The 144,179-nt window shown below is 38.5% G+C and overlaps 1 protein-coding gene and 1 long non-coding RNA gene across 5 annotated transcripts; one reads left to right on the plus strand and one right to left on the minus strand.

The window, feature by feature from the left end:
• Positions 1-18,185: 18,185 nt before the first annotated feature.
• Positions 18,186-75,785, plus strand: EFEMP1 (EGF containing fibulin extracellular matrix protein 1). 4 transcript variants are annotated; one of them, XM_004029265.5, is made up of 12 exons: positions 18,202-18,610; positions 19,388-19,428; positions 19,880-19,967; positions 24,047-24,095; positions 24,263-24,649; positions 60,621-60,743; positions 64,493-64,612; positions 65,614-65,733; positions 67,351-67,470; positions 71,276-71,399; positions 71,484-71,679; positions 75,159-75,785. In XM_004029265.5, the coding sequence occupies exons 3-12, from the start codon at positions 19,887-19,889 to the stop codon at positions 75,318-75,320; spliced, it is 1,482 nt and encodes a 493-aa protein (XP_004029314.1). In that variant the 5' UTR covers positions 18,202-18,610; positions 19,388-19,428; positions 19,880-19,886; the 3' UTR covers positions 75,321-75,785. The 4 variants fall into 4 exon arrangements, with proteins under 4 accessions (XP_004029313.1, XP_004029314.1, XP_063552241.1 ...); XM_063696170.1 differs by having other exon boundaries at positions 18,500-18,675; XM_004029264.5 differs by lacking the exon at positions 19,388-19,428 and having other exon boundaries at positions 18,186-18,610.
• Positions 58,168-117,994, minus strand: LOC129531606 (uncharacterized). Its single transcript, XR_008676889.2, has 4 exons — positions 117,797-117,994; positions 117,457-117,588; positions 68,446-68,531; positions 58,168-58,959 (listed from the first exon to the last, which is right to left on the minus strand). It is a non-coding gene; the product is annotated as an uncharacterized lncRNA (long non-coding RNA).
• Positions 117,995-144,179: the final 26,185 nt, after the last annotated feature.

Here is a 144,179-nt window from a genome sequence, read left to right on the forward strand (position 1 = left end):
ATCTGCAGAAATTTAGCAAATTAAGAAAAAGTTATCTAGAGTTCAATGATGGCATGTATTAAATATGAGCACCCTAAATACAGAATGAGGAATTATTCTAAGTTATAAATTGGTTATACATTGTGCTTCCATAATGGGAGTTTGATGTATCCCTTGATAAGACACTGTTAATAGTGTAATGAGAAGAAAAACAGAAGGAACCTAAGATTCTAGGGAGATTAGTAATAGGACCTATGGACTTTCACTACCAGTTTATTGTCTGGAATTTAGCCTAGATCAACAATGACTTAGAATTATAGCCTGCACTTCATTCCCAGCAGCTGCATGGTCCCCTGCCCAGAGAAAAAATATTCAATCCAAAGAGCTACCTACCAAGGTGGTTCTTCTACCAGTACCCCACAAACACTGTAGAAATAAAAAGGTCAATCCTGACTTTTGCCCATTCTCTAAATAACTACACATATGTGAAAAGAGGAAATGAGGACATGAAAAATTTGGTGTGGGTAGCATAAATTCCAAGTAATACAATCATCCAGTTTTAACTTTTCACACAAGTGTTGGTAACTGTTCAGAAAACCATTCAATGAAAATGAAACAATTTTCATTCTAAACCGCGCTGTAATTAGAAGACAAACCTGGTCAGTTCAAATACTCTTTTTAGAGGTCATTTCAAATTTGATGCCCTACCATAAAAAGTCCAAGCTTTCTACTGCATTTAAAGCATGGCATAAACTCCCCAGTCATTAACTCCCAATAAGTATTCCCACTCACATATTTTATATTTCCATAGCAAACATTTTCCCAATTGAATTAAAAGTTTTTTAAATCAGATAATGAACAATCATACTGCAACTTGCTAACAAACATTCCTTAAAGACCCAATTAGTTGAGTCCATTTGACTCATGCTGGTTTTTTATTCAGAGACTGAATTTATGTGGTTGAGTCCTGTTCTTTCCTACAGATATGACTTTGAATGGGGATTGAATAATGCAAAGTACACATGGCTAGGATCCCAAAATCTGACAAATTGAGATTATTGCTTGTAGAAATTTAAATTCCAGCTGAGAGCATCTCACAGTTCCCAAGGGCCATCACAAACTGTTATTTATCCATGACTAACTAAGGCAAAATTAGAAGGTAGGGGATTAGGGGACAGGGGTGGGAGGTTATTGGAGGGATAAATCTGTCAGCTATTTAGGGTAAATATAACATTCAGAAGCCATTCTTTCAGCTATAAAATGATTTGGTAAATTTCTGACACAAGACTTTTTTTCTGGTTATTTACCAAATACAAAGACCTAAAAAAGTATTATAGAATAACATTATAGAGTACCCTCAAAAATTTACTGGTTTCAAACCAATATCCTACCAAACTTCTCAAAAAAATTGTATAATCAGAAAAGAAAAGGAAAAAAGACAAAATCAACTAAACCTACTTAAAAGAAAGATGTTACTAAAACTAAGTAGATTTTGCCTGACCCCGGATGTTGACTTTTTATTTTTTTCTAAAAATCAGAACTCAAATTTGAAATGTAAAAATGAACTGTACTTGGAGTATCGAGTGCTCTTTAAAAATAAAAATATTGCTGGGAGAAATTGGGAGGAGGTAGTTTAGCAGTCTGGAAAAGGCCTGTAACAAACAACAAACCCTTTCCAGGCTTCTAGAAAGCATTCTGAAGACCAGGGACAAGCCTGAAAATACAATCACCACACGAGGATTCAACTAAACATACCCTTGGTTCTATAGAATAACACGACTCCATTTAGGCAATATAAACACTTTGATGGCTAGGCAAAAAATGGGATGAGCGGTTCTTCAGCTACTCGTGGATGGCTTTAGAATAAATGAGATTCCTACACTGGTTATGTCTACCACAAGCCCTCCTCACACTGAGTATTTCAGTGACAAAATCAGTCTTAGGCTGTTTGTGTGACAACAGGTAGCTGGGTCATATAAAAAAACTACTCAAGGGGATTTTTATTGAATGTTTTATGTTTCTTTTTCCCATTACCATAGTTAATTTGGCCCCATTTCTTTCATTTTATTTTGTCTGGACCCTTCCTTTCTTAAAAAGTTCATTTCTTGGTAATCATTCAAATCTACTAACAAGATTCTGATTATGGACAACCAGTGGATTTTTGGGTTGTCTGATGCCCTCTTAGGTGGAAAACAACAAAACCCTTCTGGTACAAAAAAGTAATCTAAAATGTGCCAAGGTAATAAATTGTCATTCACATATGCCAATAATGCCACAGATGGCTCACTCTTAAAGAGAAGTATGCCTGGAGTCCCTTTTCCTGTGTGGTCATGGACATGCCCTGAGCCAGCCATGGCCTCTAATAGTTCCCTCTGACCAGAGGCACTTGACTTTAGGTCCAGTCTCTGTGAAGTTAAGTTTCTTCAGGTATCAAACAGACAACGCTGACCATTTTAACAGTGTATATTGACCATTTGAATAATATTGTACACAGCAAAGTTGAACACATTCTTAACAGGCAGGCTCAGAGTCTCAGTCTACAGGCCTCAGCTTCCTTGCCTGCATAATGCAGATAGTAGAAGGTGTCACCTCATAGCATTGCTGTGATTAACTGATGCCTAGCAAACAGTGAGCCCCAAAAATTGTGGGCTCTTCCCAGATAACAAAGCTATGCAACAATAAAATAAATTAGTTATAGGAATTTCTTCCTTTCTTGGTTTTCAAGAATATTCTCTACTGGTTAGCACCTGTTGAAAACTTAAATATGTTTCTCCCTTCAGCAGTCTACGTCTGTTTTCTTAATAAAGTTCAAAGTAGAAGCATTAAATAATTACCTGAGATTCTCTAGGCATTGTCTGTTATGAAGAAATCAGGGCAGACCTAGGTTTTTATGGGTTTGAAGCATATGCAATTTGGAGGCCCTCTTTCTTTGATTTTTTTTTTTTTTTTTTTTTTTTTTTTTTGAGACAGAGTCTCGCTCTGTCTCCCAGGCTGGAGTGCAGTGGCGCGATCTCGGCTCACTGCAAGCTCTGCCTCCCAGGTTCACGCCATTCTTCTGCCTCAGCCTCCCGAGTAGCTGGGACTACAGGCACCCACCACCACTCCTGGCTAATATTTTGTATCTTTAGTAGAGACGGGGTTTCACTGTGTTAGCCAGGATGCTCTCGATCTCCTGACCTCGTGATCCACCCACCTCGGCCGCCCAAAGTGCTGGGATTACAGGTGTGAGCCACCGCGCCTGGCCTGGAGGCCCTCTTTAAGAAAAAGAATAAGAGATTATAAATACAAAATTAGGTGCAAGGCCTTAGAAATTAGAAATACAAAATTAGGTACATACAAGTAAGGGGCCCTGAAGTTTCATTAACTTCATGATAAATCCACCCCAACAGCAGTTTTCACATTAGAAGCATCATCTATTAGTTGCATTTTTTAATGCTTATAACCTGAAAAAAGATAATTTGTATTGAAAGGTAGACAACATAGAACCTGCAGCACAGGTAGGCTGCTTTGCGTAATATTATGAAAGTGGAATTGTTGTTAATCAAATAATTTTACATGTATAAAAGAGCCAAAGAAATTCTACAGCCAGTATCTTTTATAATGTCAAAAATTCTTGCATGAAATGAGTAGTCTACTTTCAACAGTTAGATTTCTATGACTTATTTTGTTTATCGCTGTGACTATAATCTACTTTTAAGTTGCCTCAATTAGTCACTATGAGACAGAACTTCATGGAAACTTATTTAATCTCATATGCATTATAATTCTTAAATAAAAGACATTAGCCTTGATCATAAAAAGATACTTGATTTTGGAAGAAACATTTTTATCACCTAATTTTTTAAATAATAGTCTTGGAAAATAAAAGCGGCATACATTAAGAGAGAGATTTACATCTTCTTCAGAAGTGGTCCATAAACTCTGACTCTGAGCTTATTTATTTCAGGTCAGCATCCTCCATTCTCATGCAGTTAGAAAAACGATTAAAATTAACAAATGACAAGAAACTAATACAAACTATTGTGTATGATGGTAGACCTATCATTTGTTATTATAGTCAACCTATAGTTCCATACCTAATTCTGAACATTTCATGACATACCAACCTTAAATATTTCATAAATCAAACAACTTCCGGACTTGACAACAACCACTGTCTTTACTCCATCATTTTTTATTCACTCTTCAACCTGCTACACAGTCTGGTTTCCACTCCCAGTCCTCCATACACACAAACTGTTCTCTTCAAGGTCAACAGTGACCACTGTTTCTAAATCTAGTCTATACTTTACAACTGAAAAAAAAAATCTCCTTGAAACCCACAAAATCACCCTTTCCCGGATCTTCAACTCCATCCTCCACTATTCCCCTTATCTTGCACCTATATTTAAACAAAACCCAATACAGCACCTATACAGAACCATGCAGCCCAGGTTGCCTAGTTTAACAAATAAGGGCCTTCATGACCAACCCCAGTTTATTTCTCTGGCCTTAATTCCCATTTTCCCTTCCTTAATCTCTACTCCATTCACGACGAACTGCTTATGGATCTCCTGAAGGGTATCTGCGTCTTCATGAAGCCATTTCCTCCCTTGGCCTGATTGATGGTTAATATTGAGAGTCAACTTGATTGGCTTGAAGGATGCAAAATATTGTTCCTGGGTATGTTGGTGAGGGTATTGCCAAAGGAGATTGACATTTGAGTCAGTGGACTAGGAGAGGCAGACCCACCCTCAATCAGCTGCCAGCACCATCTAATCAGCTGCCAGCACCATCTAATCAGCTGCCATCATGGCTAGGATAAAAGCAGGCAGAGGAACATGGAAGGACTAGACCGGCTAAGTCTTCTGGCCTCCATCTTTCTCCCGTGCTAGATGCTTCCTGCCCTCAAACATTGGATGCCATGTTCTTCAGGTTTTGGACTCTTGGACCTACACCAGTGGTTTGCCAGGGGCTCTTGGGCCTTCAGCCACAGACTGAAGGCTGCACTGTCAGCTTCCATACTTTTGAGGTTTTGAGACTTGGACTGGCTTCCTTGCTCTTCAGCTTGCAGAAGGCCTATTGTGGGACTTCACCTTGTGATCATGTGAGTCAATGCTTCTTAATGAACTCCCTATCATGTATACATCTGTCCTATTAGTTCCGTCCCTCTAGAGAACTCTGACTAATACACCTGGATAACTTGTCCCCTAGGACTCCTCTTAGATGTTCCTCCTTATGGGAAGCAAGCATTCCCTGGACTCCCAACGTTGAGTTGATTGCCTCTTCCTTGCACTCTCTGTGTTAGCCCCATCAAATTGAGTTATAATTGCCTGTTCAGATGTTTGATAACCCCTCCAGACTGTAATATCATTAATAACAAGGTGGTAAACCCTGTGTTTTCCAAATATCTGAAGGAAAACTAAAGGCTCAATAAATTTTTAAAAAACAGACAATTGTAAGTATAAGTAAATAACACAAGTACACACACACAAATCATCCAGATGATTTTACATAGACATTTGACTAAGTTTTAATTTCTACTCATAAAATTCAATTACGACAACCAAAATATATTTAACAATTTCAAATAAAATGCATTAGCAGTTAGCCAGCACATAATCATCTAATTAATTCTGATTATCAAATTAAAAGTGGTATCTCTGCACAGCAGTAAAACCAATAGTTTAATCTACATGACTGCCCATAAATAGTTTGACTATTAGGTTTTCTTTTTCACAGAATTTACTGACTTAATAAGCTACTTGAAGGTCATGCAGTCATTGGCTTTATAATGATTTTATAATCTAGGAACAGTCTATTAATCAGTTTCAAATCTATGACTCAGAGCTTTCTCATATAAACCTTACTTCCACAAATTGGAGGCTAGTCAGACTTAATGCATTACTGCTTACAAATAATATCAGAAATACACGTTCATTTTAGTTTGCAAAGGACTTTTGCATATGGGCATGTCTTAAACATTCTATGTGTTTTAAAATCTCACCATTGTCCAAATGAAATAGGGATTCAAAAGAATAAGACACATTTGCAAATGTGTACTTTAAGAAATCTAATTGGAAAGACTAGGCCGGGCATGGTGGCCCACACCTGTAATCCCAGTACTTTGGGAGGCTGAGGTGGACGAGTCACCTGAGGTCAGGAGTTCAAGACCAGGATGACCAACATGCTGAAACCCCATCCCTACTAAAAATTCAAAAGTTAGCCAGGCATGGTGGCTGGTGCCTGTAGTCCTAGCTACTTGGGAGGCTGAGGCAGGAGAATCACATGAACCGGGGAGGCGGAGGTTGCAGTGAGCCAAGATTGCGCCACTGCACTCCAGCCTGGGCAACAAGAGTGAAACTCCAACTAAAAAACAAAAAATCTAATTGGAAAGACTAAAACATGTACAAATTAACACTACCACACTTCCAAGATCCATTAAGCATTAAGCAAGCAGTCTCTTCAGGTTTTTCAATATTTCAAAGAAAATGGTACCAAACTGGAGTCACAAAAGGAAGATGATAAGCATTTATTGAAGTTAATTAACAAGGGAATGGGATAAAGGAAGCAGTTTTATTGACAATACCCTTGTGTTGTGCATTCTGTGAGATTCTTCAATGAAACCACAGCTTCTTAGCTAAGTAGACAAACCTAACTAGTCATGCAATAATTCATCCAATAAATTTTTGTTGAGAACCTATTTCATGGCAATGACACAGAAGTAGACAGGACAGAAACAGCCCTTGCATTCACGGAGTTTAGATTTAGATGTAATGAATATCTGACAGCAGCTTATTACTGCAAAAATCAAACAATCTCTTGACTCTTAGTCCAATAGTGTGCCTTTATCATTTTACTCTGTTATTATAAACAGTTCCTCAGGGCTGGATAACTATCTTTCAAATGTATATTATGTGTCTTTTTTTTTTTTGAGACAGGGTGTCACTCTCTCATCCAAGCTGGAGTACAGTGGTGCAGTCATGGCTCACTGCAGCCTTGACATCCAGGGCTCAAGCAATTCTCCTGCTTCAGCCTCCCTAGTAGCTGGGACTACAGATACACACCATCATGCTGGGATATTTTTATTTTTATTTTTTATAGAGACAGAATCTCACTATGTTACCCAGGCTGATCTCAAACTCCTGAGTTCAAGTAATCCTCCCACCTCAGCCTCCCAAAGTGCTGGAATTACAGTTGTGAACCACCGCACGCAACCTATGTGTCTTAAAGCCAGTATTTTAGACCCATTTCCAACTGGGAGAATAAACAGTCCTCAGTGCTCATGAGACTTCAACGGCTTTTCTCTCTTTCTCTTTCATTCCCAACTCTTTTTCTTATCTGGTTCTTCCTCTAGTCTAGTGGCTAATAACACCACCGTCCACCTGTTCTCCTGAGAAAGAAACCCAACAGTCATCTGAACTTTCTTCCTCTCACTATCTTCATGTCCTGAACAGACTGCTTCCTTAACATACCCCAGCTCTGACATCTTCTCTCCATCCATCACCTGAAAATTTCAGATAGGTTTCCAACTGCCTCTAACTTCACACCTCTTCTCAAGAATTCACCCACCACTCCCTCTACCAGCAATGTAATATTTATAACATTTAAGTCTGAGTTATCAATACCCTTTCTAAACTCTTTAATGGTGCCCATCAACCACAAAGTCCAAGCCATTCCTCAGGACCCACTAGTTCACCCTTTCCTGGATCTTCAACTTCATCTTCCACCATCCCCCTCTACCTTGCACCTATATTGAAACAAAACCCAAGTGTTCATGGTTCCCATAAGAATGTTACAATGTCGTTGTGCTTTTGCACATGCTGTTTCCTCTTTCTAAAACATCCAACCCTAGAGGGTTTGTGTGGTAAAACCCTATCTTCCTGTGAAATCTATTTATGAACATGTTTGAAAGAAGACTAAGTGAGAGAAACTCCACATCAAGCATCACTTGCTCTACTAGCCTTTGACTCCTCAAATAGAATTAAGCATTGTCCATCTCCCCTTCCAGAGACTGGGTCTTCTTTGTATCCCTCACACTCAGCTGAGGGCCTGGAGCAATGGAGATACTCAAAAAGCCCTCAAGAATGAAGGGAGGGATGAATATTATATGAGATAAGAAGCAAGAAAACGGGATTCCTGACACAGCTCTGCTATTAAATGTGAGTGGGTATGTGCCTGTCTGTCTGCCTATGTTTCAGAAATTCGATACAATGGAGGAGTGGTATTAGAGCCTTCAGCTCTGAAGTCAAATCGTAAAAAGAATACTAATGGCATAGGAGGACAAAGAATTAAAGATCTAGTGCCCGTTTAATGTTGCTAGGCCTTTGATAAATATGAGAACATTGGAATAAGAGGGGTCTGAAAAATGATCCTCAGGCTGAAATATAGGAGACAGAAAACCAGCTCCCTTTACACAACTATGAGATGTTTTATTTCACTTAAACTAATTATTAAGTTGTTCAACTCTAGTTTCAAGGTTATTTTTAGAGAAAGAAGAAAAAAGGAACAAAGGTAGCCTTATTTTCTGTGACCCAGTTGTTACTTATCCCATGTAGATGCAATGATGTTGGTTTAAGAAATCTGGCATTTAGGCCGGGTGCAGTGGCTCACGCCTGTAATCCCAGCACTTTGGGAGCCTGAGGCAGGTGGATCACAAGGTCAGGAGGTCGAGACCAGTCTGTCCAACATGGTGAAACCCCGTCTCTACTAAAAATGTATAAAAATTAGCTGGGCATGGTGGCATGGGCCTGTAATCCCAGCTACCTGGGAGGCTGAGGCAGGAGAATTGCTTGAACCCAGGAGGTGGATGTTGCAGTGAGCCAGGATCGAGCCACTGCACTCCAGCCTGGGAGACAGAGCGAGACACCGTCTCAAAACAAACAAACAAACAAAAACCCCAGAAATCTGGCATTCCTCAACAGCTAGTAGAAAAATTAATGAGGGGATAAAAGATGTTAGGAAGGAAAGACACATAGACGATGCTATGAAAAGAAGGAAGATGTAGTGATTAGGCACAGCAAGTAAGAGCCAGCATATAGCCAGAACAGCAAAATTTCTCAAAGATAATCTAAACAGAAGTCTAAAATTCACAAATATTCAAAAGCTCTTCACTCTGTGATAAAAGTTCAAAATCCTATTTTTTATCACCAACTAATAGGTCACTTTGCAGACTCAAGTATAATTTGATAGAAATAGTTATACCATGTTTTCCATTATAATTCAGACATATGAGTTTGAATTGAACCAGTGGTGTGGGCCTGCTGCAAAGTGATTTGCATTGAGAGACTTGGAAACCTCTTCGGGAAAACCCACACTTAATTCAATAACAGACACAGCTGTTGGGGAGGAGGAAAAGAAGGTAGCACCATGAACTGAGTGCAGTATCATCACCCGGATTTGTTCCCCTGGCCAAAGCATCACACAATGGTTCTTAAGGAAAGGTGCTTATGAGCCTCTAGGTTCAAGAAGGTGTTTCTGCTATTGACTATGTAAATAGTGACGTCTAATGCAACGCCACTTTGGTGCCCATGTGAAAAAGTCACATATATATATAGAATAAGTATGGAGAGAGAGAGAGAAGGAGAAAGCCAATGGAAACACATAGAAAGTCTGGAAAAAATACAACAATGTTAACAATGGTTAATAGTATTAAGCCATTTTTATTATGGATGATTTTAATTTACAGCTTTATACTTTTGTATGTTTTATAAAATGTCTACATTGAGCATTTGCTACTTCTATAATCAGGAAAAAACAAATATTGCTAATGAGTCAATAGGAAGAAGAAAGCTACAGAATGTTTAGAAACATAAGTTCATTTTTAAATGTTGGCAAGTCATGGAAAATAAACTTTTAATTAAGGTGGTCATTTTTAAGCCTATTGTTATACTTGCTTAATATACTTCAGAAGAAAAAGAAGTACTATTTTGTCTAAAATATAGCTTATTCAAACATTATTTTTAATTTGGTAGTTATTAGTTATTAATTAGCTCTAGCCCAGGATTTCTGGAAGTGTTTGAAAGAAGACTAAGTGATAGAAATTTACCATGTATGTTTAGTATAACCTCATCTTCTTCACTGATTTACATAATTCCTTAGAGAGAAAATAACTCCTTAATATAGCATAAATGTATATTCAACTAAGTCTTCACAATACACAGAGGAGGAAATAAAAACAGTTATTCCTACAATTTTCCAGATATTTAAACCAACTGTCTGGAATTTTAAGACTCAGATTAAGTTTTATTTATGAATCTGAGTGTGACCAATTGAACCATAAGTCATTTTATATCACACATGGTATGTAATATGGTCTCTCCTAGCTAAACGTTCAATTAAAAAAAATGAGGAGGATGACGACAAATAAGACACCATGAAGTATCTTTACGATTTATTTTCACAAACATTTGTGGAGTATCCACCAAGTGGCAGGTCATATGCTTTTGCTCAGCAATACAAAGATAAGACTATCAATTTCAGCTCCCAGACAGGTGAGGCTTGGGCATTAGTAAGGGCTGGGGCCAATGTCCTGGAAGTTTGCAGCAGGGGCAGACATAAGGGTCACTAGCCCAAGGTCTGCAGAGCAGAGAATTGAGCGACAATAATGTAAAATGTCATCTCTAGGAGAGATGCCAGAATTAAAGCCAGGCTGGCCAAGTGAATTGTCTTACAGAGGGGGTATAAGAGGAGAAGAAGACTCCTAGTAGGAAGCAATGGGACAGAAATCAAAACAGACAACAGGATTCATAGTACAGGGTCAGGTGGAGAAATTTCCCAAGGCAAAGTGCATTCTGCACAAAGCTTTGTCGAGAATATACTGTAATATGGGCTGCTAAGGAGGTAGACAAACATAGTCCCTGCCTTCCAAAAGATCACAGCCTAGCAGAAGAGAGAGATAACATCCATTTCATTCATGTCTACTCCACCCAACAGCTCCCTAAGGGCTGGAAACATTCCTCAGTCAAATGTGAGTTGGATGGATGGATGGATGATGATAATGAAGATTAATTATGTCAAATCAACAAAGGAGGCTGTAAATAAAGAGATAGGGCAGGGAAGTGGGGAAGTGGAATGCTCCAAAAATGAGGAGTTAAGACTTGTGGTCCTACTCTTGGTTCTGCCACTTACTAGTGTTAACTTGGATAAGTCATCTAAGCTTTAAATTTCATGAGGGAGTTGCAGAAAATGGCTGCCAAGATCTCCTTTTTGTTCTTTTTCTTTTTAATCATAAAATGAAATTCACCAATTTTAAAATCAGATTGAAAAGTTCTTTCTGATCCCAGCGTTTTTCCAAATGAATTGAACAAATTCAAGTGTTTTATAACTCTTGGCCCTTTTAAAAATTAACTATAATTGAAGCATCTTCTTGAACAGAGTTCTTTACAAAACACACACACACACACACACACTTAAATCCAAGCAATTTTCTTGCAATATCTCTCTGTGGATATATAAACTTTTAAACTCTTACCTTGAATAGAGTTTCTACATTTGCCCTATTTAGTCAACAACAAAAGTCAAATATGCCATTTTTTATAAATTATCTGCTAGCAGCATATTATAAATTTCAAGCAGAAAAGTTTGTGGGTTATTTTTTAAGCCTTTCCACATTCTACAGTGAGAGAAGTTAGAAGTTAATGCTAGTTTATCAAAATAATTTATGCTTTAAAGTTCCTTGAAGAGCAGAGAGAAAATAATAACATCCATTGCATTTTTAGGCTTTGGTCTCAGCAGTTCCACTGGTATAGGATATGACTTACTAAGAGAAAAAAAGTAACAAATCAGTCTTATTAATGCTATATATTTTTTAATTCTAAATGTCGGCAAATACAAAATATCTATGATTTTGTTTAAACCATTGTTCTCTAAAAATTAATTTAAATATTTTCAAAGATATTTTAAAATCTGTTTTGTTATCTGTAATCAGCATCAAGATATAAGATTAACTGTTCACAAAAAGACAGATGAAGAGCATTTCTGTACTTTTCATCCACTAAGTGAAGGAAAAAATAATTCAAGTAAGGTAAAATAAAGTTGGAAAGTAGAACAAAGAAAATTCTAAAAATCAACAAAATATTATGAAAATGTTCCAAATTGACAAAAGTGGAGTGATGATCCAGTTCTTCAAATTACATATTGAAATAAAATTACTAATTTTCATGGGTATTATTTCTAATTTCATGCTCCATAATACAATCATCCTGAAACCCCATCAGCCTTGATTAGCCAAATGAAGTTTCCGGATATCTAAGTTTGAAAGGAGAGAGTGGGGAACTTGTAGCTGAAAACAACAATTAAAAAAAAAACAGCTTCACATCTGTGTTCGCATCTGAAGTTGCTCTGTAAGATCTGATAACTTGTTAGAAAGCAATCTTTTTTGCAAGGCAGTGGATTTACATCATACATTTTTCTCTCCAAGGAAATTCTAATTACTGGTTCCAATCATTTCTGATTGATTTGCTTTTTATTCTTCCAAGGTATTCTCTGCTTTATGATGAAATCAAGCCTTCAATAAAATTCCAAAAATTTTAGAACAATTTACAAGCTCCAGATGACTGAAAGTTTTCTCATGTCCGTTTGGCATTCAGAAAGAGAGTTTCACCAAATATATTCTGAAGAAGAATACATCTGGCACTCACTAAAACAAAGAACTCACCAGTGACATACTTGAGGCAAATTAATGTTGCGTAAATGCAAATTTGCCAATATTCTTTGAGGCCAAAGCTGCAATCCAACCTCCATATATTTCAATGAGTCCTCTTCTAATGCGCAGGCCACCAGTCACATGAGTGAATGTTTGGGGCATATTTTAGCAATCAATTTAATAACTACACATTATCTTCTATGTACAAATTTAAAATTGCTTATGTGTAATGTGGATTTTTTAAAGAACAGACTTAGCATCTGTTGAAGGCTTGCCTAAGTTCATGTCTTCTCTTGGCCTGATGCAAACTCCAAATCATTGACAAAAAGACAACATAGAAACAAAGAATTTTAGCCCTAGAAAAAAATTAAAGACCATCTCTTTCAAAGACTTGTTTCAGTAATATAAAGTATATCAGAAATCCAAATGTGTATTCATCATGGGAATATTTTCATGGATAATGTAAATTCTGCTATTCAAAAATACTGAATTTTTATGCATCAATAAGAAAGTAGTCCAAGAAAATAAATAATTTAATCAACATTATTCTTGCAAGAGTCCATTACAGGGCTATCAGTAGTGAATGATCCATTTTTATCAATTCAGTAAGAATACTAGTGTTTTTAAATGAATTCTTTCTGTAAGAAGGAGAGGGTTTTTTCCATCAATTCTGGTTCCAGCCTTGGCTTCTCCTTCAGCAGTTTCCTAGGAGAATATACTTTCACAAATCAAGTGGACCCAAATGTTGCCTGGTTTGGATACATGGCCAGAAACTGTGGGCTAATTCTGTGATTCATATCTTGGTCTCTAGCATGCCAGGGATGCCCACTGTGGGTCCCTGTTGAACAGTTATTCTACACTTTGATTAAGCACTCTTAAGACTCAGCCACACTGACAGTACATGTTTGATTCAGACACACATTCCAAAGGATACAGAGACATAGATCATAGTGCTCAGTGTGTGATCATCAACATCTGTGAATCTCTTCTAAAATTATGACTTTGTCACCACATACATCTTCAAATCTTCCTTTTTTTTTTTTTTTTTTTTTTTAAATAGTCTTGCTCCATCACCCAGGCTGGAGTGCAGTGGCGTGATCTTGGCTCACTGCAACCTCCTGAGTAGCTGGAATTACAGGCGCGCACCACCATGCCCAGCTAATTTTTGTATTGTTAGTAGACATGGGGTTTTGCTGTGTTGACCAGGCTGGTTTTGAACTCCTGGCCTTAAGTGAACCACCTGCCTCAGCCTCCCAAAATGCTGGGATTACAAGTGTGAACCACCGTGCCCAGCCCAAATCTTTAAAATCTCAGATTCCTCTGAGCTCAGAGCAATTTTAGGAAGGTGAATTTACTGCAATTTCCACTTGCATTCTGCTCAATCCATGCATCCAGTTTGAATCCATAAAGTTGGACTCCATTAAATAAATCATCCGGCAGGGTGCAGTGGCTCCCACCTGTAATCCCAGCACTTTGGGATGCCGAGGCAGGTGGATCACAAGGTCAGGAGATCGAGACCATCCTGCCCAACATGGTGAAATCCTGTCTCCACTAAAAATACAAAAATTAGCCAGGTGTGGTGGTGTGCGCCTGTATTCCCAGCTACTCAGGAGGCTGAGGCAGAAGAATTGCTTGAGCCCGGGAGGCGGAGGTTGCAGTGAGCCAAGATAGTGCCACTGCACTCCAGCCTGGGTGACAGAGCGAGACTCCGTCTCAAAAAAAAAAAAAAAAAAAATTATCAAAATTTAAAATGTTTGCTCTCAAGAGACAGCATTAACAAATTGGAAAGACAAGACAAAGACTAGAAAGAATGTTCAAAAAATGTAAATCTGAAGAGGACTTGCAGGAAGCCTGTTTTTAAAAACTCTTACAACTAATAAGACCAAAAAATAAAGAAATGAACACAAATTTGAAATAAAATATATTGATGGACAATAAGCATACGAAAAGCAAAATTCAACATCACTGGACATCAGAGAAATGTAAAATAAAACCACAGTGAAATACCACTTACACACCCACCAGAATGGCTAACATTGTAAATTACTGACAATACCAGAAGTTGGCAAGGATTTCAGGCAAATTGAATCTCACATATTCCTGGTAAGAACATAAAAGAACACACTCACTTTATAAAACAGTTTGACACTTTCTTATACTGTTAAACATACCCCTACCATATGACAGCAATTTCACTCCTAAGCGTTTATCTAAAAGAAAACATATCCCAACAAAGACTTAGAAGTGAATGTCCGTAACAGATTTATTCATAAACAATCCAAGTATCTATTAAGATGTAAACAAACAAATCAGGGTATATACACACAATGGAATACTACTCAGCAATAAAAAGGAATGTGTTTCTCATACAACTAATAACAAGGATGCATCTCAAGCAACATGCTGAGTGAAGGAAGTCAGACCCGAAAGAGTATTTACTCTATGATTCCATTCATATGAACTCCCACTGCAAAAAGGCTGCAGGGGAACAAGGTTGTAAACAAGGAGACCAATTAGGAGGATGTTGCAATAATACAGGTGGAAAATGGTGGTGGCTTAGACCAGAGTGATTGCAAAAGAGGTGATGAGAAGTGGTTCCATTCTGGATATATCATGAAGGTGAAGCCAACAGAATTTCCTGAAGGATAGAATGCAGGATATCTCAGGAAAAGAGAAATCAAGGATGACTCCATGGTCCTGAATCTGAGCGAATAGAAAGATGAAATTGCTTTAACTGAGATGGTGAAGGTGAGTGGAGTAGGTTGGGGGATGATAACAGCAGTTGCGTTCAGTTTGAAACATCCGTTAGATGTCCAAATGAAGATAGCAAGTTGGCAGCTGGATATATAGGAACAGTTCCAGGCTGGAGATATAAATTTGAGAGTTTTCACCCCATTTTTCTGGAAAAGTGGCTGGGAACAGGTAGAAAGAGTTTAAGAGAAACAGGAAAAACCATGTGCACAGATCTTCTTACTGTACAAAAAGTAAAGATCCATTTAAAAAAATCTGGAGGTCATTAATGACTTGGGGGAAACACTAGAATTTTGATAGCAAAAAATATTTGATACAATTACCAAAACCGTGTATACTCAAGTAAGGTTTAGGGAGGGTTGTACACCTCCCCTCTGATCTTGTCCAATACTGTGTGGCTTGCTACCAAACTGGCAATGTCTAGGTAACCCACACTGGATACCCCAGAGATAAAGAGAGCAGCTTCCACCTGATAACCTCCCTCTCCTGCAGTCGCTACCACCCTCCCACCTTGGGTCAGCAGGAAAGGAAAGGAGCTTTTCCTCTCCTCCTGAGCTCTGCCTCCTGCTCAAGGACAGAGTCAAAGTTTTAACCCCTTCAGTTTGTAAGTTTTCTCATTCATGAAATTGTATTTGGCCATTTGCTTCTTAGAAGACAGCTGCCTTGGAAGCAAGCTATTACTATGACTTTAGAGTTGGAGCCTTCAGAGGTAACTGCAATTTGTGTGGTATGATTTGATAAAAACAGAAAAAAAGATTTTTCTCTCCAGATTCCTGAAATTCCACTGAGTATGAAAGGTGAAAGTGAAATGCCCAACTTTGAGCAGTATTGGAGATTTCACTAAGTCAATAAGTGAAGAAAAGAGAAGCTATAGATGAAAAAAGAAACCCATAAAAAGGGAGACTTTTTATTATATATTGACAAATTATAGTTGTATATATTAATAGGATACAAGGTGTTATGATTTTTTAATACAATGTGTAATAATTAAACCAAGCTAATTAACATATCCATCACCTCAAATATTTGACATTTTTTGTGATGAGAACATTTGAAATTTACTCTCTTAGTGATAATGAAATATACAGTACTCAATTATCAGCTTTATTCACGACACCGTGCAATTGAGCTTTAAAAAAATCAAACTTTTCTTATCTTTTTTTTTTAGATGGAGTCTCACTCTGTCACTCAGAGGGGTGATCTCAGCTCACTGCAACCTCTGCCTCCCGGGGTTCAAGTGATCATCCTGCCTCAGCCTCCCGAGTAGCTGGGATTACAGGCACGTGCCTAATTTTTGTATTTTTAGTAGAAATGGGGTTTCTCCATGTTGGCCAGGCTGGTCTTGAACTCCTGACCTCAGGTGATCTGCCCACCTTGGCTGCCCAAAGTGCTGGGATTACAGGCATGAGCCACTGCACCCAGCCCTTATTCATCCTATCTAATTGAGGCTTACACTCTTTGACTGTTATCTCTCCATTCCCTGCAACCCTAGCCTCTGGTAACCACCATTCTACTCTCTGCTTCTATGAGTTCAATTGTTTTAAGTTACTTTCAGATACTTGAGAACATGTGGTATTTGTGTTTCTATATTTGGCTTATTTCACTGGGCATAACGTTTTCCACTTCCATCCATGGTGTCACAAATGACAGAATTTCTTTTTTAAGACTAAATAGTATTCCACACACACACACAGACACACAAAATGGAATACTATTCTCTTTTAAACGTTGTATGCCTAATAATTCATGGTTAAAGGACAAGATAATAACTATTTTTGAGTACCCCGCTGTGGAGACACGATCTCCTTTGATCCTTGCAGCAATGTGTAAGGTAAGTGGCATCATCTTCCTTCTATTAATCGTAGAACTGAAGATCAAAGAGAGTGTCTAACTTGCTTAGGGCTACATAGCCAAGTGGTGAAGCTAAACTCAGTCTAGGCTTACTTGATAGTACACTAACATTAAATGTCTAGGAGTAAATACCTAAAACAAACTGTAAGTCTTCTCTATTTACCATACAAATTATTCATGTGAACTGCCATTTTTGCCTGGCTTGAAAGATACTTTTCAGAAGAATGGGCTCATATACACATGCACGCGCGCACACACACACACACACAATGGAATACTATTTAGCCTTAAAAACGCATATATATCTAAAATATATATGTGTGTACATATTTTATATATATGCGTTTATATATATATAATATATATTATATATGTATACACACATGCATATATGCCACATTTTCTTTATCCATTTATCCCTTGATGGACACTTAGGTTGATTCCATATCTTGGCAATTGTGAATAGTGCTGCAATAAACATGAAAGTACAGACGTCTCTTCAACACACTGATTTCAAATCTTCCCAGTAAATACCCAGAAATGAGATTGCTGGATCATATGATAATTCTACTTTCAGTTTTTTGAGAAACCTCCATACAATTTTCCATCATGTTTGTACTAATTTACATTCCACCAACAGCGTACAAGCGTTCCCTTTTCTCCATTCTTGCCAACACTTGTTATCATAAAGGGAGGTTTGAGAGACCATAAAACAAACCCCACCTCACAATTTTGTTAGTGCAAGTTCTATTTGGCCTATCCCCAACACTAAGCACACAGTAGGTGGCAAATATTTGTTGAATGGATGAATTCTCATTTTTCTCCATTTGTGGAAGCAGACACCTCCTCAAAAAAAAAATCTGAAAGAAAAGGTAAAGGAAACAGTTCTATGAATGGGGTTAATTTACTCTCCTAGCATTCACTTATTGGGAAAAAAAGTAACAGCAATTTCTAGAACCCTCTGGTCTCTGAGGGAGATGCTGTGTTCCCCTCCTGAGAGAAGAAGAAAACGCACTAGAGAGTGGGAGCATCCCCAAGGCTGAAGCACATCCAGGACATCACATGTCAACGTGTCCTCTCTGGCCTGGGGTCCCCGCGAGTCTGGGAAACGAGGAGCTGGCAAGGGAGGGCAGGCGGGGGTGGCAAAGAAGGCCCTTGGAGCAGGGGGCGCGGACCTCGCTGCGCTGCGCGCTCTACCGCCGGGCTCGCAACGCTGGGCTCAGCGCTTGCGCCTCCCTCAGCTCTCTCCTCCGCCCCCCTTAGCCCTCCCCCTTTCCCTCCCTTTCTCCTCCTCCTCCTGCCGCCGCGGCCGCTACCAGACTTCGCCAGATCAGACCCACGGGGCTGCCCTCCCCTGCGCACTCCCCTCGCTGCCCGGGCCCGGAGCGCAGCGCGGCCGCGCAGGTAGGAGCCCCCAACGGGGGGTCGCCCCGAGCGAGCCCAGTACTCACTGGGCCGCGCGCGGGAGAGTAAGTGAGGTGGGGTGAGCTGAGGGGTGCTCAGTACCCGAGAACTGCCCTGGACTGTGCAGGGTGTCTCGGGCAGAGAGGGAGGTGGAGGTGTGCAGCCTCGGAATGCGATCTGTCAGCAAGTGCGAGTACTCGGGTGACATCTGTTGGGATGGGCATGTGTGTGCGCGCCGACAACCAGCCGGCAGGGCTTTGCCCATAAACGTGGTTTTGAAAGTTTAGGGGACCAGCGTGCGAGATTTAAGCCGCACCTGGATTCCATAGGAGCTGGTTAGAAGCTGGGACGCTGAGCAGCTCCAGGGGACCGCCGCGTTAGCTTGCTGTTAAGAAAGGGGACCTCATCTCCCTGCCGGGCCAGGCCGCCCGCCCGAAACTGGTACCACGGGCTGCGGTGCGATCCCTGGTTCTGGTCCTAGGCAGCCTGAAACCGAAGGTAGCGTGTCGGGGACCCAGAGACTGATAAGACAAAAGAGAATCAGTCGCTTTGGGCTGCCCCTCCTCACAACCTGGGACTTTTAAACAAAGCTGTGCGCAGAGAAAGGCGTGGAAATGCCACTTTGAGAGTTTGTGCTGGGGGATGTGAGAAGCTCTGAGACATGTGAGAAGGTCTAGTATTCTACTAGAACTGGAAGATTGCTCTCCGAGTTTTGTTTTGTTATTTTGTTTAAAAAATAAAAAGCTTGAGGCCAAGGCAATTCATATTGGCTCACAGGTATTTTTGCTGTGCTGTGCAAGGAACTCTGCTAGCTCAAGGTGAGTATACTGGGAAAGCCTTAACGTTCTAGAGAACAGAGTTTTGCAGCCCCACCTCCATCCCCGGGGGTGTGGGACTGGGGGGCAGAAAATGCACCGTCCCCTTTGAAATGGATTACTGTTTTTTCCTTTCGACCCCCTCTTTCTGCAGCCTGCTTTGTAGGTGCAGTATAAAATGCACGCTGAATGTCTTTTGTATGTAAACAGCGTAGCAGGATGGAGTAACGTGAAATGCAATTCTACAGCAGTTTTTACGTCTTTGCTGCCTCGTTCGTTGGCTACCGAGAAGGTTCAGGAGGGGGAGGGGAGATGAGAAAGCAGATTGGAAGTTGAGTATGGTGGAGCCTCAGCCTCTCCCACCCTCCTTTCCTCGCTTGTGCTCACTGCTAAAGTTTTGTTACTTTCCCCGCAGCAGATACTAAACATCAGTTTGTCCTGTATTTTCTTTGAGATTCACAATGTTGAAAGCCCTTTTCCTAACTATGCTGACTCTGGCGCTGGTCAAGTCACAGGACACCGAAGAAACCATCACGTACACGGTAAGGGGTGATGGAATTTGAAATAAGTACGGTTCAGCGGGATTCTGTGACAAAAAAAAGACTTTACACACCCCTGCCAGTGTATTTGGGCTATACTCTGCTGAGGGTGATAAATTAAACAACACTTCATTCATGCTTCATATCTAAGATTCGTTGTAAATTGCCCCCTTGATCCTTTCAAAAGTTCATTGGGCTCACCACCTAAGATAGGAACCAACATGTAATCATTTGTGCAAGGCTAAAAATGGGATCCGTTCAAAAACTAAAACCAAAGAAAGTTACATGTTTCCAAAACATTCAACAAATTAATGGGTGTAAGGAACTGGAAAACCTGGATTCCTACCACATGCAGATAAAACCAATACGTGCAGAATTAGACTCAAGTCAAGTAAGAACGTTAAACACCATAAAGACACATGGCCTTCTTTGTGTACATGACATACATTCTCAAGTAAGTGGCCTTTATTGAATTTATAAAGGCTATATATTCATTCTTTTTGTATAACTTGATAATTCTAATAAATAAAGGCAGACAACAGTTTATGTGTTACCAGGATGCATATTGGCTAAAGTGGTTTTAAAATGTAATGTGTGCAACTCCGTTTTGCATTTTCTAATTAGCGTCTCTGATATTTCCAAGTAATATTTGATTAGTTAGTTGCATAGGTGTAACCAATGTTTAATAAAATATTAAAAAGATCACCTGACCCCTCCCACTGCTACAAATAGTTGTGGTGAGAACAGAGAAGGACAGTACTGACTTCACTTCTGGTGAGTCTGTTTGCACCTCTGTTCTGTGTTTTCTTGTCTTTAATCAGTGTTAGGCAAATGACATTTGTCCTGGATTGGAATATGAAAAACACATTTTTCTACTGCTCCCAGTTTAAAATTAAGTAATCCTACTCGAAAGAATGTGAAAAATTTTTGAAAAGAAAACTCTTAAAAATGAACTAATGTCAATTACTGATAATAAACATTATCTCACTTTTTGGTACCACATTATCCCTAGAATGTTAGTATTCATCTGGCAAATGTTCCTTTCTGTTGTTCAGATCTACTATAAATAAAATAGCTTAATACAAATATTTTGTTAACTTCATGTTAAATGCAGTTGCTTCCTCTGCTGAAGACAAATTAAGCAAGAAAAATGAAGGCATGTGCTGTTTATCTTAAAATGAAAATGTTTTGTTATTCAGACTAAACTTACTGCCTTCTCAGGGAGCTAAAATTAAATTCACTACCCACTTTTATAATCATCTCATAAAAGATTTTACTTCTTTTCCAGTTGCTTATCTTCTATGCCCTTCCCTTTGCTAATCACCTAAATCTTCCTCATTTTTACCAGAGAAGGTTCCCTGTGGCTTAAACATGATAGTTTTAAGACCACTAACTAGGGTTCATTATTATTGTAACAAATTTTCCAGATATGATACCCTTTTGTGCTAAGATTGGGCCTATTCTCCTTTAAATTTTGTATGCCTAATAATTCATGGTTAAAGGACAAGATAATAACTATTTCTGAGTATCCCGCTGTGGAGACACGATCTCCTTTGATCCTTGCGGCAATGTGTAAGGTAAGTGGCATCATCTTCCTTCTACTAATGGTAGAACTGAAGATCAGAGAGAGTGTCTAACTTGCTTAGGGCTACATAGCCAAGTGGTGAAGCTAAACTCAGTCTAGGCTTACTTAATAGTACACTGACATTAAATGTCTAGAAGTAAATACCTAAAACAAATTGCAAGTCTTCTCTATTTACCATACAAATTATTCAAGTGAACTGCCATTTTTGCCCGGCTTGAAAGATACTTTTCAGAAGAATGGGCTCGTATCCACATAATAGCCTCATAGTCCTCTTCCATATTAAAGATTCAGCTGTTTACTCAACAACTATCTGCATAAGCAATTCTCATCACTATTAAAAGAATTTATTTGTTTACTAAGAAAATTCAGTCTCCTCTTGGAGAATTTAGCCTGGGAAGACAGTGTTGAAAACTACAAAGTTCCTAAGCAAGGACAAATGATACTATTATACAGATTATACAAATTGCCAAGGAAATAGAAAAGCAAGGTGATTAATGTTGGTGCCGGCATATTAGAGGAGACAGAACTCTGTGCTGGTTCTTGAAGGAAGTGATGACCTTGGCTGGATTGATCTAGAAAGGCTGAAGAGGCACCTGAGTCAGAGAGTGGCATAATCAAAAGCTAGAGCTGAAAGCACCTGAGACCAATCCAGGCGGTGATAAACGTCAGATCAGCTGGAACTGGGTAGTGGGAAGAACCCAGAGATGGTGATGATGAGAGATCTGCAGGTCACTGTGAGGTCTCAGAGAGAGGAGCAACATAACCAAGAGCACAAGAAAGATCATGGGGTCTGTATGCAGCATGTAGAGATGCGGGGCCTTGCCTACTCATGGGCCAGCAAAAGCCTTTCTTGGTAGACATGGTAGAAATGGACACAAAGTCAGCAGAGATGGAAGGAAAATAAGTGGAGCATTCAGCACTGATGTTAAAGTTGGAATCCTGGGTTTCGAATAAGGTAGTGGTACCTTGAACACTGTTTGGGAAACAAGAAAAAAATTAGTCTGAGAGACAAAGTGAATTTAGTTCTCGCTCCAGTAAGTTTCAGACATCAGTAAAATATCTAAATGGATCTCTGGGCTTCCATTCAGCTATTTCCTTGTCAAGCATCCATTGTGTACATAAGCAGCTCTCAGTTATATTAAAAGAATTTAAGTTTATTTGTTTGTTTACTCCACTTTTGCTCAATCCTTCCTTAGGCTTCTTCCTTACAGTGACTTTCTCAAATGAGCGTCTGATCAGATTGTTTCCTGAGCTTAAAAATTCTTCAGAGGCCTCTTATCGCCTGTAGCAACATTTCTCAAGAAGTAGTTCCTAGACAACCTGTATGGGAATCGCCTGGGATACTTGCTAAGAATTTAGATTCCAGGCCCCCTACCCAGACCTACAGAATCAAATCCTTTGGGTGGGCCCAGGAATCTTCATTTTAACAAGCACTCTGAATGATCCTTAGACACAATAAAGCTTGAGATTCACTGACCTTCAGGGTAGAATTCAGGCTTCCATTCCTAAAGAAAGGCTTTCTTGTTTTGGCCCTGCCTACCTCTGTAACCTCATCCTCCACCTACCCAGAACTCCTTGCAGCTCCTTCCCTTTTCAAAAATTTTATGCCTTTGTCACAATAGCCTCTCTTCCTAGAATTCCCACATTCACCTGGAAAAATCCTGCTCATCCTGTAAAGCCTGATTTACTGTCACCTCCTCTGTCAAGTCTTCCCTTCTGCCCTGCCATGCTCACCCATGCCCCCGGGCAGAGTCCATCACTCCTTCCTGCATACACTTGTAGAAGGCACCTGCCATTTTGCTGCAACTTGTCTACCTATCTGTCTCCTCTTCTGGTCTTTGAGCTGCTTGAGGACAGGGACAAAGTCTGCATCATCTTTGCATCCCCAGGCCCTAAAACTGCCTGGTTTCAGAAGGTGATCCATAGGCTGTTTGTTCAGTGGGTGAACTACAGAGGAGATTGAAGCTGGGAACTGCTAGGAGGAACACCTCTGTTCCTTAGGAGCTGAAGCTAGAGAGCAGGTCAGGGTGTGAGATGGAGGTGCTTGAATGCTGTAAGAGGATTTAGAGAGAGAAGAGTCCAGGGCTGGTTGGGGGCAGGGGCGGGGGAGAGGGCGAGGAAAGAGAGAGAATTTGGTCTTTTTTTTTTTTTAACATTTACAATGTGGGAAAAAAGGCAAATTAATAAAGAGCAGTCAGAGAAGTTGGAGAAGATTAGTCTCAAAACAGAAAAAAAGATGGTACTGGGCAACTGTACCAAAAAGAACAGAAGAGTTTAGGCAGCTGATGGTTGAGAATGGACCCCCGAAGCTGTCCAATGCACAGACTTGTCTTTTGAAAAAAAAGCGATAGAATGTTAAACCACCCATCTCATCATATATCTAGGACTTTAGCACAAGGATTGTTGCCATAAGAATGAAGCTTTTAGAGTGATTTCTTAGGGAATGGACACACCAATTAACTGTCTCCTGGCCCCACCTTTGATGTTTTCTTCACAGCAATGCACTGACGGATATGAGTGGGATCCTGTGAGACAGCAATGCAAAGGTGAGCCAGCTTCAAAGACTTCCATGTGGTCATTGCCTTCTGTCTCCATCTCTTGTGTCACTCTTCCTGTCCTGTCTGTGTTATACCAAAAAGGCATGAGCATTATATTTACATGTTTGATTTTTCCCTCTTAGAAGATTCCTGACTTATTTTATTACTGACCACAGATATTGATGAATGTGACATTGTCCCAGACGCTTGTAAAGGTGGAATGAAGTGCGTCAACCACTATGGAGGATACCTCTGCCTTCCGAAAACAGCCCAGATTATTGTCAATAATGAACAGCCTCAGCAGGAAACACAACCAGCAGAAGGAACCTCAGGGGCAACCACCGGGGTTGTAGCTGCCAGCAGCATGGCAACCAGTGGAGTGTTGCCCGGGGGTGGTTTTGTGGCCAGTGCTGCTGCAGTCGCAGGCCCTGAAATGCAGACTGGCCGAAATAACTTTGTCATCCGGCGGAACCCAGCTGACCCTCAGCGCATTCCCTCCAACCCTTCCCACCGTATCCAGTGTGCAGCAGGCTACGAGCAAAGTGAACACAACGTGTGCCAAGGTAGGAATAACTTATTTTCCTAACCATTGAAAGCTTTTGCCCAAGTGCACCTCGTGGTGAGGATGATGATAATTTATTAAGGACTTCTCGCGTGCCAGACATCATGCTAAGTGCTTTGTCTGCATTATGTTTAATCATCACAATATTCCTAAAGGGTAGTTGCTGTAGGTGTCATCATTGCTTTACAAATGGGAAACTGTGGCTTAGAAAGTTCATCAGTGGTTCCCAACCCTAGCTGCCCATATTTAGAGTCACTTGGGAACCTTTAAAACTTCTTGATGGCCAAGCTACACCCCAGCCCAGTTAAATCACAGTCTCTGAGGTGGGTTCCAGGTATCGGCTTTTTTTTCAGTTCCTCATGTGCGGCCAAGTTTGAGAACCAGAGGTCACACAGGTGCTAAGTGCAGAGCTGACCTTCCAACCCAGGAAGGCAGGTGCCAAAGTCACAGCTGGCAAAAGTCACCGTCAGGTTATTCACTGGGAATTTGAAATTATGCTGTCAAGCTACTCTACAGATGTACCCCTTTGGTTTCTCAAGTTTCTTTTCATCGAACTTGCCACAGACTTATTTTCCTCATTCAGGAATAAAGAAATGGGGCTCCTGCTTCTCATTACCTTAGAGGGATTCTCCCCCACTCACGTTTATATCTCTTTTAAGCTCTCATTTGACTATGTTTCACTTATGTCACTTGCACCATGGCATCATCTGCCTAGGGTTTTCTGTTTATTTTCACAGAGCATACACATCACTGTGTATTCTAGAAACAGCTGTAGGCTCATATTAGCAAAGTGATAAGAATCTGGGGCTTTGAAGACATGTAGGATATTAGCTAACTGAACTGTGCTATGAGATTGTTTCCCTTTCTTCTTAGCAAACCATTTCAGAGCAGCCTGGTGTGGAGACTGTGTTACTGAAATGGGGCCATAGGAGCCTCCAGACTCCTTTCTCCCTGCCAGAGGCTGATTAGGTAGACCCCATAGTGCAGAACTCCATGTCACCACCACATACGTGTATGGCATACGTGGGCCAATGGAAAGGGTCCAGGAGTTCTTACTTTCTAACTGGTCATGTGTAAGGAAGAGAGCACCTTCCTCCATTAACACCAACGGTTTCAATAGAGACCACTGAGCTGCTACATTAAATGAAAGATGCATTTTCTTGTGCCCTGGGATGCTGCCCCTTATTCACCCGTGTTTAGTTTTATCTTCTGTGTAAAAGACACTCGAGTTTAAATGGCTTAAAAATGAAGCAAGGGGCTGGGCACGGTGGCTCACGCCTGTAATCCCAGCACTTTGGGAAGATGAGGCGGGCGGATCACCTGAGGTCGGGAGTTCAAGACCAGCCTGGCCAACATGGCGAAACCCCATCTCTACTAAAAATACAAAAATTCTCTATGAATGGTGGCACATGCCTGTAGTCTCAGATACTAGAGAGGCTGAAGCAGGAGAATTGCTTGAACCTGGGAGGTGAAGGTTGCAGTGAGCCGAGATCATGCTACTGCACTCCAGCCTGGGCAACAGAGTGAGACTCTGTCTCAAAAAAAAAAAAATGAAGTAAGGAAACTTGTCATGCTCTGACTCTTATTTATTTCATATTTTGTTTGTAAGCTTTAAGTACCCCACATCAAGACCTAACCCATGTTGTGATGGTGTCACTTTTCAGAGGGTGCATCGTATTAGCATCTGTTTTGTGTTACTGTCATGAGTCAGAATTCCAGTATTGATGATGAATGCTTCAGCATCTGCTTGATATTCTGATATTGAATTTAAGAATTATGTCAAGGAGATAAAATGATGAGGTTATTCTTATACATGTATTTGGGTTAATACTGATAAAAAAAATCTTGAGTTTATTTAAGATAGACCAACTTTTAATTGTGTTATTTAGTTATATAACTAGACTGGAAAGTTTGGTAGTATTTTTCCCAAAATCAAAAAATTTTGCTGAAAAATTCTTAAGTATATCAACTTTTATATACTGAATTATTTTGAATACTTTAGATGTATACTTTAATGGTACTTGGGAGAAAAAAAAAACAGATAAATGAATGAGTCATTTCCCAAAGTAGTTTGTAGACCGTCATTGACATTTATGGTTGAATTCAAGAACAATGCCCAGAACTAAATGAAGAGGTCCTAGAATAAAATATATTCAAGACTTACAACATGTATTGGTTACGGTAGACACTGTACTGTGATTAATGAAAATAAAATCCTATTTAACTTTTCTCGAAAATATTTAGACTACCTAACAAAGTAAGTTACATTTCACATAGTAAAACATTTATAGTTCTTTCTTCTTTGGGAATTTTTTTTAGTTATAAGCAGACTATTAAGTGCCTTGCTTATGGAATATGCTAAATACATACCTGTTGACTGTGTGCACACAGGTTATTTCCAACCCAAATTGATCTGTGTAATTCAGCCAGTTTCTAAAATTTGGGATTGGTGTCTATACCATTGAAAGCAGGGTTAAAAGTTTTTTGGAAGGCTTAGGGCTTAAGTTGGATTTCTTCCCACCTCACAATTTTGCAAAGTGCCCATAAATGTGGATTTACTTAATTGTTGATAAAAGGGGGTTATTTCATATGATAACAACAGGATAATCTGTCTAGGGAATTTGACTAACATAAGTCGAGTCACACTTGTGCCCGTTTCTTATTGAGCTAATCAAACATGCAGTCCAGCTTCTTCTAATTGCCTGCAGATGTATGACATTCTCATTCCAGGCCAGCAGCACAAAATAATATTTTATAACCAATGTGGAAGTATGGGGACCTCTGTTTAGAACAATAATGTGCTCTAAGGACCTATATTATTGACATCATCATGGAGTTTGAAGAGTCTTCTGTTTTAATAAAGATCTCCACTCCCTGTTAAATGTTGCATATTTATGCCCAGTAATCCAGACACTTTTCCTATGGTCTACTGGATAGAATAAATGAATCTTACAGATGAGTCTTATTTGCATAAAAATTATTTCTTTTTTCTATGTATATTTTTTAGCAGGTATAGTTTATCATTATATAACCTAAAACTCAGGACATTTTAAATGTAAGAACTGAAATCTGTACTGTGTTTCAGTCTTCAAATCAATTGTGCCTTTGAATGCACTATACCAGTCACACATGGCTTCTAAATAATTTAAATAATACACTAGATATTTTAAATGTACACTATTTTATAAATATATCCTTTAAATAGCTGTCCATTTAACTGTTTAATGAAAACATGATATGTTTATTCCCCTTCATGTATTTTTGGGGGTGTTTTCAGTTTTGTACAAAAACAAGGAGTTTGAAATGCAACATAACATTCAAAGATCAGGCCACAGTGAGCAGGTTTTTTTCAGGTAATTTTTTGCTAAATGAGGATCATGCTGTGGGAGCCAGTAACGCTGGGAGTTTCGCATGACTGACATTATTCCTGGCATCTATAAAATGAAGATCATTTCAGTGTTACATACCTGGGGCCATGTATAGATAGAGTTTTCGAAATTAATTGGTTCCATTAGATAGCATCTGCCTCAAAGACAACAGATACTCATCTACACCAAAAAGAAGTTGAATGAATGGGGAATGTATTATAATCTGTTGATGGCTCACTTTAGTTTTCTACACCTTTATTGCATAGTCTCTTTCTCCTTTTTTTTTGAGACAGAGTCTCACGCTGTCACCCAGGCTGGAGTGCAGAGGTGCTATCTTGGCTCACTGCAACTTCCGCCGTCTGGGTTTAAGCAATTCTTGTGCCTCAGCCTCCCGAGTAGGTGTGACTACAGGCACGCACCACCACACCCTGCTAATTTTTGTATTTTTAGTAGAGATGGGGTTTCACCATGTTGGCCAGGCTGGTCTCAAGCTCCTGACCTCAGGTGATGTGCCCACCTCAGCCTCCCAAAGTGCTGGGGTTACAGGCCTGAGCCACTGTACCTGCCAATAGTCTCTATATAATCTTTCTAAAGGAGATGGAGTTAGAAATCACTAGATGAAGTTGAGAAAGGATTTTTTAAAATCATATATAACTTTCTAAGACTTCCATTCCTGTATTAAAAAAAAAAAAGTCATTTGGGAACTGACAAGAAAGAGAAAGCATTGATTGCCCTAATTGAAGAAACTTGTTTGTTTAATTGAACTTTAAAAAATTAAAACACAGGGCATTTTGCATAGCTGGTAATTAAGCCACTACTAAACCCTGTCAGGACTTACAGGCATGACTACTAACTTGGTAAAGAAACTGTGCCATCGAGAAATGAACTCAGTACGAATGCCCAATAAAGTTGATTGTAAAACCAAATCGAGTACAGTACCTGGCTTATATTGTATAAAGTATCATTGAGAAATATGAAAAAAACATACCCTAGGGTTTCCACCATCTCTGTCTACCAGGACTGTCCAGTTTCAAAACCAAAAGCTCCATGTTCCTGGAAATGCCTTTGTCCCAGGCAAATAGGATGGTTGAGCCCCTAGCATACCCACATAGCCAAATCGCCTGCACCTCACAGAGAAGAGTGAAGAAGTCCTAATGTTAGAGCCATTTTTTCAGGTTGAGGCATTGCTTGTCCAGTGAGACTATTTTTACAATTTGTTTTGTACTTTCAAAAGACAAACTGCATTGATTTTTAAGTAGTTGGACAGAGTCTTTCTTTGCAGTTGTCGGGATCCCATTTGCCAGTGTGCCAATGAGCAAGTTTCTACATTGTTTTAGATGTTTTATGTGTAGGATGCCTGGACATTAGAACCTGCACACTTAGTTATGTGTCATATGTGTCATACCATCGGAAAGCTAGCAATCTTTTCACATTCCCACCTAGAAAAAATGTCACCACACAGCCAAATTAAATACTATGTTTCACCTATACATTTTTCAGTTTGCTAAAATTTTTATTTTTTCCAACTTTCAGCTATATTTTCAATCGTTTTATTTTGTCATTATTACATGTGATACAGGAGTGACTAGAACACTAAAAAATACATATTTGCCTCCTGTAAAGTCTAAAGGAACAAATTACAGTGTACATAGGGTTCAAATTTAAAAACCTCTATAGTCTTCGGCATCATCCATTTATATTCTACATATTTCTTTATAAACATAAGGGTAACTAAACTACTCTTTTGAAAAAGGAAGAAGTTCTTATCTGTACATCTACCTTTGCAAAGAGGAACTTGAAGTAACATGTACAGCTTCTCAGATGCTAGGGATATCTTTCTTTGACTTCTTTCATTTTAAACTTAAGTGATCTTATATCCAGAAGAGAATTAGAAAATCATAGTGTAACCAAGTGGCTTAGATACCTGGCATTGTCATTACCAAACAGCTTTCAAACACTGCCCTTTTGTTGATTCTCATTAATGTCATTAGGGTCGCTGGCTGCATGGGTTAGTTTTGTGAGGAAATGCCTAATTTTTCTTCCATATAATTATACAGCCCAGTGAAGACCTGTGATCTCAGAAAATAGATATTTTGCAAAAGGAAGACTATAATTGAGTAAATTATGATGTTAACCTTAAAAAAAAGTACTTTAAGCAAGTAAGAAAAATGGGCATTTAGCCTGCTTACAGTTCTTCATTGTTTTTAGTTGTTAATTATCTCAAGTACCTGAAAATTCTCTTAAGTTATATAAATGGATAAGAGTTGAGTTTACAGGGGAGACAATTATTTTTCAAATAAGCCGATGCAGTGTATAGAAGTAATTGATTTACTCCTAAAAAAAATCTAGCATTGTTTCATAATTTACTCTTCAATATGCTGCAGCCATTAAATTTCTAGTCAATTTATGTCATTTTTAATACGCATTTGTGAGCAGTATTTATAGGTATCTGATTCATACACAGTCAGAAAGTGTTCTTAAAATTGCTTCATAAAAATTGAATGACAACCGTTAGAGGTGGAAGGATAGAAGAGGTCAGTATGATCACTCTCCTGCAGCAGGACTGTGCTACACACCTCCCTAATTCAATGATTCTCAAAGTGTAGTCCCTAGACCAGATGCATCAAGCATCATCAGGTAACTTATTAGAAATGCATATTTCCCAGGTCCCACCCCAGACTGACTGAATCAGAAACTCTGGGGCCAGGACCAGCAATCTGGTTCTGGGATTATACTGTTTTAACAATATATTATGTAACATATATTGTTATAATAAGACAATTAAATATATTGTTATAACAATATAACTACATATAGTTATATAACATATAACTATATATTGTTTTAACAATCCCATAATATTGATGCCTCCTCAAGTCTGAGAACCAATGCCTTAACTTAATCTTAACTTCTGCTATATAAATCAGAGGGCAGGGTCAGAATACTTCACATGGGCTATGGGAAGCAGTGAAAAGAAAACATCAAAAATATACATTCTGCCTCTAGGGTAAGTTAGTATTTCTATTTTACTTTTCTCACTCTTCTTACTGTCATCGCCAGTACTCCAATTCCTAAACATGGGTGGCCATGAGTCCTGATTAAGACTGTATCCCTGAACCAAGGACATGACGTATGCAATCTAAAGGAAAAAAGGACATATTAACAAGAAAACAGGATACACATCTCTATAAAACCTACAAATATGCAATCATATAACTATTCTTAAATTGTCAGTAGGTGAGACTCTAATTTTTATTCTGGCTATGGCAATGACTGATGCTAAGTGATACCTATATCTTCTATAGGGCTCCTCCTTAAGTTCATGGCACAAACTTGTGAGATGAGGCAATGCTGTAGCGGTTTGGTTTGTGTAGAACCACAAAAGAGAAGGAGATTGACTCTGACTTTGACTGTAAAGTATACTTCAGTCACCAAAGTGATATAAGATCCTTTCAATATCAGATGCACAGCTAACCATCTCTTTCCATTTAGACTCTGTGAATATCAGATATTTGAGGAATATTCACATAAGCATCTTCTTTCAATTTAAACTTTATCAGAAATTTACTTCCCATCAAAGACGAGGAGATTCTTTTTAAGACTAGTTAACACTTAATCTGTGGAATGAATTTCCTCCTCCCCATTGAAGCAAGAAGAAGGAGATTAGAGTAGAATTGCAAGCCCGGGTAACTTCAGGAAAGTGTACTGGTACTGGCTCATTATTTATTTATCCAGCAGGAAGTCTCAAGCTATATTCCCTGAAATCAACAAGTTGCCCCTTTTGTAAGGATTGCCTTTGCACGTGTTGAATTGCTGGCACAATTTTATTCTTTGAAACCAAAGAGTAAACAAAAATTTTCCCAATGTGTTTGATTTTACATGAATGTACAAATAAGTAATTCACACCGCATCTGAAATTCATTAGCATGTTGCTTTTTCCAGGAGGTAATTGCAAATTGCACACTCAAAATAAAACTGATCAAGAAAACTGCATTTCAAATATTGGCAAAAGAAAATGCTGTCACTGCAAAAATTTAAAAAGAATTGCAGGTTTGTAGTTTAAACTGAAATGATTTGTAAACATTTAATAAAACTGAAGTGAATAAATGACATGAAAGGAAGGCTGAATGCCGAGCTGTTAGCATAACTACAGATTAAAAGAAGAAACAGCTAATCAATGTATATAAATGTGTACTAAATAGACTAAAAAGCTTGAGATTTGCACTAAGTCAAATTCTAAAAGTTCAACTACCTTTCAAATGATTGTACATCTATCCCAGTCCAGGGTAACTAGGCAGTATTGCAAGTGAAATTGATCAAATGGAACACAAAACCATTCCGTTAGAGTTCAGTGAATTCAGTCAAATTTGAGAACCACTTTCTGCTGTAGCTTAATAGAGTCAAGGTAGAAGGAAGGAATGCTCATAGTCTTTAGGGAATTTGTAATAATTGTCCCATGAGTTATCAAATAATAAAAGAAACAAACAACAGTTCAATAAAGTAACATGAGACATTACTAGAAGTACATAATGAATTGCCAAAAGTAGATGTAAAACTAGTATGTGACACAGGTAGCACCACAATTTACTAAAATACATATTTGGACAGAAAAAGAAAACGTGTTCTCAGAAATGTGGTTAAGGACAAAAGTCTGTTTCCTCGCTGGAATGGCGCATTTGGGAGAGAATGATGAGGGGACACTGGGAAATCTGACAAGGAAATTAGCATCCAAATATCAGAGGAAGTAATCATACTGTAACTGCACAGAACAAGTGAGAAGCATTGTATCATGTCCACATTCCATCTGTCCTAGAATGATTTCCCAGGAGAGGTCCCCAGAAACAGTGTGCTTCTGATTGGAATGCTAGCAAGATAAGGTGGGGAAGAAAACCAAATCAGAAAGAACAATTGATGAACCACTTTGCAGAGCAAACATCTGTGACTGGTTCCATCCTCAGTAACTCCACCAAAATGCTAATGAATTCATTTAGCTCTGTCTAAACATATTCCAGAACTGCATTCTGTTTTACTTATTATTGAATAGGCAATTAGTATATGTTGTTTGTATAAATGAATAGATTTTAATCATAGGAGAACTCAGACTTAAACCATCCTTGAAAATAAGCTACCAAGTACCATGTGTATATAAGGTATATTTCCCAACTATAAATGTTATACAATATTAGTGTGGTCCATGAGTAATTATTGAAAGAGACTGTTCTGTCCCTTTTAACATGGAGGTCTCAGATACCTTGTCCCCGTTTTAAGCTTATGCTACTTGAAAGAAGGATTCATAAAACCTATTCTTTATATCCTGGATTACTAGGTTTTCCGTAAATATTAGTGACTAAACAGGTTGGTGTTATTCCTAGAGCAAGACTAGTAATTGGGAACACTAGAATTCTTTTTTATTTTCCAATAAGCCATTTAACCAGGGAATGCATTTCTGTATCAAATACATCCTTTCTCAGAAATCTCATGGTGAATAATGAAAATACACTTTGGTTGGGAAAGTGTTAATATTTATGATACTTGAGGTCAGATAATCATAAGGCTGAAAAATATTTTTGTTTTTATAATTTTATTTTTACTTGAAAAATATACATATTTATGGGGTGCAATGTGATGTTTTGATATATGTATACATTATGGGATGATTAAATCAAGCTAATTAACATAACCATTACTTCACTTGTTTTTTTGCAGTGTGAATATTTAAAATCTACTTGCTTAGCAGTTTTGAAATATACACCATATTATTATTAACTATAGTCACTATGCTATGCAACAGATTTCAAAATCTTCCTGTTTAACTGAAACTTTGTACCCTTTGATTAACGTCTCCCCATCTACCCCCATTCCCACCCTCAGCCTCTGGTAACCACATTTTTCCCTCTACTTCTATGAGTTTGACTTTTTCAGATTGCACATTTAAGTGAGATCATGCTGTAATTGTCTTTCTGTAAGGGTAGAAAACATTGATGTGAGCTCTCTGATACTGTGAAGAAACTCAAGGCTTTTGATGAACTTCTGTAAAATAAGATCAAGGGAGAAGGACTCTGAGCAGTCCATCTTACCTTGGACATTTCCCTGGCTAGAAATTATCCTTCTCAAATTTGTTTTTAGAATCCAAGAAAGTCACTTAGTTGGGTACAGGTGATTTAAAAGAAGAGTTTTCTGATCTTGTCCCAAAGTAGAGAAGCTCGGGGGAGCTAGATAAGTGAGAAGAAAAAGTCATAGCTCTCAGGAACCCAGGAAGAAAGAACAGATCTTACTGAGAGCCCATTGAGAACTGATAACTAGCTCAGACTTGAACTGCAGGTGAAATAAGAGTGACGTAGGGAAGGGAATCCAAGACAGCCATAAAAACTGCATGTGCTTTTATGTGTGCCTAGTTAAAATGAGAATCATGACAGGAGCTGGAACTGCATGTAGTTAAATCGTTGTGGGGAAGGTGGTGAAATAAGTTTTCACTCTAAACAGCCTTGTGTGTTGCAAGGAATCCAATCCTACTCCCTTGAGTGAAGCCACAGAACACAATCCAAAGTGGGAAACAACTCATGGGGTCCAACTCACTGCCCACCTTGCAGACCAAGTCTGTCACAACCCGGGTTAGGGAAGAATTTTTATTCAATGATGATGTTAGATTTCCCTTGTGAAATATTTTGCAGCAAAGCCCTCCTCTTGTACATACATTCACACCAGCATGCCATTAAATTAACATTTTTACTATTTTCTGAAAACTTATATATCCCAATATTTTCTAATATACCAGAGTGACAAAGGGCAGTGTAAGTCTGTTTTTCAGAGTTTGCTGTTGAATCCTCAGAATCGCATTTTTACAATTTGTAAATGTGTGATATCAAAAGATTCCACTTCTAAAAAAGAAAAGAATATCCCAAGAGAAATAACTAAAAGACACTTTAGAAACCTGCCTACATAGGCTAAATACCCCTTTTCTTGCCTAGTTTATTCTAGCTATTTATGCCCACACATGTGCACACATACAGATACCTATTCAAGTACATGCCTATACACATGCATATGTACAAACATGTGCACACAACATTATTTTCAGTAGGAAGGTACCATGTACCAAAATGAAACTGATCATAGTTGATGATGCTTCTGAAATGACTGAATGCAGAGAGAGGTTTCCTCTCATTATTCCTGTAACATTAACACTGGAAACTGCTTTCTGAATACATGTGTTTACCTATCACAAGAGAACAGGACACCCTGGACAGTTAACTACACTTTTTGCTGAACAAAGAATTGTGTTAGATGGATTAAATAGAAAGGGTTGACAAAAAAGAAGTGAAGGTGCTAAGGTATAACCTCTGAGGCTTTGTCATCATATACTTCTGCAGCAAGATGATCATTTCATTACTAATCTTTCTCAGAGATTTGCCTGGATTTCTTCCTGACCCACTATTTTATATTGAACAACTTAATTTTTGGCAAAATTGACATTTTTGATGAACTATCGTTTAAGGTGGATTCAGAAATGACTTATCTGGGACTGAACTGAATCTCCAAGCTTTTTCATTCTTCAGACTTTGGTAAATTATATAGTCAGGAAGTAGTCTGAAATAGAACTCCACTCAACAAGCAAGGCAGAAAATTCCAGTCATTCATTATGAATTAAACTTTGCAGTAAAAGCTGTGGGCACCTTTTGTTAAAACAGTTCATGTCCTGGAATACCAGAAGAATCTTAATCCAGGGAGGGAGCCAGAAAAAAAAAGTCCTCCCATACAAGCTGGTAAAGATGAAGGGTTTTGGCTGGGCATGGTGGCTCAAGCTTGTAATCCCAGCACTTTGGGAGGCCGAGGCAGGCAGATCACTTGAGGTCAGGAGTTTGATACTAGCCTGGCCAACATGGTGAAACCCCGTCCCTACTAAAAATACAAAAATTAGCTGGGCGTGATGGCACATGCCTGTAATCCCAGCTACTTGGGAGGCTGAGGCAGGAGAATTGTTTGAACCTGGGAAGCAGAGGTTGCAGTGAGCCAAGATCACACACTGCACTCTAGTCTGGGTGACAGAACGAGACTCCGTCTAAAAAAAAAAAAAAAAAAAAAAAAAAAGATGCAGGGCTTTGTTCTGAACTTCAATCATATGACCTCCCTCCTTCAGTGATTGTCGTGGGTCGGGGCAGGGTAAGCTAATGGTAAAAAGAAACTAAATGGAAGAAGGAAATTTAATTGTCGTGCAATTTAAGCAGCTAATAATAGTTCTGTAAAACAGGAAAGATTAGTGAATAGCTCATTCAAAAAAATGTTAAATAGCAAAACTATTGTAAATTAGAGCTCAACTTTAAGTAAACTGAAAAATATTTTCATTGATTTTTCAATTTAAGCAGAAAAATGGATTGTGTAAGCATGCCAGAGCATTAGTTTCCAATAAACCAACCTATCACAGAAGGTTAATACACCAAATGGACTATTAGAATATCAGTCTGTTAGAAAAAGAGCTTATACTATCTAATTTCATTGTAAAAACTTGGCTACAAACAGTATTAGGATTCTAACAGAGCTTTAAAGAATTATTGGAAAATCAGGCTGGGCACGGTGGCTCGCACCTGTAATCCCAGCACTTTGAGAGGCTGAGGCAGACAGATCACCTGAGGTCAGGAGTTCCAGACCAGCCTGACCAATACGATGAAACCCTGTCTCTACTAAAAATACAAAAATTAGCCAGGGGTGGTGGCATGCGCCTGTAGTCCCCAGCTACTCGGGAGGCTGAGACAGGAGAATCGCTTGAAGTCGGGAGGTGGAGGTTGCAGTGAGCCAAGATTGCACCATTGTACTCCAGCCTGGGCAACAAGAGCGAAACTCTGTCACACACACAAAAAAAAGAATTATTGGAAAATCTGTTTATAGTATCAAAGTCAGGAACAGGCAGACTTTACACATTACCAAAAGTATTATGAACTTATTATGAAATTTTCTTAGTAAAATACATAGTTTCTGGTTTCAGATTAAAGGAAAAGTTTATAGTGACAAGAGAAAATCAGGAAGACCTTAATAAAGAAGATTACAGTAATTATTTATTTAAAAATGTGAATGGTATTTTACATTTTCTCCATAGCTTAAAAAAATTGAGTAAAAGTCCTGAGAAGTGGATAAAACTAACTGCAAGCAACAGACCTCTTTATTTTTCAGTGTAAATCTTGATAGGCTGAGAAGATAGGAAAAAGAAGAATCAGTGCAGGGTCAAATTCATACCAAGCCTTTGCAGTTGGAGATCCTAAGTTTTGTAATTATTCTAATAGGTAATATATTATTGTTATGCCAAAGCTGTTGCTCAGCAAAAAAAAAAAAAAAAAAAAAAAAAAGCCACTATCCTTAGAAGAGAAGAAATAATTTCTCTGTCACAGTTAGGTGAACCTCTGTATTTAGTCAAGGTTCTCTAGGAAAACAGACCCAACAGGATACATGCAGAGAAAAAGAGGGAGAGAGATTTATTGTGAGAATTTCTCATGTGATTATGGAAGCCAAGAAGTCTCATCATCTGCTGTCTACAAGCTGGAAAACAAGGAAAGCCAGTGGTGTAATTTGGTCTAAGTCTAAAGGGCTAAAAAGGGTGTGGGAGATGGGAACTGCTAGTGTAAGTCCCAGAGTCCAAAACATCTGAGAACCAGGAGTAGCTCCAATGCTCCTTTCTTAAGGGCAGGAGAAGATGGATGTCCCCTCTCAAGAAGAGAAAAAGAAAATTAATCCTTCCTCTGACTCTTTGTTCTATTTGGGCTTTCAATGGACTGGATTACATCCACCCGCTTTGGTGAGGGCCATCTGCTTTACTCAGTCAATTCAAATGCTATCTATTCTGGAAACACCATCACAGACACACTCAGAAATAATATTTTAACAGCTATCTAGGCATCCCTTAGCCCAGTCAAGTTGACACATAAAATTAACCATCACAAACTCTTAACCACAAAGATCACAACTGGGTAACAGCAATTGCTGAAAATTCATGACTTGGTGTTGCTTGCCTATTGGTCAATTTAAAAAATATATACTGCATGCTATTATCATTAAAAACTCAAGCTATTGATGGTACTTCCTGGATCTTCTGCAAATCTCAAGTTTCAGTGACATTCACCCTCTAGCACCACCTACCACCACCACACAGCACTCAAGTATGAAAATCAGTCTTCTAAGGAAAAAGCAAAAATTCAGGGAGTACCTGCTAGGGTAGGGGCCAGGACTATATTCAAACATACATTTGTGGATAAAAAGCAAAAACAGAGCAAACAACTGAGCCATACCTTTATCTTCCAGGCGCCGCCTCTTACCCTGAAAGACAGGACCCCCTGTAAGAGAAATGACAGGCAGAAAAAAAGTTGTGGAATGTAACTGGGAGGGAGAAAGAGAGCAAGACAAGGGAGTTGAGGACAATGAGCAATCACAAGACTATACCAATCAAAAGTAGATTCTCCTAAAGTATCTCATAAGATATTGTAATTACCAACTGTCCACTCGTATATGTGTGTATGTATACATATATATGTATAAATGCATATATATTTGTATAAATGCATATGTCCCTCAAAAGACTGATGAAGGAAAATAGAAAAGGTGACACCTAATAAATCGGTTTTGCTGTTTTTATAAAATTGGCTAAAGAAGTCTTTAGATTTGGGATTCAATCGTTTAATATGTTTTTTAGAATCTCCTGTGTGCTATGCATTATAGATTAGTGCTTCTCAAACATTAATGAACATATCAGTTCCCTGGGGATCCTGTTAAAATGAAAATTCTGATTCTGGGTAGGTCTGGGTTAAGGCATGACATTATACATTTCTAACAAGCTCCCTGGTTTTGTTGATGTATGCAGAACCTGTCTTCCAGTAGCTGACAGTATCCTTCCTACCAAGAAACTGATATGTCTAATGGATTCTTCATCCTCTACTTTCTGCAGCAGCAAATGGGGTATAATCTGGATAGAGTCAAATTTGCATGTGGTTACTTTTCAAAAATACATTTTTCTCCTTTGGTTAGATACTCAGTTTCTCCAGTACAAATTACATTGTAACAGCTATAGCTATAAATCACAGATATTTCCCTCTCTTACTAATTAATAGAATTTTCTCCTGTAGTGGAATGTTTTTATGCTTGAATGCTCAAGAGGATTCCAGAAAGTAGTCTTTGGCAGCAAAGGGTGGTGGAAACCCCACGAAACTAAGCAAGAGACAAAAGTTCCCATTTGGGTCTTCCCCTAAATGACTTGCTGACTTTATTAAATCAGTTCATCTTGCTGGATAGTTTTCTCAGCTATTAAAATTAAGAGTTGTCCTTTCAGCTATTACTTGAAATTATTTACAAAGAACAGGAAAGAGAAAGAGACAGAGAGAAAATGAGTGCACTTTGTCTAGGCTGTAAGCCTTGTGGATGTATGGTGATGATATGGTTCTTGATTGATATACGCCTGGCATTTAAGCTGTTTCCATTGATAGGAGTTCATCTTTGCCTTTCGGATGGCATTTTTATCAGGAAAACATACCGAGGCAAGTCAAAATCCACCTTGGGAAGAATGCAGGTGCATTCTGTGACTATAATAGCATTAATGACTCAGAAGCAAAAAACCAGCTGGTTCTAATCACCTGAATCTTTATTGACAAAACAGTTCACACCTACTACTAGTTGTCTGCTAAAAGTCTGCACCAAATCACTGAAGCTTTAAAAGCTAGATCACTGCAGTCTTTTCCCCAGGCACTGACATGGGTAATTACGGTATTGTGGTTCATGCCACAGCCCCAGACTTCATTTCAATCCTAGCTTGGAAAGGAGTTATTTTTATTTTGGTGCACAGGAAATAAACTTTTTGCATATATTAATATAAACCCATGTAAAATGTAAAGGTGCCAGCACTAAATGTGACCAGCCCTTTATTATGTTCTTGATTCTTGAATTAAGGTTTCCCATCTTCACTGGAGACGAGTGTCTTTCAGCAAAGAACTATCTGTTTAAAGTCTATGAATTAGTTCATTTCACCTTTTGGAATTTCTTTCAGCCTCCAACTCAAACCATGCTTACAACCAAAGCCATGAGTCTTGCCTGAGTTTATGTATTATTTTCCATCACATATGAACCATAAGGAAGTCTATGTACTAGTTAATCTGTTACTGCATAACAAATTACTCCAATGCTTAGTGACTTAAAACAACAAACATTTATTACCTCACCTTTTCTCTGGGTCAGGAATCAAGTTGTGGCTTAGCTGGGTCCTCTGACTTTGGGTCTCTGACAAGGCTGCAGCTCATTCAAAGCTTGACTGGAAAGGATCCACTCCCTAGCTCAAATACTAGTGGTTGCTGGCAGGATTGACTTCCTGCCTCCGTTTCTCATAAATTCTTCCACCTTCAATTCCTTGCCACATACACTTCTCCATAGAGCATCTCACAACATGGCAGCTTTCTTAGCAAGTGAGGGGGCAAGAGAAGGTTCCAGCAAGAGAGAGGATGCTAATAAGACCAAAGTTAAGAGTCTTTAGTAACCTAATCATAGAAGTGGCAACCCATCAATTTTGCCATATACTGTTCGTTGGAAACAAGCCCCTGGTGTGAATGCCAAGATGTTGGCATCATTGAGAGCCATGTCAGAAGCTGCCTACCACAATCTAGAATTAAAATTCTCCCTGAGTTGACTCCAACCATTTAGAGTTAAACCTAGAATTTTAAATGATTTCAAAAAGCAAAATAGGAATTCAGAGCAAAATATACCCCCTCCCCAGCAGTGCAAGAGGCTGTATGACTCATGCAGATAGGCAGCCTAATGGGTGTGGTCAGTAGCACAGGCAAAGAAGAACCTGGCTGTTTCTAGAAGCTCCTTTTGAGTAAACGTAGCCTTTTCTTCACTGACCTGAGTCTTCTAAAATGCTATCAATCCTCCTCAAAAACACTCATAAATGATTCCATCTCCTTTGATTTTAAAACTTGTTTAAAGTCTTTTACTCCACTCAACAAGTAATTTTCATAAAACAAAAACTTTAAGGGCAAGCATAAAAACTCTTTATTGCTGATTAACGTGTACTCACATGCTTGTTACATAAAAGACATTTAATAAACACTGCTCTTGCTTTATGTTACCTTTTGTCCTAGACATTCCGATATTTGTGTTTGTTAGGGAATCATGGATATCACGTTCTCCATCTCTCTCCTAGAAATCCCTGTTCTGTTCTGTTCACATTTTTCTTCCCACAGTCTATTCAAAAACCTGCTCCTAGAATCATCACCTTTATGTTTAAATATGTTTACATCGTTTCTTTTGCCCCAAAAGTCTACTAGAAGACATGCACTGAACATATCCTAAGATTACAATAAATAGGTTGTTTAAGAGTTAAAACTTCAGAAGCAACAAAATCCAACATGAATTTTCTTGGGGTCCCAAGGAATAGGTATCTCAATAAGAGGCAGGATAGTGGCTTATTTTTCAACAAAGCGGCAGTAATGAAGTAGGATAGCACTCTGAGGAAAAGAGGAACGATATATGACTAAAAATCGGTAAAGGTAGAAACCAATTTAACAATAAAGCAGGACCTATAATATGAGATGGTGGCATGAAGGGACAGCTGCCAGCCACATCCAGTTTCCCCATGAAGAATACTCTAGTAGCCAGATTGTCAATTAACCAGAGAGAGAAAAATAGAGAAAAGGCTAATGCAGCTATTAGAAAGTATAACTAAAATCCAAAGGAAAGTTTTGGGTTTTTTTGGTAAAGAAGATAGAAATAGACCAAACATTCTTAAATTGCTTTTAAAAGTGCATAATAGAGCTCTGTATGGAGCACAGTACATTTTCTCCTTAGTTTACTCTCCCCCAGATTATTTTCCAGATTTCTCCAGGTGTTTCTCATGCCAATAATAAAAACCTCTGTGAGCCAGTTGAGTGGGTTGTGGAATAAATGAGTGCCTCACAGCCAGGTAGAGGCCAACCCGGAGCATCCCGGGAAGGCTGGTCTAGTCCACGAAGAAGGCAGTGAGAGTTGGTGGGGGTGGGATCGTGGGGGCAGTCAGATCCGATTCCCTTTACAGTGAAGCCCAGAGGGGAAGAAAGCATTCTGCTCATAAGATTTCCTCATATTCAGCCATCCATTTGCTAATATATTCTCTTGACATAAGTAGCCCCACTAAATTCCTCTTTCCTCATCACCAACTCTAAAATGACAGTTTAAGGATTATCCTTTCTGCCACTTACCGTGAAACTCAGCTCCAAGCCAGTTTGTTGTAGGTTTCTGAACTTAACCGCATAGCTCACAACTGAGTGTCTAATCAATCATTCTATGACTGAATCCATCTGGAACAAATTTGAAGAAGTGGCCATGTAGTTTTCTTTAGGGGAAAAAAAATTAAACTGAAACCAGAGTTGATTTTTTCAAAAGTTCAGAAGAAAAAAAATTATAAAACTTAGCAATGACTTCCCCCCCAGAAATTGTTCATGCTCTCTGAATAAGACTTATTCTGTCCTACCCCATTCTGCATTGCATTTAATCCTTCAGAGAGGTGACCTGTGAATGTGTTGCAGCAGAGTCCACTTTCCTGATAATGAGCTCATGGTCACTACTTGGGTAGAAGGGAAGAGGGCTATGGTGTGGCCAGGTGGTCACCATAACCTCATGTTGCTCTTAAATTCCCAAACACACAGGGCTCAACTGAGAGATTATGTAACCAAAAGAGCCTGTTTCTGGTCAATTCTTGCTAGACCACTGGTTTTTGCCCCATACGCATTAAAGGATAATTTAAATAATGCAGCCAGGTAGATTTAAGTACTAGATGGTTTTTAGAACTCTATCTTTCCTTTCCTTGCTAGGCCCAAATTGTTAATGTAAGTTTAGGATATACTTCTCCATATATACCCTTAAGTCTGCACCATCCATGCATTTTTTCAATTTTTAATGATTTATTCATCAGTTCATGCATCAATGCATTCAATTAACACGTGTTCAAACTGTACTAGAAGCCTAGGCACACCACCTTTCTTACAAGGACTTTCCAGTCTGTCTGAAGATGTAACATAAGGTCAGACTTTTAAAAATTAAATGATACAAATAATTCAGCTCAATAATTCAAGTCAACAGACCCTAGTTGAGAGCCTCAGTCCCCACATCATCAGTGGTAAGTGGCGATTACTGAAAAATTCTGGAGAAGTCAGAGGAGGAATTGGTGCTGCCACCAGGTAGCCAGTTAGGACTTTTCTGAGAGAATGGATGTAATGCAGTTAATGAAGGATGAACCAGAGGTGAACAAACCTGAGAAGAACAGGACAGGCTTTGGTAGGTGGACACCCTAGGTGCAGCATAATGATGACAGTATTGTCCTTGTGTATCAAACTCTCCTTTTATGCCTCTTGCTAGCATAGTTACCGTACGTACAGTACTTGAAAGTAATGCAATTCTTTTTTGAGAAACTCACTCCCTTTTCCATAAATCATACTGACGTCAGCCCTCACCACCACTGTTCCCCACCCCAGTCCCAGTGTCACTGTTTGGGTTGAGGCAAGGCAGGTACTGTGGGTGCAGCAGGAAACAAGATCGGAAAATTCCATTGGAAGACAGTTGAGGTAGGACCCAGAATTCTTGGTTAAGCCATTTAGATTTATTACTGTCACAATTAGTGACAGATTTTGAGCGAAGAGTGACATAATGAAAACCCTATCTCCAGACAGGTGTAGGATGAGGAGGAAAAAAATACATTTACACATATGGTTAAATGTGTTAAATCATCTTAATGGGACTGAGGCGGGGAGCATTAGTGGTGAGGGCCTATGTCAGTCTGATTTATGGAAAAGGGAGTGAGTTTTTAAAGAAAGAATTGCATTAACTTTCAAGTACTGTACATAAAGTATGCTAGTAAGAGGCATAAAAAGAGAGTGTGCTACGTAAGGACTATTTTCTGGATCATAATAATTAGTTTAAAATTATTTATAATAGATAATTCATTATTTTGCCACAGAGCAGCTTCTGCTGTGTGAAACAGTGATTCTAAACAAGTTTGACTCTAAGTAGGGTGAACAGTTTGTTTCTAATATTATTGAGCAATATATTTATTCATAGGTATTACAAAGATAAGCATCAATTACAAATTAACAAGATGGTGTAATTTCACCCCCCACACTTCATGAAATAACCAATTTGGAGTTAAATAGGCCCTTCAATGGTCTACTGAACAGTCAGCCTCTCTGCCTCATGCTCACATTCATTAAACTGTAAAATGTTTGTTCGTTAATCGTAGTGTATGACTGAAGGAATATGGAGCAAGTCTCTAAATATAAACTATGTCTAAACAGTCTGTTAACAACAATTACTCTTATTTTAGCATGTTTAAGGCAGTCACCCTGCAAAATACGATGAATTCAACCTAAGCAGAGTCATTGTAACAAGGTATTTGCAATATTGGAAATTATGGCAGGAGGCAATTATCCATAGGCCCATTCTACCCCATAACCCCCCTACCATCCATTCTGCAAATAAGCATGAACTAAAAAGTAATCTGGTTGTAGATAGAGGAAAGCAACAAGTTTTCCTGATACATCGAGGGGAAACATTTTCCAGTTAAAAGTTATTTTTATTTAAAAATAAGAATTTAAAAGGGGTACAGAAAGAGGTTTGGGAGTAGGGTGAGGCTGGACTGCCGAGCTAATAAAACAAGAATTTAAAAACATAAGAATAGATGGTTTAGTTTATGGATTAATCCAAAAGAATTTTAACTGGATTTCGATCTCACTTCACTAAGTCTTGACTTTTTAAGAAAAAAAGTCCCAAGAAGGGAGACCCCACAGCTAGTTTGGAAAGGTAAAACACCTGGTTTATCCATTTATTGACCTATTTAAGTTTCCATTCTGAAACACTTCATTAATAATAGTCATACCTGTACTTTTCCTTCTCAATGGTGGGGGTCTGCTGGAGATGATGTGTTCATTATCTGGAATTTACTTTTTTTATTTTCTATCAGATTTAGGAAGAATAAGATCGGGGAAAAATTGATATTGCTTTGTTAGTTACAGCTGGGGAGATAGCACAAAACCCCAGACTAGGTATCCTGTAGATGGATCCCTAAACATCATTTCAAAGTGTGAGACTATTCAACAAGCCTGAATTAAGTAACTAGTAAATGCAAAGCATAGTGGGTGCTGAGAATACAAAGATAAAAGCTTATGGGGCCTACCCTCAAAGAGCTCTCAGTCTATGAGGAAGCAGACAGTAATTACAGTGTGACATTTTAAGTCCCATTTTAGTGACTTCCTAGAGAAGGTGACACAAGGCCTCCGTCTTGGCAACTTGTGGCATTTAGACTTTAGAGAAGTGGGGAAAGGAGAAAGAATGTTCCAGGCAGAGGGAGCAGCATTTGCTAAGGTCATGAGAAGATGGGAAAAGGGAAGAGCAAGTTGTTCTGCATAACTTCAGTGTGCAGTACATGAAGATAGACAAGAGTCAAATCATGAAGGGCCTTGCCAGTCATGTTTTAAAGTTTGGGTTTCATCCTGAAGGTGGTAAGGAGTGATGTAATCAGCTTCCATTTATACAAAATGAAAGATGCCCTGTATCAGTCTGAAACTTGTGTATGCAAATCCACATGAAATTTGCCCTCTTTGCTCACAAAGGAATTAAATGCATCATTTACTTTTAAAATTTATTTCTGAGTTCTCATTTGTTAACCTGTCTGGATAATTTTATTGTAACTAATTACAACTGGTTTTATTCTCTATTTATAATAGTTCTACAGGGGCAAATTAAATATAGATTTCATTCAAGAAATAACACAGGTCTGTCTGTATGCTTAAATTTTTATCAAACATAAGGAGTAGGGAAAATATTTTAGCTCAAGGAAAAGCTACAGAAGTCAAACTAGCCTTAAAAATTGAATCAACATGTAATGCATCGTTTCAGGCCATTTCTAGTTTTTCTCCACATAGAATATAACTGCAACTCTTAAAGGATTTTTACTGTTTGAGGTTTGCTCCATTTTAGAGTTTGTGCTACCACTTACTGGAACACTGGTTTGAAAACAAAACTGTAATTCAGCCTTTGCTGAAGTTGCAAGAAAGTTTTACACATTCACGTTTTTTGTCACAACATCTCCTAATCTTGTAAGACAAAATGTTGTAATGATGATATAATTGTGTAAATACTATGGAAGCATCAAATGTTATCTGAACTGTTTTGCCAGTTTATAGTATAAACATGCTAGAACTTACACATCCAGCCTAATGGATATCTCAATTGCTACCTTCAACAAGTTGAGGCTATAAAATTATATAGGCCACTGATACGTGCCTGGGGTTATCCAGCTGTTAGTTTCCCAGTGGAGAATGCCAGACTTCGGTGGTCAGAGCAAAACTCGTTTAGGACCCTGAGCCAGCCAGACAAGGTGCTTCATCCTTAAGGGGGCTTTAATTAAGGATGAGATGAGGAGCAGCCATTGCCCCAAGTCAGTAGAGTTTCCAGAGATAGTGAGTTTGCTGCAATTCTCTTTCTTAAAAAAGATAATTTGGCCGGGCGCGGTGGCTCACGCCTGTAATCCCAGCACTTTGTGAGGCCGAGGCGGGCGGATCACGAGGTCAGGAAATCGAGACAATCCTGGCTAACACAGTGAAACCCCGTCTCTACTAAAAATACAAAAAATTAGCCGGGCGAGGTGGCGGGCACCTGTAGTCCCAGCTACTCCCGAGGCTGAGGCAGGAGAATGGCGTGAACCCCAGAGGCGGAGCCTGCAGTGAGCCGAGATCGCGCCACTGCACTCCAGCCTGGGCGACAGTGAGACTCTGTCTCAAAAAAAAAAAAAAAAAAAGATAATTTGTGGACACAGCTGTCCTAAAGGTCACCTGAACAAGCTACTGTCTGTGGTGACCTGGAGTTGAGCTGGACCCCCAAGGGGAGTCTTTACTGGTAAGATAGGGAATTTAGAGGGAGGCTTACGGACAAAGGCAGACAAGTGGCAAGAATGTGTTGCACGTGGCAGTAGGTGGCCTGGCTGATGCAGAGGGCCATGTAAGATGGCACTGATGAGATGGAGCCCAAGGAAAAGACAATTTTATGTATGGAACCACCTGTTATGTGGCAGTGAAGATTCAGACCAATCATACAGGACCATCTGCATTTTGTTAACACCTGTGTGCACAGTCACAGGCAGGTCTTGGAGCCCTGGGAGCCTGGCAGCAGCCCAGCATCACTAGAAAGGTGAAGATGGCAGGGACAGCCCTGCCAATCCTGCAAGGAGTGCACTAGAGAGCCTCAGCACTGGGCCAGGGAAGCTGCCCAAGAAGCAGTGTTCAGGGCCCACAGACCAATAGAAGGCAGTCCTCACACCATTTCAGAGGTGGCAGCAGTCAGAGTTCTCAAGTTGGAAGAATGGTCTCAGGGGCAAATGCAAAATTCAGTATTTAAGTAGGAAGAGGTCAGAAATGTAGGATGATGATTGATAGGCTAGGATGACAACAGAGAAGGAGTCAGCCTAGCCAGGTGATTCATCACCCTATTACCATAAGCATGGTGCTTTTCCTTGGGCCTTAAGTTCTTTCATTTTTCCTATTTGTTAATACTCTCTCTTACAAGAGTAACAAGAAACAGTCACGTATGTATGTATAATTTACCTTCAGCTATAATGAAGGCATTTGAAGAAGGTCATTTTGTATTCAAAGAAACTATAATTAACTTTCCAAAAGAATACTTTTCTAATATGCCATGGTTTTACTATATTACTAGCACAGCATTTAAAAAACAAATATTGGCCCAAAATTAAACTCTCCTATCTGATATGACTGAATGAATGTTTCATTAAATACAAGTGGTGTAGATCACCATGCTGCTTAGTGAAGACTCTGCCAACCTGCTTATTTGAAAAGTCAGGCATACAACATTTTCATCTTAAAGTCTAACTCTAAGCTTTGTTCTTAAAAACAAATGACCAGAAATCCTTGTCCTGGCTTTATATGCATTTAACTCTATGACATTTGAAAATATTCCCTGTTTTTTCATAGTTCTGATTGATAATTTTATTACTGTCTTGAAAGATGGTGACCACAATGTCCTTAACATTCTCAAAAAAATAAATAAATAAAAGTTGCTGCTGAAATTTACAATTTTCATATCTCTTTCATAGCTAGAACTTGTTCACACAATAGTTCTCTCTCAGAGTTACATGTAGGTTCTAATTAGAGCTCTAGTTAATGTTATGTGTGCTAGGTAGTCTTTATAAATATTAATACTTCATTGCCATGAAGCGATCCTGTAGCCATCAACAGTCCTTTCCTCTGACAGGACTGATTTTATGGAATCAAATATTATGAAATGCAGAAGATACTAGATTTGTTTTGTTTTGACAGATTTTGTTTTGTTTGAATGTTTTCAATTTTCCTAATGAGAAATAACTTTTAGCAAGAAAGGCTGTGTTTGCCTGTTCTTGTATCCATTCATCTGGGATATGCCAAAGGAGGGGAAGGTCATACCATAGATGTTCCTGTTGATTGGGTGTTAGTCATAAAGACCATATTGAAAACATGACACTAAGCAACAAAACAAAGGTAGGATATTTAATAATGTGAAAGTATATAGAAAATTACATTAAAAGCCCCAACTTCCTGCAGTGTTCTTGCTTCCTTCCATCTGTATATAGCAGAAGTACCACCCTGATCCCACTACCAATTTAAGTCTTCACACTGTTAAGTATAATTTATTGAGCACTTACTCTGGACCAGGTACCTCCATTTTGAGTGTGTATTGTTTTAATTGTCCTCACAGTATCATTTTGAACTGAACATTCCCCCACTTCATAGATGTGGCAGTGAGATTTGGAAGAGTAGAAAAGTCAAATAACTTTCCCAGGACACATAACTAAAACGTGATGTTGCTTGGATTTGAACTGAGACTTATCTGACTCTAAAACCTGTGATCTTACCCACTCTTCTGTCTCAAGCATATTTCTGTCAGTGAGTTGTATAATAGAAAGAGTTATTCTGTGATTCTCAGACTTTCTAAAAAGATCAACAAGTCCTCCCCTGAACTCCTAATTCTTGGTATAATAAATTATATATAAACATTAATTCTTGGTATAATAAGGCTAGTAAAAAAAAGCTAGCATAAGCAACTACAGAAAGATACAATCTCAAATAAAATAACTTAGAACTTAAAAATACTAGCTGTTAGAGAATAGTATGATTCCTCTAATTCTGAAACTCATGAAAAGAGATTCGTAATTGAAGGTCACTGACAGGGTACCCCCTTACACCTATCTGGCAGCCTCACAGTCATCCACATTAACCACATATGTGCCTGAAGCCAAAGGTTTTCACTTAAAAGTTTCTATAAACAAATTATTACATTTCTAGGGGAAAAAATAATCCTAGGCTAATTTTAAAATTAACAATCTGAATTGCTCAATTTTTCCATTTTCTTTCAAAATGAAAACTTGGAATATGATAGACTCCATGGATGTGCTCCATACAGTAACCATTTTAAGTATATATAACAGATCTAAGAATGTAGAATTTGGTTTTTTTCATCTGTTTATTCATGCCAAGAAATTCTCTTTAAGATTGACTTAGTTTGGCATCAACCTTTAACACATCAATTGCATAACTGGCTTGGGTCCACCTGCCTTTGTACTCTGCAGACACACAAACCATGTATAGGGCATGTTTCTCCACCAGATTTTCTTTTTCAGAATTTGCACTGCCAAACAGACATTAAGCTACTCTAAATTCTTGACAAGTATGTAACTTTATAGGTACACAGTAGTGTATTTAAACATTGAAGAGAACTTTCTATTCATCCCACTCTTCTAACAGAGCCATTTAATCCTATCCAGAACGATGAGTCCATTTTCAGACTCTCCTTTGACCCTACAGATTAGAGGGAGAGAGAAGTCACCACTGAAAATTGAAAAAGGACACAAGAAGAAATGGAGATCCATGACCATTGCCCCAAGAAAGCAAGAGCATGTTACTCAGGTTTCCCAAGATCCAAGTTAGAGAGGGGAGAAGAGATTAGAGCTAGAAAACAAATACTTTTAAAAACAGCATTTTGGAATTTATCAAAGTAGGCTTCAATTTCAGATTCATAAAAATGAAACAGATCTCAGAGAATGTATTTTCTGAGAAACTTATTTCTGTCCCCAATGGAAATGTAAAGTAAAATGCCCCAGACTCATTTTAAAGTCCAAAGACTATTTTATATGCTAGCTTTGAGAAGCCTTTAGAATTGCAACACTCACAGGGTCAGAAGTTTTTTTGAACAGATTTTCTTTTGTCCCTTATGGCCTTTAGGCACTCCTTGAGCTAATATTCAGGAGTTATTTGAATGCTGTTGCTTCACAACACTGAAAGTGTTTTAACATAGAGGGAGGAAAATCCCACAGCCTATGTCAACATAATTTATCAACAAATTAAGTCCAAGAATGCATGATAATTTATGGATAACTTGGAGGAAATGGTAACTATGGTATCAATTTGGAACAAAACCAAGAAGTCAGATCTCACTTGATTTAATGTTATCTGAAGGATTTGGGCACAAGTTTAACATTTTGATCACGGAATAATCTTATGCCTTAACATGATGAAGACTGAGTCTTCCTTCCTGAAAAATCCTTAATACAGGACAAGGAATAATGAGTCTAAAATTTCATAACTGTTTTCCTGCTCAAGGAAGAGAGAAGGAATAAATAACCACTTACAATGAAACCTTTTCTTGCTACACTTCATCATGAGGCAAGTATTTCAGATGTTGGGAGATAGATTGTAAAGGTATAAAAGTTAACTTCACAGCTATACAAAGCTATACGTATGTGCACCATGTGTCAAATGAGAGAAAGTATAGATATTCAGTGTTGTTGAATCCTCACAATTTTCTATATTAGAGTAGATGCAGCATCTGTTTTTCAATTTTTAATCATCAACATTGTCAAGCTTAGAGAAAAGTTGACTGTACAGTACAATTAACAAGGAACACCCACCGTTCAGATTCAAAAATTATTAAACCTCTGTCATATTTGCATGTAGCATGTTAACACTGTTTTTAAACACAGATGACTAGTCAAATCCCCCACCTCCTGCTGGGATCCACATTGAATCGTTTGTGTATTTCCAGTGATAAGAAATTCATTATCTCCTAATACATCAAAACAAATAATAACCACATTTTCTCTTACACTGAGCGAAAATCTGCCTTTCTTGCATTTCTAGCCATTTATTCTATTTCTGCTTTTTGGAAATACATGGTCAAGATCTTTTCCTCTTCCCAGGGAGAAGAGCAGAAAAAATAACTATTGAGTACTAGGCTTACCACCTGACTGACAAAATAATCTGTACAACAACCCCCAGTGACACAAATTTACCTATATAACAAACCTGCACATGTACCCCCAAACCTAAAATAAAAGTTAAAATAAAAAGATCTTTTCCTCCCTCCCTAAGCTCCCTTTCATAACCCTGAAGATGATCTCAGATATAGATCTCATCTGTGTTTTCTTCTCTTGTAAACTGAGTACAAAGAAAAAGATAAGGATGATATGAGGAGGTAGGGTAGGGCTATGGGCCTTCTTATGGGCTGGCATTTTTTTCCATAAATTTTGATCTGTAATATTTTCATTTTCATTCAGTTTGAGATTTCTCAAATTTCAATTTTGCTATCTTTAAACCATGGGTTGTTGTGAAGTATGTCTAATTTTCCAAAAGAAGGGCTTTTTCTAGTTTTGTTGTTGCTGTTGTTTCTATCTTATTTGCATTGTAGTTGGAGAACATAATCTGTATATTGCAAATTTTTGAAATTTATTTAGACTTACTTTAATGCCAGCATATAGCCATTTTCTTTTAATGTTCCCTCAGTATTTAAAAAGGCTATGTATTCTGTACTGTGCTCTATACATGTCAATTAGTTCAAAGGTTTTAATCACATTTTCTATTCATTTCTGAAAACATGTATTTATTCTTTCAATTACTAGGAGAAGTGTGTTAAAATCTTACTGTAACTGTGCTTGTCAATTTTTCCTTTTAGTTTCATTCATTTTTTTATTTGTCTATACTGAGGCTATATGATTAAGTGCATTTAAATTTAGAATTTCTACATATTCCTGGTAAACTGAAACTTTTATCATTGTGTAGTATTTTTTTATTCTCTAATAATCTTTTTTTTCCATAAAGTCAACCTCTTCTAATACTAATATTGCAAAGCCAACTTTGTTTTGGTTAGTGTTTGCATAAATATTTTCCATCTTTTTTATTTTAATCTCTGTGTCCTTGTATTTAAATTATGTCTCTTGAAACAGTATATTTGGGTTTTGTTTTTTAATCAATTTGACAATTTTTGGTTTTTAGTGAGTGCATTTAGTCCATTTACATTTACTATAACCACTGATATGTTTAGGTTTAAAACTACCTACCATTCTATTTGCTTTTCATTTGTCCTGTACATTTTAGTTTCCTTTTCTTTGTTTTCTTGCCTTCTTTCTAAATTGATGGAGTATTTTGTATTATTCTATTTTCCCCTCTATTAGCTTTGTAGTTTTATTTTTTTTCACCATTCCTTTATTGTTTTTCCTACAGATCATTTGAACATGCATCCATGACTTATCAAAATTTAAGATAAATTAGTACTTTTAACTCTTCCTGCATGATTCAAGGACCTTAAAATATTTAAACTCTATTCCTCTTCCTGCCAAACTATATATGCTATTATTCTCATGTATTTTAATTCTAAATATTTTGTAAATCACAAAATACTTTACTATTATTGTTTTAGGCAGTCAGTACTTATTTAGATTTATCCACATCTTTATTCTTTTTATTGTGCTGGAATTTTGAATCAAAAAGAGAACAGAAAAAAGAATTTAGTGCAAATAAGGGCCCCGAGGTATATGGAGAAACATTGCGCAGAAAGATCATAAGTAAGATATAATGAAATGGGCAGGAAAATACACACAAGGAAGTAACATTCTCTGAAGGCAAGAGGCACAAAGATATTCTTTATTGAAAAAGCTTTAGGCAGTTAATGAGTTGGAGAAGTATTGCCAAGTTACACTCACCAAATTTAGTAGTATGCCTCAATTTAGTGGGCACAAAAGCTGCTTATTGTTGAATGAACAACAAGCATAATGTAATTGGTTTCATACAATTAGGAGGTCAGCAAGCCATGCTTGTTATAATTGGCACTGCCATAGCCAGGGGCTTATGCGACCTCAAGTGATGATTTGCCTGAAGGAATAAGCCAGGAATGTGTGTGCTTTGGGCTCCAGAGACTTGACTAATCTGGCTGCAAGGCCTCAGGGAGGGAGGCCAAGAATCAAATCACAGTGCTCAGGCAGGGCTTGGTAGACTCAGTTGAATGTAGTCAGTCTCCATTCAGTTCATCACTCACCAGTGTTTGATCCGGAGCCGGGGAAGTGGGAGATAGAGGAGAGGAGAGATCAAGTGGCCGGGAACCAGGAAAACACAATTGAAATGTCAGTGCAGAGGCATCCCATAATAGGGCGGGATCTTAATTCCTCCCAAGGCCATCCACTTTGAAGCAGGTCTCCAGCCTGTGTGGCATGGGCTTAAACCTTCACACAAAGGGTCTTTAATTTCTAGTACTGAGCCACTCTGGAGCAAAGACTGATGTTGCTGTTTGTTTCAAAATACAGGTTTACCTCCACAAGGTAGCAGATTGATGAATGGTTGTTAATATCCCAAATATCAGGGTTTTCTTTTCCCAAACATTTTCTAAATTAATAATTAAGTTTAAGAAGGCCTGTAATCCCAGCACTTTGGGAGGCCAAGGTGGGTGGATCACAAGGTCAGGTGTTCGAGACCAGCCTGGCCAACATAGTGAAACCCCGCCTCTACTAAAAATACAAAAAATTAGCCAGGCATGGTGGTGGGCGCCTGTAATCCCAGCTACTCAGGAGGCTGAGTCAGGAGAATCGCTGGAATCTGGGAGGTGGAGGTTTCAGTGAGCCGAGATTGCACCACTAAATGCTAGCCCAGGCAACAGTGCAAGACTCCATCTCAAAAAAAAAAAAAAAAAAAAAAAAGTTTAAGAAGGAAGAAAAAAGAGTTTAGCTGGGTATGACATACTCACAAAGATGCCAGAAAATACTCCTAACAATTAACAATCATTTATCAGTAGACAATGTTGTTTCCTTGAGATTCTGAAAGCATAAGCTTCATGTTGCCAGTGGGCAAAAACAGCTGAAGAATGAGAAGTAAAGCCTTTGTTTCTTTGCTCTTCCTCTGTTTCAGCCTATGACCCATTGGTTCATCTGGTTTATGTGTAGTACAGATGAGTCACAGATTGGTCGTTCACATGCATTAGTTGGTTTTCTTCCCCATGTTCATGAACTGTATGCCTAACCTCATCCAATCATCTGGCAAATGAACACTGTTGTCCACAGAGGAAGCTACGTGAGGGGGGTCCATTTGCAATGCAAATCCGTCATCATTGCTAGAAAAGCAATTCGAAGTAGCATGATTTTTTTCCTATGAGAACAGCATATTGTAAAGTTCTGATAGAACACAATGCAATGCCAAGGGCTTCTAGGACACTTGATTTCGCCACTCTCTAAAACAAAGAAATGAACTATCAGGGAGGCTGATAATTTGTTGATTTTGGTGATATTTTCGTTTATCATTTAAAGCACACCAAATTATTAACAATCTGTTTTGCCAGAACTGATAAGAATCTAGAACTATAAATCTACTGCTGGCCATCGATTAAGACAGTTCTCTCTTGTTACTTAATATTAGTATTTATTTTCTCCACTAGAACTGCTTAGCTTGAGTGAATTCTAGCTGATAATTTCAGAAGGGTGAAAAGCTAACTAGAACTGGGCATTTGGCCCAGATAAATCTGATTCCAGTACTATGAAAGAAACAGCAAGGGAACTAGAAAGTCTTTGACAAAAAAATGTTGATAATTGGCTAAAAACTGGGGAGGGAAACAGAAAACTTGGAGAGCTATGAATGTTATTCTAAGTAGAAGAAAGACGCAAGGGAGGAATCAAGGTGCTGTGACGTAAACAACCCTATCTTTAAGGCTAAAAAAAATTAAAAACACCTATAATTTCACTTAAAACTACTCTCCAGAACTCACAGGAAGTAAGTCTTCCTCAGGACCTAAATTGCAGGAACAAAATGGAAATCTGGGGTTTGAATCTCTGCTCTGTGTGACCCTGGGCAAGTTCCCTCAACTGAGTCTACATTTCAGTGACATCTTTTTTTTCTTCATCTGTAAACTGTGGATGAAGTAACTACCTCTTCCACAGGGCTATTAGGATTAAATAAGAAGCTCTGTAATTCTGCCTTCCCAATCAAATAATAGATCTTTTTATATTGCTAAGGATTTACCTATTTTTGTACCAATTAATTTTAGAATGTTACCAAGTTTGTATATGAATCTGTATAAAATATTATACACTTTTTTCTAAATCAGATTTCAATCTACATAATTTATTATATTAATTACTCAGGTTATCATTATCAATAGCAAATACTGGATGAGTAAAACAGTAGTAAACTTCAGTGCCCTCAGGTCTTGCTGAAGTAATTCTTACCTTCCAGGATTATATTGAAAAACAAAATACTCCAAATACCTCTAAGACCTTCACTCAATGAGTCCCTTTTATTTAAAAAGTTTCAGAGAGTAAGTAAAAAGAGTACTTTGGTAGGAACTAGTTTATCACCCTGTCCCTAGAAAGGATTGGGAGCAATCATTTTGAGCAGGTGGATATCTAAATCATTAAGAATGTTGGGAGGAAGGAGGCCAATGGTAAAGAAGCTCCTCCTTCTAACAAACATGAATCCTTTACCTTGACCATTTTTCTACTTTACTCCATTTATGAGATTAAATCAGTTTGATTGAGGAAGCTAGGTATAATAAGGTTTTAAATCCACACAGATCAAGAAGTATCACCAACTTGAATTTAACCACTATCTTTTCTTTAACCACAAGAGTTCACAGGATAGCACCATTAAATAATATTTGCAAAGCATGCACAGTGCCCCACACAGAACTAGTAAAGATACGGTTATTTTACTCCAGGGGTTTACAGTCTGGAAACAAAAAAAGTATATTGTGAAGAATCTGAATACTTTTAAAAATCTGTGTGTTATTGTTGAGGATAGACTCTCTATTTTAGAGATGGAGAAACAAAGAGAAAAAATTGATACCATGACCCTAGATCACACAGGGAGTGACAGATTCAAAATAATTTCAGTCTTCTTTGTCCTATTACTAGTGCATTCTCATCACTAGTCTACAGTGGCTTATTCAAAAGTAGTTCTAAATTATTTCTTAAACCAAAAGCAGCACAAATTATAAAAGTCTAAATGGTACTCAACACCATTCAAGGTGCAGATAATTTTTGCCCATGAAAACATGCTAAAGGGACTCCATGTTGTGGTAAGTTATCAAATTATGGAAAGAACATTGCAGAGATTAAAATGTTGCATAAGAGAGAGAAAGCAGCATGAGTCAGGGGTTTGGGAAATATGAGTCAGACTGAAGGGAAGGAGCCAAAAACATAGAGAATGAGGGCCTAAGCAGGGACTTAATGGACACCACAGAGATGTGGACAAAGTTGTCTCCATTAACTTTGAGAGAAAATCAAATGTGTGGTTCCCTAGACGTGGGGGTCGGTGTGACAAAGAGGCTAGAAGTGAGAGCTGAGCAAAGATTAGCCTGTGTTATTTAAAGCAACTAATGGTGCCAAAGTCAGCAAGAGAGGGACCTACAATAGTATAAATCACTAGGAGGGAGCACGTGGGCACATTTTTGAAAAATGAGGGAATCACCAAATATTGCCATTAGCTATTGTTAATGTATTAGAATGACGAAATGTGTTGTGATATTTTAGGAAGCACAATCTATTATTTTGTTCTTTGGTAATGTTAACATTAGGCTCTGTCTACATAGTTCAGAAAGACTCCTTATGTTGTTCAATCCAGACTCTCTAATCCTGCCTTTAAGGCCTTGAATTTTGTTCACGACAGATCTAGCATTTCATGATCCTCTTCAACCAGGCACTGCACCAGGCTCCTCACACAGAGCCCCGGCAGCTGTGCTGACTCCATCTGTCTGCCATTCTTCTCATGGAAACCAGTTTTGTCTTATCAGCATTTTCTAATGTGAGCTGCTTTCTGCCTAGAAACAGCTTCCTTTTCCTGGCAACCCATGTATCTCATCTTCTTCAAAATGCAGTGGAGAACCCACCTCTGCTGGCGAATCTGCTTTATACCTCATAGCCTCTGCACTCCTGGACTCACTTGCTCAACATCATTTTTCTTTTAGTAACATCTTACTGATTTTGCTGTGTTTCTCAGATATACCTGTTACTCTGCTTCATACATTTTTAGCTCCATTAGGTAAAACACTGATCCTACTTTTCCTGAAACTTTAGGTACCAATTCTCAGCAAATGGTAATAACTCATTTATCCATTTATTGAACAAATATTTATTGAAAATCCACCATGTTTCATGCACTATCCTAGGCACTGGGAATACAGGGGGGAAAATAAGACATAGATCCCCCATCCCTACCCAAAGAGCTTGGGTCCAGGTCCCAGGAAATTTATTAACTGACTGCCTGAAAAACCAAGTGAGCTTAACTGTCAAGGATAAATTATAATCATGCAAAAACAACAAAAAATTTCTCCCCATAGTAATTTGTCCTAGATTATCAGGAAAATCATGGCTGACCTGAGTAGTTTCCCTTATAAATAAAGCATTGCTTTTGCTAATGCAGATATTCTGCCATACAAATGTAGGAAACAGATTTTTCTTACACACCATGGAGATACCTACAAAAGGCTGTGTTTGCACTATGGGAAGTCAGGGGCAAGTAGAGGGCAGTGGACTGTCATGAACACTCCTGGGAGAGCCAGCTTTTCCAGAGCATCTGCACAGGGATGGGTATTCTGCTTTGAGTTTCTGACATCATTGTCCATTTTAGTAAATTTTGTATCATAGTGAGCTTTCTGGTATTTATGACAAATGGAAATGCATAGAAGTAGAAAAGCCAAACATAACAGAATTTAACAATGTATAATAATTTTATATGACTTTGCATAGATGTGTAAATAAGTAATTCCAGGGTCTCAAAGTATAATTTTCAAAATAATATTGTGTTATTTAAATAAACTAATAAATTGACATTAATGTAATTGAAAATAGGTCAAAGAAATCCAGTCTGTTTATAGCCTTTAGCATTAGATAAACCACCAACAGCAAAGGAGAGGATAAATATTCTAAACCACAGCCAGAGAAGCCATAAATGGAAATGTAGTTAGTAGCTGCCTCCTGGTCACAGAGGTCACTTTTTTGACAATTTTATGAGTCCCGGTAAGTAAAATGTGTAATCACCAGTCAGTCCTAGGTGAGGCAAGTCTTGTTGCAGCTTTGTTTGGGTTTTGGTGGAGAAAGGGAAGGAAAGTAGTGGCAGTGAGCACAGTGGTATTTGTTTTTTGTTGTTGTTTGTTTTTATTAATTTAACTCACCTAATATTTTTATTAAATAACCCACTCAGAAGGTAAACAGACCTCATTCTTAAGAAGGAGTAGCACAGGTTTTTGTGTTTAAAATCTACTTAATGATACATTAATTCCACTGGAAATGTTAGCCTATTTATCAGACACTAAGAAATGAGCAACAAGAAAGTAGGAAGGAAGTCATGGGGCATCAGTTGTAGGAATGCAGCGGGGTGGAGGCAGTTTGCAGATAGATGTCAAAAAGAAAAGCCTCAGTCACTGCTGAGGCCTCCCTTAGAAAATGCAGCAGCCAGCCCAGGGCCTTGATCTTCTGCCAGAGGAAACTTGCCACATCTGAATCTAACATTGCCGTATCTCTCAGGACTGTTATCACTGCAAATGCTGGCAAATGTTCTTGACATAAAACAATAGATATTCTGCTGTCATTTCTGCATTAACGAGTCATAAAGCTCTGAAGAAACCCCAGTAGAAAGGTTTTCATCAAGTGCATCTGAGAAAATAATAAAAGACACAAAAAACAGCAGATAATTTCAAAGCAGGATTGTTGCACCATCGCATAGTACCTAAAAAGGACAGTTTGTAATCACTGACTTGAAAATAATACTAGTAGTAATTATAATAAATTTCAAAACAAAACAAAATAACAAAAACCTTAGCCAAAACTTTAAAACCAAGTTCAAAGAATTACGTAAGTGGATGCTTTATAGATTATTATCCAATAAATAGCCATACATCACTCAAGTATTTTTCATCTCCCCTCCCTCTTTCTTATCGAAAGAATCTCTCTTATCATTTCCACACCCAGCTAAGTGAAGCTGATTTCTGAGGACAACCCTTTTACAATCTCAACTTCATATATTATTATACTACATAGTATAAATGCGCAGTCCTCCTTGAAAATACAGAAAAGTGAAAGGCAAACCAACCTCAGGGTCTACTCTCAGAGATTCTTAGAGGGAAGACAGAAATTGGGTGAATTTTTTATTATTGATTCTTTCCCTACTTTTTCTTCCAACATACTACCATGAGTCTGCCACAGTGATGATCTAAGACTCCTGAAATCTGCCTCAGGGGTCTTAAATCATCACTGTGGTAGACCCAGGGTAGTATTTTGGTTTTTATACAAAAATTGTCATCTAGGAATCACAAGTTTTATGATATTGTTAATGAAGCTTAGAGTGGTTGTTGAAGAATGATGAAATTATATGATCCTTTCTTGTGTACTACTTAACTTCATGACATAGGAGAGCCGAATGAATATAAAAGTGATACAGATAAGGCAAAATTAGATTTTACTTATAAATTACTGTAAATATGAATGTACACACACAAATTTATACCACCTTTTGATCTGAAAGAAATTTCTTATAACTAGTTCATTGTGCTATCACTGAGCATTTTTTACTTTTCTAGAACTGTAACCTGCATACTCATTAAGGCACATTTAGTAAATTATTCCAAGAAGTACACTGCTTTGAGTAGATATGGATTTTTAAACTACACAGGCTAGAGGAATATGATCAAATTGAATCCTTTGCATTCTGAAATTTGCAATGAAAGATTTATACATACATGTTGCCCTGCTGTTTGCAAAAACAAACAGCTACAGGGAACATATAATATTAAAGGTTGATTACACCCAGTTATTGGTTAGATTTTTAGAAATTTGTCAATGGAAATTATCTCAAATACAATATATTGGATGGAAAAGCAAGTATCATACAATCTATTAAAATTTTTAACATACAAAACAATACCATATGTTCTAATGGATGCATCCCTGTCTAACGAAAGTACAAAAACATCTCAGGGAAGGATTCATTCCTACCGAGACAGTGGTAGCTGATAGGTCAAGGGATGAGGATGGTGTGAGGCTTTAGCTGTATCTGAAATGTTTCTTAACAAAACAAAATGAGCCAAGACCAACATGACAAAATGTTAGCATTTGTTAAATCTGAGCAGTACTCACTGGTATTTGCAAAATTATTTTCTGAACACTTGAAATAATTTATAATTTTAAACATTTCCAATGTAAGAACATTATAAACTTTTAAGAATAAAGTAAAAATTTAGCTTAAGAAGTGGCAAAATGGAGGAAATATCAACATCTTCACAACTGACAATTCTTTCTGTGTTGCGTGTCTCTGACAGACATAGACGAGTGCACTGCAGGGACGCACAACTGTAGAGCAGACCAAGTGTGCATCAATTTACGGGGATCCTTTGCATGTCAGTGCCCTCCTGGATATCAGAAGCGAGGGGACCAGTGCGTAGGTAAGTACCACAGTGCAGTGAGCACGGTCCTGTCTTGAGTACCTTAACTGTTTCAACCTCAAGCATTCCAATCAAAGCATTCATGTTTCTTTGGAGAGTGGTAGCCAATAATTCCTTATTCTTTTATAGACTACCAATCCATTTTCCACAATAACAAGAAACAACCTTAAAGGTTGAGCTATTCTGGATAACAAAGTGTTGGTTAAATGTTAGACGAAGCAAGAGCAGAAATTTGGGGTATGAATGGGACAATAAAAACAACCACAAAAAAATTTAAATTTGCTGTTTTGGGGGCCATCGCGCTAACACACTGGTACTGTGGGCTTCATTCACCATTCACTGCTGCAGAGCATAGCATAGCACAGCACATAGAGCAAATGGTGGAGCTGCATTCCAAGCACCAACCCCAGCTCACTTTGAGACCTTGAGCAAGTTACTTAAATCCTGTGTCTCACTATGTTCACTTGTACTGTGGAGATGATACTAGGCCCTACCTCCAGAGCTCATGTAGGGAATGCTAAGAATAGTGCCTGTCCCTGTGCAGTAAAGCTGTTTGCTATCATTGTATTCTGAGTCCACAGATGGGTATTAAAGGCTCTTTATACTGCAAGCCTTTGTAGGGTACCATGAGTACAAAGCCAAGTTCAGCATGTGCCTCTGCTGGAGGGCCTAAGAGCGTGAGCTCCCTGACAGCAAGACCAGGTCATCTTGTGTCACTGTGGTCTCCCCAGTCCCTGAAGTGTGCCCACCATGTGATGGAGGCTCTATGCGTGTGTTTTGAGTGAATTAAAGATCAAAGTATGAGGAAGCCAACTGGCAGATAGTGAAGTAAAATACAGTACTCTGGGCTCAATCATGAGGCCCAGCACTAGGCATGAAACTCTGACTGTCCATTTATTTACATACCCCCTCTTACCACAGATCAGTGAAAAAGCCTTATTTCCTCTTAGGAACAGAGGGTGAGGATGTGGGGACAGACAACCAGCGTCGGTTTTCGCCTGAGAATGTGAGCTGTTGATGTTCACATGTCAACACTGAGTTCCATGTGGGCCCCAGCCCAGTTCTGTCTGCCATAGGGCTGTGCCTAGATGCTGGGGTTAGTGCCCAGCCTCTGAGGAAGGCCCAGGGTTTGCTATAAATGAAGCTGTGATTTAAAAGAAGAGTGTGTAGAAAACTCCAGAGATAACAAAGTTTGGCCATTGTATTAGACAGGAAAATAAATATTTGAGGGCATAAAAAGTACAGAAAAAAGAACTAATCCAACTTAGTGTGGGGTGAATCAAAGATAATGGAACATGCGGTCACAGCCCTTTTAATGTGGTAGGAGGAAATATTCCTAAACTCAGATCTAATGATGTGTCTTCCCCTCCTGCTTCCCTCACTGAGAGAATCAAGTCTACATTCCTCGACAGAGCATGAAAGGTCTTGCTCAATCTGATCATTGTCCAGTTCTGTTGCATAAACACCTCTCCCCCACCACAAAATATTACACCCCAGCTTTATTCCACCAGTTCCCCACACACATCACACAGTGTTACTTACACTTTGGTGCCTCTATACAAGCTCTTTACACAACAAAAACATTCCCTCCTGGCAAATTCTTATTTCACTGTCAAATCCTAGCTTAGGATCACTTCCTCTGGGAAGCCTGCTATGATTTACCCAAATATAATTAGTTGCTCCTCCCCTGTGCCAATACTTCTCAAATTATGATGAAGGATACTTTTTTGTAAATTTCCAATCTATGGCAGACCAATACTTCTGTAAAGTACAATAAAAATAATGTTGCAGTAATGTCAAATTGCTATTTCTAAACATGTACTCTCAGTTTCTGTATTTATTCATTGCAGACTGGTCCAAATAGCCCATGAACCAGCAGCAGTCAGCAGGCCACACTTCAAGTAGCATGGTGCTCCCTGTGTCCCATACACTCCTTTCTATTGTTGATCTTCTCATTCCATGGAATAATTTGTTTCATGCCTGTCTTTCATACCAGACAGGGCAGAACACATGTATACTGATTATCATTATAAACTTGGGGTGCCAAACACAGTACCAGCAAATAAGAATGGTTCAATGAATGTTTATTAGTTAAGAAGACATGCATCACGTATTCACCAAATAGTTATTGAGGGCTTACTGTGTAACAAGCATTGTTCTAGGCACTGGGATAGTAGTAAACAAATTTTACAAATTCATAGCCCTCGTGGAGCTATTAGAAAGTATAATACCATTCATACAAATTAGCTATCAATACTAGCACCTGATGATAGTACTGAGGACTAGGAAGCACTATGCTAAAATTGCTCTTAATTAGTGTGAAGTTTCGATTTATTCGATAATGTTTATTGAACACCTACTACTATGCCAGGCCCTATTCCAGATCTAACAATGAACAGACAAAAACCCTCTACCTCCACCTCAAGGGGAGAATGCCATGCACTATGGTGAGGGAACACACAAGAAGCAAATAAACACATAACACAATGTCGAGTACTGTTAAGGACTACAAAGAAGTCTAAAGCAAGGTAAGGGAATAGATAGGGCAGAAGAACCTATTTTATATTGGTGGGAAAGGTGGCCACCCTGAGGAGGTGACATTTGAATGGACACCTGAACCAAAGTAAGGGGAAAAGCCATGTGAATATCTTCTTACTATTTATTTCAGTATTCGAGTTAAATCAAATATATCTTGCAGCTTATTAGCTCCCATTTATGTTTACTTGCTTTGTGCCAGTAACTTTGCCTACATTATGTCTTGTAACCCTCCCAATAATTCTACTTACAGAAGAGGAAATGCAACCTCGAGAGGTTAAGACCAAGCTAGTAATTGCCAGAACAAAGATTCAGACTCAGGTTATCCTGAGGCCACTTGAGCACACTACTTAATTTTAGTTATTAAAGTACCAAAAGAGCCCAGCATAAAGATTTGTTTTGTTTTGTTTTGTTTTGTTTTACCACAAGGCAGTGTCACTATATAGCATTACATTGTATATGCATAATGGTTGTTTTAAATTACACATGCCATGTTGAAGTTGTCACAAAGTGTAGAATCATGAATTAATGAAATTTTATTATGCTTCTAAGATGTTAGTCCTACTTAGCAAGTTCTTAGTTGAGCATTTTATAGTTGAAAATATTTATATGAGAAGGACACAGGCTGGAACACTTCATCAAAGTGTCAAAAGAGCACTCTCAAGAGGTAACTTATTTAGCATCCTATTCTTCCACAGTGTTCTTTTATTTGATACACAAAAACATCCTAAGATACACATGGCAAGCCTTGCTATTCACATCTTATAGAAGAAAAACCAAGATACTGAAGGCATAAGTGACTTAGCCAAGGTCACCAGTTGAGCACAGCCCACAACTCTTTCTTCTTTGTTTTGTGCTGCACCATGCACTTCAGTAGTTCTTTTTTACTTCTGTAATTATATATAAGCTTTTAGCTCCCCAAACTGACATCTTATATATATATGCAACAGTCTCAATTATTTTGTTTTCTTTAAATCTCAGTCCACCCACCAAGTTTATTTACCACTGAATGGCATGAACATTGAGTCTTTGTTCTTAACTTCTTAACTCAGAATACAAAGTATATTTAAAATACATATACCCTAATTTTAACAAAATAGGAAATTATTACTTTTAAAAAGAGATTTTCTCTACATAGGTTTTCTAGATAATGCTTTTCAGAGAATGCTAATTCAATAATTTGGTTCTCTTTGTGTGTGTGCCTGATAACCTAGACATAGATGAATGTACCATCCCTCCATATTGCCACCAAAGATGCGTGAATACACCAGGCTCATTTTATTGCCAGTGCAGTCCTGGGTTTCAGTTGGCAGCAAACAACTATACCTGTGTAGGTAAGCCTTTTGAGAACTTGCTGATTTCTGTCTTCACAAAAGGAAACTCCATGCCATGTTGCAGTATTTCCAGTTTTCTATGTTCTTGAGTAAATAGTTTCCATCGACTTCCCTTCAGCAATCATAAAGCTTAAAAGATAATAACCAATCTGTGTCTTAAAACACATCAAGATGTGAACAGAAAACTTTTTAACTTTGGTTTTAGTTCTCCTCTGTGGATAGATCAACAAATTTAAAACTACAAATCAATTGATATACATACACCAGTCAATCAGCAGTGTGTGATATAATGCTGAAAGTGCCAAAGGGGTTACTACAAGTTCAAGTATATAAACTTTCCACTGAAAGTGCATCTGATTTTTACATGCCTCTTCTCCCCTTTCAGAATGCAATGTCACGGCACACAATTAAAAGATTGGCATGACATGGAAAAAATCTAGTGTAGGAAAAATGCCTTTTCACAATATTTTCAGTGCTTTAGAGCATTGCAAAACTCCGTATGGGTCTCAAAGGCTTATGTTATAATTGTAATGGAATTTAACAGAACCCGTTTAAAAAGTAATAAATAGCACAGATAAATCTTCAGTACAGCATGCTGAGAGACCATATCAGTATAAGTGTCTTATATCAATTATTTATAGAATTGGCATTTTGTATCTGAACAACAAAAGAAAATCGATACTGGAATGTATATTTATTAGAAGCATTAAATTCCTTTGGAAAGATTCATCAAACATCAAACTAACTGTCATTCCTAGAAAAAATATTTTGGTATTTCCAAAAGAAGTATATGACAGACGTTTGAAGTTGTTCCAACAAATATGAAACCTAAATGGATGTTCTCCAGTGAGCTTCTGCAGGGCAAATAATTCAGCTAGGGAATTACTCACTTGTCAGCAGATGACGTAGGTACAAAAGAGCAAGGATATGTTTAAAGTCTATATATATATGTGTGTGTATATATATACATATACATATATATATATATAATTTTTTTTCAGATATAAATGAATGTGATGCCAGCAATCAATGTGCTCAGCAGTGCTACAACATTCTTGGTTCATTCATCTGTCAGTGCAATCAAGGATATGAGCTAAGCAGTGACAGGCTCAACTGTGAAGGTAAAACTCTTCCCAGATAGTATGGAATAAAGTCCAATTCCTGTGACTGCTGTTGTTTTATCTGATTATGTACCCGTTTATGAAAACAAATGCTTACCCATGGGAATTCTGTTCTAAAATCCAGTTAATGTAGTTCAGTTGTTACATTGCCTTTTTAGTGTGTTACCAAGAAAAAGGAAAAGAAATAAAAATAACTGAAATATTAGGTGCAGGCTGGCTCTAATAATTAGAAAGGGTGCTCTAGCATGTTGCGTCTCAGTGTGTTATCCAGTGACCAGGTATGTCAGCACCTCCTGGGAGCTTATGAGAAATGCAGAATCTCAGGCTGCAACCCAGACCTCCTGAGTCTGAATCTACATTCAACAAAAACTGCAGGTGACTGGTGTGCACATTTAAGTTTCAGAATAGCCAAGTGCATGTCAAAACATTAAAATAAAAATCAGGAGATCTGGTTTCTGGTTCTATTCCTGCTACTGTGTGACTTGGGCACATTTCTTGAGTTGCCTGGGTTTCACTTTCCACATGAATAAGAGGAGGGCCATTTAACTAGATTCATGACCTTCAGGGTCCATTGCATGTGCACATTTCGTTATATAATTCAAAAGGCATTAGACATCCTGAGGGGGATGCCACAGACACTTGATGTCCCTGACCTCCTCACGGTTCACTCAGCTTTACACAAAGCTCAAACCCCACCGAGAGAGGCCTTACATCATGCCATTACACTCAAAACTGAAAGAGGCTACCTCAGGACAGCTGCCTCTGCCCTTCTGAGTAAACTGTAGGGACATCACTATTCAGAAATGCAAAGCATTCTTCCCCTGAAAGCCAGATCCTGCCAAGCTGTCATTCTGGAAGCTTGCACAGGTTAGGGGACTTGGCATTCAAAGCTCAAATGAACTTGGCTTCAAAGTCACCCAATTTCTGAGAAGACAAACATGAACTCTGCATCCTGGATGGGTCTGCAGAGTCCAAAATGAAGGCCGTCAACCACAAGCCAATTCATTCAGTAGTGTAGTTAGGTCCAGGATTAGCCAAATTGTCAGCAATGATTCAGTAAAAGTCATGATAAGAAAAACTTTTTGTGCTATGAAGTCATAGAGGGAAATAAGCTGATATTGTTAGAATTTGCCTTTTAGCTGCTTATAAAGTTTTGTATTTCTATTTCAGAATTTGCAATATTTTTACTCTCTTTAGCTCACCTCAAAAGTGTATTACTTCCTCCGGACTGTTAAGCAGAACAAAAAAAAAATTATATATATATGTGTGTGTGTGTGTGTGTGTGTGTGTGTGTGTGTGTGTGTATGTGTATATATATATATATATATATATATGTGTGTGTGTGTGAAACCCAGGCAACTTAAGAAATGTGCCCAAGTCACACAGTAGCAGGAATAGGACTAGAAGCCAGATCTCTTTATATATAGATAGATAGATATAATTTTTCCTCCTTAAAATATAATTTTAATTATATATAATTATTTTAATATAGATATTTTAAATCTTATATATAATTTATATATATATATATATATATATATATATATATATATATCTCCAAAGTAGTGGTGCACAAACTTTTCAACTCTGTGTCCTTTCTCTTGTCTAATTCAACAGACATTGATGAATGCAGAACCTCAAGCTACCTGTGTCAATATCAATGTGTCAATGAACCTGGGAAATTCTCATGTATGTGCCCCCAGGGATACCAAGTGGTGAGAAGTAGAACATGTCAAGGTAAGTTTATTTTTTTTTTTCATATGTTAGGTATTTAGTTTTAACCAGGAAGAGACAAGAGGAAGTTATAGGATTCTCCTATAGACTTTCATTTTTCCCACTTTCAATATACAATTTAAGCTCTTTTTTCCCATTCATCATAAAATATATACATCTCATAAAGAGGTGATTCTATGCTAATGCCGACATTTTTCGTCCTTAAAAAATAAATAATTTTAATAAAATATTGATATGTATTCTATGTAACCTACATAATCTCTTTGAGATACATCTTCAAATCATCCACTGGAAAAGATTCAGTTATTAAAATGTTTCACCTGTGAGTTTGAGTTTAGAGCATAAGCTCAATATGTGAGTTAAACATACCTCCATCCAGTCTTAGCTCTCTAAAACACAAGGATTATAAATTGCGTAAGAATGTAGGTGCTGAGAAAAGTCAGCCTAATATGTTGTAAAATATACTTGAATATTTTAGAGAAAACTACTAGCCCCAAAATAGCTAACGACCTTGGGTCCAGTTTCAAAATAAACATTCAGATGATCTTCACACCTATACATAAGTGGACGAGGCAGCTCCCCACAATGGTATGATTTCAGAGCTTCTCAAGAAGATCTAAAAAAAAAAGGACCCTACCTCCAATGTTGCATGTAGTTGAAAATTTTCTTAACAGGGAAAGGACTGTCAGATAAAACCAAAAACGTAGAAAATCCTGGAAAAGCTAGTACAAACACTTAAATTTACACAAAGCAACAAAAGAATGAAAAAATGACCAAACTTGACAGAAAACCTGTTTGAATCCCAGCTCCACTGTATTCGGTCTGCACAATCTTGAACAAATTATCAAACTACTCTGAGCCTCAGCTTCCTCATTTGGAAAAGGGAGTTGTGGGAATTTAGTGGAATAACATACATAAAAATAATTTGTAAACTATAAAGCTTGTACAGGTCAAGGTGTTTTTATGAAATTTACTTACCAATGTAAGTGACCAGTAGTAAATCTTCTGTAGAGAGTCCTTTTTAATCAGAGTTGGAGTGAAGGCACACAAGGACAATAAAGATCCTGTTAAGAAAAGAAAGATCAAGGAAAGGAGACACTGGGGATTCTCAGTCTATATCATGATTTTACAGGAAAATATTAACTTAGAGGAAATCCATTACCTGGGATTTTATAATAGGCACACAATTTTTCGACTAGACTTCAACCACTGAGTATGAGCATAATCAGAATGTAGTTCATTGCACAATGAACATCTTTATAACCCTTTCCAGGTTACTAGAGACTTTATAAATGTTAATTATGGGAAAACATTGCATTCCAATGATTTTACTTACTGAACCCTAATTGAGACTTTCAACATGCATATTACATGCAAGAAAATGTTAGCTAGTGGAATGTCTTAACAAATTTCTCTGGAGTCCTTCAAACAAATATCTATGTGTTTCTGATCAAAAATTGATTTGATGCTCAGCAAAAGACAGAAGCAGATTAATGCACGGTGGGATCCGACCTGCCTAGCCTATCTATCTGGAAACATTTATATATATTGTAATTAAAGGTGGAAAATGCACCAAAATTGCAAGTGGGGGATTCATAAATGTTATATGTTGAAGATATGCAGCTTCAGAATGTTTGGTTAAGCCAAAACATTTTTTGTGAAAAAGACTTAGCATTCTTCTAAAGTATAAAGCAATTGCTTTCTCCTACGGAAATCATTCCTTCTGAGCCTTGTCCACAAGAATAAAATGAAATTGAAAGTTTTGGATTCTTAACTTTCTCTAAAAGACTTATTTTGTGGATGAAATAACTGTTCTCATTTCACAGGCCTATACAAATGAAAACTGTGTGTGTGTGTGTGTGTGTGTGTGTGGAGAGAGAGACAGAGAGACAAAGAATACACATACACATAGACACACACTCATCAAATATTTTGAGAGTATTAATTTCTGAAAAATCTTCCAGAATGATTAAGGTGATGATTATGCTAGGCTCTACATTACTGGAAGTAATAAATGAAATTATAAGGTTGTCTTTTGCTTCTGTTGGACTCCATATAACAAATAAGTATTAGTTTTCCCTGTACCTAAACAGCATCTTTATTTTTCAAAAAAGTGGAAAATACTGAAAGGATAAGTCAATTGTGATTTCATTTGAAGAATCTAAGTTTTCTTTCTTCAGCCATAGCCAGCCCAAGAAGACACTTTTTGTAACTGTCTCTTGGAGACTACCTAGCTTTCCCAGTCTGTTCTTGAGTTCCAGATAACTTTAGCCAGTTTGGAAGCTAAAATACTTTTTTTTCCTCCAAAGTCAAGGCATGAATTATTTAGAGTATATGAACTTGAATGAGCCACTAAACCCTTATTTGTTTTTCATCCATATCAAGTGGAAATATCTTTCTCACCTACCTCCACACAGTTTGTGTGAAGAGCAACTTAGTTCAATTTAATATTTCTTAAAAGCCAGATGCTCTATTGCATTAATGCTAGGTGATGAAAGGATTAAAAGATGGGTACAATAACCCTTGCCCTCAAGGAGTTTACAAGCTAATAGAAGGGTTAAGCTAGACATGCAGATTGCAATAATGCAAAGCAGAAAGCAATAAAGGCCCTTAAAAAAGAACACCAGGTATGAGAATTCAAAAGAGATCATATCCCAGCACCTAGCCCATGCTTGGCTTACAGCAAGGATTCAGTAAATTACTTATGGAATGAGTAAATTCATGAATAAAAATATCTCATTGTGGAGAAGGAATGATTCAGAAAAAGTTTACATTGAATAAAATATAAATCACTATTCAAATGTAAAGGGAGACAGACATAGAGATGTAGATATTAATTTTATTTTTATTGTTGTTGTTGTTATAAATGTAATGGCTCTCTAGTAAAACTGTTCTCTTAGATGTCATCTGGAGGCTTCTGATTCCCAAATTTAAAGTCAATCTTTGTCCAGCCTGAGGTAAACACAACCCTTCTTCCCAGGATTCTCTCTCCCTCTGACTTCTTTGGCATTGCCTTTTCCTGGGTTGTCTCCCTGCACTGACAGCCTCTTCCTTAACTTCCTCTTTCTCCTTACAGTCCTAAAATTGCTATGCTCTATGAGGTGGAACACTTCATAGTTTCACTTCTTGTGCTGTGCTTCCTCTGGACAGTATAATCCACTCCCAGCATGCTTCAGCTTACTGAAACCACATTTCTAGCCTTTTCCTTTCTCCCAAGTTCCTGAAAGAGATGATAAGCTGCCCTCCATAGTTTATGCTTCCTGATTTCTCAGCTTGGAAAGCCTTCCCTGCCCCAGCCATGAAAACTCCATCTAACCACCACCCTTCAAGGCCACGTTGAGATGCCTCTTCCTTCCTTCAGCCTTCCCTAATCCCCCTGGCAAAATTACCCAACTCTGCTCCACATGCCCCAGTATACTTATCTATCTCTTACTTAATTCCATTTTACTTTCTAAGTAACCATATACACATTCCCTTAATTATAATGTCCCTGAGGACAAGAACTGGTGTTTAACTTTTATATAGGCAGAGTCAGTGGTTAACATTGGGGTTTGAATTCAACAGATGAACAATAGGTGCTTGATAAAATATCATGAAATGACACATATTAATCTGCCTAGAATGTTTCAGCTCTGTCTGTCCTGAATTCAATACAAGGAACACCCAGTCTTGTGTCTAAAAGCAGGTTGAACACAGTCCAGATGCTCTCACACCTCCTTCCTTGCAAACAGAATCTGCCAGTTATATGATTTAATTAGATCAGTTCATTAGTTTAGTTAGTAAACTCTTTGACCCTACATCTCTACAGATATAAATGAGTGTGAGACCACAAATGAATGCCGGGAGGATGAAATGTGTTGGAATTATCATGGCGGCTTCCGTTGTTATCCACGAAATCCTTGTCAAGATCCCTACATTCTAACACCAGAGAAGTAAGAAAAATCAGAACTTTTGAAAGTGAGGATTTTCTGGTCTTACCAAGCCAAACTGCTGAATACTTTTGTTTGTCTCTGCAGCCGATGTGTTTGCCCAGTCTCAAATGCCATGTGCCGAGAACTGCCCCAGTCAATAGTCTACAAATACATGAGCATCCGATCTGACAGGTCTGTGCCATCAGACATCTTCCAGATACAGGCCACAACTATTTATGCCAACACCATCAATACTTTTCGGATTAAATCTGGAAATGAAAATGGAGAGTTCTACCTACGAGTAAGTATCCCGAAGGCAGCCTCAACTATTGAGAAAGATGGGAGTTTGTTGTTGTTGTTGTTGTTGTTGTTGTTGTGTGGTATCCACATGTGGAAGGAAAGCAAACATTTAAAGCGTCTTATGTGTAGGCATTGTGTAAGGCCTTCCAGCTACATTATTTCATTTATTCCTCTTGGTAACACTGCCAGATAGATATTAATATTCATCTCCATTTTTTACAGAGGAGAAAAGTGAGATGCAGAAAGATTAAGTAGCATCCCTGAAATCACTCAAATATTAAGTTTGGCAGACTCTGATAGAGTTGTGTGTGACCACGAAAATACAAGCCTCCCATCCCCCCGCCTCTGCCCCCCCCAACATATCCCCCAAGTAGGTATCACTAATCATTGATGGTTAATTAATTATACATAGACATACATATTATTCAAACCCAAAATAATTCCTGGAGCTCCTAAAGAGTTTTTCAGACATCATGAATTCATCATTGTTACATTCACAAGACAGTTTGCATTCACACCGAAACTAAAACCTGTAAGTATGTGAGAAGTGACCCCACCTCCCCGCACAGTATAAGTCAGTAGTTGTACCATTCTTGCCAACTTCTGGGCTGGCAGTATGGAGTCATCTCCCTATCTTTCATTGCCTGTGTGAAATCTACTTTCTGAATTCTGCCATTTCCCTCTTCACACTGTCTCCTGGGTTATCTTTGCTTCCTCACATCCCTATCTCTCTTCCTATAAACTGGCTCCCGTCACTTCCATGATCCCTTCAGTGGCTTCTGAGCTGGTCTCCCTGACCCCAAAGCCTCAGCCTTCCAGTCTCCCTACAAAATCTCAGCAAGTTCATTTTAGGTTAAAATTTGGACATGTTTTAAATACGGCTCACCACTTCATGTGAAAATGATGGCTCCCTACCAAGCAGTTTGCAGAGTTACGGTAACTGTTTCATGCTAATGATGTTATTCATCCAGTTACAATTTTCTCAAAACTCCTTTGGGCACTCTTTATTTTTAATCAAATTTTAAAGCCAATATTTCATTTTGAGAATATGAATTAAATTGGGAAATTCATCCTTGTGGTACAGTTTACAGATTTTTAATGTTTACCCATTTATCCTGTTTTTTGATATATTAATTTCCCATATAGCTCCAGAGTTATATGATACTATCTCTTTGCCAGTATATTAGAAAATGATTAATTTCTCATGACCAACTTCTGAAAAGAAAGACCCAATGCAAAATGCAATCTATTACAATTATTTTTTCAAATAAAAAAGAATATAGTTCTTTAACATTTGATATTTTAAATTTGACATATTCTTGATATTTGTAAGAAATTTCCACTGAATGAATTTTACACAATTCAGATGCTATTAATTAACTAATTCTAGCCTAAACAAATAACATTATTTTTAATAACAAAATCTTTAAAAATAATTTTCTATTTTGAACTTTTAGCCATAATGTAAGAAAATAAAATTTTCCAGCAGAATAATCAAAGAGTGAAACAAAGTTCCAACATGTTTTTTCTTTGCAATTAAACATGGCACTTTTACAGTTATTTATTATTCATATCAGTGCATTTACCAACTTCATATTTTCAAATCAAAATACAGTGTTTTTCTCCAGTGAAATCCTTATTCTCATGACTGATAGAAAACATTGCCAATTTTGATAGTTCCAGAGTTAATGTTAAATTATTTGAAAGAAAATTATTTAAAATAATAAAAATAGACATTTCAAGACTATTTCTTATCACATAATTCAAAAAGTACTTGGATCAAATCCTACAGAGTTTCTCCACTAAAATTCTACTTGTGCAGAGGGCATTGAAACGCATGAAAATCAACAGCAGTTTAGTTAGGTTAATTAATTAGGTTAATTAAGCACCTACTACATGCTCAGCTCTATGCTAGGTGTCATGAGGAATTAAAAGGACATGTAATGCACATTTTCTGATTTCAAGGAGCTTTAAATATTATTGTGTAGAAAAAGTTAACATCTATGAAAATAGAAGGGGGGCAATTTTGTGCTTAATTCCATGGTCCAGATACATCAAAAAATCAATGTGGGCTGTCAAAGAAGGTTTCTTGATAGTCATGAGTCAGCCTGATTCTTGAAAGGATATGTGGAATATAAAATTTTATTTATATTCCTTTTGAGAAAATACTGAGAAAACCATCTTCCCTGGAAAAGAGAACGTATTGTAAAGAAAGTACATGAAATTGAAGGTTGAATATCCAGCATCCCCCACACTGCCCCAGTGTCTCTGCTCCCTTACTGAGCCTTACTATTATTCTTCATAGCCCTATCACTACCTAGTCTAGTATTCACTGAACTGTGTCATCCACTAGAATATGAGCATAATGAGAGCAGAGACTACACCTGTCGGTTCACTATTCTATCCTCAGCACATAGAATGGTACCTGGCACATAGCAGATGCTAAAATAAAATTTAAATGAATAAATTAATTGAATCAACACCTTCAAGGTGTTATTATTACCTACAACTATTGTTTACAAGAGGTATGCACCGTGGAAGATCCTGGAGACACAACAATGAATAAAGCCAAGCCAGTTCCTGCCCCCGTGGAGCTTGTAGTCAAGACATTGAACAAGTGATCAAAAAGATGCTGACTGCTGCAGCAGAGGGTTGCAAGCTGCTCATGAGTATATAACAAGTAGCCCTAACCAAAGCATTCTCTCCCTTGGTTTAATGTCCACCCATTGAGGTGACTGCTAAATCCTAATCCGTGACTCTATCCCTTGGCATTCAAACTCACACATCCACTTACCTGCCTCTCCAACCTCATCTCCCTCCACTCACAAGAGCCCATCACATTATTCATCAAAATGAAACTGCACCCAGTTCTTCTGAACATATTACTTTACAAAACTTTCATTTATGCCTGGTGACTTTCATCAGGCATTCAAAAGCTTTCCCTCAGTGCTTCAGGGCTCTTCCTTTTCTTCCCTTTATACATACACCTTTATGTATCTTCATATGTACCCTGCATAACCTCATATATCTTAGCATTTACCATATTCTGTTGAAAAACTGTTTCCATTTCTCTTTACTTACTAGAATGTAAACAGATGCACAATGTTGAGAAAATGAAAAGTGACAACTTTGTTTACAAGTTTAGAAATTATCAGATTCTCACTTAAGCTCTAGTCTCTGTAAAGTCCACAACTACTCAATAAAAGTGAAGAAAAATGTTAACAGAGAGGGAGGAATCAAAAACAAAGAACTATTTAAAAAAAAAAAAAAAGCAAGTCCTTGAAACTTGGAGCTAATGACTGTATTAGACAAGGGATAAGAGCCAAGAAGAGTTGAAACCAAGAAGGGACCAAGTAGTGGCTCTTTTATACCACCTTCAAAATTCTCCCCCTAATTCTTATAGGAGGCATACTAACAAAGCATAGAAACTCCAATCCAAGAAAATTATTATCTTCCTTTCTCTATTTTCTTTTATTTTAGCAAACAAGTCCTGTAAGTGCAATGCTTGTGCTCGTGAAGTCATTGTCAGGACCAAGAGAACATATCGTGGACCTGGAGATGCTGACAGTCAGCAGTATAGGGACCTTCCGCACAAGCTCTGTGTTAAGATTGACAATAATAGTGGGGCCATTTTCATTTTAGTCTTTTCTAAGAGTCAACCACAGGCATTTAAGTCAGCCAAAGAATATTGTTACCTTAAAGCACTATTTTATTTATAGATATATCTAGTGCATCTACATCTCTATACTGTACACTCACCCATAATTCAAGCAATTACACCATGGTATAAAGTGGGCATTTAATATGTAAAGATTCAAAGTTTGTCTTTATTACTATATGTAAATTAGACATTAATCCACTAAACTGGTCTTCTTCAAGAGAGCTAAGTATACACTATCTGGTGAAACTTGGATTCTTTCCTATAAAAGTGGGACCAAGCAATGATGATCTTCTCTGGTGCTTAAGGAAACTTACTAGAGCTCCACTAACAGTCTCATAAGGAGGCAGCCATCATAACCATTGAATAGCATGCAAGGGTAAGAATGAGTTTTTAACTGCTTTGTAAGAAAATGGAAAAGGTCAATAAAGATATATTTCTTTAGAAAATGGGGATCTGCCATATTTGTGTTGGTTTTTATTTTCATATCCAGCCTAAAGGTGGTTGTTTATTATATAGTAATAAATCATTGCTGTACAATATGCTGGTTTCTGTAGGGTATTTTTAATTTTGTCAGAAATTTTACATTGTGAATATTTTGTAAAAAACAGTAAGCAAAATTTTCCAGAATTCCCAAAATGAACCAGATATCCCCTAGAAAATTATACTATTGAGAAATCTATGGGGAGGATATGAGAAAATAAATTCCTTCTAAACCACATTGGAACTGACCTGAAGAAGCAAACTCAGAAAATATAATAACATCCCTGAATTCAGGACTTCCACAGATGCAGAACAAAATGGATAAAAGGTATTTCACTGGAGAAGTTTTAATTTCTAAGTAAAATTTAAATCCTAACACTTCACTAATTTATAACTAAAATTTCTCATCTTCGTACTTGATGCTCACAGAGGAAGAAAATGATGATGGTTTTTATCCCTGGCATCCAGAGTGACAGTGAACTTAAGCAAATTACCCTCCTACCCAATTCTATGGAATATTTTATACATCTCCTTGTTTAAAATGTCACTGCTTCACTTTGATGTATCATATTTTTAAATAAAAATAAATATTCTGTTAGAAGATCACTCTATCTTTGGAGGTTTTTCAGTGTAGTCAGTAGCCCCCAATATAATTTTTATATCTGGGATAAACATCAGTTATAGGTGCCAGCGCAAGAACTACCATTAGGTTTTTTTTTTAATAAATAAACTGGGAGATGAGGAAGCAAAAATACAGTTAAAATCATGCCACAAAACAGCCAACTTTTTCTTAAATCTAGTTTCACAGCATATATGCATAACCTCTGTCACCAGGTAATCTTGCTGCTAAAACAAATACCTCTCAAAGAGTTGACTCCTCTGCAGAAATTGCCAAAAAGAAAGTTCAGCAAAAGCCCAAGGAACAAAACACAGACTCCTTCTGTGAGAGTAGGGGATGGGCTCTTAAAGGTTAAAGGGGCACAGAAACAGTGGAGAGAGAACAGATCTGACCAAGGGACAGCACGGAAGCAGAGTCAACAACCAGCCACAACACAGCAAGACTGTTGAGTTCATTCCTCTTACCCTGTCTACATGATTGCTTACAGTCAAGATAAATTACAGCTTGATCTAAACGTTTCTATTTTTAATCAATCTAGTGATTTTCCTACATACAAAAACAGCTCTCAAGTGAGAGCTGGGAATAGCAACAGTTAAAGAAAAAAAGCCTAAGACCTTCTTCCAACACATTTTTCTCTCTTAAACAAGAAAACCGGTCTTGTCTATGGCTCCCCAGGGAACTGTAGAAGAAACAGGAATCTCTGAAATGTTTATGCTAAGCCCTGGCCCTCAATTTCTACCTCCAAAGATATATATATATATTCTGGGCCTACGGAAGCCATTAACTGCGGACAAGATGTTTGCCCTTTTATCCCAAAGCCTAGTCCTACCCACAAATTACAGACACAAGGAAGAGGGTTGATACTGAAGTTTCACTGAGGCAATTTCTTTGTTCTGTTGTGATAAAATTTACCATTTTAGACATTTTAAAGTGTACAGTGGCATGGAGTACACTCAGAGTGTTGAGCAAATATCGTCACTATCTAGTTCAGGGGCCCCCAACCACTCCCCCAACAACTGGGCTGCAGACTGGTACCTGTCCATGGCCTGTTAGGAACCGGGCCACACAGCAGGAGGTGAGTGGTGGGCGAGCATTACCACCTGAGCTCTGCCTTCTGGCAGATCATCCCAGCATTAGATTCTCATAGAAGCATGAACACTATTGTGCATGCAAAGGATCTAGGTTGTGTGCTCCTTATGAGAATCTAATGCCTGGTAATCTGATGTCTGAGGTGGAACAGTTTCATCCCCAAACCATCCCCTCACCCCTCCCCACCCTCATCCCCCACTATCCCCACCCATGGAAAAATTGTCTTCCACCAAACCTGGTGCCAAAAAGGCTGGGGACCACTGATCTAGTTCCATAACATTTCATCACTCAAAAATAAACCCCATACCTGTTAACAGTCACTCCCATTTCCCCTTCCCATAAGCCCCTCTGGGAGTCAACATTAATCTACTTTCTATGGATTTGCCTATTCCGGACGTTTTATATAAATAAGATCATACAATAATATGTGGCCTTTTGTGTCTGGCTTCTTTCACTCAGCATGTTTTCAGGGTTTAGCCATGTTATAGCATGTGTCAGTACTTCATTTCTTTTTCCAACTGAATAACATTCCATTGCATAGATCTATCGCACTTTGTTTATTCATCAGTTAATGAACATCAGCTGATAAGCTGTTTATACCTGTGATTATTGTTTTTCAATCTTGGGTGTCAAAAAGAAACTGTTTCCTAGACTATTCATCCACTAGTTTCACAGCCTAAATTCACCCATTTTTAGTTTGGCTTTTGACTAAAAAGAATAGCAAGTTTAAAAAAATTGTTTTAATTCATGGAAGCAAAAACCTGGAAAAAACTTTGAGAAGCTAATACATGAGTTCCTTTATAGGTGCAGTCATCCTCAATAAACGTAAATATCTCATGCTCTCTTAATTTGAAATTGAAAATAAATATCATGTCTAAAAACAAATCAAAGCAGTAAGACAAAATTCTGCTGTTTTCAAACTACACACGATTCTTTCCTTCCCTCCATGAAAATCACTGATTTAAGCCTGCTCCCATAGATGAAAATTATGGAAATAATTTATTGTCACAGTCATTTATTATCATAATTTTCTCAGCATTTATTGAGAAAATTCTAAAGTAATTCCTTCCAATGTCTAATAGTGTGATGATATAGAACAACCAAGAGTCTATTTAGTCTTGATTCTAAAATAACCCGCCAAGAGATCTTGGGGAAGTCACTTAGCTTCTCAGTACCTTGGTTTCATCTGTAAAAGTGGGATATTGAAACAAGGTGTTCCTCCAGCTTTGAAAACCAGGTGTGGTGTCTCCCACCTGTAATCCTATCACTTTGGGAGGTCAATGCAGGTGGATCACTTGAGCCAGGAGTTCAAGACCAGCATGGACAACATAGCGAAACCCCGTCTCTACAAAAACATACAAATATTACCGAGGTGTGGTGGCATGTTCCTGTAGTCCTAGCTACTTGGGAGGCTGAGGTGGGTGGATTACTTGAACCCAGGAGGTAGAGGTTGCAGTGAGCTGTGAGTACACCACTGCACTCCAGCCTGGGCAACAGAGCAAGACCCTGTCTCAGGAAAAAAAATTATCTATATCTGTATCTATATATCTCCCAGGAATGCGCCATTGAAAGAAGAGTTAGCTCTATTTGCCAAATCTTTGAAAGCATCTGAGTCTTCTTTGTACACAGCGACTATTAGAAAGCATTATCATTGGTGGAAGAAAAAAATGAATAGTGCCCACCAAAAAAAACATATCTTCACTTTATGGTCTCATTATTAACGCTGAGCACATAAGAAATAATCCAATTTAACTATGTTTTTTAAATTGCAATTCAAACAACAATTACTTTTAGTATTCACTCTTATGCATGTTTTTGTTCCTTTCCACTGAAACTAATTGCAATCTGATTACTCATGTTAAACTGGAAGTCATTTTACCTTATTTCACCAGTGGAAAAAATGGCCAGTCATGAGTTCCCACACTTCCAAACATGCTTTCAGGGAAATGCCTATGTTTTTACTCAGTGAACCTCAGTAATGAGGACTGACGTAGATGTTTCCAACACTTCACTGTTGTAATACCTGTGGCCTGGGCTCTGAGACTTCCATGCTCTCTGACTGGACACAGTTATTTTTTTACAGTGGTTAGGAAAGACCTCTTGGTTGTTAAGCTCTCTAAAAGAGAATAATTTAACTTCAGCTGCCAAATTTCCCTCTTAAGTAGTTTCTTTAACAACTGGCAATCTCCATCTCCTCCAAATATAAAATATCTCCTATTTCATACCCTTATTTTTAATAATAATAGGATTCTAGAACTTAGATACCATCCTGTAAAAAAATCTCTTATTTTTAAGACTTGCACAACATCGCAGTTTGTTGAGCAAGAGTGCTATGCCTAGAATGCAGTTCTTATGACTTAGATTAGGGCTCTTTTCATTGGCCATACTCCAAATTTCAACACCAACAAGCAATCTCTTTCCTTTTAAACCCCTTCTTGAACAGTGTCCACTCCACATCATGGGCCAGCCTTTCTGGCTGCATGACTTTTTCATTGCTGCTTTCACATGCAATCGGATTGAAATAACATAGATACCACCAACCTGAGTCTTACAACCTTCTTGAACTGTAGTTTATTGTTCTCTTTAACTCCAGACAGGCAGAAGTAATTGTGTTACCCAAAATACTCCTGAATTCTGGAAACTGAAATGCAAACACCAGTCATGTAGACCTCACTATACTTGAGAGGACAGCAGTTTCCAGAAGAAAAGAGGCTATTAGTAGAGATCCAGATGGATCTCTACTAATAATGGGGAGCTTTGAGAGCAATAGTGATTGATACGTTTTGGATGTTTCTCCCCTCCAAATCTCATGTTGCAATGTGACCTCCAATGTTGGAGGTGGGGCCTCGTGGAAATTTGGGTCATGGGCTGGATCCCTCATGACTGGCTTGGTGCCCTCCCTGCAGTAACACATTCACATGAGAGCTGGTTATTTAAAGGAGTCTGGCTCCTCCTCCTTTCCCTTGCTCCTGTTCTGGCCATGTGATATACCTACTTTCCTGCTTCGCTTTCCACCATGACTGTAAGCTTCCGGAGGTCTTCACCAGAAGCAGACGGTGGTATCACATTACCCGTATAGCCTGCAGAATCATGAACCAATTAATCCTCTTTTCTTTATAAGTTACCCAGTTCAGGTATTTATTTATAGCAATGCAAGGGCGGCCTAACACAGTGGTGAAGATAGAATGAGTCTAACACTCCCCCGGTCCAGGAGCTGGACAAAAAAGCATACAGCGTCCTTCCTGCTGTAAGGATTATTATAAAGCCAAGGATAAAGAACATTGCCGTTCCTTGACACTGGTTAACATTCATTAGGTGATTTTCGAAGGTGCAAATATGTACAAGGAACATCATCACCTAACAGCTTCTGTTTTAGAGGCCTAGAGTAAGACAAGATATCACACTATTAAGAACTCAGTCCTCAATGGGGCTTTAGGTTCTTTCACATGTGAAAATGGCAAAAATACATAGGTATTTTTTAAATTATAATTTAAAAATATAAGTATTGAAGAGTAGAAATCAGCTAGAAACCAATCCCCATATCTAGTACATGTACTAATTTGTACCACCCTTCATTTACAAGGGAGATGCTTTAGTGAATTCAAATGATGGAAATGGAAAGATTGTTCAGTACCCTAAGGCCACCTGAACACAGCCCAGTGGGATTATTATTTTGGGGGAAGCTTCACAAATAAAAGTTTATTGTTGAATCTTGTTTCCACGACTTCAAGCAGTTGCTTGTGTTTTGAATAGTTATGTATGCTTCTAACTTTCTAACGCTCCTTTTAAAATATAGAACAGCTGCTGGTCTGCTCATATGTTATGCATAAGAAGCCCACAAGGGACAAGGCCCTCTATTAATATGTTGAATTATTTTTAACACAGTTATATTTCTATCCCAAATCATCATCTCTAAAAGATGGCAAACTTCCATCTTCCCAGCTGGGGGGAGCACCTGCAAAATTCAAACCCAAATTGTGACACATCTGGTACCCAAAAACCAATCTTGTTTCATCTGGCCAGCAGACTAAAATATCAAGATCGTTGAACAGAAACAAGGCAAAAAGTTAACTGCCTCTTATATGCAGTCAATGCAGATGTCTAGTTAAGCTGTTTATATAGTAAGCGCATGTGTATGTTAACGGAGCACAGACCCCTTTAATAAGCCAGAGTTGGAATATAAATGCAAGAGAATTTTAAAGACCTGAATGCAATAATTCAGTTCTTTTTTATCTTCCCATAGAAACTAAAGTATTTTCTGCAAAATCTCAGCATGATATTTAAACAGATGCATATAACACAGACAAATGATTTTGTTGAGTATCTCCAAATTGTTTATTTCCTTTAAAAACCCCATTTTATGTTTTTGTATTTTAATATTTACATTATGTTTCTTTAAGTGGTAAATTACTTGCATATGGCTTAAACAAGGTGTCTTGGTTTGTGTTGCCCCACATGCAGATTCGGATATAAAAACTGAGTTCTGGTAGGTTGAGAGGTTCTCTTGGGAAGCAAACTTGAGTGAGTGGGGAAAGTGAGCCAGGGAAGAAAGAGATGCCAATGAATGTGAGTAAATGAGTGGATCACCTCTGTGAGCAACTGTAGCTCAATTCCTCTGATAAATCATATGGAACTCACCTGAGAAACATTCCACTAGAGGCCACATGGGCTGCAGCATTTATCTACCAACTCCCGTCCCTGTGGTAAGTGTTGCCCATACACACTGCCTGCAGGAGGGTGTGCTTCCTCATACTGGAGAAAGCCCTCAGGCAGAGGGTAAGAAAGATAGGGGTTTGATAGAGGATGCTGTTGGCAAACTAGAAACTCCTACTGCACCATGCAGTAACTCATATGGCTAAGGAGATCTGCGGCAGACATCAACATTTGCTGACTGACGCCAGTGCAATGCTTGATGATTCTGACAAATGGAGCTTCTGTTACTTACTGGCTTGATGGCTTCATATCACATAAATCTCTCCCTTGACCTTTTTCTGTTCATTCTCCCATCTTTTCTTCCTTTTCCTCTCTCATTCTCTTCTTCTGCTCAGGCACTAACCATGTCCAAGGCTAATGGACATGGTTCAGCCAATGACACTGAATTAGATTCAAGGACACATATAATACTATGCAAAGTGGTACTGTATAGTTAATACCATGAGCCTATCTGATTCTAGAGCTCATCACAAGTCCAATTGCAGAGTACTAAATAGAATGAGTAGCCCTTCAAAAGTGAATCTTCAGGGAAGCTAATGAAGCTAAAGCTTCAAGGCTCCTCCCTTGCACCAGCCCCTTCCAAGGTCCTGAAAGGGACCTTATGTTCACATAGTTACATATTTTTGTAAAATTTGCATAATACATTTTAGCTGTATTGGTTAGAATTACTCTTTCATCTTGGGCTCCCCCCATCACACTTCACATGTCACGTGGCTCTGAAGTGCGTCAAAAGTATGTTTGAGATCCAGCCTGGGAAAGTGGAGTTAGGAGAGTGTATTTAGTTTGGATTTAGTAGGATATATTTATATAGTTAACATTCATTTCTATGTATGGTTAATTTGAGCTCCTATCTGGGGTAGGAATAGCCTCTAGAAATATTCCCACCACCCTCTGTGTTGACCATAGCTGACAGCATGCCCAAAAGTTCAGGGCCAGGAGTCCCATCACACTATAACATTCTACAGCATCCAACAATGGATGTAAATAGCAGAGGAAAAACAAGTTTTGAAATATGCAGAGCTATAAATTAATCTATGGAAAATCCTTCCATTCACCAGACATGTAAAATAATAAGCAGAGGATGCGGTTTTAATCAATGCCTACTCATGAATATACCTAATTATGCAGCATATACAACTATAAATGCACCATACCATGAAAATATTTTCATATATTTCTCTAGGAACTCACCGGAAATTATTCTGACAATAAAAAGTGAGTTGTAACCAAAAAGATGTTCAGATAATACCAAAAGTGATCATTTTTGAGAAGAAGAAATAAATTTCAAATAGAAGTAATAAATAGACTCTTGAGTTGATTGATAAATTAATGGAGAGGACTATGAATCATATGAACACACTGGGGAAGAACATAAATGTCCTGCTACTTTGATCTAGAACACTAATATCAGTGAAGGTAACAGAAAACTGGTAATTATACACCACAACAGGACATCAGAACTCACTGGCTAATGAGTGTGACCATTTCAAAGGATATTTAAGAGTAGTCCCTGCACAAGAACACTTGGAGTGATCTGAACTCATATAGATCTGATATGACAGAAATCTGATAGAGGTTCCCAAATCTGAGAGCAATATCAAAAATTTGCATGATATTGTAATAATGACTTGTGAAATCAAAGAAACTTTTATAAACTACCAATTTAAAAAAAAACTTAACCAGGCTAGAGGAAAACCTGGTTTATTTTACTATTCTTTCTACAGAAAATAATACAAAATTGCATTTATTGGCAACCAGAATGTGCATAAAAAAATGTAGGAAAAAGAAGTATTGCAAAGGAGTGTTAGGCAGTTAATTAACAAAAAATGTTATTTTCCCAGACTTTGAGATTTTTGCTGTATTTATCAGCTTTTAAAATGTATAATTTATTGTAATTTCTTACATCATTCTAAATAAAAATTTACTTTTGTGTCTAATTTTGTACTTACAATTTTATATTTTTTTCCTTTAAAGTGAGCCTTCAAATACATATAAGCTTCATTCGAAACCTGGATACATCCCTGGAATAAGAGCACAAAGCAGTTCTGCCACTAGCTTAAGTAGTGCTTTTGTGCAAATTAGAAAGGACACATATTCTGGGCCTTGCAATATTTGACTAGGCAGAAAAAAGGTACATATTGTAGGTTCAGGAAGTGGCCCTTTATTTCAAACTTTCCCCACTGCCAGTAGCAACATTTACTCTTGTTAATAGCAATTGTAGATTTAAGAGTTACTGATGTCTGGCTCAAGCTTAAGAGTTGAAAAATATATTTCAACCCTTGGTCTCCACAGATGAGTTTTTCTCATGGTGCTTCAACATTCTATTTCCCCTGCTTGTCTCTTAGCAGTGATTATCTGCCTTGACTTCCCTTTTAAGATCTATTGACCAGCCATTAATAAAAAGGCAAAGACCTCAAAGAGGTCAATCTGTGACTGTCTAAACCCCTGATCATACCCCAGCTCCTGGATCTTGCCTTATAATTCTAGTATCATTCATTTCAATAAACATTTCACTGGGCATCTGCCATGTGCCAGGCACTATGTTAAGTACTAAGGAAGCAAAGATAAAAATGGCATGGTCTCTGACCTCAAAAAACTTACAGTATGGTGGGGAAAATAAACAATGTTTTGGGTTCAATTTTTTTTAAAGTCACTATTTCTCGACCATCTATTATTCATAAGCTGCTTTCAACCCCTTATCTGACTCCTCACATTCACCCTGTGAAGAAGGAATTATTAGTTTCATTTTACTGGTGAAGAAACAGATTCAGTGATTTGTTTAGGCCCAAATATCAAGCAGGGGCAGAACCAAGACTGGAAACAAGATCCGTCTTTCTCCAGAGACTGAATATGTTCTTAGGGGAGCATAGCTGAGGGCAGTTAACCCTGATCAGAGCAGGTCAGTGAAAGCACGCCTGTGCTGATCTTAAAGGTAGAATAGGATTTCTTCAAGTAAGGAAAGGGTGTTTCAGCAGAAAGGAATTTATTCACAAAGGCAAGGAAGCAAAACACAACAAGCAACATGTCAAGAAACCTCGTAAACCTCGTTGTTCCAAACACTCAACCAAGATCCTGACTCCTAATAATGAATCATGTGGTGAAAAATCTCACTCCATCCATCAGTTTATTTACCTAACCTTTTTTCTCTCTTTCCTTACCCCCTTCATAAACATGGATACAATGGCTGTTTAAACACCATATCTACTTTTAAGGAATATACAGTTTATTGGAGAGACAAAGTAATCAAATAATCTTACAGACGAATGTAATTTTAGAAATTACATGTTAATATACTTTGCACATTGCAACTGTGACACGTGCTACAAAAAAAGGAATGTGGTGCTACAGGAGCCTATAAGGAGAAACTCAAATGACCTACTCAAGCCTCCCTGTAAAAGTGTCTCTTGAACTGAGATCTTAAAGATGAGTAGGAGTTAACTACATAAAATAGGTAGGGAAAAACATTCAGAAAGGGATCTGCTCATGCAAACATCCTTTGGAGGGAGGGAACATTTTCTGGGACCCGGTCCAAACAACCAAAATACCAGTGTAGCTGGAGCCACAGATAAGGCTGGCTACAGTATAATCTATAAAGAGTAAAGACACAACTTTAAAGTAAAGAAGTAGTAAAGAGTAAAGTAAAGAGTAAAGACGCAACTTTAGAGTAAAGAAGTTGTGTCTTTACTCTTATATCAATGGGAAGGTATTTAAATATTTTAAGCAGGTAAGTAACAATCAGATTCACACTTTGGAAAAATTCTGTTTAGCCTGGAGATAGGTTGGAAGTGGGCTCAGATGGATGCAGGTTAGAAAGCTATTGCAGCAGCCAGGGGAAAGATAACATGTTAACTTGGGCAGGAGTGTTGCTAGAGAGCATAAGTGAACAGATTATACTGTATATAGGAGATGAAAACTAGGACTTAACAATGGATTGGAAGCAGAAAGTGAGGCAGAGGAACATGTTGAGAATGAGTATAGGTTTCTGGCTCCCATAATCTGATAGGCAGGCAATTGTTTCCAAGTAGAGATTCATGGATCTATCTGAGCTTCTCCCATGTTGGAGCTCTATCACCTTCAACAGCTGACTTCCAAGGTCACTGTGCTCATCCCACATCAGGAGGTGGGTGGGAAAAAGCATGAAGGATAGAATCTGAGAACTTGTTAGGGGGAAGGTGTGGAAGGTGCTTACATCACTCTGCTCTTCTTCCTTTGGCTGCAAGGAAGGCTGGGAAACAGAGTCTGGCTATCTGTCCAGGAAGAAGAGCAAACAGGTTTGGTCACTAGTTAGCAGTCTCTGCCTCAATGGGCAAGCTAGAAAATGAGCATATTGTTTATTCCGGTCATGGAAGTGTTCCATGGGGACAGAGAACAGTTTTCTACCTTTGGGATTTGTTTACTTTCACTTATTTCTCCTTATCCCTATAGCTCTTTTCTTTACAAAAGTAACTAGAGTTCCACACTTGCATATATTCATTTTTAATGGGGGCAAATCACCTTTCCAATACTATTTATTTATTTAGTAGATATTTAGTTGTCTGCTATCTTAGCCTAGTTGTTTACTTCATGTCTAAGGACGGCAGGAACAAAGACAACTAATATTTTATTCTTAAAAAGTGGGGAGGAGAGAGGTAATTAGAACTGGGTTTTTAATTTATAGGAAAAAAGTATGCACAAATATCATTTCCTTGGTGTTATTTCTAATGACCAAATAAACAAAAACAGTTTAAATGTACATAATGAGCAATGGCTAAGTTAAAATTACGGTACATCTGTATGTAGAATATTGTGCAGTGATTAAAATCATATTTATAAAGAGAATTTTTAGAGTGGGGAACGTTTACAATACAGTGTTAAGTGGAAAATAGCAGGAAGTGCTATCTCACTTACATAAATATATATATGTAAAGAAGATAACTAGAAGAGAAGATTTTGAATGTTCCCAACACAAAGAAATGATAAATGCTTGAGGTGATATATATATATGCTAATTAGCTTGATTTAATCATTACACATTATACACATACATCAAAATATCACTCTGTACCCCATAAATATGTACAAGTGTTATGTGTTAATTAAAAATAATAATTTAATTTTTAAAAAAAGAAGAGTGCATAACCAAATGTTAACTGTAGTTATTAGGTTGGTGCAAAGTAATTGCAGTTTTTGCCATTAAAGGTACTGAGGTAGGATTATATTTCTGAGGTAGGTTTAAAGGAACAGTATATTCCCCTCTCTGTACTTTCCTATGTCAGAAACTATTTTGCAATAAATTTTAGATCAGATTTAAAAGTTCTTTTTAAAAATTCAAAGAAATTCAAGGAAGCCATAGGAGACTGAAAATATGACAGGAAATCACAGCCGGGTCATATGCATGCTTCCCAGGCAAAACGGGCATTAAACTAAATTGGAGGTTCAGTCCCAAATCTTCCATACCAGAATCTTCCATATGAGTGCTTGTTCAATACTGTTGTAGTATGGATTCCACCAGTCCCATTAACTGAGGACTTTAACATCACAGTGTCATGCATGGATTCCATGGACAGATCCATCAGTTCTGACCTGGCAGGGAGGGCAAAGTAAAAAACAGAACTCAGGCCAGAGGGTCAGTCTTCATGATACATTTTGGATCTCTGTCCCCACCCAAATCTCATGTTGAATTGTAATTCCCAATGTTAGAGGTGGGCCTGGTGGGAGGCGATTGGATCATGGGGGCAGTTTCTCTTGGTTTAACACCATCCCCCTTGGTGTTGTCATCAGAGTGAGTTATTGCAATATCTGGTTGTTTAAAAGTGTGTGGCACCTCCCCACTTTCTGTTTTCCCCATCCTGCTCCAGCCATGTAGGACGTGCCTGCTTCCCCTTCGCATTCTACCATGATTGAAAGTTTCCTAAGGCTTCCCCAGAAGCCATACAGCCTGCGTAACCATGAGCCAATTAAACCTCTTTTCTTTATGCATTACCCAGTCTCAGGTATTTCTACACAGCAGTGCAAGAATGGACTGATACACTTGGGTAGATGAGGTGGGGTAAAAATGCCAAACTCCTGGTTAAGGAGAATCAAGGAGAAAGGACAGAGATTGGCTACAATAGAACAGTCAAGAAGTACCAGAGACCAAACAAGCAGATCCAACAGGCAAAAGCTGTGGGAGCATATTGAATTCAGAAGTGTTAAGTGAGGTTCAGGAGCAAGGATTCAGGTGCTGGGCAGTTCACATTAATTTCCTAGGATGAGATTTAGGCTATTGCCTAACTTAAATATCTAAGGCCCACTTTTTCTTGCCTTCAAACTTCATACAGAAATGGCTTAGTGTCCAAATATCTGAGTAGGCATTTTCCAAGAAAGGCATTTCTAATGCCTAGATATTTAAATAGTAATGATAATAGCAAACATTTATTGAGCACCTATTATGTAGTGGCCTCACACTGTGCTAAAGGCTTTCTGTGCTTTACAGATACTATCTCATTTTATTACATGAGCACTTCCTTCCCATTTTAAAGATACTTGGTCTCAAAGAAATAAAAAACTGCCTAAGTCACAAAACTAGATATGGGTGCAGCCAGGTTTGAACCCAGGTCAGTTTGACTCCATAACCTGCAGTCTTAACCATGTCATTAATGATCAATGGCTAACTCTTTGTGATCATTGATGTTTTCTGAGTTTCTTTTTAAAAAATTTTGATGTGAAAGTTGTCAGAATCAAGATAGAATCACTTATGTTAAAAAAATAATAATAAACCTCACAAATACAGCCAAAGAAGTTCATGAAGAGAGATCTCATTCATACGTGCCTAATAAAAACTATCACAAAAGACTGTGAAAACTGCAAACTTGCACAAAAAAAATACTTCAAGGTCATTTGCCCAGCAAGTGCTTGTGCAGTTTGCATTGGTGTCACCCTTGTTATTGATCCTCATAGCCAAGGATACTTATCTCAAAACAATTATGTAATCCTCCTCATTTTTCTTTTAAAAGTATTTGTCTTCCTTTACTTCCTGAATATGCACATAGTTTATTATGGCATGTGTGTTTCCATTGTGATACCCTATTCCCAAATAAATATCATTTTCTTTTGGAGAGCCCCTCTCTGTTCTTTATTTAGATTGACATATAAATGGTGTCAGAAATGGGACCTGGAGGAAAATTACTACTAGAAGGAATAGATGATTCTTGAAATGTGTATGGAGTACTCACATGAGCCCTTTGAGCTCTCTGCTTCCATGGCTCACTTTTTCTGCCCTGATGGTCTTCTCTTAGGCAAATCCTCCCTCTTTCTGGTAGAAGATCTTACCTTCATTTGGGATCTCATTTGGATAAGGCTGCTTTAATAAAGGACTTTACATCCATCCTGGGATGATAAAAGACATTTTGTATTTTCTGGCAAGTCTTTTCTGGTATAAAGACAAGCGTCTTTCTGGTTTGAGTACTCTGGTTTCTACAGAATTTACACCCTGTCTGTAAGGCATGTCTTTTCTGCTGAATTTACTCTTGGTTCTTCCTGTCTGCCTAATTTAATATTTTGTTTTATTCACATACCTAGGTTAAAATTTTTGGGAACACTCTTATCTTAGTTTCCTTTGGTTTGGTTACGTGCATCTGTAAATGATTTGTCTCTTTTCCCTTGCCTGTTTCTGAAAATCTTCTTAGAGCAAAATAAACATTCTAAATGGTAGATGCAGGATGGCTAAATAAAAGCAACTAGGGTGGTTGCCATCATCTTGGTCCAAACTCCTGACATTCTCTACAGAATATACAGGATTTTATTTGCTCTTGAGAGATCAGTAAGAAATAGAATGGTATTCCTAAATATTAAGGCATGCCAAGTTTTCTGGAACTTTAGCTGGCTACATATATTGCTCATTCTCATACACATTTTTAAACTGATGGACAAATTACATTGAGAGAAATTGAGAGCTCGAATGATTAATGTTCAAATTATGGTTTTAAAACCCTGCAACTACAGAGTTAACATGTACAGCCTTCTGAGTTCTTGTCTACTCTACTTTTTTTCTGCCCACTGTGAATATGCTGACGTTTTTGCTGGTATTGAGATAACACTCACTGTTTATGGCATTTCAGCAAAGAGAGGGAAACAAGTCTTAAATAGCTTTCAAACCAGTTACAAACTATTACAGCTCCATAGTAATCAACAACCAGACCTAAGAGTCACCACCCCCCCAACTTTTTTTTTTTTTTTTTTTTTGAGACAGGGTATGGCTCTGTCACCCAGGCTAGAGTGCAGCGGCCAGATCATAGCTCACTGCAACCTCTAATTCCTGGACTAAAGGGATCCTCCTACCTGAATCTCCTGAGTAGCTGGGACTACAGGTCCATGCCACTGTTCCTGGCTAATTTTTTTATTATTTTTGGTAGAGACAAGGTCTCACTTTGTTGCCCAGGCTAGTCTTGAACTTCTGGGCTCAAGCGATCCTCCCACCTCAGCCTGCCAAAGTGCTGGGATTACAGAAATGAGCCACTGCACCTGATCCATCCCTTTTAATGTAAATTTAGGTTTGCCTAGCTAACAATTTCTTAGGGGGATGGAAGAGTTAATTGAAGAATTGACAGTCTAAAAAAGAACTAGATAAATGCTTATACAAATTAGGCTCTTGGATAAAGCAGGTCAAAATCTTGAGCTCACAGCAATAATATAAGGTATCTCTGTTTAGCATAAAAATTGCTTTTGTCTATCATGCAGGAATCAAAAAGAAAAAGGCAGAAAAAAAAAAACCCTTTTATAATACTTATTTACCTGCATTGATTAGTCAAGAAAAACAGACTAGCAAACAAAAAATAGATTCAAGGCTACTTGAGAATGTTGTTTTTTTATACAATTCAGCCAGTCTCAGCTAAAATGTAAACATTGAAAACTTAACCCTAAACTCATCTGAAACTAAAAAAACGTTGGGGGGCCAGCTTTTAAAACCAAACTGGTGTGGTAACTGCTTTAGTCAGGATTTTAGTCCATAACTTTCATTACATTATCTATTGGAACAAATGAAGTTTAGCCATGTAAACAAGCTTCTTTTTTCAGAAATATAATTTAGATCCAACTATCTTTTACAAACCAGTGAATTTGTACATATTACTAAAATTCTAAAATGAAACCGGTATCTTTATGTGCATATATATATGTTTATGTGTGTTTATACATATGTACATGTATTATATGTTGTGTCTACATGGTGAAATAGGGCATAGTTGGCCAAAAATTCCCTGAGGAATTCTACTTAGATTGGCTTAGATAAATGAGCACTCATATAAAATAATACTAATTAACAAATGCATTTTAGTTAATGTGACTTAAGCAAATCTTTAATAAATGAGCTGGTTTTAAAATTATTGGCAAAATCAAAATAGAAATGTCTTCAGAATTGTCAGCATACTTTTTTCCTGGGTTTACTGATCAGACGGTTTTATATATTTGTCCTTGCTAGAAGTTTTAAGGTATCAAAATTTGACACAAAGTTTACAAAATTATAAGCCCAGCCTAAAACAGAATGATCTTTGCTTGTGCAGTTTTTTGATAAGTAACACTAATTTAATATTGCTGGCTTAATAAAAATGACTGTAGCTTCTGAGTTGTCAACAAAATACCAATGTATTTAACTTTAAAGTTCTTAGTTGGGTGAATATCTGATATTAACAGGCTATAAAAATGGTTAACAGGGATAACTTTAAATGATGACTAGCTTTGTCTAATATTTCAATTTTCACACATAATCTAGGTAAATTTTTAAAAAATAAATAAGTTAGATAATGTAAAAGAGATAAATGTTTATCAATCAACTTTTCATGTAATTTGAGATTTTAAAGTTACATTGAATTAAGCAATAGATATCCACTAAATGTCTGGGATGAAATTTCCAAAGAAAACCAAAGCTAAAACATAAATTTCTCCAGCCTGAGCAACATAGTGAGACTTCATCTCTACAAAAAAAAAAAAAAATTTAAGTACCTGAGCATGGTGATACATGCCTATAGTCCCATCTGCATGGGAGACCGAGGCAAGAGGATTGTTTGAACCCAAGACTTTGAGGCTGCAGTGAGCTATGATCATGTCACTACTCTCCAACCTCAGCAATAAGAGTGAGACTGTCTAAAAAAAATTTTTTTTAAACCCTTAAATTGCTGAATATAAATATAAGGGTTTTTATAGAAAGACTAAATATATTTGCATTTATTAATACACGTAAAATTATGTTGTAATTATAAAATGGTTCTCATCTATAAAATACTGATATGTGACAAAGAGTTCAAAATTACTCAGGACCTTAAAGTATGCAAGATTACTAAGAGCTAAAATTCTAATTAATATATATAATTCTGCATACAAAGTGTACCAAAAAAATATGGGATGAGAAAAGTTATAAGAAAGTCATTTAAAAAAGTGTTCTTATTAGAAAGAAGTAATTTTGTCTAATTCAGAGGTTATTTAAAGGTTGTTTCAAAATACAGAAACAAGATATAAAGAAACCAGTAAGTAAGAGTGAGAGATATGAAGAAAGTTATGGAGTTTAAGATGTATTTTTAGCAAGGAAGTTTTTTAAAAAGAGAACACTTTTGTATGAGGAAGAATCTTGTGTGATAAATTTTTGTCCTAAAGTAAAATGGTTATTTATGAAAGAGGAAGTACAGGACAAAGCAGAAAGTCTAAACATGTCACATAAGGTCTCAGTAGGTCATAATAAAGTTTATGAAGGATGAATTATGAATCTATGAAAGAATTTTGTATATGATCTAATTGGCTATAATCAGAAAGGAATTATTTATGTCTTTCCAAATGTTGCATTTGATATTAAAAATACACTAATACGAAACTAAAACTGTGGTCCTCTGTGTTACAACAACAACTTTTTTTTTTGAGATGGAGTCTCACTCTGTCGTCCAGGCTGTAGTGCAGTGGTGAGATCTGAGCTCACTGCAACCTACGCCTCCCAGGTTCAAGGGATTCTCCTGCCTCAGCCTCCCGAGAACAACAACTTTTCTTAAAGTATTGATCTGCTCATAGTAAAGTTGCAAGAGGTTTTGATTTTAAAATCTAAAATCTGTTTCTTTTATGGCCATCTTCTAAACTGCAGACAGTTTCCATTTCTGCCACATTTCTTTCCTGAGCTCAATTTTTAATTTTCCTAGTTTCAGGCTGGGAATGCTGCTCTCTTCATTTAGAATGGTACTTTCATTTATTCAGGTATAATTTTCCTCATAAGCTTCTCCAGTTCATATCTCAGAAGTTTAACTTTTGCTGTATCTCGAAGCACGTGGTTTACAGGTTATGCATCATTGCCTTCAGCTCTTTCTCCCCTTGAGAAGGCCCAGGATGATAACTTTCTCCTTCAACCTTTCATTAGCTGGTGGAACGTCGTTTTTCCCACTTCTAACTCTACTGTTATCACCTGACACTAAAATGCTTATCTTGAAGGCCCAGAAAAGCAATGTTTTGCTCCAGTATAACTTGATTCTGGACTCTTGGCATTTGTTGATGTGTCTGAATTTTCCATGTAACCAGTAAATATCCGGTGCTGTTACTAAGAACCATATATTCCCCTGCTCAAAATACTAGTTTTCTTGTTTACATTCCTCTATAGTAAAGTGTACACTTATGACCTTAGACATACTTCTTCCTGTGTCTGATTAAATTCAAATACTCTTTTTTAAAAATCAAGTTCATCTTCCAGTTTATCTAAATAAGCTTCCTACAAGAAAAAGCAATCACATTGCAGGGGATTTTTCTTTACCTTTTTTGTAACTGGCCTAAAAAAAAGAATTTATATTTCATTAGAATAATTTCCTGTGTCCTCTTTATTAGGTTTTTTATTACTTAGAAAAACTGAGCTTTGAAATGGTTAAGGTTTTGCATACACCTAATTTTCTGTGCTGTTTTCAAAGACTTTTGTTATCACTGTTTAAATAAATGACTTATTTCACCATGACCTGTGATCCTCTTTTGAGTGGGTATTTTTGACCTTTTAATATTTTTGTCAGGCTTACCCAGGATCAAAATTATAAATCAAGCCTTTTTGATCTGGAATTCACTTTGGGATTTTCCAGTTGAGCCCCTGGAGAGCCTCAAAGGATATATCTCTTATCTTGTAGAGATATTAAATGATTAGTATTATTTGGTAAATTATATAGGAAACATTGTCAAATAATAGGTGACTCTATATCCTCTTTCAGTTACATTTATGGGTATATTATTGAAAAAAGTATTTGGAAAATTATATAAATTCATAGAAATATAATATGTTAGTGATAATTTTGGTTATGTTAAATTTTCGTAAAAGTTATATTTGTGTTGATATTGTTGATGTGAATACTCTAAAGATTATATGGAATTTATAAAAGTCTTGATATAACTCAGTCATGATTCTGGTTGTTAATCTTAAAATACGTAATAGAAATAACTAAGTTTCCTTGCTAATTGTGAAGTCTCATCAGTTTTAACCATGACTATTCTAAGTTTTTGTCATCCACAGTTATTGTTTTGATTTTTCTCTAAAAGCATCTGCAATCAGCTATAATTGCTTTTCTTTTTTTTTGTTTTTGTTTTGTTTTGTTTTGTTTTAAGACAGAGTCTCCTTCTGTCACCCAGGCTGCAGTGGTCTGCAGAGCCACAATCTTGGCTCACTGCAACCTCCACCTCCCGGGTTCAAGTGATTCTCCTGCCTCAGCCTCCCAAGTAGCTAGGATTACACGCACCCGCCACCATCCCTGGCTAATGTTTGTATTGTTCATAGAGACAGGGTTTCACCATGTTGGCCAGGCTGGTCTAGAACTCCTGACCTCAGGTGATCCACCCACCTATACCTTCCAAAGGGCTGAGATTACAGGCATGAGCCACCACAACTGGCCTATAATTGCTTTCCATGAAAAAGATTCTAACAGTATGTTTAAGATAACACAGGTTTCCAATAACTTTAAGATCAACAGACTAAATAAAATTTTCAGAACTATAATAAAGAAATTGAAGAATTCATGAAACTGCTAATGAAGATCAAACAGAACAAAAATTAATTACGCAAGATTAAGTAACTAATGAAAATAATGTTTTTATTACTGTTAGTAGAAACATTACTGGTTCTATACATAAATGTGTTGTTTTCCAGATTTAAAGAAATTTTCTCTCTTAAGCTATCTATAGTTTACAGCAATTTGGTAAAATATAATTTTGTGAACAAGAACAAAAGCATTTGCTTTTGCTCCTTACTTGATTCCTCCAAAATTCAGAAACTATTTGTAAGTATTCTGATGGCAATATGGTTACTTGTGTAACTCTAATAAAAAGCTGCTCTCTCTTTATAGCAGGTTACAATTGGAAATATTGGTTATATTGCCAAGATTTTAGTGTCATATTTGAGAATGTGCATAGAATACCTGGCTTCCCAGCCTTACAGCGAGTACATTTAAAAATGTCACTCTCTGACAGGCCCAGGAACCTGAAGACTGTAGATAAAATCTAAAGTCTGCCTTAGCTTGGCTGCCTAGCCTCAAGAGGCTTGTAAATCTGAAGTTTCTATGTGATCAATGTAAAGAGAAGAAGTTATGTTTCTAAAGAAAAGCTACAATACACCTGTTATTAGACTGTAGCCCTGTGCATTGTTTCCAAGTTCTTGTTATCTGCCTATAGACTAGACTATCTTCTCTTTTTAAACTTTGTGTCTGGTACTTGTTAAATTTTTGCAGAAATATAACTCCTAAATGCTGTCCCAGTACTTTGAGATGATGGGAAAAGACTATAGAACAAGGTTAAACTTAATAATGAACTCCAAGTAGGCTTAGCCTGAGAGCCTCTCCCTTCAAATCTCCTTTGTTGCTCAAATGTGGCTAAAAGAGTTTTAACACTGACTGCTAGCTGCCATTCACTCTCTCCAATATGGGACCAGACCAGAAACCCAGGACAGGCCCATCCTGGCACAAAGGGCCATCAAAATCTAACTACAGGATGATTGATCAACAATGTGTTTGGAGAGAGATCTTGATCAAAAGTGGGAAATGGGCCAGGTGCAGTGCTCACACTTAAAATCTCAACACTTTGGGAGGCCAAGGCAGGAGGATTGCTTGAGGCCAGGAGTTCAAGACCAGCCTGGGCAACATAGAAAGAGCCCATCTGTGCACTACAGGTGTGTTGACACACACCTATAGTCCTAGCCACTGAGGAGACAGAGGTGGGAGAATCACTTGAGCCCAAGAGTTCGAGGCTACAGTGAGCTATGACTTTCCAGCCCAGATGACAGAGCAAGACTCTCTCTCAAAAAAAAAAAAAAAATGGCAGCAGTGGGTGAAAATATGAGAGTTGTTAGAATCAAAATATAGTCACCCGTGTTAAAAAAAAAAAAAAAACCCTGACAAATAAGGCCAGGAATAAATATGAAGATGGCAGTTATCATTCATAAATGAATGATAAAAACCATCACAAAAGATTTTGCAAAAACTGCAGACTTGCACACACAAAAATACTTCTTTGAGAACATTTCCCCAGCAAGTGCCTGTCTAACTTTGGGCTGCTGTCATCATTGTTGTTGATCCTTGTAGCCAAGGATAATTATCTCAAAACAATTATGTAATTTTCCTTGTTTTTCCTTTAAAAACTTTTGTCTTCCTTTTACCCGCCTGAGTATGCACATAGTTTACCATGGCACATGTAAAGCAAAGGTTGCCTCATCAAAGCTAAAAAAAGACTGTGCAATTCCCATTGCAATGCTCTATTCCCAAATAAATATCATTTTCTTTTAGAGGACCTCTCTCTGTGATTTAGACTAACAGCAATAAACCAAAAGTAGGGCTGGAAGACATCATAAGTAAGTAAACTGAATTAAGGTCTTTGGTCTCTGTTAAAGTAATTGTACTAATAGAAAACTATTTATGAAAGTTAATTTACGAAATACAGAAGTCTTCTCAGCACCCCTAACATCACATGATGGAAACTGGAGATGACTCTTCTTCCCCATCTCTAGACAAGGCAAATAAAGAAAAAACTAACTTTACACTAGGAAGTGCATGCCTCTAGTCCCAGCTACTTGAAAGGCTGAGGCAGGAGGATCGCTTGATCCCACGGTTCAAGGCTGCAGTGAGCTATGATCATACCACTGCACTCTAGCCTGGGCAACAGAGTGAGACCCTATCGAAGAAGGAGGAGAAGGAGAAGGAGAGGAAGAGGAAGAGGAAGGAGAAGGAGGGAAAGAAAGAGAAAGAAAGAAAGAAAGAAAGAAAGAAAGAAAGAAAGAAAGAAAGAAAGAAAGAAAGAAAGAGAGAAAGGGAAAGAAAGAAGGAAAGAAAGAGAAAGAAAGAAAGAAGACTAGGAATATCTAGGCAATGTCTAATTTAAATTGAAAACACAATACACATACCTGTGAGATTCTTTTTTAGATCACTGAAATGCACTTCCTTTAGACCAAACATCTAAAGGACACTGTTAAATATAACGTTTAAACATAAAAATCCCTTATAATGCAGTAAACATTTATGTGGGCTGAAGAATATATTCAATTGTGTAGGACTGAAGAATTGATAAAACAGTAAGTACTCCTTTGTATGCTTCTTAGAGATTAATGTAGAGCTGTTGAATATCAGTTGCAACTTAATAACATGCTCAGATTTTTGCATTTTTTTAATGGCTCAAGATTTGGCACGTTTTTTTCTGTTGAGTGAAAGCCCATGCATGCAATTACCTGTGAGGAAAGCTATAGACACGTTAGGGCCACTTTGCCTTAACAGAAGTAGCTGTACATTATGAACTGCATATTCTCCATCTCTGGTCCTAAATCTAGCAGGCCATTCCAAAAGCTTCCATGGGGGCTTCAGCAAATATCATTTACTTCCTGTTCCAAAAAAAATAGTTCCTTAAACAGCAATTCTCTTCTTGTTCCCAAAAACCGTTTCAAACACTCTGTGATGAAATTATGCAAAGGAAACAAAACAAGTGATCCTTTGGATGTTACAAAATGGCAGTCAGGAAGTCTAATAGCAGCCTATGACCACTTGGGAGGAGGATAAAATTAAACATCTGCTCAAAGACACAAAAGAAATTTTGTTGACATTGTTTTTTTAATGGTCCAAGTGTCGATCTGAGGATTCCATTTTGAAGTCACTGAAGTTATATCAAGATACATTTTTTATTCAATGAGAGTGCTCAGAGGTGGGTGGGGCAAGTTTCCATGTCACACAAATAAAAATAGATGATAAATAAAAAGAAGAAATGAAACATGATGTAATACAAAGCCATTTAGCTCTGCCAGATGCTTCTGTAGCAAACAAGGAATACCAGCAAGTCAAATGCATGTCCTGTTATCTTCCCATAGCTTCAGTAATGAATTATTTGGTGTGAAAGCAAGCTTGGGCCCCAGATCTTGACAGTTTTATAGTCCTTGGTGGAAGTTTTCAACAGCGTTTGGGGCAGGCGTGACTAGGCAGCTAGATTACACATACTGAATTTCCACTTACAGATACACAATGTTTACTTTTCAGGGTAAGCCAGTAAACCAGCTCACCAATTAGGCCACACATTCTTTGTGCCTCATGAAAGCTAAGCAAAGACTGTGGATGTAAAAGCCTCAGAAACACATGCAGCTGGAATTTCCTCCAATGTGCCGTCATACAATCTCCATGAAAAAGACTCTCAGTGACCAGTAGCTTTCTGTATCACAAGCACAAGTATCTCTCGAGTGGAGAGTTCTAGTTCTGTGGGTTCTGAAGACCCACATCCAGGCAGATGAAAGGATCAAACTTCAGAAACAGAGGCAAAGTTTTACCAAAAAATCACCTAAACTCCTTTATGCTCCCTATCACTTAGCCTGTCATTCAAGTTTCTCCGCAATCAATTGTTCAACTTTTTAAACCAAACTTTCTTTAAATGAATCCTATGTTCCAATCAAACTGATCTTCTCATGGTATTCTAAATATGTAGTATGAATTTCTACCTCTCTGCCTCTGCTCAAACCATTGGCTCCACTCAGAATGTCATCATCCTGCCCTCCCTATCTCTTCTTCCTCATCATAAATCTAACACCTGCACCTAGACCCCATTCAAAGGCAACCTCCTCCATGAACACTTCTTGGCTACAGTGATTTCTGTCTTCTCTGGCCTCTTGTAGCATTAACTTCTTTTACACAAATTTGATGCTAATACTGCTACATGAACATCTTCATATCATCATAGAACTTTTTATGTATGTGTATTTTGCCCTCCCAAAAAACTGCCCAGCCACCTGTAAGCCACTTCTACTTGGGTGGCGGTCACACTGCAAATTCAACAAATCTACACCAAACCTATATCCTTCTTAAATATCTACTGCCAGAACCATCATTCATACATTTCAGCTAGGCTCAAAACTATGAAGTCAGCTTTGATTTTTCCATATTCCCCATATTCAATTAGTCACCAGGGCCTGGGAATTTTAGCATTAACATATCTCTTGCAACCACTGCTTTTTCCATTTCTGCTGCCAACACCCCTGTTCAGGCCTTTATTTCTTCATCTGGACTATTTCAATAGTCTCCCAATGGCCTCTCTATCTGCAGTTTATCCACCACCTCCAAACCAATCTGAGCATACAACTAGACTAATCTTCTCAAATACAGCTCTGACTCACATGATTTATCTGTGTAAACATCTCCAATGGCATCCCAAGGCCTACCAAATAAAGCAAAACTTCCTCAATCTGGCCTGAAGTGGGCCCAGTGTAGTGGATGTGGTAATGCCACCCAGATCCTCCTCTACCAGGATAATCATTCCCCTAGACACCAGCAATGTTGGCTTCTGCCAGGTCGTAGTTGAACCCCTTGCCAGAAATCGCCCTTGGCAAAAGGAGCAGTTTGTCCTGAGTTCGCCCCCTCCCCAGAGGTAGCCCACATTCAGTGACTGATTGCTGTGAAGATACACAGCCCCAGCCCCCTTGCCTCAATTCAGAACTTTGTAAGTTTATGCCAGCTTCTAATTACCACATGGGATCAGCTGAGAGCCCTGTTGCAATTTCATTTCAGTTCAACTTCACCCTCTGCCATATCCTGCCCCTCTCACTCCCTCACTCTCTCACAGGAGTTAATCCCAAGAGCACTCCCCAATAAATTGCCTGCACTGGAATCTTCATCTCACAGTTTGTGCTCAGGAAACCCAGTGTAAGACACCCAACCACCTTTCTTTCATATCTTTCACTCTTGTCTTTTGTATATCCTCCACTCCAGTCAGTCTGGGTGATCTGCCATTCCTTTAAGCCATCTCATGCATTACCACTCACTCATTCATCCAAAAAGTGTCTACCGATTATCTAGAATGTTCCAGACTCTATAAGGAGTATTGGCCTAAATGAATATAGACAAGTAAACAGGCCATTAGGATACAGTAGGAGCAGTGAGTTCCCAGCTAACACCAGAGAAAGAGCAAGGGAAAAGAGTGTGCTAGATAGGGAAGAGTGTGCACGGAGTCTGAGAGATAGGAAAACCTGCCTGGTATGTGAGTGAACTGCAGGTGCACTTCAAAATGTCTGAAGCTCAGGGAGCTTGAGGAGTGGTGGCAAGAGATGAGGCAAGAGAGGTCAGCAGGTCCAGAATGAGAAAGACAAGAAGCCTTATTAGGGACCTGGACACTATCCTTAGAGCAAAGGGAAGATATTAGAGGGCTGTAAGGAAAGAAAACACAATGATCATATTTGTGCCTTAGAAAGATTCCTTTGGCTAAAACGTAGAGAAAGAATTACCTGAAGGGAAAGTTGAAGGGAAATGACTACTGCAGTCATCCAAGCAAAAGATGATGGTGAGCTGACCCAAAAAGATAGCAATAGAGATGGAAAGACCTGGACAGATACAGAGATATAAAACAAAATAAAATATAAAAGATCTAGTGGTTCTTTACATGGAAGGTGTTGGGGAGGGAGGAGTCAAGATTATACCATGGTTCTGAATTGAATAACTGGGTGTACATTATTCACTAAGATAGGAAACTGAGGAAGATGCAGATTTGGGGAGAAAGATAATGGGTTTGGTTTTGAACATGCAGAACTTAAGGCATTTAAGTAAGAGCTGTGTATATGAATGTGCACAGCAGAAAGTTAGCTATATAGGTCTGAACTTCAAGAGGGCAGCCTGGCTAGAGACATAGGCAAGGCATCATCAGTATATATATACACTCATAGAAACCTGGAGACGAGATTGACAAGAGCCATCAGAAAAGCAGAAGTAAACACAGCAGAATGTGGTGTCTGAAGCCAAGAGAATACTTCAAGATGAAGCAAGTGGTCAACAGCATCAAATATTGCTCAGGCCAAATAGAATAAGGACTAAGAAGAGTGTCCACTGATTAGAAAAGCCACTGTGCCTTTGCTCAAACTATTCCCTTGGTTTGGAATGTCCTTTCCCACAACCAGAAACCAAAGAAACATTTTCCATCGTTCAAGGATCTGCTCAAGTTACCTCACATTTGCATATGGCAGTTTAGTGAACATCATCACGTTACCTCATCTACTGACAGTAAGATCTTGAGGGTTAAGACCATCTCTTATGCATCTTGGCATCCCCTTCAGCTCATTAAAATGTAGATGCTGTAGGTTCAGAAAAGGAGCCAAATGTGCAGGAAAAGGTTCATCAAAGAACAGAATCTAAGGGTTGGAAGAGCTGATCCACAGGGCAGAACCATTGCCTGTCCCTGCCAGCAAGAGGGTACACATAGGACAAGCCGCTGCCCTTGCGGGAAGAGTGATGAAGAAATTTCCTTTACTGTTTAGAAAGGAACTCTAGTCTTTATCCTTATATGCAAACTTAGTAAATGAAATGGTAAACAAGACTTTCCTGGCTTTTCATTGTGACATTAATTTTGTGGACCAGTTTAGTGCTAGATCTGGAACAAAATATCCACATCTTCCAAAGCCTGGCTGACATCACTTACCCAAAAGGGAGGCCATGAATAGCCACTGATAGCAGGAATTCATCTTCTGAGTTTTTTGTTTTGTTTTGTTTTTTTCTGGAGCGTAAACATCTAAAAAGGAAAGCCTTTTTGAACTAGGTGCAACTGCCAACTTCATTTACCCCCTCATATTTAATGAGCCTATTTTGCTTTATGAGTACTTCAAAAGAGCTGGCAGAGAGGAGGAGGCTATGAATAGAAAACATGAAGCAACTTGCTGAGCCCTCATTGTGAGGTCGACGGCTTGCTTTGTCACACCCTTGCAGACCTATGTTTTCATGATTCCTTTTTCAAACACTTATCGAAATCCAAAGCAGAAGAGAATGCTTGATCTCCTCCAAAGTGTCAACATGAAAGAGAATATTTTAAGGCAGCCTGAGGGAGATGCGGTCACCAACACAGTAACAACAATCAAGGTGGTAGTAATGCGGTACATTTTTTTGGAGGCGTTAAGCCCAGTCCTCCAAAATTTGCTGCACAGCTGCAGGGATAGGAAATATTCTGCCCTTCCCCCATTCCTGCCTAAGTAACATTCCTGTTGAGTTGTCAAGAGGCCCTGGCATTTAGAACATTGGCAAATATTTACTCAACACCAGTAGAGTACTTTAAATACGGCGAGTCATCAATGGTGGAGACACTCGACACCACTAACAAATAACCCTTTGAGCAGTAGCTTTTTATAAATGTAGGGAGGACAGAGTAGAGGAGATAAAAGTTAATAAGGGTAGGAATTCCCAGCAGCTTCAATCTGGAATATGATGCCTAAAGGAATTTCAAGTTAGTAAGTTTGTAAATATCTATTAACACTAAGTACTGCAGGATTCTGGGTGGCCGCCTCTTTTCACCACCTCATTTTGCCATTTTGGCACTGCTTTCATATTAATGTTGTGTATAATATTGCACACTTCAATTCTGGGTGTCTTTACCCCTTATATTGTGGTTTCCACTGACAACCAGAGCAGGTTAAAAACAAATGATCCACTTCACACTGATCTATCCCACAATTGCTCAAGGATGAATAGCATCATAAAAGTGGAACAAGCTGTATAAGGAGAGCACTTCAGGCAGGAGAAAGAGTCAGCTAAATCTGACACCCAGGAAGGAAATTAGGATTTAGTCCAATGCCAGCATTTTACATCATTTTTTTTTAACTTAACAAGCTGAGACATGAGTTTTACCAAGATCGCATAATTATAAGCATCTTCTCAGAATTAGTTTTACTCTCTGTGTTTCCTCTGTTTTTAATACCTATAATATTAGAACTCGATCGCAATATAATTGCATGCTACACTTTACAATCTTGTTTAAAAAAACATTTATTTTAGGTTCAGAGGTACACAGGCAGGTTTGTTATATAGGTAAATTGTGTGTCACCAGGGTTTGGTATACAGATTATTTCATTATCCAGGTAATAAGCATAGTGCCAAATAGGTAGTTTTTTTTTAATCCTCTCCCTCCTTCCACCCTCCCTCCTCAAGTAGGCCCCAGTTTCTGTAACGTGCAGTATTTGATATTCTGTTTCTGCATTAGTTTGCTTAGGATAATAGCCCCCAGCTCCATCCATGTTGCTGCAAAGACGTGATCTCATTCTTTTTTATGGCTGCATAGTATTCCATGGTGTACCACATTTTATTTATCCAGTCTATCATTTGATGGGCATTTAGGTTGATTTCATGGCCTTGCTATTGTAAATAGTGCTGCCATGAACATATGTGTGCATGTGTCTTTATGGTAGAATAATTTACATTCCTTTGGGTATATACCCAATAATGCGATTGCTGGGATGAATGGTAATTCTATTTTAAGTTCTTTGAAAAATCACCACACTGCTTTCCACAATGGCTGAATTACTTTACATTTCCACCAGCAGTGTATAAGCATTCTTTCTCTGCAATCTCCCTACCATATTATTTTTTTACTTTTTAATAGTAGCCATTCTAGGCCAGGCATGGTAGCTCACACCTTTAATCCCAACACTTTGGAAGGCTGAAGTGGGCGGATCACTTGAGCCCAGGAGTTCAAGAGCAGCATGGGCAACGTGGCCAAACCCAGCTTCTATAAGAAATACTAAAATTACCCAGGTGTGGTGGGCATGCACCTGTAGTCCCAGCTACTTGGGAGACTGAGGTGAGAGGATTGCTTGAGTCCAGGAGAAGGAGGTTGCAGTGAGCCAAGATTGTACCGCTGGAGTGCAGTGGTACAATAAAAAACAATAATAATAATAGCCGGGTCCATTCCAAGATGGCCAAATAGGAACAGCTCTGGTCTGCAGCTGCCAGCGTGATTGATGCAGAAGATAGGTGATTTCTGCATTTCCAACTGAGGTACCTGGTTCATCTCATTGGAGTTGTTTTGACAGTGGGTGCAGCCCACAGAGGGCAAGGCAAAGCAGGGCAGGGTGTCGCCTCACCCAGGAAGTGCAAGGGGTTGGGGGGATTTCTCTTTCTAAGCCAAGGGAAGCTGTGACAGACAGTACCTGGGAAAACGGGACACTCCCACCCAAATATTACGCTTTTCCCATGGTCTTAGCAACTGGCAGAGCAGGAGATTCTCTCCCGTGCCTAGTTTGGTGGGTCCCACACCCACAGAGCCTTGCTCACTGCTAGCGCAGCAGTCTAAGATTGACCTGCGAGGCTGCAGCCTGGCAGGGGGAGGGGCGTCTGCCATTGCTGAGGCTTGAGTAGGTAAACAAAGTAGCCAGAAAGCTCAAACTGGGAGGAGCCCACCACAGCTCAGCAAGGCCTACTCCTCTATAGACTCCACCTCTATGGGCAGGACATAACTGAACAAAAGGCAGCAGAAACTTCCGCAGACTTAAACGTCCCTGTCTGACAGCTCTGAACAGAGCAGTGGTCTCCCAGCATGCTGTTTGAGCTCTGAAAATGGACAGACTGCCTCGTCAAGTGGGTCCCTGACCCCCTTGTAGCCTAACTGGGAGACACCTCCCAGTAGGGGAGGACAAACACCTCATAAAGGTGGGTGCCCCTCTGGGACAAAGCTTCCAGAGGAAGGATCAGGCAGCAATATTTGCTGTTCTGCAATACTTGCTGTTCTGCAGCCTCTGCTGGTGATACCCAGGCAAACAGGGTCTGGAGTGGACCTCTAGCAAACTCCAACAGACCTGCAGCTGAGGGACCTGACTGTTAGAAGGAAAACTAACAAACAGAAAGGAATAGCATCAACATCAACCAAAAGGACATAACACACCAAAACCCCATCTGTAGGTCGCCAACATCAAAGACCAAAGTTAGATAAAACCACAAGGATGGGGAGAAACCAGAGCAGAAAAGCTGAAAATTGTAAAAACTAGAGCACCTCTTCTCCTCCAAAGGATCGCAGCTCCTCGCCAGCAATGGAACAAAGCGGGACGGAGAATGATTTTGAGGAGCTGACAGAAGTAGGCTTCAGAAGGTCGGTAATAACAAACTTCTCCAAGCTAAAGGAGCATGTTCTAACCCATCACAAGGAAGCTAAAAACCTTGAAAAAAGGTTACACAAATGTTTAACTACAATAAATCGTATAGAGAAGACCTTAAATGGCCTGATGGAGCTGAAAACCATGGCATGAGAACTTCATGATGCATGCACAAGCTTCAATAGCCAATTTGATCAAATGAAAGAAAGGATATCAGTGATTGAAGATCAAATTAATGAAATAAAGCAGGAAAACAAGATTAGAGAAAAAGGAGTAATAAAAATGAATAATGCCTCCGAGAAATACGGGACTATGTGAAAATACCAAATCTACATTTGATTGGTGTACCAGAAAGTGACGGGGAGAATGGAACCAAGTTGGAAAACACTCTTCAGGATATTATCCAGGAGAACTTCCCCAGCCTAGCAAGGCAGGCCAACATTCAAATTTGGGAAATACAGAGAACACCACAAAGATACTCCTTGACAAGAGCAACCTCAAGACACATAATTGTCAGATTCACCAAGGTTGAAATGAAGGAAAAAATGTTAAGGGCAGCCAGAGACAAAGGTCGGGTTACCCACAAAGGGAAGCCCATTAGACTAACAGCAGATCTCTCGGCAGAAACACTACAAGCCAGAAGAGAGTGGGGGGCAATATTCAACATTCTTAAAGAAAAGAATTTTCAACCCAGAATTTCATATCCAGCCAAACTAAGCTTCATAAGTGAAGTAGAAATAAAATCCTTTACAGACAAGCAAATGCTGAGAGATTTTGTCACTACCAGGCCTACCTTACAAGAGCTCCTGAAGGAAGCACTAAACATGGAAAGGAACAACCGGTAACAGCCACTGCAAAATCATGCCAAATTATAAAGACCATCAAGGCTAGGAAGAAACTGCATCAATTAACGGGCAAAATAACCACCTAACATCATAATGACAGAATGAAATTCACACATAACAATATTAACATTAAATGTAAATGGGCTAAATGTCCCAATTAAAAGACACAGACTGGCAAATTGGATAGAGTCAAGACCCATCAGTGTGCTGTATTCAGGAGACCCATCTCACGTGCAGAGACACACGTAGGCTCAAAATAAAGGGATGGAGGAAGATCTAACAAGCAAATGGAATATGAAAAAAGCAGAGGTTGCAATCCTAGTCTCTGACAAAACGGACTTTAAACCAACAAAGATCAAAAGAGACAAAGAAGGCCATTACATAATGGTAAAGGGATCAATTCAACAAGAAGAGCTAACTATCCTAAATATATATGCAGTCAATACAGGAGCACCCAGATTCATAAAGCAAGTCCTTAGAGACCTACAAAGAGACTTAGAATCCCACACAATAATAATGGGAGACTTTAACACCTCACTGTCAATATTAGACTGATCAATGAGACAGAAGGTTAACAAGGATATCCAGGACTTGAACTCAGCTCTGCACCAAGTGGACCTAATAGACATCTACAGAACTCTCCACCCAAAATCAACAGAATATACATTCTTCTCAGCACCACATCTCACTTATTCTAAAATTGACCACATAATTGGAAGTAAAGCACTCCTTTGCAAATGTAAAAGAACAGAAATCACAACACACTGTCTCTCAGACCACAGTGCAATCCAATTAGAACTCAGGATTAAGAAACTCACTCAAAACCACACAACTACACGGAAACTGAACAACCAGCTCCTGAATGACGACTGGGTACATAACAAACTGAAGGCAGAAATAAAGATGTTGTTTGAAACCGATGAGAACAAAGACACAACATACCAGAATCTCTGGGACACATTAAAAGCGATGTGTAGAGGGAAATTTATAGCACTAAATGCCCATAAGAGAAAGCAGGAAAGATCTAAAATCGACACCCTAACATCACAATTAAAAGAACTAGAGAAGCAACAGCAGACAAATTCAAAAGCTAGCAGAAGGCAAGAAATAACTAAGATCAGAGCAGAACTGACGGAGATAGAGACACAAAAAACCTTCAAAAAATCAATGAATCCAGGAGCTGGTTTTTTGAAATGATCAACAAAATTGATAGACCACTAGCAAGACTAATAAAGAAGAAAAGAGAGAAGAATCAAATAGATACAATAAAAAATGATAAAGGGGATATCACCACCAATCCCATAGAAATACAAACTACCATCAGAGAATATTTTGAACACCTCTATGCAAATAAATTAGAAAATCTAGAAGAAATGTATAAATTCCAGTACGCATACACCCTCCCAAGGAACTTCTTCCCAGGAAGAAGTTCAATCTCTGAATAGACCAATAACAGGCTCTGAAATTGAGGCAATAATTAATAGCCTACCAAACAAAAAAAGTCCAGGACCAGTTGGATTCACAGCAAAATTCTACCAGAGGTACAAAGAGGAGCTGGTACCATTCCTTCTGAAACTATTCTAATCAATAGAAAAAGAGGGAATCCTCCCTAACTCATTTTATGAGGCCAGCATCATCCTGATACCAAAGCCTAGCAGAGACACAATAAAAAAAAGAGAATTTTTACCAGTATCCCTGATGAACATCAATGCAACAATCATCAATAAAATATTGGCAAACCAAATCCAGCAGCACATCAAAAAGCTTATCCACCATGATCAAGTGGGCTTCATCCCTGGGATGCAAGGCTGGTTCAACATATGCAAATCAATAAACGTAATCCATCACATAAACAGAACCAATGACAATAACCACATGATTATCTCAATAGATGCAGAAAAGGCCTTTGACAAAATTCAACAGCGCTTCATACTAAAAACTCTCAATAAATTAGGTATTGATGGAATGTATCTCAAAATAATAAGAACTATTTATGACAAACCCACAGCCAATATCATACTGAATGAGCAAAAACTGGAAGCATTACCTTTGAAAACTGGCACAAGACAAGGATGCCCTCTCTCACCACTCCTATTCAACATAGTGTTGGAAGTTCTGGCCAGGGCAATTAGGCAGGAGAAAGAAATAAAGAGTATTCAATTAGGAAAACAGGAAGTCAAATTGTCCCTGTTTGCAGATGACATTATTGTATATTTAGGAAACCCCATCGTCTCAGCCCAAAATCTCCTTAAGCTGATAAGCAACTTCAGCAAAGTCTCAGGATACAAAATCAATGTACAAAAATCACAAGCATTCCTCTACACCAATAACAGACAAACAGCCAAATCATGAGTGAACTCCCATTCACAAATGCTACAAAGAGAATAAAATGCCTAGGAATCCAACTTACAAGGGATGTGAAGGACCTCTTCAAGGAGAACTACAAACCACTGCTCAATGAAATAAAAGAGGATACAAACAAACGGAAGAACATTCCATGCTTACGGATAGGAAGAATCAATATTGTGAAAATGGCCATACTGCTCAAGGTGATTTATAGATTCAATGCCATCCCCATCAAGCTACCAATGACTTTCTTCACAGAATTGGAAAAATCTACTTTAAAGTTAATATGGAATCAAAAAAGAGCCTGCATAGCCAAGACAATCCTAAACAAAAAGAACAAAGATGGAGGCAATCATGCTACCTGACTTCAAACTATACTACAGGGTTACAGTAACGAAAACAGCATGGTACTGGTACCAAAACAGAGATATAGATCAATGGAACAGAACAGAGCCCTCAGAAATAATACCACACATCTACCAACCATATGATCTTTGACAAACCTGAGAAAAACAAGCAATGGGGAAAGGATTCCCTATTTAATAAATGGTGCTGGGAAAACTGGCTAGCCATATGTAGAAAGCTGAAACTGGATCCCTTCCTTACACCTTATACAAAAATTAATTCAAGATGGATTAAAGACTTACATGTTAGACCTAAAACCATAAAAACCCTAGAAGAAAACCTAGGCAATACCATTCAGGAGATAGGCATGGGCAAGGACTTCATGACTAAAACACCAAAAGCAATGGCAACAAAAGCCAAAATTGACAAATGGGATCTAATTAAACTAAAGAGCTTCTGCACAGCAAAAGAAACTACCATCAGAGTGAACAGGCAACCTACAGAATGGGAGAAAATTTTTGCAATCTACCCATCTGACAGGGGCTAATATCCAGAATCTACAAAGAACTTAAACAAATTTACAAGAAAAAACAAACAACCCCATCAAAAAGTGGGCAAAGGATATGAACAGATACTTCTCAAAAGAAGACATTTATGCAGCCAAAAGACATGAAAAAATGCTCATCATCTGTGGTCATCAGAGAAATGCAAATCAAAACCACAATGAGATACCATCTCATGCTAGTCAGAATGGCAATCATTAAAAAGTCAGGAAACAACAGGTGCTGGAGAGGATGTGGAGAAATAGGAATGCTTTTACACTGTTGAGGGGAGTATAAATTAGTTCAACTATTGTGGAAGACAGTGTGGCAATTCCTCAAGGATCTAGAACTAAAAATACCATTTGACCCAGCCATCCCATTACTTGGTATATACCCAAAGGATTATAAATCATGCTACTACAAAGACACATGCACATGTATGTTTATTGCCACACTATTCACAATAGCAAAGACTTGGAACCAACCCAAATGTCCATCGATGATGGACTGGATTAAGAAAATGTAGCACATATACACCATGGAATACTATGCAGCCATAAAAAAGGATGAGTTCATGTCCTTTGCAGGGACACAGATGAAGCTGGAAACCATCATTTTCAGCAAACTATCACAAGGACAGAAAACCAAACACTGCATGTTCTCACTCATAGGTGGGAATTGAACAATGAGAACACTTGGACACAGGGTGGGGAACATCACACCAGGGCCTGTCAGAGGATGGGGGTTGGGAGAAGGATAGCATTTGGAGAAATACCTAATGTAAATGACGAGTTGATGGGTGCAGGAAACCAATATGGCACATGTGTACCTATGTAATAAATCTGCACTTTGTGCACATGTACCCTAGAACTTAAAGTATAATAATTTAAAAAATAATAATAATAATAATAGCCATTCTGACTGGTATGAGATGATATCTCATCGTGGTTTTGATTTGCAATTCTCTAATGATTTATAATGTTGAGTATGTTTCCATATGCTTGTTGGCTGCATGCATGTCTTCTTTTGAAAAGTATCTGTTCACATCCTTTGCCCACTTTTTAATGAAGCTGTTTGTTTTTGCCTGTTGGTTTAAGTTCCTTATAAATGCTTGTTACTAGATCATTGTCAGATGCATAGTTTGCAAATATTTTCTCCCATTCTGTAGGCTGTCTGTTTGCTCTGTTGATAGTTTCTTCTGCTGTGCAGAAGCTCTTTGATTTAATTAAGTCTCGTTTGTCCATTTTTGTTTTGTTGCTATTGCTTTTGCCATCTTCATCATGAAATCTTTGCCAGGGCCTATGTCCAGAATAGCATTTCCTACATTATCTTCCAGGGTTCTTATACTTTTAGGTTTTACATTTAAGTCTTTAATCCATCTTGAATTGATTTTTGTATATAGTGTAAGGACAGTGGCTAGTTTCAATTTTCTGCATATGATTAGCCAGTAATCCCAACAGGAAGAAGGAGTCCTGTCCCCAGTGCTTGTTTTTGTCAACTTTGTCAAAGATCAGATGGTTGTAGGACTGCGGCATTATTTCTGGACTTTCTATGTTGTTACATTGGTCTATGTGTCTGTTTTTGTACCAGTATCATGCAGCTTTGGTTACTGTAGCCTTTATTGTTATGGAGTCAGGTAACAAGGTAACATAATGCCTCCAGCTTTGTTCTTTTTCTTTAGGATTGCTCTGCCTATTCAGGCTCTTTTATGGTTCTCTATGAATTTTAAAATAGTTTTTTGTAATTCTGTGAGGAGTATCATTGGTAGTTTGATAGGAATAGCATTGAATCTGTAAATTGTTTTGGGTAGTATGGCCATTTTAACAATATGGATTCTTCCTATCCATGAGTATAGAATGTTTCCCCATTTGTTTGTGTCATCTCTGATTTCTTTGAGCAGTTTTTCACAATTCTCATTGTAGAGATCTTGTACCTCCCTGGTTAGCTATATTCCTATCTATTTTACTCTTCTTGTGGTTATTGTGAATGGGACTGCATTCTTGATTTGGCTCTCAGCTTAGATGTTGTTGGTGTATAGAAATGCTACTGACTTTTGTACAGTAATTTTGTATCCTGAAACTTTGATGAAGTTGTTTATGGGATCTAGGAGTTTTGGGGCAGAGATTTTGGGGGTTTGTAGGTAAGAATAATGTCATCTGCAAGGAAATTGGCCTGAAGTTTTATTGTTCATTGTCGTGTCTCTGCCAGGTTTTGGTGTAAGGGTGATGCTGGACTCATAGAATGAGCTGGGGAGGAATCTCTTCTCCTCAATTTTTTGAAATAGTTTCAGTAGGAACAGTACCAGCTCTTCTTTAGACATCTGGTAGAATTCAGTTGTGAATCCATCTGGCCCTGGGCTTTTTCTGGTTGGTAGGCTTTTTATTTCTGATTCTATTTCAGAACTCATTACTGGTCTGTTCAGGGATTCAATTTCTTCCTTGTTCAATCTTGGGAGGTTATATGTTTCCAGGAATTTATCCATTTCTTCTAGGTTTCTTCCAGTTTGTGTTCATAGAAGTGTTCATAGTAGTCTCTGAGAGTTCTTTGTATTTCTGTGGGGTCAGTGGTAAAGTCCCCTTTGTCATTTCTGATTATGTTTACTTGGATCTTCTCATTTTTTTCCTTTATTCATCTAGCCAGCAGGTTATCAATCTTATTTATTCCTTCAATGAACAAACTACTGCATTTGCTTATCTTTTGTATGGTTTTTCATTTCTCAATTTCTGTCAGTTCAGCTCTAATTTTGATTATTTCTTGTCTTCTGCTAGTTTTGGGGTTAGTTTGCTCTTGTTTCTCTAGTTCCTCTAGATGTGATGTTAGGTTGTTACTTTGAGATCTTTCTTTTTTAAGTGAGTCTTTAGCACTATAAACTTGCCTCCTAATACTCCCTTAGCTGTGTCCCAGAGATTCTGGTATGTAATATCTTTGTTCTCATTAGTTTCAAAGAATTTCTTGATTTCTGCCTTAACTTCATTTTTTACCCAAAAGTCATTCAGGAGCAGGTTGTTTAATTTTCATATACTTGTATAGTTTTGAGTGATTTCTTAGTATTGATTTACATTTTAATTGTTCCATGATCTGAGAATGTATTTCATATTTCAGTTTTTTTGAATTTGCTGAGGACTGTTTTATGGCCAATTGTGTGGTTAATTGTAGAGTTTGTGCCATGTGCACATGAGAAAAAGAATGTATAGTCTGTTGTTTTTGGGTGAAGACTTCTGTAGATAACTGTTAGGCCCATTTGGTCAAGTGTCAAGGTCAGGTCCCAAATATCTTCATTAGTTTTCTGCCTCAATGATCTGTCTAATACTGTCGTGGGGTGTTGAATTCTCCCACTATTATTGTGTGGTTATCTAAGTCTCTTTGTAGGTCTCTAAAAATTTGCTTCATGAATCTGGGTGCTCCTGTATAGGGGGAAAATATATTTAGGATAGTTACATCTTCTTGTTCAATTGAACATTTTACCACTATATAATACTCTTCTTTGTCTTTTCAAATCATTATTGGCTTAAAGTCTGATTTGTCTGAAATTAGAATAAGCAACCTGATTTTTTGTTTCCCATTTGCTTGATAGATCTTTCTCCATCCCTTTACTTTGAGCCTATGGGTGTCATTGCATGTGAAATGGGTCTCTTGAAGACATCATACAGCCAGGTCTTGCTTCTTTATCCAACTTGCAACTCTGTGCCTTTTAATTGGGGTACTTAGCCTGTTTACATTAGAACTTAATATTGATATGTGCAGATTCGATCCTGTCATCATGTCGTTAGCTGGTTATTACGCAGACTTGATTGTGTGGTTGCTTTATAGTGTTAATGGTCTATATACTTAAGTGTGTTTTTGTGGTGGCTGGTAATAGTCTCTTGTTTCCATATTTAGCATTCCCTTAAGTACCTTTTGTAAGGCAGGCAGGTCTGGTGGTAATGAATTCCCTTAGCATTTGGTTTTCTGAAAAGGACCTTATTTTTTCTTCACTTATGAAGCTTAGTTTGACTAGATGTGAAATTCTTGGTTGAAGTTTCTTTTCTTTAAGAATATTGAGTACAGGCCCACAATCTCTTCTGGCTTATAGAGTTTCTAGTGAAAATTCTGCTGTTATCTTAATGGGTTTCCCTTTGTATTAATAGGTGACCTGCCCTGTCTTTCTAGCTGCTTTTAATATTTTTTCTTTCATGTCAACCTTAGAGAATCTGATTATATGTCTTGGGAATGATCATCTTGTATAATATCTCACAGGGGTTCTCTGCATTTCCTTAATTTAAATGTTGGTCTTTCTAACAAGGTTGAAAAAATGTTTGTAAATAATATCCTCAAATATGTTTTCAGAGTTGCATATTTTTTCTCCCTCTCTTTCAGGGACACCAATGAGTCATAAGTTTGAAATGGTCATTGCAAAATTATAACTGAGACAATGAAAGAGATCTGACCTAACCGAATCCATCTTGCCTCTAACCTCCAAGCTGTCCTTGTTCATTTCTAGGCATAGGCCAAGCTAACTTTGAGAGGAACTTAGTTTATAGTTCAGCTTTGAAACAAAGATGATAATGCTCTTTCCCCAAACAAACCCCCTTCCTACCTGGGGAATAGACTGTCTTTGTAGGACTAACAAATAAGCCACATGATTAGAAATTATGGTTTAGGAGTCATGCAGCTGGAGGCTGCAAGATTCTAAACCTCCCCAAATTGCTCCTGGGGATAACACCACTATTATAAAACCTAAGATCAGTGCTTGAGCTATTTTGCAGACCCTGTACTAGATGGATCAGCTGGCTCCACCTAGACCAATAAACTGGCCCATCTGGTCTGACTCAGGAACTGACTCAGCACTAGAGGACAGCTTTACCTCCCTATGATTTCATCTCCAACCTGACCAATCAGAACTCCCAATTCACTGGCCCCCACCCCCACCCACCAAATTATCCTTAAAAACTCCAATCTCCAAATTCTCAGGGAGACTGATTTGAGTAATAATAAAACTCTGGTCTCCCGCACAGCCGGCTCTGCATGAATGACTCTTTATTGCAATTCCCTTGTCTTGATAAATCAGCTGTTTAGGCAGCAGACAAGGTGAAACTGTTGGGTGATTACAGGTTTGGTCTCTTCACATAATCTCATATTTCTTGGAAGTTTTGTTCATTCTTTTTATTCTTTTTTCTTTATTTCTGTCTGACTGAGTTAAATTGAAGACCCAGTCTTTGAGTGCTGAGATTCTTTCCTCAGCTTGGTCTATTCTGCTGTAAATACTTGTGATTGCATTATGAAATTCTTGTAGTGTGTTTCTCACCTCTGTCAGATCAGTTCTTTCTTATAATGGCCATTTTGTCTTTCAGCTCCTGTATCATTTTATTGTAATCCTTAGATTCCTTGGATTGAGTTTTGACTTTCCCCTGAATTTCAATGATCTTCATTCCTATCCATATTCTGAATTCTATGTCCGTCATTCTAGCCATTTCAGCCTGGTTGAGAACCCTTGCTAGGGAAGCAGTGCAGTCATTTGAAGGAAAAAAGACACTCTAGGCTTGAGTTTCCAGAGTTCTTGCACTGATTCTTTCTCATCTGTGTGAGCTGATGTTCCTTAACTGTAGTGTAATTTGAAAATATAATCAGCTGACTTCATTTCTGAATGTTTTCAGCATGCCAAAGTTTTGTGCAGGGTCTTTATTTTTAGCTAAATTCTTGTCCTTGGTTTCATGAGGGGTTGTATTAGCAAAGTATTTTTGGTGTTGAACTTTGGACTGCGATCCTGTAGATGGCGGTTAACGTAATGGCCAGTAGGTAGGCTCTTGCTCAGTCACATGGCTCTTCTGCATCTCCTCATGTTTGCAGCTGTGCTTTCTCTCAGTTCTCTTAGAGTGCGGGCTCCTCTTCCACTCAAGTGCTGGCTGCAAATCTTGGTTTGGCACTCCTGGGCTGCACACTGCAGCCCTCGAGCCAGCTCAGGTTTTACGTTCCCTCCCCAGCTTGGAGGCAGCAGGGGAAGGGACCTTGGCAGTGGTGTGGCAGAGGGCCTTTCACTTGTGTCTTGGGGATCCATCCCAAAGAAATGCAGAGCCACTACCAATTGGTGCAATCAGTCCGGGGTGGGGCAGCAATGTTGTGGGCCCAAGCCTGGAGGCCCTCCCTGGTGATGAGCAGGAGGGTGCAGGCGGCTCATAAGGGAGGTGGACTAGCTTCTCCTTAGGGCAGCTGTGGCTTGCTGGAGGTGTAGGTAAAGCAGTTAGGGTCTTTGTTCCTTCCTCAGTCCAAGGGCAGCATGAGCAGTACCACTGCAGTGGCAGTGGCAGAGGGGCTTTCAGTTGCCTCTGGGAGCTCCACTTCAGAGAAATGCAGAGCTGCTGCCAATGGGAATGTTCAGTCAGTGGGTGGGGTGTCTGTGCAGCTGGCCCAAGGTGGGGGGCAACTGGTGAAGAGCAGGCAGTTGGGGGTTCACAGGGAGCGCAGACTGGGATCCCCTCCATATGGCGACTTTGGCATGCTGGTGCCACAAGTAAATCCCTCAGGCCCTTTGTTCCTTCTTCAGTCCTAGGGCAGCAAGGGCAGAACCGCTGCAGTGGCAATGGGGCTGTCGGGGCTGTCGGTTGCCTCAGGGAGCTCCACCCCAGGGAAACACAGAGCCACTACCAGTGGAAATACTCAGCTAGGGGTGAGGTAGCTGCTCTGTGGTCCCGAGCTGGGGGGCCCTGCCTGGTGAAGGGTGGGAGATAGGGGCTCACAGAGAAGAGAGACTGGGCTCCTCTCTGTATGGTGGCTGCAGCATGCTGGAGGTTCCAGCGAGGCAACCAGGTCCTTTGTTTCTTCCCCAGCCTGAGGGCAATAAGGGCAGTACCACTGCGGCTTCACTGACCGAGGGACTGTGGATCATGTCTGCGATTTCCTCCCCAGAGAAACGCAGAGCTGCCACCAACGGAAGTGTTCAAGCAGGGGCAGGGTGGCTGTGCTGGGGTCCCAGGTCAAGAGATCCTGCGCAGTGAGGAGTAGCAGGGGCAGGGACCCGCATGGAAAACTGTCTGGCTCCTTTTCCGTAAGGCAGCTGCACTGTGCTGGAGCCCCGCGTGAGTCCCTAATCACTGCAATCCTCAGCCTGAGGGCAACAGGAGCAAGGGCTGTGGAGTAGCGAAAATGGCGACCCACCTGCTACCTCTGGGAGCTCCATCTCAGAGAAGTGCAGAACTGCTACCAGCCCAATGGTCCAAGCAAGGGGTGGCTGGGATTCCAGGTCAAGAGGCTCTGCCCAGTGAGAAGGAGCAGGGCTGGGGACCCACGTGGAAAACAATCTCGCCGCTTTACTGTAAGGCAGCTGTGCTGTACTGGGGGTCCCTGTGAGTGCGTAATCACTGTGCTCCCTCCAGAGCCTAAGGGCAACAGGAGGGACTGCTGTGGAGCAGTGAAAATGGCGGCCTGCCTGCTACCTCTGGGAGCTCCGTCCCAGGGAAGCGCAGAGCAGCTAGTGGCCTGAGAGTTCAGCTGGCGCTGGGTGGCTACGCTAAGGTCCCAGGCCAGTGGACGTTGTCTGAGGAGGTGCAGTGCAGGTGAGCCCCGCAGTTTGTCCACTGCACAGCCCCGTGGGTGTGGTCTCTATCTTGGTGGTGTGGGAAGGAGCCTTACCTTCCCTGTTGCCGGAACTGCAGCCGCTGGTGTTGGGATGCCCTGGGATCCAAGGCCACCAGCACTCTGCATGTGCCTGAGTGGCGGCTCCACCCAGACTCCACCTAGCTCTCCCTGTCAGTCTGCAGGCCCCGGTTGGGAGAGGTCATGGGTGTTCTCCTGAGCCCAGTGTTGCAACAGTCCCCTGGCAGAAGTGTGGGTCCCCGGGCACTCTGACTCACTCACCATTTCCCCATGTTGGGGTCCTCTCCTGGCTCCGTACCAGTCCCGGTGGGAGGCTGTCCTGTCTTACTCGTCTTTGTTCTCCGTGGGTTGTGTTGTTTCCTCGCTGAATCCCAGAGTGTCCACCTGGATGATCTAGTTAAAGAGCTAAATTAGCCAGGCGTGGTGGCGGGCGCCTGTAATCCCAGCTACTCCGGAGGCCGAGGCAAGAGAGTGGCGTGAACCCGGGAGGCGGAGCTTGCAGTGAGCCGAGATTGCGCCACTGCACTCCAGTCTGGGCAACAGAGCGAGACTCCGTCTCAAAACAAACAACAACAACAACAAAGAGCTAGTGTCTACTTACCACTTTCTTCTGTTTGTGAGAGTGGCGCACACTAGCTGTTTCTAGTCAGCCTTTTTTTTTTTTTTTTTTTGACACGGTCTCGCTCTGTCGCAGAAGCTGGAATGCAGTGGCGAGATCTCGAGTTACTGCAGCCTCAACCTCCCGGGCTCAATTGATCGTCCCGCCTCAGCCTCGGGAGTAGCTAGGACGGCAGGCACGCAACACCAGGCCTGGCTTTTTTTTTTTTTTTTTTGATTTCTTGTAGAGATGGGGTTTCCTTTTGTTGCCCAGGCTACTCTCGAACTCCTGGGATCAAGCACTTGTCCCGTCGGGCCTCCTAAAGTGCTGCTGGGATTGGCACGAGCCACCGCCCCTGGCCTAGTCAGCCATCTTAAGTAGAGGGATCCACGATATATTTTCCATTTTCTAATCTTAATCACGCCAAACACACACAGCCCACAGCTGACTCAGAGGCCTTTAGGAAGAACATGGACATAAAGATTAAATAATTTAGGCAGGAAAGAACATTCTCAAGACACCAACTATATGTTAAAATGAAGAGAAAGTTATTTGGATTAAGCCAGAGCATTCTCTCCTATAGCTAGCAGTAATAATAATAAGTAGAAATTTTTAGATGCATTATGACATCTAATCCTGACTAAAATCCTGTGAAGTAGGATTGTTATCCCCATTTTAGAAATGACGAAGCCAAAGCTTGAAGAGGTTAAGTAATTTCCCAAGGTCTTGGAGGTCCTGTAGCTGATAAATGAGAATGCAAGCATTTGAATCTAATCAGTCAGGCTCCAGTAGCTTCCTCTTCACTACTAGGCTGCACTGCCTAGGTTTAGGCTTAACATAGACAAGTAAACAACATACATGAAAGTGATTTGCAAATCAGTTTCCCACAACTTCAAAAAAGTTTCATTCTACATACAGAATTTGGAAATTTCCTTATTTTATAGTATGTCATAAAATTTCTGACCTAAAACAGTAGAATAATTTCGACTCACAATTCTCAAGCGGCCTTTTCTATTGATGTGCTGCATTTTATTTCAATTGCTAATTTTTATAACTAATTAATATGATTGCTCCCAGCTTAAGAACTATAGCTCTGCACTTATTTTAACATTTTTCAAGAACTTGGATTTTTTTCTTTACAAGATTGCTTTTTTTTAACTAAACATTTAGCATCTGTATCTTTTGGTCATCATTCAGAACTTGTTGTATTTCTCATAGTTTATTAGTGGAAATCGTGCTTAGTTTTAGAACAACTCATGCAGATTGGAAATGGGTTTACTTTCTGTTAAGGGTAAATGAAAGATTTTGATAGTGACCACTTATTTTATCAATGCGAAATTAACTATCACTCTAGGTGAGCCCTTTGAAATGGAATCTGAATTTTTTTAACGGATAAAATAGGAAATGACTTCTTTGTCAAATACTTATCTTGTACTTTTAAGCTGATTACAATCCTCCAAATTATGAATCACTGTCAAAATTTTTAAGTTCACTTTCAAATTACAAAATAATTTAATTTAATTCAATGGAATTTATTAGATGACTATAATGTGACTAGTAAATAGCAGTCCCAAACAAATATCTACATTATGTACAAGCAGAAATAAGAGAGTTACTTATTGATTAAATGTTAAAGATCAGCCACTTTTTAGCTCTTCCTTTCCAGGTCGGCTATGGGTCCCGACTAGTTAATTTTTTACTAGTTTTCCACATAAGATAAAATGAAAACTTGACTTAAAGAAAAAGAAGTAAACTAGGCATGCCAATTAGCAAAGTACTTGTGATGAACAGGACCTCATATTAGATGCTGATAAAATATACCTAAAAATTCAAAAATAGGTCCCAAATAATTTTACCACACTGTTTGAGTGTTGTCAATTTTACTCTGCATTTTTATTGCCTTAAAATTGTATATAGCTGAAGTATACAACTTGATATTTTTATATACATTATGAAACAATCACCATAATCAAGCTAATTAACATATCCATTCCCTCATATAGTTACTTTGGTGTGTGTGTTGGGAGTGAGGGGCTGAAAAACATCTACTGTGTTGGAAGTTCAGGTGTATAATACAGTATTTTTAACTATAGTCACATTGCTGTGCATTAGATCTCCAGTACTTATTCATCTTGCAAAACTAAAACTTTATACCCTTCAATCAACATCTCTCCATTTCTCCCTCCCCCGATCCCCTGGCAACCACCATTCTACTCTGCTTCTGTGAGTTTGACTATTTTAGATATCAGATATAAATGAAACCATGCAGTATTTGCCTTTCCGTGTCCGGATTATTTCACTTAGCATAATGTCCTCCAGGTTACTCCATATTATTGTAAATGGCAGATTTTCTTCTTTTCTAAGGCTCAAGAATATTCCATTGTATATAATATATACCACATTTTATTTATCCATTCATCTCTCAATGACATTTAAGTTGTTTCCATTTCTCCGCTATTGCGAATAATGCTGTAAAGAATATGGGAGTGCAAATATCTCTTCAAGATACTGATTTCAGTTCCTTTGGATATATACCCAGGAGTGAAATGGCTGGATCATATAGTAATTCTATGTTTAATTTTTTTAAGGACCCTGCATACTATTTTTCATAATGGCTATGCCAATTTACATTCTCACCAATGGTGTACAAGGGCTCCCTTTTCTCCAGGTCCTTGCCAACACTTGTTATAGTTTGTCTTTTTGATAGTAGCCCCTCTAACAGGTGTGGGGTGTTACCATATGGTTTTGATTTGCATTTCCCTGATGACTAGTGATGTTGAGCATCTTTTTATATAGCCATTGGCCATTTCATTGTCTTCTCTTTGAGAAACATCTGTTCAAGTCCTTCCCATTTTTTAAATCAGGGTATTTGTTTTCTTGCTATTGATTTGTAAGAGTTATTCTTTATATATTTTGGAAATTAACCAGTTATCAGATATATAGTTTGCAAATATTTTCTCCTATGCTCTAGATTGTCTTTTCACTCTATTGGTTTTTTTCTTTGCTGTGAAGAAACTTTTAGTTTGATGCAATCCTACTTGTCTATTTTTACTTCTGTTGCTTGTGCTTTTGGTGTAATATCCAAAAAATCACTGCCCAGACCAATGTCAAGAAGCTTTTTTACTGTGTTTCCTTGCAGTAGTTCTGTGGTTTCAGGTCTTACATTTAAGTCACTAATCCATTTTGAGTTCATTTTGTATATGATATGAGATAAGGGTCCAATTTCATTCTTCTACCTGTGGATATCCAATTTTCCCAACACCGTTTATTAAAGATATGATCCTTTCCCTATTGTGTGTTCCTGGCACTATTATTGAAGATCAGTTCACTATAATGTGTAGATTTAGATCTGGTCCCTCCATTCTATTTCACTGGTCTATGTCTGTTTTTATGCCAGTACTATGCTGTTTTGATTACTATCAGTTTATAATATATTTTGAAATCAGGAAGAGTGATGCCTTCAGCTTTGTTCTTTTTGTTCAAGATTCCTATTGTTTTTCAGGGTTTTTATGGTTCCATATAAGTTTTAAGATTTTTTTCTATTTCTGTGAAGATTTTAATTGGGATTGCATTGACTCTATAGATCACTTTAGATAGTATGCACATTTTAATAATATTAGTTATTCCAATCCATAAACACAGGATGTCTTTTCATTTATCTGTGTTTTATTTCACTTCCTTCATTAGTTTTATAATTTTCAGTCTGAAAGTGTTTCACTTCTTTTTTTAGTTTATTCCTGTGTATTTCATTCTTTTGCTGCTACTGTGAATATAATTGATTTTTCAGTTTATTTTGTATGCAATTCGTGGTTTGTGTATAGAAATAGAACTGAGTTTTGTATGTTGACTTTGTAACTTGCAACTTTACAGAATTCTTCTATAGTTCAAATAGTTTTCTAAGTCCTTAGAATTGTCTACAGATAGAGATGATTTTACTTTTTCCTTTCCAATTTGGATGCTTTTTATGTTTTTCTTGTCTAATTGTTCTGGTTTGAACTTCCAGTACTATGGTGACTAGAAGTGGCAAGAGTGTATTCTGTGCTATTTTGATCACCTTTTTATGGTGAGAGATATACTGAAGTAAATTTCACTAAATCATTATAATTCTTTTTTTTTAATTTTATTATCATTATACTTTTAGGGTACGTGTGCACAATGTGCAGGTTTGTTACATATGTATACAAGTGCCATGTTGGTGTGCTGCACCCATTAACTTGTCATTTAGCATTACGTATATCTCCTAATGTTATCCCTCCCCCTTTCCCCACCCCACAACAGGCCCCAGAGTGTGATGTTCACCTTCCTGTGTCCATGTGTTCTCATTGTTCAATTCCCACCGATGAGTGAGAACATGCGGTGTTTGGTTTTTTGTCCTTGTGATAGTTTGCTGAGAATGATGGTTTCCAGCTTCATCCATGTCCCTACCAAGGACATGAACTCATCCTTTTTTATGGCTGCATAGTATTCCATGGTGTGTATGTGCCACATTTTCTTAATCCAGTCTATCATTGTTGGACATTTGGGTTGGTTCCAAGTCTCTGCTATTGTGAATAATGCCGCAATAAACATACGTGTGCATGTGTCTTTATAGCAGCATGATTTATAATCCTTTGGGTATATACCCAGTAATGGGATGGCTGGGTCAAATGGTATTTCTAGTTCTAGATCCCTGAGGAATCGCCACACTGTCTTCCACAATGGTTGAACTAGTTTACAGTCCCACCAACAGTGTAAAAGTGTTCCTATTTCTCCACATCCTCTCCAGCACTTGTTGTTTCCTGACTTTTTAATGATTGCCATTCTAACTGGTGTGAGATGGTATCTCATTGTGGTTTTGATTTGCATTTCTCTGATGGCCAGTGATGATGAGCATTTTTTCATGTGCTTTTTGGCTACATAAATGTCTTCTTTTGAGAAGTGTCTGTTCATATCCTTTGCCGACTTTTTGATGGGGTTGTTTTTTTCTTGTCAATTTGTTTGAGTTCATTGTAGATTCTGGATATTAGCCCTTTGTCAGATGAGTAGGTTGCGAAAATTTTCTCCCATTCTGTAGGTTGCCTGTTCACTCTGATGGTAGTTTCTTTTGCTGTGCAGAAGCTCTTTAGTTTAATTAGATCCCATTTGTCAATTTTGGCTTTTGTTGCCATTGCTTTTAGTGTTTTAGACATGAAGTCCTTGCCCATGGCTATGTCCTGAACGGTATTGCCTAGGTTTTCTTCTAGGGTTTTTATGGTTTTAGGTCTAACATGTAAGTCTTTAATCCATCTTGAATTAATTTTTGTATAAGGTGTAAGGAAGGGATCCAGTTTCAGCTTTCTATATATGGCTAGCCAGTTTTCCCAGCACCATTTATTAAATAGGGAATCCTTTCCCCATTGCTTGTTTTTGTCAGGTTTGTGAAAGATTAGATAGTTGTAGATATGTGGCATTATTTCTGATGGCTCTGTTCTGTTCCATTGTTCTATATCTCTGTTGTGGTACCAGTACCATGCTGTTTTGGTTACTGTATCCTTGTAGTATAGTTTGAAGTCAGGTAGCATGATGCCTCCAGCTTTGTTCCTTTGGCTTAGGATTGACTTGGCAATGTGTGCTCTATTTTGGTTCCTTATGAACTTTAAAGCAGTTTTTTCCAATTCTGTGAAGAAAGTCATTGGTAGCTTGATGGGGATGGCATTGAATCTATAAATTACCTTGGGCAGTATGGCCACTTTCACGACATTGATTCTTCCTACCCATGAGCATGGAATGTTCTTCCATTTGTTTGTATCCTCTTTTATTTCCTTGAGCAGTGGTTTGTAGTTCTCCTTGAAGAGGTCCTTCACATCCCTTGCAAGTTGGATTCCTAGGTATTTTATTCTCTTTGAAGCAATTGTGAATGGGAGTTCAATCATGATTTGGCTCTCTGTTTGTCTGTTATTGGTGTAGAGGAATGCTTGTGATTTTTGTACATTGATTTTGTATCCTGAGACTTTGCTGAAGTTGCTTATCAGCTTAAGGAGAATTTGGGCTGAGATGATGGGGTTTTCTAGATATACACTCATGTCATCTGCAAACAGGGACAATTTGACTTCCTCTTTTCCTAATTGAATGCCCTTTATTTCCTTCTCCTGCCTGATTGCCCTGGCCAGAACTTCCAACACTGTGTTGAATAGCAGTGGTGAGAGAGGGCATCCCTGTCTTGTGCCAGTTTTCAAAGGGAATACTTCCAGTTTTTGTCCATTCAGTATGATATTGGCTGTGGGTTTGTCATAGATAGCTCTTATTATTTTGAGACACGTCTCATCAGTACCTAATTTATTGAGAGTTTTTAGCATGAAGGTTGTTGAATTTTGTCAAAGGCCTTTTCTGCATCTATTGAGATAATCATGTGGTTTTTGTTGTTGGTTCTGTTTAAATGCTGGATTACATTTATTGATTTGCGTATGTTGAACCAGCCTTGCATCCCAGGGATGATGAGGCCCACTTGATCATGGTGGATAAGCTTTTTATGTGCTGCTGGATTCGGTTTGCCAGTATTTTATTGAGGATTTTTGCATCAATGTTCATCAAGGATATTAGTCTAAAATTCTCTTTTTTGGTTGTGTCTGTGCCAGGCTTTAGTATCAGGAGGATGCTGGCCTCATAAAATGAGTTAGGGAGGATTCCCTCTTTTTCTATTGATTGGAGTAGTTTCAGAAGGAATGGTACCAGCTCCTCCTTGCACCTCTGGTAGAATTCGGCTGTGAATCCATCTGGTCCTGGACTTTTTTTGGTTGGTAAGCTATTAATTATTGCCTCAATTTCAGAGCCTGTTATTGGTCTATTCAGAGATTCAACTTCTTCCTGCTTTAGTCTTGGGAGGGTATATGTGTCGAGGAATTTATCCATTTCTTCCAGATTTTCTACTTTATTTGCGTAGAGGTGTTTATAGTATTCTCTGATGGTAGTTTGTATTTCTGTGGGATCGGTGGTGATATCCCCTTTGTCATTTTTTATTGCATCTATTTGATTCTTCTCTCTTTTCTTCTTTATTAGTCTTGCTAGTTGTCTGTCAATTTTGTTGATCTTTTCAAAAAACCAGCTCCTGGATCCATTGATTTTTTGAGGGTTTTTTGTGTCTCTATTTCCTTCAGTTCTTCTCTGATCTTAATTATTTCTTACCTTCTGCTAGCTTTTGAATGTGTTTGCTCTTCCTTCTCTAGTTCTTTTAATTGTGATGTTAGGGTGTCAATTTTTGATCTTTCCTGCTTTCTCTTGTAGGCATTTAGTGCTATAAGTTTCCCTCTACACACTGCTTTGAATGTGTCCCAGAGATTCTGGTATGTTGTGTTCTCATTTGTTTCAAAGAACATCTCTATTTCTGCCTTCAGTTTGTTATGTACCCAGTAGTCATTCAGGAGCAGGTTGTTCAGTTTCCATGTAGTTGAGCAGTTTTGGGTGAGTTTCTTAATCCTGAGTTCTAGTTTGATTGCACTGTGGTCTGAGAGACAGTTTGTTATAATTTCTGTTCTTTTATATTTGCTGAGGAGTGCTTTACTTCCAACTATATGGTCAATTTTGGAATAGGTCTGGTGTGGTGCTGAAAAGAATGCATATTCTGTTGATTTGGGGTGGAGAGTTCTGTAGATGTCTATTAGGTCTGCTTCATGCAGAGCTGAGTTCAATTCCTGGGTATCCTTGTTAGCTTTCTGTCTCATTGATCTGTCTAATGTTGACAGTGGGGTGTTAAAGTCTCCCATTCTTATTGTGTGGGAGTCTAAGTCCCTTTGTAGGTCACTCAGGACTTGCTTTATGAATCTGGGTGCTCCTGTACTGGGTGCATATATATTTAGGATAGTTAGCTCTTCTTGTTGAATTGATCCCTTTACCATTATGTAATGGCCTTCTTTGTCTCTTTTGATCTTTGTTGGTTTAAAGTCTGTTTTATCAGAGACTAGGATTGCAACCCCTGCCTTTTTTTGTTTTCCATTTGCTCATTAGATCTTCCTCCATCCCTTTATTTTGAGCCTATATGTGTCTCTGCACGTGAGATGGGTTTCCTGAATACAGCACACTGATGGGTCTTGAGTCTTTATCCAATTTGCCACTCTGTGTCTTTTAATTAAAGCATTTAGCCAATTTACATTTAAGGTTAATATTGTTATGTGTGAATTTGATCCTTTCATTATGATGTTAGCTGGTTATTTTGCTCATTAGTTAATGCAGTTTCTTCCTAGCCTTGATGGTCTTTACAGTTTGGCATGTTTTTGCAGTGGTCAGTACTGGTTGCTCCTTTCCATGTTTAGTGCTCCCTTCAGGAGCTCTTTTAGGGCAGGCCTGGTGGTGACAAAATCTCTCAACATTTGCTTGTCTGTGAAGTATTTTATTTCTCCTTCACTTATGAAGCTTAGTTTGGCTGGATATGAAATTCTGGGTTGAAAATTCTTTTCTTTAAGAATGTTGAATATTGGCCCCCACTCTCTTCTGGCTTGTAGAGTTTCTGCCGAGAGATCCGCTGTTAGTCTGATGGGCTTCCCTTTGTGGGTAACCTGACCTTTGTCTCTGGCTGCCCTTAACATTTTTTCCTTCATTTCAACTTTGGTGAATCTGACAATTATGTGTCTTGGAGTTGCTCTTCTCGAGGAGTATCTTTGTGGTGTTCTCTGTATTTCCTGAATCTGAATGTTGGCCTGCCTTGCTAGATTGGGGAAGTTCTCCTGGATAATATCCTGCAGAGTGTTTTCCAACTTGCTTCCATTCTCCTCATCACTTTCAGGTACACCAATCAGATGTAGATTAGGTCTTTTCACATAGTCCCATATTTCTTTGAGGCTTTGTTCGTTTCTTTTTATTCTTTTTTCTCTAAACTTCTCTTCTCACTTCATTTCATTCATTTCATCTTCCATCGCTGATACCCTTTCTTCCAATTGATCGCATCTGCTACTGAGGCTTGTGCATTTGTCACGTAGTTCTCGTGCCATGGTTTTCAGCTCCATCAGGTCCTTTAAGGACTTCTCTGCATTGGTTATTCTAGTTAGCCATTTGTCTAATTTTTTTTCAAGTTTTTAACTTCTTTGCCATTGCTTCGAACTTCCTCCTTTAGCTCAGAGTAGTTTGATCTTCTGAAGCCTTCTTCTCTCAACTCGTCAAAGTCATTTCTCCATCCAGCTTTGTGCCATTGCTAGTGAGGAGCTGCGTTCATTTGGAGGAGGAGAGGTGCTCTGATTTTTAGAGTTTCCGGTTTTTCTGCTCTGTTTTTTCCCCATCTTTGTGGTTTTATCTACCTTTGGTCTTTGATAATGGTGACGTATAGATGGGTTTTTGGTGTGGATGTCCTTTCTGTTTGTTAGTTTTCCTTCTAACAGTCAGGACCCTCAGCTGCAGGTCTGTTGGAGTTTGCTGAGGTCCACTCCAGACCCTGTTTGCCTGAGTATCAGCAGTGGTGGCTGCAGAACAGCTGATATTGGTGAACCGCAAATGCTGCTGCCTGATCGTTCCTCTGGAAGTTTTGTCTCAGAGGAGTACCCGGCCTTGTGAGGTGTCAGTCTGCCCCTACTGGGGGGTGCCTCCCAGTTGGGCTACTCAGGGGTCAGGGACCCACTTGAGGAGGCAGTCTGCCCATTCTCAGATCTCAAGCTGCGTGCTGGGAGAACCACTACTCTCTTCAAAGCTGTCAGACAGGGGCATTTAAGACTGCAGAGGTTACTGCTGCCTTTTGTTTGTCTGTGCCCTGCCCCCAGAGGTGGAGCCTACAGAGGCAGGCAGGCCTCCTTGAGCTGTGGTGGGCTCCACCCAGTTTGAGCTTCCTGGCCGCTTTGTTTACCTACTCAAGCCTCGGCAATGGTGGGTGCCCCTCTCCCAGCCTCGCTGCAGCCTTGCAGTTTGATCTCAGACTGCTGTGCTAGCAATGAGCAAGGCTCGGTGGGCGTAGGACCCTCCAAGCCTTGTGCAGGATATAATCTCCTGGTGTGCTGTTTGTTAAGCCCATTGGAAAAGCGCAGTATTAGGGTGGGAGTGACCCGATTTTCCAGGTGCCATCTGTCACCCCTTTCTTTGACTAGGAAAGGGAATTCCCTGACCCCTTGTGTTTCCTGGGTGAGGCGATGCCTCACCCTGCTTCAGCTCACGCATGGTGAGCTGCGCCCACTGTCCGGCGCTCCCCAGTGAGATGAACCCAGTACCTCAGTTGGAAATGCAGAAATCACCTGCCTTCTGCATTGCTCACACTGGGAGCTGTAGACTGGAGCTGTTCCTATTGGGCCATCTTTGCTCCACCCCCCAAATCATTATAATTCTTTGACCAAGTTTCTGCATACATACTTACAGTATTTCTAATATTTCCATTTTTCTTTTTATTTTCTGATACTATTTTTTATCAGGTCCATTCTCTTGGGGGTAAATTTTACAACAAAGATGTTTTTCATTTAAGAGGTTTTCATCTATATCTAGTTTTCCTGATTCTACTGATTTTATCTTTGGCCATTTTGCTTTCTTTTTGTGACTGCTTTTTCATATCAAGTAAGAATTTTGCCGTCTAAGTTTTGCTAAGAATATTTTATTTATCTCTTAAATTTAGTAAAAAATACATTTTATCTGTGATGTTTTAATTATTATAATTATTTCTTATTCATTATGTATTTCTGTAATATTCATTATTGATTAGAAATAACTGTTGATTCATGATAATATTGTGAGAAATTTCTCTCAACTAATCCAGGATTGACCTGTCATTAATGGTTAGGCAGTTGGGTGGTTTGAATACTTCTAATCACTTTTGTATCCTGTGAACTGACTATGTTACTGACTGAATTATTTTGGCCAAGTTGCTTAACCTAACTACCTGACTGTGACTGAGTTTTCTTATCTATAAAATCAGGCCAGTAATAGTATATGCCTTATCAAAAGTATTACAAGAAAAAAATACATGCAGAGCACCTAGAACAGAATCTGGTGTGTAGTAAGTACTTAATAGATAATAGCTATTATAATTCTTAATATTGTTATTAGTGGTAGAGAAAAGAGTAGATGGAGGGGTCAAAATGTCCTCAATGTAAACATGATGGAGTCAAAATAACAAAATCAAAACAGCAAGATCAAAAATTGAGATCAAAATATCCTGTTTCATTTACACATGATATCTCATTTGCAAGACCCCCTTGAAAGAGAAAAAGAAGAAACTCTCATTATTATCTTCTCTATCATAACTTAGCAACCATTTCAGTTTTAGGAATAACTCTATACTAAGTTCATTAAGCTAAAAATATAATGCAACACAGTAATTCATAGCAAAAACTGCTACCTCTGCATGCTTTTTTTCCTATAATAATTGCTCAAGGTTCCTAAAAGTTTCAATAATAATGTCTACTTGTTTAGCAGTCTGCCCTTCTCAATATGTTTCACACCTATGGCCCCAGTTGATCCTCACAACCACCCTGGAAAGTTGATGAGGGCGTTAGAGAGATATGATAACTGGACTTTGGGGAAATTAAACATTTGCCCAAGGTGCACAATTACCTAGGAAGTAAGCCAAAAATGGATGTTAGCTCTTAAAAAATATATCTCAGTTTCAAATGTTTGAGGTCCTCTAATAATTCTCATGATGTTTCCTACGATGTCAACGTAAAATATTTTTGACATGTAAATCTGATCACCTCTCCTAGCCTACCCCCAAAAGTATTTTGATGGCTTCTCATTGTTCTTAGGATTTAAGACCAAAATAATCTGTAACATGGCCTTTGTGCCCCTGGATGACCTGGCCCTGCTGCCCTTCTTCTTACTGTCCCCTGTGGCTGGCTCATCCTCACTCTATTCTAGCTGCACTGGCCTGTTCTCTCCATCCCTCCTATCCCAGAGCTTCAGCACTTGGCCACTGCCTCTCAGGAACTGCTCACCCCAACCTGCAACCTCCAAGTAAGTCCTCTTCTTCCTTCACTTTTCTTCTATCATCTCATGACTATGTCAAACCCACATATTATATGCTCAAATAGCTCCATGTACTTCCCATTTTTAGCCCTTATGACTGATAGAATTTTTCATGTATATTTGTGGTCATGTGGTTACTGTCTTTCCCACTAGACTATATATTCCAGGAAGGTGGGAGCACGATACCTGGCTTTGCTCACCATTGTTCGGCACTGTTTAACAATGTGCCTGGAACAGAGTATGTGTGCTATGGAACAAACAAGTACATGAATCGCCTCAACAAAATAAGTAGATTCAAATTGATGCTTATCTCTTGTGGTATATAAATCTGCAGTCTCCCTTTCCAGTAGCTCCCATCTGGGCATGGTTTCATAGAGGCTCCAGCTCTTTGACCCAAATGAAGTCTCACCAGAGGAATCCCAGGGAGGGCATGGCTTGCTGTAGATATTGATGACCTCTAATTTCCCAGGAAGGCTTAAAGTTGTCATATTGGTGGGAAAAGCCAAGGTGTGCTAGAGAAAGGCCTTTTAGTTACATTCAGAGTTAATCCCACCACAGTTACTCTCCCTTCTGAGAGTTAATCTCCTCTCAGATAATATAAGGATTTCTGACCATCTGATAGTATTGATCTTTTGGTCTCTCTAAAAACAGCTAAATCTCCTTATGGCTTGGGAATTTTTTTGTCTGTTTTTCAGTTCAGTGGAACTTATGAGGTTCAACTATATTTGAGTTGGAGAATCTAAATGAACAAAAAGAGCTTACCTGATCCACCAATCTGAAAAGTATTTCTTCATGGAATCATGGTATCCTAAGGGAAGAATGGACCTAAGAGAGATCCTAATCCATCCCCTTTCACACCTGCAAGTCCAAATCATTCCATGTCTCACTAGAGTTCCCTTGAGCTGGGGCAATCTGTTCCATATACTTTAGGGGGACTTGGAGCAAAACTTCATGACAGTTCTGTGATAAAAGAGCAAAAGAAGGTTGTGTCTTTCCCCAAAGGTCTAGAGAAATTAGAAGAGAGGGTAGAGAAAGGGAGGGTATGTGGAAACAGGAGTTGAGGAATGGATAATAGGAAAAAGAACAACTAGGGAAAATAATAAAAATGGAAAAAAAACTTTTAAAAATTCTGGAAACATGTGCAAATTGAGATAGCCCAGGATATGAGTCAGAGGTGGCTGGGTTTAAAAAAAAAAAAAAAAAAAAAGACAACTGAAGAAAAATAAGGAAAATGGTTTGCTGTTTTTGTTGTTGTTGTTCTCTTACAAGTGTAAGTTTATAGTTATTAAGCAAAACAAAAATTAGAATTGTTACAAGGTATTGTACATGTAGGGGAAAATTTTTGAGGTAAAATATGAGAGTCTAACAATAAATGTAAATCATATTTTAAAAACTGAAGATGCAAAATAAATATATCTTACATTTGTTTTCAAAGAAATCACATTGAGCAGCTAAGAAGATCCCTTCCAAAATGTTTCAGTTTCCTTCTCTTCACTGGCTTCCTCACAGTGTGTTCACCCACACACCCTGATGTTACTGGCACGTAAATCAAATCTTTCATAAAAATCAGAAATAAAAAGTATATGAGCACAGGAGGTTCCTGATATTGGCAAGCCTCCAATCCACACATACTCCTGGGCCTGATCCACGAACATACTTTAAGAAGTCCGTTTGTTCTTAATTCAATAATAAGGAAGGTGTTACCAGCCCTAATTTATGTATACTAATGTACTCTCCATAAGTAGCAACATTTCTCTAACAAATTATTATAGAATTGTCATATGAGATATTGCTGCAAGGTGTATAAATGCTTCCTAACTACCAATTTGCAAGCAGGCAGTGACTGAAGCATCAGAAGATTTGGAAAATCTGGCTCTATGTGTTTGTGACCAACAGTAACATAAGAGCCTATGAAAGGGTGTACCATTGCATTGGGTGTGACATCAGAAGAGTGAAAAGTCATCTCTTATAAGAAACTTGCATGCAATACAGACCACTCCATACCTCAGGAAGATCTAACGATGACCAACCATAAAGCAAATAAGGATTCTCTCAAAAAACAAACAAACAAATAAAATCTTTGAAGGGGACAAGATGCAGATCATATAGAATAATCTTAGCTGAAAAAATGTCCAAAAGGAGTAACTCCCTTCTGCCAGAGGCTGACTCCCAGGGAGGGGCTCCCAGAGCAGTCTTCAAGTCTGTTGACTTGTTTTTTCAAGCTGTTAATGTAACTCGCAGCTACATTGGTTTGTTTTGTTGTTGTGACATGGTCTCCATAGATGTGCATTGAAATTGTGCCCAACTGCACCAAAGCCAAGAACCATGCAATCTGGAGGTTGTGCAAGCAAGATTACAAGGCTCCAAGGTATCTAGTGCCTGTGCTGCTCATCTCTTCTGCTTACCTCAAAGCTTTGCATATTCGGCCCGGGCAACTGAATGCCGCATTGGGACCAGATGCAAATGCTGCAGGAAAGCGACCACATTTGCAGAGAAGGAATATGGCTTTATCTTCCAATCAGGGCTTCATTTGCAAGTCTAGTAAATAGTCACTGATAACTGGGGTGAGTTTAGTAGCAGGATTTTTTGAGTTACCCCTCTTCCTTTCTGTACATAGCCCAACTTGCTCATCTTTATTTCTCACAGGAGTCCAATATCCTCATGTTTTCTTCTTCCCCTGTCCTTCTCAAAAAATATCTTGATCATCTCATTCATATCAGACTTAACAAATACAAATACAGGACATCCAGTTAAATTTGAATTGCAGATGAAGAACATATAACGTCTTAGTGTAAGTATGTTCCATGCCACATTTGGGACATACTTATACTATAATTTATACTAAAATTTGTCATTGCTTATTTGAAACTCAAATATAACTGGTTCTCCTGTATTTTATGTGGTTGCCCTGCACTAATGAATAAATGACTTGTGGTATTTTTACCTCTCCTAAGGATATTGACTGAATCTTAACTTAGGGTCAAAGTCCCCATACCATAAGCTAAATTAATAATTAGGAGATTTTTGCAACAAACTGGAAGAAAAATATATCAGGCAAGCAATCACTTATTCCTAGCCATAAGGAGTCGTTTTTTAAATTGCAAAGGCCTCCACCCCAGAGCCAGAAAACATAGTTTGAGTCTTACCTGTTTGGACTTAAGGCTACTTATCAACATTTACTTCTTATCAGACAATGGGATTGTTCATGTTACCTGGTGCTCTATTCATCTAGATGGAGAAAATATTATTCAAAGATATAACCGTGCCCCAAAATATCTATTCCCATAGTGTCTTCAGCAGATTAGAGACACAGATTGTGACAGGTAAGTATCCTAGGCCTTAGCTCTCATCAACAAAGACTTTTCACGTGTCCTGTGCATGGACAGGGCCAAGTATGAAATACCTTCAAGTCCTCAGAAAACCTATAGTTAGAGAGTGAGAGAAGGAGGAGGTGTGAAAAGAATGGTAATGAGAGAGAAAATAGGAATGAGAATGGAAAAAGACAAAAGAGAAAATAACTAATTATAAAATGAGTAAATAGGGAGTGAAGAGGACACTTTCGCCAACCCCAATTGCCCAGAATAGGTGGTTACCCGCTGGTGTGGGTTGAGGATCTCTGGAAAGAGACTTATGGAAGATACCAAAAATGGGCTCATTCAATATCCATTCCAATCTCCTTCTAAAATGACTTCCTGTGAATTGCAGAGACTGGTAAGCTAAAAACTACTTTTCTTCCAGGCTCCCTTGCAATCTGGGGGTGTTTTAGGCTGCGTTATCAAATGCACTTTCAGAACTTGAATTCAGAACTGGGTGAAGCAAGGAAAGAAGCTGGGCACAAGTTGTCCTTCCACTGCTGCAGAAGGCTTCTTAGCTTCCCAGTTTAGCAGAATTGGCTTCCTGACCACAGCTTTTCCATTGACTGCTAGTGCCCAGATCAAGGCAAGTGAAGAAGTTCCTTTGATTATTCAGTTGTGGTATAGCTTCAGAACTCATTTCTGGAGGCTCCAGCCCAGTGTCTGTTTCTTCAGCCCACAGACCAGTTTTGTAGACCATTAAATACTCTGTCGTTAATGCATTTCAGCTTGAGCCAGCTACGGTAGGGTTTGTTCTCTGCAACTGAATGCTAACTGATACAAGCCACTGCCCCTAAAATATCTATTCCACTAGCCAAGCAGTCCTGAACCAGAGATAATTTTGCCACCTACCCAGGGGACACTTGGCAATGTCTAGAGACATTTTTGGTTGTGACTGCTGGATGCTGGGTGGGGGAGTGGTTGGTAATAAGTGTTGTTGGCATCAAGTGGGTAGAGAGAGGCCAGGGAGGTTGCTGAACATCTGACAATGCACAGGACGGCTGCCCACAACAAAGAAGTATCCAGCCCAAATTGTCAATACTGCCAAAATTCAGAAACCTTTCCCTAGCGGAGTACCTAGTTTGAAAATGTGTCCTTAAGAAAGCAATATTTGCATATTTTAGCTTTGAAAGCATCCTCTTTGACAATGCAAACAGCCATCAAAAAAGTGCAGGCAAAGTTTTGTTTTCAACCAATGTGATGTTATATTTTTCTCTTTATTCCAAGATTTACATGAGTTTTACATTTTAATATTTCTGAAACCATGGCATGACCTAAAATTAAGGTGTACTCATAATGTGGTGATATTTTTTCTTGTTCATTCTTTTTTTTTTTTTTTAGATGGAGGCTCACTCTGTCTCCCAGGCTGGAGTGCAGTGGCATGATCTTGGCTCATTGCAACCTCCACCTCCTGGGTTCGAGCAATTCTCCTACCTCAGCCTCCCGAGTAGCTGGGATTACAGGTGTCCGCCACCACGCCTGGCTAATTTTTGTATTTTTGGTAGAGATGGGGTTTCACCATGTTGGCCAGGCTCGTCTCGAACTCCTGACCTCAAATGATCTGCCCACCTTGGCCTCCCAAAGTGCTGGGATTACAGGCATGAGGCATCATGCCTGGCCTTTTGTTCATTCTTTTTTTAATCAAAAAGCTGTTATTCAATCTATAGTATATCTCAGAACCGGTGGCATCTTAGAATCAGGGAACTAGAGTGACTTAAGCAGGTTATTTTCCTGAGGACAAGCTTGCCATGCTGCACACAGAAGAGGAGTGCTGAAGGTGGGTAAAGGCACCTGGGGCTCATCCTGGCTGCACAATAGAATCGCCGTGACACTTTTTGTTGACTTTCGTAGGAAACCCAGGCATCAGTATTTTTTCAATTCTCTTTGCAAACCAGGGTAAAGAGCCACTAATTTAGGTCACCTTGAAGATGGAGAAAAGGGAAGAAAAGGGTGCCACTATTAGGAAACACAAAAAGTGATGGCAGACAACCAGACAGACTTCAGAACTTCACTCTCCTGTCCAGGACCAGGCTTCATTACTATTGCCAATTTGCTAACACTCCAGCCTTACAGCTCCTGAGTAACTTTCACAATCTCTCTAGGGCCCCAAGAAAATTACAATTGAAGAATTTACCTAATAATGGTTTCTGACAAGAAGAAATCAAATATGCTTTCACCTACTCCAAACTCAGCACATATTCAGAAGCAAGATGTATCTTATAAATACATTTCCTATAACTTGTAAACACCTCATTTCCACCATAAAGTCAAGCTCCTGGCTTGAATGAAGAAGTGCTGAGTATTTGCTGAATTGAATTAAATTCACTCCCTCAGGTGTTACTGTCCCTTTTAAAGGGGAGAACAAAATTCAAGAGACAACAATAAGGGTTGCAAAGGAACTAGCCAATTCTAGTTAACTTCTTTACCTAGCAACAGAAAGAGACCTACACAGGTGCAAATAAATGTTGCCTCAGATATTTGCTACCACTGCCAATATCCCTATTTATTTGTTAAATACAAAAAAAAAAACCCAACACAATAAATTTTACAGTGTCTCCCAACTGTCTCAAGACCCAGAGTATAGACTTCTAAACCCAAACACTGGATAAGATTCTCAAGCCATGCTTTGCTATACCCATAGGATGTGTTTAGGTGGACAGGCCCTGATATTGCCAAGGAGTTGGTTTCAAGCAGTAGAGTCTGAAACTTTACCCTATCTTTTTAGAAACAATAATTCTCACAATTCCACCAGAGTCAGTTTTCCTTTGTTTTACATTTATTTATTTAGAGAGTTCTAAATATATGCTGGTCTGTTGAAACAGTCTCTGGGACCAAGTACAATAAAAACATTAATTAAAACACACAATTAGAAACACCCAGCAGCGAGCCTGGAACAGCATCAAATGAGCTCTCCCGTTTAAATGTCAGTCATAGAAGATAAAGCCTGCGGGTGACCTGCAATGTGGTCCCCTGGCTTTTCTGTGGATTCTTAACTGATGCTGAGGTGAGCACTCTCTGCCGATGGATGCCCATACCCAATCAGTCCATTTCTCTCCTAACTCTTTATTTGGCACAGACTCTTCCTGCCTCTTCTTTTATTCTGCAATGGACTAATGAGAAATTCACAGAATCCCCAAGCTTGGCAGAGGTCTGGGCACGAGAATCTTACATAACAGTTGGGCTTTGGCAGGGCAGGACCAGAAGGGCTGGGAGCCCTCAGCTGAAGTGTGCTCTGCAATTTGTGGGCATTGTCACTCTCTCTGAGACTGTATACCCTTGCTTATGGCTCTGAATACTTCAGAATCCAAAAGCAGCAGCAGAATTAACATGGAATGCACACAGCAAGAGTCAAAGGGAACAACACTGAGGGAATAGCATAGATTCAGAAAATGTGAACTCTTCAGATTTGGAGGTGGGGAACCCATCTACAAAAAAAAGAGGTAGGAAACTTTCACTCCCTTGTGGCATAGAAATTCCAAATTTGTTTACACAGTTAATTCGGCACGAAAATTTTGAATCTAGCACAGACCTGTTAAGAAATAAGATCTTGTTATTTGCAGACATGTTCTGTCAAGGGATTGTAACCTGTGAAGGATGCCATCAATGGGAAATATGACTTTATAAATTCCATCTTTTTCTTAAAGGCTCTCAAGTAAAACAAAAGCAAAAGATTTTGGCTTCCTTCTTTTATGTATAATTTCCCACAAACCTCCCATCTTAGAAAAACAAGAAAAGAGATGTAAAAAAAAAAAACAGCAGATCAACTCTAGGTAGGAATAGTATTTCAAAAGTGGTGGGAACTTATTATTTACTGTTCCACTGGATTCTGTATTATTCATTCCTCTTTATTTTTCCTTAACGACAAATGTGCCAATATCTTATTACAAAGAGGCTACCACCAAAGTAGATAAAAACTGCCTTTTATCAAACATCTGGCCCACATTACATCTCTGGAGCCCCTTTTCAATCAGCCACAGTGTTTTTTACAATTTTGTGATTTCATCAAATTGGCTGAGTCTCATGTGCTGCCTGCTACTGCATTCTGAAGTGCCAGGCTGGTACCTAAGAGGAAAAATAACATTTTTCTTCACTCTTAACCCACATTCTGACTTCTCATGCTGAATTCAATCTTCAGCTAATTAGTTCAAGAGCAAGCAACTTTAACCGAGATTCGGTATTACTTTCCTGTTTCTGAGAGCTGGGCTTTCCCCAAATGTAGCTCTCTTGTTACCCTTTGCATTTTAAATAAAGCCATTTTGGAGCATAGCTCTTGTTTTTCCTTTAATATATGCACCCCTTGGGGCTGCGCTGAAGCTTTTGATGGCTCTCTGCCGGCAGTCAGGGCAACAGGACGTCTGCAAGACCCAGCTTTGTCCTACAGTTGGCATTCATTGCACAGCCCAAGCTGAACAGGGACATTGCAAGTCAATTTTCTCAGAAATGTAGGGTCCCTAGTATTCTAACATAGAGTCTCGAATCTCACTTAGTTTCCACCATTTCATTTTGTTTTAAACATGTAGTATTTCCTTTATTGATAGTTTATGGAATAAAGTTATTCCACAGAAGTCAATTTTCAGATTAACTGAAAACTCAATGTAAGAGTTTGTTGGAAATTCTTTCTAAAATGTTAAATACTTTCCTTGATCTCAAACAAGGTACACTAAATGTATCTAACTTTTTCTTGATGATTTAGGGTCATCTTTAAACTATCTCATTACATAGGGGTATAAAACAATAACAAATGCATAGAATGAGTTGCCCCTACATTAAATTGCCCCAGGCCACTATGCTTCCTTTGTTACTTTGGCAAATTTTTGTGTTTTATTTTTCTCTCCTTCTGTACTATGAAACTATCCATAGTCATTCTGCATTGATGTTCTTGCATCAGTCTAGAAACAAACTTTGGGTTTATTGCCTCCAGTTTGCAGATGGCTAGAAACCTAAATAAACAAATCTGTTGCAACAACATCTCCATTAAAAATAAATCCGTTCTAGAGTTATAGGAGGTTCTATCTTCTCATGTAAATGCACGACATCTATTCTGGTTGTATAAAGGTCTTGAGGACTTAATTCCAGCTCCTTATTCATATTCCACAGAAGAGAGGTTACCAAACACTTGTCTCTGGATATTTCACAGTTAAGTTCAGTGGTCAACAATCAATTTGTTCACCATCAAAGTTCTCCTCTTTCCTGATTGTTCTTATCTTCTCTTTGTCTGATTCCTGCTTTGAGTCATTTTCAGTAAGCATTACATTATCCACCAACAGGAAAGAAAGCATGAAGGAAAGAGCAAAACATTTTAATCTATGCAAATTGAACTTCAATTTTTTTTTTGGTGGGGGAAGCATGAAAGTACATTGAAATTTGAGATTATTTGAACATTTTATTTTTTTAATTTGCTTCTCACCAAAATGGAAGCCTGAAGCTTGGCTGTGACACAGGCACCTACCACTTTCTTTTTTTTTTTTTTTTTTTTCTTTTTTTGAGACAGAGTCTCCCTCTGTCACCCAGGCTGGAATCCAATGGTGCAATCTCAGCTCATTGCAACCTCTGCCTCCCGGGTTCTAAGCGATTCTCCTGCCTCAGCCTCCTGAGTAGCTGGGATTACAGCCATCTGCCACCATGTCTGGCTATTTTTTGTATTTTTAGTAGAGACAGGGTTTCACCATGTTGGCCAGGCTAGTCTCAAACTCCTGACCTCAGGTGATCCACCTGCCTCGGCCTCCCAAAGTGCTGTGATTACAGGCGTGAGCCACCGCGCCCAGCCAACCACTCTTATATGTAGCATTCTGCCCTACTTATAAAAGTCTCAACCCCTTTGACTAAAATCCCAACAGCTTTTTGAAATGCCTGTTCAAGATGATCCAGGCCAAGTTGACTTGGAGTGTCAAAAGAGCCCCATAGAAATATAAAAGCTTTTATTCAACACCACACTGAATGATATTGGCACTGGTCAGGAATAGGATGACCAACTCAGTCTGGTGTGCCGAGGACCATCCTAATTTGAAGTCGAAAGTCCCATGTCCTGGGAACTTTCTCAGTCCTAGGCAAATTGAGACAATTGGTCACCCTACTGGAAGGTGAACCCTCAAAGGTCTCTCGTGTTTTCCCCCAGGTGGAACTTTTATCTTCAAAGCATTTCTAAGAATTCAAAGACATCCATCTTCTTCTTTTCTCTTTCTGCCAAGTCAGTCTGGCTAATTCTTTCTTAGAAACATGTCTAACATCAATCCCGTTTTTTCCTATTGCCACCAGTTTGGGCCTTTATCCTCTGGTCCTGGGTTACTTCCATGAAGTCTTCCTGTCTTCTCTCCAGTAAACATGCTACTCTCAGATTAATCTTTTTAAAACCCTGTTTTGCACAAGTTCCAGTTAAAGTCCCAGCTCTTCCATAAAGTCTGGCATCTTCCTGGGCAGGAGGGAAAGAGTGACCAGGGCAGAAGAAAGGCGTGGCAAGAGGTATCAGCTGCTCAGTGCTGGTAAGAGTGCTGCAGGGCCAGTGGAGGGGTTATTACCTCCCAGAAGCTGCTAAGGAGCAAAATCAAGACAGGCTGCAGAGCAGAGACAGGCAGGGAACTAAGGTCAGTAATATAGAAAAGAGGTCTGAGTCAATTACCAAGCTAAGGAAGCCTAGCCACAGATATAAAACCCCATTATCAAGGTGAATACCCAAGAGCTTGGGTGCGCTGAGCCCAGCACAGGAGAAGTAAGAGGGGCCATACCAAGCAAATCTGTAAGAGAGCACACTTTGCCCTATAGCTAGTTCAAGGTGAGGCTGACTCCAGGAGAAGGGAAAGCAAACTGCAGTAGCAGGAACTGCCTGTGTTATCCTTTCTGCAGTTAGCAGGTACTAATTTGGAAAGCTGTTTATATTTTAATATATGCATCCCTTAAATGCAAAGACTACATCTAAGAATTCTCTGTATTCCCCACACCTAGCACAATGTGTAGTCAATAAATATTTGATTTAAACTATAATAAAAAATGCTCCCATATTCTAAAGGCCATGTGTGCAGGAAACCATGAGAAGGTTACAGTGACTCCACTTCTGTTTAGGAATTCTGGAAGCCATCTGCCTGGTTGGTGTTTAAGATACACTAATCAGCAAGTACAGAGTAGGCTAAAATCCTCCCTTTTCTCTTTTTAAAACTTCAGGGCACATTTCAACTTTCCTACTTCCTTTTGTATCTTAGTTCGAACCCTGCATACAAGAAGAAAAAAATTTAACAAAACAAACTACCTTTCACCAAGGCTGCAAACCAAGCCCCAGACCCAAAATATCCGTATGTTTTCATGCTATAGTGTTTATTAGTACTTGAAGTTCAACCAGAGGGAATGAAAAATTGATCTAGTTGTTCAGTTTCTCAACTTGAGAGTTGCCAGCACACATGCTAAATCACTTCTTGAGCATATGTTGTGATGTGTTCATGCTGAGAATCCCTTTAAAATGATCCAGTCTTAAAAGACTTTGCTAAGAATATATTTTTCACTCAATAACATTTTTTAAAAGATCTAAGTTAAAATCAAGGCCTATTATTCTAGCTTTATAAATGCAATCACCTTTCTTTATTGACTGATTTATGAAGTCCCTTGAGTAAATGGGGGGGGGGGCGGTGGAAAAAGTGATAGTTAAGACTTACAAATAATGTACTGTTGGGAATAGCCTCAAGTGAGAGCTTTGTTTTAAGTGCCAAAGTAAACACCTGCAACTATAAAGCGAGGCTACTGTATTTTGTTTTCTACCCAAAAAAATGTTTCAGGTAATTTTGGAAAGTCTCTGGAGAAAACAAAAAAGGAGGGCCTCAAAATAAACCTCTGATAGGAATCTGCATGTCATGCATAATGCTGGAAATATTATTCACCTGAAGAAGACAACTACACTAAACTTTGTAAATCATCTAAGTCAGGATTTCTCAAACTTAGCACTATTGGCATTTTGGACCAGAAAATTCCTTTTGTTGGGGAGGAGCTGTCCTGTGCATTGCAGGGAGACAGCAGCATCCCTGGCCTCCTCCCTGGATGCCAGAGCAGCTTCACCTCCTCCCACCCCCACCAGTGGTGACAATCAAAAACGTCTCCAGACACTGCCAAATGTCCCCCCGGAGGCAAAATCAACCTCTGTTGCTCACCACTAATTAAACCAGAGAAACTTTTCTTAAATGTAAAGGATCTTAAAATATCAGGTTTGGAAGGGCACAGCAAAGAAGTCAGCAATGCCACTAACAAGATGCACTAACAAGACAACGAGCTTAGACAAACAACAGAAACTATGCACAGCTGTAAACATACCTGAAGAAATGGAACCATAAAATCTAACTTGCAAGAACAATGGTATATGAAGAAAACCAGAAAAGCTGGCACCAGTGGAATATTTGAATTTGTTTAACCTGGAAAAAAAAAAAACACATCCGTCTCGATGAAAAAAGTCAGCTATACTCTAGTATAAAGAGAAAATAAGAAGATAAAACAAATGTTTTATCTCTTCTATAAAGTATTTAAAACTTTACTTAATTTTAGAATTTAGAATAATATTTTAAAGAATAGTTCTATATATCTGTGCTAATGCTTTTTTAAAAAAGAAAATAGATTAAGCAGAATATGTTGAGTTAAAATTATCTTCCAACTTTGTTTTTAAAAGCCTTTAAACTGAAGGCTACTTCTGGGGTCATGGAAATATTCTATTTCCTAATGGGGTGTTAATTACACAGGTGTATAAACTTGTGAAAACTCACAATTTGTTAATTTAAAATCTTGCTTTTCACTATAAATGAAAAATATTATATATAGTCTCTATGTGCATACAGATAAAGTATATATATTTATCTATATGTATGTATATATGTTTATATTTGCATTTATGTATCTCAGTATTATATTTGCATGTATATTCATATATATGTTAAACTGTTTTAAGTTTTTTTAATATAGCTATAAATTTATGTGGCCCAGTTATTTTTCCTGTCCCTCAAATTCGCCTTTTTTTAATCCTTTTTTTTTTTAACTTTTATTTTAGGTTCAAGGGTACATGTTCAGGTTTGTTTTATAGGTAAATTGCACGTCCAGGGGGTTTGGTGTAAAGATAATTTCATAAGTAATAAGCATAGTACCTGATAGGTAGGTTTTTGTTTTTGTTTTTGTTTTGAGACGGGGTCTGGCTCTGTCGCCCAGGCTGGAGTGCAGTCGCGCAGTCTCGGCTCACTGCAACCTCCGCCTCCCAAGTTCAAGCGATTCTCATGACTCAGCCTCGCGAGTAGCTGGGATTACAGGAAAGCGCCACCACATCCAGCTAATTTTCTTTTTTTTTTTTTTTTTTGTATTTTTAGTAGAGATGAGGTTTCACCATGTTGGCCAGGCTGGTCCCAAACTCCCAACTTCAGGTGATCCGCCCACCTCGGCCTCCCAAAGTGCTGGGATTATAGGTGTGAGCCACCGCACCCGGCCCCTGATAGGTAGTTTTTCAATCCTCACCCTTCCCCATCAAGTAGGCCCCAATGTCTGTTGTTCCCTTCTTTGTGTCCATGTGTACTCAATGTTTCGCTTCCACTTGTAAGTGAGAACATGTAGTATTTGGTTTTTTGTTCTTGCGATAGTTCACCTAGGATAATGGCTCTAGCTCCATCCATGATCCTGCAAAGGACAAGATCTGTTTTTTTATGGGTATGTAGTGTTCCATGTACCACATTGGGGTGTATATGTACCACATTTTCTTTATCCAGTCTACATCGATGGGCATTTAGGTTGATTCCATGTCTTTGCTATTGTGAATAGTGCTGCAATGAACATATGCGTGCATATGTCTTTATGACAGAATGATTTATATTCCTTTGAGCATATACCCAATAATGGAATTGTGGGATGAATGGTAATTCTGTTTAAAGTTCTTTGGGAAATCACCACACTGGTTTCCAAAATAGCTGAACTAATTTACATTCCCATCAGCAGTATATAAGCGTTACCTTTTCTCTGCAACCTCATCGGTATGTTATTTTTTGACTTTTTAATAATAGCCATTCTGACTGGTTGTGAGATGGTATCTCATTGTAGTTTTAATTTGCATTTCTTTTTTCTTTTTTATGTATTTATTTATCATTTCAACTTGTATTTTAGATTCATGAGTTACGTATGCAGGGGTATATATGTATATATATTTGTTACGTGGGTATACAGCATTGCATGAAAATGAAATTTAGGGTACAAATGATCCCATCACCCAAGTAGTGAGCATAGTACCCAATAGGTAGTTTTTCAGCCCCTGCCCCACTACCTATCTTTTCCTTCTAATAGTCCCCAGTGTCTATTGTTCCCATCTTGATGTCCATGTGTACCCAGTGCTTAGCTGCCACTTTTAAGTGAGAACATGTGGTATTTGGTTTTCTGTTCCTTGGTCGATTTGCTTAGGATAGTGGCCTCCAGCTGCATCCACGTTGCTGCAAAATACTTGACTTTGGTTTTTTATGAATACACAGTATTCCATGATGTATATGTGGTACCACATTTTCTTTATCCAATCCACCATTGTTGGGTACCTTAGGTTGATTCGATGTCTTTGCTACTTTGAATAGTGCTGCGATGAACATATGAATGCATGTGTCTTTCTGGTAAAACAATTTGTTTTCCTTTGTGTATATACCCAGTAATGGGATTGCTGCATTGAATGGTAGTTCTGTTTTAAGTTCTTTGAGGAATCTCCAAACCGCTTTCCACAATAGCTGAACTAATTTACATTCCTAACAGTGCATAAGTGTTCCCTTTTCTCTACAACTTCGCCAGTATCCATTATTTTTTGACTTTTTAATAATAGCGATTCTGACTGATCTGAGATGATATATCTCACTGTGGTTTTAATTTGCATTTCTCTGATTATTAGTGATGTTGAGCATTTAAAATTTTTTTATCTCAATAGGTTTTGGGGGAACCGGTGGTGTTTGGTTACTTGAATAAATTCTTTAGTGGTGATTTCTGAGATTTTTGGTGCACCCGTCACCTGAGCAGTGTACACTGTACTCAGTGTGCAGTCTTTTATTCCTCACTCCCCTCCCACCCTTTCCCCTACATCCCCAAAGTTGTATCATTCTTATGCCGTTGCGTCCTCATAGCTTAGCTCCCACTTATGAGTGAGAACGTAAGATGTTTGGTTTTCCATTTCTGAGTTA

This window comes from Gorilla gorilla, chromosome 12, assembly GCF_029281585.2.
Source record: "Gorilla gorilla gorilla isolate KB3781 chromosome 12, NHGRI_mGorGor1-v2.1_pri, whole genome shotgun sequence".
In the NCBI taxonomy this organism is placed as follows: Eukaryota; Metazoa; Chordata; class Mammalia; order Primates; family Hominidae; genus Gorilla; species Gorilla gorilla.

Excerpts from the sequence above, each read along its gene's own strand:
- EFEMP1 (XM_004029264.5), top strand. The coding sequence starts at position 19,887 with ATGTTGAAAGCCCTTTTCCTAACTATGCTGACTCTGGCGCTGGTCAAG. Across the intron at positions 65,734-67,350 it reads TGACAGGCTCAACTGTGAAG|ACATTGATGAATGCAGAACC; the intron begins GTAAAACTCTTC and ends CTAATTCAACAG. Across the intron at positions 67,471-71,275 it reads GAGAAGTAGAACATGTCAAG|ATATAAATGAGTGTGAGACC; the intron begins GTAAGTTTATTT and ends ACATCTCTACAG.